Source organism: Carcharodon carcharias, chromosome 8 (genome assembly GCF_017639515.1).
Source record: "Carcharodon carcharias isolate sCarCar2 chromosome 8, sCarCar2.pri, whole genome shotgun sequence".
Taxonomy (NCBI): Eukaryota; Metazoa; Chordata; class Chondrichthyes; order Lamniformes; family Lamnidae; genus Carcharodon; species Carcharodon carcharias.
In genome coordinates this window covers 62,886,437-63,030,615 of record NC_054474.1, presented here as the reverse complement: position 1 = coordinate 63,030,615, position 144,179 = coordinate 62,886,437, and the positions used below count along the sequence as shown (strand labels likewise).

Genomic DNA, 144,179 nt, shown 5'->3' with positions numbered 1-144,179 from the left:
CAGTGTGCAGATGTGTTAAGGTCTGGCCATCCCACCCGCGGACCTCAGAGGTGCTAGAGTCTGTGTGTCAACTGTCAATCATGCTGGAACTGGCCAAAGGGGGTGAGCCCTGGCTGCTTGGACTGAGTGCATTGTGGCTTGAGGACCATGACTTAGATGTGCCCTGCCAGGTGCTCCTCAGCAGGGGTTGGCCAGGCTGCACTGGCGCTGGTACAGGAGGAGACAGCCCACAACAACATAGAAACGTCACAGACCGGTGGAGCCCTGCTAGCCTCATAATCTTCTCGAGGTATGAGCAAGACACCCTAGAGCTTGTCAGGAAGGTATAATAATTCTTATAATGTTATTGGAATTTATTGTAAAATAGTGGCACCTGTGTCTGTGTGTGTGTGTGGGTGTGTGTGTGTATGTGTGACTTAATTGGATTAAAGGCAGCTGGTCTGAAGGCTTTAATGTAAAAATGGTAAACATGGGGGAAGTTTAGAACGCAAGGTGGAAAAGGACATTTGCATTTTTAAATGAACCAGGCTATATTGTTTACAAAGGAGGGGTGAAATGTGTCACCTTGCCAGGTGAGGTTTAGAAACAGTGGGCAGAGTTTTACAGCCCCGTTTCAGCGGGGACAGGGCCATAAAATGCGGTGAGCCATTAAAAACCCCATTGACTTTAGTGGAAACTTAAAATCCCGCTGTCGTAAAATTTTGCCCAGTGTGTTTATTTTTCCTGAAGATTATTGGTAAAACTTAGAGGTATGAGAGATTTTTATTATCAGAAAGATAAAGTCCAAAGACATAGTGAAACAATGGGAATTTGCATTCAAAGGGGAAAATATGTATAAAGGAGCAAAGGCTGTATGTAAGGGTAGGCAGTCTGAGATTCAACAAGTGTGAAATGCCTTCAGCCTGTATGTACCAAACTGTTGCCTCCAGGGACTGAGGTTAAGAGAACTCACTTTGAATTCGATTGTTCAGGGTATTGTTTACTTTGCCTGGGTTTTTTAAAATCTCTGTTTTACTGTTGCCTTAACGAAGGTGACTGGGAATCAGATTAACAGGGGGATTTAAAAGTTATTATAGGAGTAATTTGTAGGCATATGTATGTGCTTACAATCTCTTCTTTTATTAATAAATGTTTAATTTAGTTTTATAAAAACTTCTTAAGACTCAATGGTCTTATCATTACTGAATTCAAAGCCTGCTTCTCGAAACATACAAATTGAAGGTTAGTTGTAACAGTTGTTCAAGTTTCCCTCTGGAACTTGAACAGCTCAGCATTTACCATCTACTGTGTCATAACAAGCTGATAGCCAGCACGCCCCATGTGCAACCAGGCATGCCAGGTGCCAGGTGGGGGTGCCAGATGAAGGTAAGAGTGCAGTGCACAGAGGTAATAGTTTCAGCTTGTGCAACCATTCTAGTGTAGTCTTTTCATTGATATAAGGCTCAAACCTGGAGTCCCTATTGATCATTTGAAGACCAGGGCACCATAATGCAGATCTTCATTGTCTCACCAGGTGCATGGCATGCACAGTGACAGTGTGATAACTTTAACTAATAACATGTCCTTCTTCTCCCTTTTAGGTTCACCAGCAGGTGTTCAATCTTCAGACCCCGAAAGGCCACCCAGACACTGGAGGTTCACTGGGCGTCATTTGCACCTGCGTCACACCCACTCTCTGAAGCAGGCACCAGTGTAGATACCAGCACTTTGGTGGGCGCTAGAGCAGCAGCAAGTATCTTGGTGCAACTTGGTGGGGGCACTTCACAATCATTTGAGGTGCAGGCGGAGGAAGAGAATGCCCAGGGCGTCGGCAGTTAGAGGACTGCTGGGGACCAGGATGATGCTCAGTCAAAGGCAGATGATGAGCCTCTGGAGTCGTCCATTAGGCGGCAGATGCTGGATGATCAGCGAGATGTGCGGGAGGGTCTGGTGATGATGCATGAGGGTATGGGTGCCGTGGTCTCCATGATGGAGAAGTCCACGCGGAGCGTGAGCACTGCATTAACCATCATGGCCACGCGAATTGCCTCTTCCATTGAGAGAGTGATGACTCTCATGGGGAGACAGCTGCAGGGACAGAATGAGGAGTTCCTCCCCCTGAGGTTGTGCTTGAATCTGCAAGCCCTCACACAGGCACTGACTTCAGATGGTCAGAGTGGGAGATGGATGAGGTTCTCAGTATCCCAGCTAGGTGCCCATCCATCAATGTTGATCTGGGAGGTCCAGAGCGGCCTCACCTTGCGCACAAGCTGCCTGTCCTCTCTGTGGGCTCCTCTCAGGGAACTCTGGATGACGGCAGTAGCTCCTCTGCCCATCCACCAGTGACCATGGCATTTGATGAGGCTGCTGCAACCAGGGAGATGCCAGCTGTGGCGCTGGCCGCTTCCCCCAGGCAGGGCCAGCACAGGCTCCACTGGTCAGAGGACGAACGCCAGGGTCATCAAGGCCCACCAGACAGCAAAGTCAGCAGGCTGTCTCCAATGCTGTTGCCAGCGAGGGGGGGATATCCTAGATGTAGCACTCACAAATGTAAGTTAAAGGCACCATGAACACAAGAGGGACAGGTCACGGTGATTTTATGTTCATTTTTGTTTACTTTATGCATACTGATGTTGAATACCAGAAACCTTCCTGTTAAGATTATTAAACTGTCAGAAAGACATAAATTGTGTTTTTGTCATCATGGCCTGAGCATGCTTCACCTTTATATTTCATTGGTGTGGGAAACGCCAGTATGTAATGCTGGACATAGGAGGATCTGAACTTTATTGCACAGGCACGGAGTGTTCTTTGGGTTCAAAAGACAGGGTCCTTTCAGGCATCTGTGATGGAGGTGGCGGCTGTGGCATGCTTTTGAAGCTAATCTTTGGTAGCCTCGCTGAAGGAGCGTTGGATCAAGGCATCCCTGCTGTTACTGCCTCCTGCAGGTTACTGGGGTCTGGCTCCACACCCTCAGTGTTCTCCTCACCATGCTCCCCTACAGACTCACTACTGGACTCATCATCTGTGGCCTGTGCAGCTGTGTCAAGACCCTCTTCCTCTGGTGTATCCCCCCTTGCCAGTGCCAGATTGTGGAGAGTACAGCATGTAACCACAATCAGTGACACCCACTCAGGGGGTATTGTAGTGCACCCCTGAATGGTCCAGGCATCGTAAGCGCATCTTGAGAAGACCGATGGTCCTCTCTGCCATTGCCCTCGTGGGGGCATGACTTGTATTGTAACGCTTCTCTGCCTCTGTTCTTGGATGGCGGAGAGGCATCATAAGCCAGCTCTTCAACAGATAGCCTTTGTCACCCAGCCGCTACCCATCCAGTTGGGCTGGAGCACTGAAGAGCCTTGGCACCTGAGAGTGTCTCAGGATATACGCGTCATGGGAGCATCCATGATACCTTGCACAGACTTGAAGAATCTGCATCCTGTGGTCACAAACTATCTGCACGTTCATGGAGTGGGATCCTTTCCTGTTGACAAAGGTGCCCGGCTGTCTTGCTGGTGCCTTGATGGCCACATGTGTGCAGTCAATGGCTGCCTGGACGTGGGGGAACTCAGCAATCGTTGCAAAGCCTCTGGCTCGCTCCTCCTGGCTGGCCTCATCCATACGGTAAAGAATAAAGGTCAACACCCGCTTGAACTGATCTTCTGTCACCAGCTTGACACAATTGTGGACAGCTGATTGGGAGACTCCACAAAGATCACACACTGACCCCTGGAAAGAGCTGGAGGCATAGAAGTTGAGGGCCACTGTGACCTTCAGATTTACTGGCCTGGAGTGTCCAACCATACAGTCGGAGCTGATCTCAGGCCCAATCATCTGGCAAATGCAAGTCATGCCCTCCCTTGAGAGGTGGAGCCTCCTTCGGCATTGCAGCCCAGACATATTGAAGTAGCTGTAAACCCTGGCAGCAGGATAGTGGCATTTTCTGCTGCCCCTTCCGCCTTGGACTACCTGCTGGCCCTGCGCCCCTTGTGCCTGCGCCTCTCCCACAGGTCCCTCCCTTAGAAGCTGCATTGGGACACATGGCCTCCTCCCCCTTCTGCCCCTCTCTTCCTCCTCAGAGGAGGAGGTGCCTCCAGCATAGACCACAATCCCCATTACCAGGGTAAGGGAAGGCTGCCTGATACCTGGAAGGGTCCACACGGTCTGTATCCTCCGGGGGCCTTGCGGACACCTAAGTCCTGAAATAAAACTGGGAAATACTAAGAATGAAGCCCCCAACAGAGATGAAGCTGCCAAGTATCAACAAGCAATGAGCTGCAAACAATCTCCAAAGTTCCTCACCACGCACACTGGCAATGCTGCTGACGCTTTGTGTCCCAGCCTTGGATGAGCATTGTGAAAATGTTGGCTGGCTGCCTGCCTGTTTTGACTGTACGGCGAGCAGAAAAGTGCACGGGCAAGGAAAAATCACAGTCAATTGGACTGTTAAGAGCCTTAAGTGGCTGCTTAATTAATGGCGGGCACTGCTCTGGCCCCTGCGTGCACCTGCCAAGTGAAATATTGCACTCACCTGACGCCATCGTGCACTATTTTACTCCCAATTGGGTTGGTTGAGCGCCCGCCCGCGGGACGAAAAGCTTTGTCCTCGTTCTCACTAGGAAGGTTCGGCTAAAATTGGGCCTACAACTACTGATGTGAAGTAAAGCATATTAAAATTGGTACAATTCTTGTAATGGATATAAAATATTGCCAGCTGCATGTTATAAAATCATTATATTTTTAATTTGCAACTGAGAAGGTTAGGGCATGGCTTTATAGGTATTTAACAAAAAGAAGGCATGACGTGATGGCTTTCTTGCAGTTCTCAACACTAATGAGGAGGCATAAATTTAAGAAAACCAGTCAGTAAAGAAAAAAATTAGAAAAATGTTATTTATACAGATGCTGGTTAACAGGGAGAATTTTTCTGCCACAAACTTGTTTAAAAGAAATCCTTAAATTCTTTTAAAAGCTACTTGAAAAGAGGAATATATTAAAGAATGCGTGGTGTGATCAGTGGAATTAGATTGATGTTTCAGACTTAATGGGGCCTAATGGCTGGTTTCTGGGTTGCAACATTTTGGGGAGAATGAGGGGGGCTGAGTGGGAGTGGGCGGGGGTGGGCATGCAGCCGATCGCTGCCTGCCGTTGGCTGCGTGCCACCATTTTGTGTGGATGGGTGAATAAAGTCCTGCCCAGCGTGATGCGCACCCAGAAGCCCTGACCGCTCCCTGTGCGGGCAAGGGGAAGAGGGAGAGTCAGGGCCTACGCACGAAAGAGCACAGAAATCTCCCGGAGGCACAGAGCTGCCTCAGGGAGGTTATTTACTTTATCAAAACTTCAAAAAAAAATAGATAAAATTATTCAGAATTTTAATTAAAAATTTTATTTGATTAATAAAGCCTCCATGAAACCTCATCCCGCCCATGGTTGAGGTTTCATGATAAATGCGAAGGCTGCCTGGGCTCTTCGCCTGTCCGCTAACCTTAAGGTTGGATGGGCAGCCCTGTTAATTGTTTCAATTACTTTTTAAATGGCCCTAATAGGCCTTTAACATTCAGCGGGCGCGCCCGCCGAACTGAAGATCAGAATGACACGCGGTGACGTCGGGACGCACGCCTGACATCACCGACTGTCATTTTACACATCGGCGAGTGGGGCCCAGCCCCGCACGCCAACCAGAAGATTCAGGCCTTTATGTTGTTCTTCCATAGCTTCAACTATATATTGAATAATGTGACTGTTTTGAACTATGTTAAAAATGACAGGTGCATAAAGTTCATAAGTTTTGGTTCATGTAGAATGGTGGTTTGCCTTGTAAAGTAGTCCAATGTTTGTTTGGGGTTACAAAGATTTTATAGATTTTTGATTCTGAGGTTGGTAAGTTGTATTTTAAGTTTAAAAACAAGTTCCAATGGTGGGAATAATGTGATTCAAATGATGCAAGAATAGATTGAAGATTGAGTAATTTAACATGTGCCAGCCTGAACATGTGCAATACAGGGATTGTTTATTTCTAAAGTAAGTTTTTTTTAATGTCATTTGAGTTAACCTGACTGCCTGAAATTTAGAGTTTTGTTCAACATGACATTGTGAAACAGACTTCATTTTTCCACAACAAAGTGGACTGTATAAAATGCAATCTTACAATATTTTTTTTAAACAAAGTTTATACGGTGTTATGGCCAGGTGAGAAGGGGTGAACTGGCTCCCATCTGTTTAACCTCCTCGGCTGGTCACAAGAAAGGTTTAAGTTCCTTTTTTCATGAGGATGTGCCTTTTCCAAATCAGAATGTATTTAAGCTGCGAACAACAAGGAGCCAATCAAACAAGCCAAAGCAAGAGCAAATTTATTAACCACTAGACCCAAGAAAAATAAAAATGCAACATCAGGTATTCAGCCCTCATGCTGTCATTAGGACACACATACATACACACACACAGGTGCACGCATGCACGCGCACACACACACACGTATCAGAAATAAGGGGAGCTAGAGCCCATTTAAAAAAAAAGGTAAAGGAATATATGGTTAAGTGTCCTTTGATTGTCCTTGAGGCATAGATTTTAAATGCTGCGGCCAATTTACGTTAGCTGGTTTCTTGGATGCTGTCAGATGGAGAACAAAGAACAAAGAAAAGTACAGCACAGGAACAGGCCCTTCGGTCCTCCAAGCCTGCACCAATCATATTGCCCGTCAACTAAAACATTTTGCACTTCCGGGGTTCGTATCCCTCTATTCCCATCCTATTCATGTATTTGTCAAGCTGCCTCTTAAACACCACTACCTTACCTGCTTCCATCACCTCCTCTGGCAGCAAATTCCAGACACTCACTACCCTCTGCCTAAAAGACTTGCCCTGCACATCTCCTCTAAAGTTTTCTCCTCTCACCTTAAATCTATGTCCCCTAGTAGTTGACTCTTCCACTCTGGGAAAAAGCTTCTGACTATCTACTCTGTCCATGCCACTCATAATTTTGTAAGCTTCTATCAATTCGCCCCTCAATCTCCATCGCTCTAGTGAGAACAATCCGAGTTTCTCCAACCTCTCCTCATAGCTCATAACCTCCAGACCAGGCAGCATCCTGGTAAACCTGTTCTGTACCTTCTCCAATGCCTCCATATCCTTCTGGTAATGTGGTGACCAGAATTGCACGCAATATTCTAAGTGTGGCCTAACCAAGGTTGTATACAGCTGCAGCAATGACTTCCCAGCTTTTATACTCAATACCCCTGCCAATGAAGGCAAGCATGCCATATGCCTTCCTGACTACCTTATCCACCTACGTTGCCACTTTCAGTGACCTGTGGACCTATACAGATGTAATTATTACGAGATTTTGGTTCGCTGATAGGTTTCTGGTAGAGTTGTCTTCTGGAACCGGGTGACACTCTTTTTCCAAAAGGGAGAGAGGGAGAGATAACATCCTTCAGCTTGTTCCCTCTGCTGAAATTTCCACTTCTGAAGACTTTCATGATACCTCCTGTGTCATTTGCAATCTCTCTCCAGTGGCTGGGCAGCCTTGCCTTGAAATACTTCACCCATTGTGTATTTCCATGAGGATTTGGGTGTGTTTGTCCATTGTTTCAATATCCAGTACTTGGCATTTTTAATGTCTCTTCCTTAGACGGTTGTGAGTTTCAATACATGTCTGGATTATAGGAAATGTCTCTCTCTTCACACCCACCTGAGGATCATCCGTTTGTTTCTCACCTTCACCTTTGAATTTTTTAAGCAGTTTGCTCTGTCTCAGTTCAAATTGCAAAATTTCCAGTAGGTTGAAAATTGAAAAATCATATTTTCAAAACTAAAGGGGCATAGGATTTTGACAATGCCCTTTGAATATTTTCAGCAAAATACACTATCATGTCTTCAACTTGTGAACAGGCTGTTATTTATTTCAGAGGATGTGAGTTGCGAACTGACACCCAAGAAACTTAAAGCTATAGTTAAAGATTTTGCAGACTTCAAAAGTACTGTAGCACTAGCTAAGAACCAACAAACAAAATGATCACCAATAACAGTTTAAATTCTGTGGCTACTAATGTTTTTTATCCAATTACTATTACATTAAAGTAAGTGGAAATGTTTCTTCTGATAATTTCTAAGTCCTAAGATCAATACATACACCAGTCAAAAAGAAACCATGAAAGCCAATCCACTGACTACCATACAGACTATATTTGGAATTACAAATTCAGAGACGTGATCCAATCTTCCTTGAAATAAACTTGAGTATCAAATTTCATTTCCCCATCTCTCCATTAGAACTGTGCATAAAGTCAACCCAAACGGGCAAATAAACATGGAACATTCCAGAGAAGTTTGTTAAAAAGCAAAACCAAAAATAGAGATGTCTACTGGCAGTTAGACATAATTATCCAGGCATTGTTTACATGAATTGAACATTATATTATTTATAGTGTGACGGATTAAGAAAAGTATCTGCCCTGTTGCTTAAATGCTGACACCAATAAACATTTCATAAGTATTTCTAATTTGCTTTGTGCTGCCATCTTGTGTCAATTTTCCTCACTATCACTGCATAAGGTAACTGGGTAAAATGGGGTATTCAAGTGAATTAGAAGAAAATATTTGTAATTTGTAACAAATGTTCGTTGACAAAAATAATCAGTTTGGGGTAATATCTTACTTTATGGAAGACGTAGCTCTGCCTTAATAGTATTTTAGTTTTATATATAAATGTTCCAAATGAATATGCCGTATTGTAATAAATATTGTATTGTGCTAGCCACAGTTATACAATATATTCTGTACATATCATTCATTTTGCACTCAGAGTGCATCATGGTGTCACAGGACATAGAAATTTACAGCACAGAAGGAAGCCATTCAGACATCAAGGCCAGAATTTTCTCGTTGGTGTGCGGGGACAAGCCCCGCATCGCCGACGCATAAAATGACGCGCGGTGTCGTCGGGCGAGCATCCCGACGTCACTGTGCGCCATCATGATATTTAGGTGGGTGGGCGCGCGGTGTTCTCCGATGCTCGCTCGCTATTAATTAATCACCCAGTTAAGGCCCTTGAGGCAGCAATTGTCTGATATTTTTCAGGGCCCCTGCGATCTTCAGGACAGCGCATGGGCGCAACAGGCAGGCGCGTAGGCCACATTTATATAAACCTCATCCATGGGTGGGATAAGAGGGGTGAGTGGGGTCACGATTGATATTTGTCAGATATTTAATTGTGAAAGTTACTGATACTTGCCTGTGTGAGCAGGAATACTTCAAAACTCTTCACAGCTGCTTGGACAAGTATAACAGCCTTCAGGTTAGGACTCTTGAGCAAACATCATTTCCGGGACCTTGCGGGTTTCAGGAAGCCTTCCCTTAGCCTGGGATTGGGAGTTGTGCTATGCACTGGAGACACTTCCTCTGAGGAGGAAGGGAGGTCCACAAGGGGGATGAGGCCAGGAGTCCACATTCAGCATCCAGGGGAGCCACCTTTGGGAGGACGCTCGCAGGCACAAGGGGCGCAGGGCCAACAGGAAGTCCAAGGCGGAAGGGGCCGCAGAAGATGCCACTATCCTGCTGCTGGGAATACAGGCGGCGAAGCAGCTACCTCGATATGTCTGAGGTCCAGTGCTGAAGGAGGCTCTGCCTCTCAAGGGAGGCAGTCAACTATAACTGTCAGGTGATAGACCCTGAGATCTGCGCCAACTGTGTGGGTGGACACCCCATGCCAGTGGTGCTGAGGGTCACAGCTGCCCTCAACTTCTATGCCTCCGGCTCTTTCCAGGGGTCGGTGGGTGATCTTTGTGGTGTCTCCCAATCAGCTGTCCACACTTGTGTCAAGCAGGTGACAGATGTTCTGTTCAGGCGTACATTGACTTTCATTCACTACCGCTGGGACGAGGCCAGCCCGACCGAGCGAGCCAGAGGCTTCGCAGCCATTGCTGGCTTCCCCCGGATCCAGGGTGCAATAGACTGTACACATGTGGCCTCAAGGCGCCAGCAGGTGAGCCCGGTGCCTTCATCAACAGGAAGGGCTTCCACTCCATGAACGTGCAGATAGTGTATGATCACAGGATGCTGTTTTTACAAGTCTGTGCAAGGTACCCAGGCAGCTCCCACAACATCCTCAGACACTCCCAGGTGCCGGGGCTTTTCAGTCCTCCAGCCCGGCTGGATGGATGGCTGCTGGGTGACAAGGGCTATCTCCTCAGAAGATGGCTCATTAAGCCTCTCTGCCACCCAAGAACAGAGGCCGAGCAGCGGTACAATAGGAGCCACGCCTCCCCATGCGTTGTGGTAGAGAGAGCCATCGGTCTTCTCAAGATGCGCTTCCGAAGCCTGGACCGTTCAGGGGTGCACTCTAATACCCCCAAATTTTGTCGCTGATCATGGGTACATGCTGCACTCTCCACACTGGCACTGGAAAAGGGGCAATGCTGTGGACCTAGAAGACGTAGACACAGTTGCTCTGGCTGCATACGATGAGTCCAGTAGTGAGTCTGAGGATGAGCACGCACAGGGAAATGCTGAGGGAGTAGATGCTGACCCGGGCATACACCAGGGAGGCAGGGACACCCGGGAGGCTTTAATCCAATGAACCTTCAGCTAGCCCACCACAGATGGACCTCCAACACAAGCCAGGGCTGCAGGCTCCATTCTCGATACCTGAGTGCAAAATCTGTCTGGGTAGGAACATTAACTAAGGGCCTTGTCAATAAAGCTCAATGTCAAACAACTTACTTATAATGTCATGGGTTCCCGTCCACCTGCAGAAGTAAGGAATCAGCCTGAGCCATGCTCACATATCAAAATTTAATGATTTTACAAAATGAAGTACAGAAAAAAATAATTACAAATGCGTTACACATCACAGCAAGTGGTCATGAACTAATAACAGGACAACATAAAACCATCAGTGAGAAACCCTGTGGTGTGCCTAAGGTGCCTTAAGCTTACGTTTTCAGGCGCTATGTCTTAGTGCTGCCCCCTCGCTGGGAGTGGCATCTGAGACAGCCTGCTGACTCTGCTGTCCTGTTGGCCTCGATGACCTTGGCAGCCGTCCTCTGACCCATGGAGCCTTTGATGGCCCCGCCTGGGAGGGAGTGGCCAGTTCCACAGCTGGCATCTCCCCAGTTGCTGCAGGCGCATCGGATCCCACAGTCACTGGCAGGGTGCAGAGGAGCTACTGACCTCATCCGGAGCATCCTGAGAAGAGCCCGCAGAGATGACAGGCAGTTGCTGCGCTGACATGAGGTCACTTTGGACCTCCCTGCTCACCGTAGATGGATGGGCACTGAGCTGGGATACTTTGTGCTCAAACCATCTCCCACACTGGCACTGACCAGCTGAGGCCAATGCCACTGTGAATCCTTGCAGATCCGAGCGCAACCCCAGGAAGCCCTGATTGCTCTCCGGGAGGAGCCTCTCCACAAGAGTCGCCACTCTCTCCATGGAGGAAGCATGGTGCTTAGCCATGAGGCTCATTGCATCGGTAATGATCCACGTGGACTCCTCCAGCATGGAGACCATGCTACGCACAGCCTGATATATCTCTGCCAGATCCTCCCACATACCCTGCTGCACTTCCAGCATCTGCTGCCTCACCGCCAACTCCAGGGGCACATCATCAGCCACCGACTGAACGTGTGCCTGGTCCCCTGCAGTCCTCTGATTGCTGGCACCATGGGCACTCTGTTTCTGCCCTCACCTCAAGTGGGTGTGAAATGCCCTCACCGCTGTGCCCCTGGACACTAGCCGATGATCTAATTCTCACCGAGGTGCTTATATCTGCACTGGTGCCTGCCTGGCAGAGATGATGTGATGCTGGTGAGTCCAACCGTTCAGGGCCCTCAGGTGTGAGAGGTGGCCCCTCTGCCTCCTCCTCCCCGTCCTGCTCCAGTGATGCTGAAAGGAAGAACAAGGACGTTTGATGAGTTAAAGTGGAAGCAATGTCAAAGTGCATGCCTGTCCCCCGGATCATTATGCGCTCATCCTTCCATAATCAACGGTCAACCCACGTTGCAACCTTCAATCAGTGAGCATTCAGCACTGCCATGATGACCCCAGTGCTCGGCAAACACACCTCCCCGTGGCACCCTAGCCTCACTGCCACCAGTGGACCTGGGTGCATGGCGCCTCTCCAGATCCATGGCCTCCTACTCGAATCTAGTCACGATGGCCAACTGGGCCTCGCCTCCGCCAGCCCACGTCCGCTCAGCAATATTGTGTGCAGTCTTCTCCTGGAAAGGGGAGAAGAGCGTTGATTAGTCCAGCCTGTACCTGGATTCCCATCGCATCCCTGCCATCCCAACCAGAGTGGGACATTGCAGTGCTCCAGTGCTTCGTCACCTCACAGCTGCCGCACACTCACACAAAGAAGCCGGGGCTGACCCCCTTTGCCCAAATGCTGCATCCATCACATTTGGCACCACATGGTCTAACCTTGCAAAGCAAGGAGGCACACGGACATGGAACGCCAAGGCCAGCAGATGGATTGGTGCCCCACCACCTGGGAGCTCCCCTCCCAGCATGTCAGCACTCTGACTTTGACATGCTTCGCAGTTCCAGCACCCTGCCTAGGTGCAGGTCCTTGAGTTTGCCCCCCAAATCTATACTCTGGGTGTCAATGTCACACATGCTGAGGATGCAGAACCCATTTCAGCACTACCCACTCAGGGTGAACTAGGCATGGGCAATATCTGCTGGCCCATCCAGTAGGGATACATGCTGTGAGGGATTCAATGCTGTAACTGCACTCAGTGTTGCCGGGGGAGGGGGTGAGGTGCTTGGGGGAAAAGCCTACCTGCTGTATTAAGTGACCTCTGCCAACATGGTACTCACCCTTCCCGAGCGCAGAATGTCATTGAATCTCTTGCGTCACTGGATCCATGTGCTTCACACCACATCATGGGAGCTCACTATCTTGGCAACCTCCTCCCAGGCATGTTTGGTCAGGTGGGAGGGCTTCTGCCTCCCGTCCCTCAGAACGAGGACCTCTCGCAGTGCTGCCACCTCCCCCAGGAGAGCAACTAGGCACTCATTGGAAAACCGAGGAACACTGCCCCACTGCCCTACCCTCCAGCCTGGCCTGCTCTGCTACTCTACCCTCTGGCCTGGCCTGCTCTTGAGTAGCCCTCTGGTGAGCCCTTCTACTGGCCTTTGTGAGCAGCCTTTCCAAGGCTGCCAGCGCTTCATTTAAAAAGGCCGCGAGGTCGGTATTGGACCCGGCGGTCATTACACTCCCGCCACCATCCGCCCACTCCCGCTATCCTCAGGAGTCACGCATTAAGCTGGGCAGGCCTTAATTGGCACGCCCACGTAAAATGGTGGCACGGGCCCGAACACGGGTAGCGATCAGCTCTGTGCCCACCCGCGTCCAAAAGCTTAGTTGAAAAGTTAGTTTTAAGGAGCATCTTGAAGGAGGAAATTGAAGTAGAGAGACAGAGAGGTATAAGGAGGGTATCCCAGAGCTTGTGTTCTAGGCAAGTGAAGGCGCAGCCACCAATCAGGGAGCGATTAAAATTAAGGATGTACAAGAAACCAGAAATAGCTAAGTGCAAATATCTCAGAGGGTTGTGAGGCTGGGTGATAAATTGCTGCAGATACAGAATTTTGACTTGAACAATTTAGTTTAATAATCTTCATCTTTAAAGGCAACAGGGTTAAACTGCTGGTCACATAACTTCCCTTCCTGGTCCCTATGCTAGCTAATGTAAACAATATTCCCTCCACCTCAAATACTGTTTGGCCTCCCTTTCTGATCTGCTGTCATCGCCCCACTCCTTTAAAAAGAAAAGGACCCTTGACTCGTCTGTCCTTGACATCTACAGTTCAACCTCCTTTTTCTCTCCAGAAGTCTTGATTGGCGGTTCTCTCCAGTATGAGCCAGACAAGGCTGTCCAAAGCATCACAATGATCAGCAGACGGGAATGGTCTCTTCCACAGAGAGTAGTAGAGGCTGGGTTATTGAATATATTCAAGGCTGAGTTATACAGATTTTTGACCCACAAGGGAGTCAAGGGTTATGAGGGCAGGCAGGGAAATGGAGTTAAAGCCACAATCAGAACAGTCATGATCTTATTCAGTGGTGGAGCAGGCTCAATGTGGCTAGTGGCCTAATCCTGCTCTTATCTCTTATGATCTTAGGGTTACAAGGGTCACAATGATTTAGCAAAGTTTTTCCTGAGTACCTCTCAACCTTATGACCATTGGCCCTGTGACTTCACTTCCATTAGAAAGGGAAATTATCCAGCAAGTACATATATCTGAATAATCCCATTGCCATCCAAAACATAGAGAACAGGGACTCCACCACCACCACTGCCCCACATCAGACACCATGGAATCACATCAAGCCCAGGATCATTGCCTCCCACTTCTTAACCTTCATTTCACTTTTGACTTCAAGCTTTAATGATGCATAAATCTGATCAAAATCATAATTAATTATTATAACTGCAGGAGAAATGAAGGACAAAACAGAACGAAAACTTCACCCAGTTGACTCATAAAGTGTAACTAACAGTGTGGTGACTTGCATGCAGAGTGCTTTTTTTTTGCAAAAATATACTTTATTCATAAATCTTCAATATTTCAAACCATTTCAAAATCACCATCACAAAAATACAATCAGGTTCAACTTTTACAACATGAATCACAAGGTGTATCAGTACAAACAATGAATATTACAATCATTTGCAGACATTCATTTTGAGCTGTACATTCCGAGGGGCTCTGCACAGTTCCCAGCCCCTCAGTGCACTGTGGCAGAAAGGTCTTAGGCAGCGACCCTTCCCATTGTGCCTTTACAGCGGCTGCCCCAAGCTTTAGTATGTCCTTGCAGAGTGCTCCCCTTATTGTTAAGAATAAGGTGGAAGCAGGCTACTTCATATATCTGCATCCGACTGAGATGCCTGTAGCTTCCATCCTCATTGTGGAGGTGCCTTAGCGGGGTCCTTCATAGGCTGCTGTGCCTGAATCATTGCAGTGGCCTCTGTCATTGGGCCTTGCTGCATGGAGAGATTCGGAGTCAGAGGAAACGAGGGATGATGCTGGTGCCCCCTGAGGCATAGCCCCCTCATTAGCCTCTTCAAATGCATCAACCCTTTCATGGAGCCCTTGCATGCTGGATGAAGCTACTGGCTGGAATGTAGCTGGGGGTCCATTCCAAGCGTCTCAGCGCCATCAGTGACACTGAATGATTCATGCTATGGAGTGTCTCACTCTTCCTGCACATATTATTGCACTATTCCTACATCCACTCAGAGTGGTGATGCATATAGCTCTCCATGAGTTTGAGCAGTCTCTCAATGGAGAATGGTACGGTCAAAGGCACCAAACAGGTCGCAAAGGATGAAGAAGCGGAGTGCATCGAGCTCACGCTCTCATATGATTTTATTTATAACTTTGTTTCTTGCCTTTTCAGTGATGTGGCAGAGGGAAAAAGCTGATTGCAGAAGTACCAAACATGGAATTGCGGGCAAGATGGACTTGAGTTTCAGGCAATAACATATAAAGTGACTTCCGGAGAGAAAAAGGAGGTTGAAATGTAAATGTCAAGGACAGAGGAGTCAGGCGTCTTTTTCTTTTTAAAGGAGTGGGGCGATGACAGCAGATTTGAAAGGGAGGCCGAACAGTACTTGAGGTGGAGGGGATATTGTTTACATTAGCTTCTACATTAGGGAAGTTATGTGACCAGCAGTTTTACTCTGTTGCCTTTAAAGATGAAGATTATTAAGCTAAATTGCTCAAATCAAATTTCTGTATCTGCAGAAATTTATCACAAATCTTTATATTTACTCCTATGGGGAGATCATGGTGTAGTGGTAATGTCACTAGGCTAGTAATCCAGAAGCCCAGGCTAATGCTGTGGGGTTAAGGGTTGAATTTGAATTCAAGTAATAATCTGGAATTGAAAGCTAGTCCATGGTGACCATGAAACCATTGTTGATTGTCGTAAAAACCCATCTGGTTCACTAATGTCCTTTAGGGAAGGAAATCTGCTATCCTTACCTGGTCTGGCCTACATGTGACTCCAGATCCACAGCAATGTGATTCTGGCAAGCCACGCAGTTCAAGGGCAATTAAGGATGCACAATTAGTGGTGGTCTTGCCAATAACACCCATGCCTCATAGACAAAAAAAAAACATAAATTGATACAAACTCCAAGTTTTTTGTCAAAATTGCTTTGGTCAGTCCTAGATAGAGTGGTTGGGAAGAGCCAATTTACCTTAGCAGAGAGTTCAGTGACTAGGGAGCATAGACTTAAAGTGATTGGTTGGAAGATTAGAGGGGAGATGAAGAAAAATATTTTTACCCGGAGGATAGTAAGGGTCTGGAACTCACTGCCTGAAAGGGTAGTAGAGGCAACAACCATCGACTCATTTAAAAAGTGACTGGATATGCACCTCAAGTGCCATAACCTGCAAGGCTATGGACCAAATGCTGGAAAGTGGGATTAGGCTGGGAGGCTCATTTCTTGGCTGGCTCTGACACCATGGGCCAAGTGGCCTTCTACTGCGCCATAAACTTTCTATGATTCCTGGCAAATGTACTTACCTTATGTGGATTTTTTCTGTTCCAACATTATACATAAAGTGAGGTTTTGTTGTAACTGGAATTTAGGGCAGAATTTTCTGCCTGATGGGCGGGTGGGCAGTTGCAGACCCAGTCAGTGCCCACGATTGGGGCCGCGCCGCCATTTTGCACGGGCTGGCCAATTAAGGCCCTCCCAGTGCATTTCTGACTCCCATGAATAGCAGGAGTGTGCGGACTGCAGCGGGCATGCACAGACCGCCGGATCCAATGCCGTCCCAGCAGTCTATTTAAAAGAAGACCTGGCAGCCTCCTGTAGGCTGCTCATAATTGCCACTTCCAGGTCACACCACAAAGGGTCAGCTGAGCAGGGCACGCTGAAGTGCAGAGGAACAGGGCAGGCTGCAGGGTAGGCCAGCAGGGGATCAATGCACCCCTCGCTTTTCTGATGACTGTCTTGCTGTCTTCCTCGAGCAGGTGGCAGCACAGCGGGAGGTGTGGTCCCCCAGGATGGGAGGAGGAAGCTCCCCGACATGACCAAATGTGCCTGGGAGGAGGTGGTGGAGGTGGTGAGCTCCCACGGCGTGGTGCGGTGCACCTGGATCCAGTGCCATAAGCGCTTCAATGTTTTGTTGTGCTCTGGAAGTGTGAGTACCATGTTGGCATTGGGCATTTAACCCAGCAGGTAGCCTTAGCCTTTGAGGCCCCCCCCCCCTCCAAAGTCTTACTGTCGTGACTGCATTGAATCAGGCAGTGTGTCCCACATTACTGTGCACAAAAATTGCTCATCACCTCACCTGTCAACCTCATGCCCCTTAAATCTATGCCACCTGGTTACTCATCCCTCCGCCAAGGGGAAAAGTTCCTTTTTGTCGACCCTATCTATGCGCCTCATAATGTTATAAACCTCAATAATGTCACACCTCAATCTCCTCTGCTCCAGGGGAAATAACTCCAGTCTATGCTATGTCTCCTCATAAGTAAAACTCTCCAGCCCAGCCAACATCCTTGTCAGTTACCCCTGCACTCTCTGCACTCCAATCACATCCCTCCCATGAAACGCATATCACAACGGCATACCGAACTATAGCTGTGGCCTAGGCAGTGTTTTCTGCACTTGCAACATTACCTCCCTATTCCTATATTCTATTCCTTGGCTAATAAAGGCAAGTATGGCATTTGCCTTCTTAAACGCCTTATGTACCTGTCCCGCTACTTTAACGGGCCTGTCAACATGCCCAGCAAGGTCCCTTTGATCCTCCTTACTTTTCACGGTCCTACCTTTCCTCGTGTATTCCCGTACCTTGTTTCTCTTGCCCAAGTGCATCACCTCACACTTACCCACATGACATTCCATTTGGCATTCCTTAGGCCATCTGACCAGCCCGTCTCTATCCATCTGTAATGTTAGGGTCTCCTCCTCACTATTTGCTACCCCATCAATATTCGTCTCCATAGCTTCTGGAAGGTTGAGCGCATAATGAGCCAGGGGGAAAGGGATGAAGTGTGTCACTGTGTGCACGCTAACTGATCCACTGTCCTTGTTGTTCATTTCAGCATCATCAGAGCCTATCCACCAGGAGGAATTCCAGATGCCCCCTCTCACACCTGAGGGCCCTCAAGTGTCACCTGCGTCACACCATTTCTGTGAGGCAGGCACCAGCACAGATACTAGCACTTCGGTGGGCATTGCAACATCGGCTAGTGTCCCCGGGCACAGTAGAGAGGGCACTTCACAATCGCTGGAGGAGCTGGCAGAGACAGTGATGGTGCCAGCAGCCGGAGGACTGCAGGGGACCAGGTACATGCTCAGTCAGTGCATGATGATGTGCCTCTGGAGTCATCCGCAATGCAGCAGCTGCAGGAAATGCAGCCGGGTGTGCGGGAGCATCTGGGAGTGTTGCATGAGATGATGCTTCACTTGGTGTCCATGGTGGAGGAGTCAACGCAGAGCATCAGTGAGAACAAGCAGCTTCTCCTGGGGTTACGGTTGGACCTGCAAGCCCTCACAGCGCCAGTGGCCACAGCTGGTCATTGCCAATGTGGGAGATAGTGTGGGCTTCAAGCTTCCCAGCTCATTGCCCATCCATCGATGGGGAGCATGGAGGTCCAGGGCAACCTCATGTCAGCGCAGCAGCTGCCTGTCATCTCTGTGGGCTCCTCTCGCAGCACTCTGGTTGAGGGCAACAGCTGCTCCACCCCTCTCCCAGTGACCGCTTCATCGGGGGAGATGCCAGCTGTGGACAGGGCAGATCCCTCCCAGGCGGGGCCAGCACTGGCTCCACAGGCCAGAGAATGACTGCCAAGGTCATCAAGGCCAACCGGACAGCAGAGTCAGCAGGCTGTCTCAGATGCCACATCGAGCGATGGGGCAGCACCAAGACGTAGCACCCGTAAACGTAAGCATAAGGCACCTTAGACACAACACGGGTTTATCACTGGTGCTTTTGTGTTGGCCCTAGATTAGGAAATTATTGTTTATGCTGGAAAAACATTTTGGTTTGACTTTGTGTGACCTTATGATGGTGAAAATTAAAACCAGATGTGTAATATGGCTGAGGGTGGCTCCTTTGTTCTGCATTTGTATGTTTAACATACATGTCATGAGTGTTTGAGTGGACCTTGAGGTTTGTGTCCAAAGCCCTTAGTTGCAGCTGATGACCTGGCAGATTTAGCACTTAAGTGCTGACTATGGAAGCGCTAGGCAAGGCTGGTCCTGCTGATCCATTTGTGTTGAGCTAGCTGTAGGTTCATTGGATTAAAGTCTCTTGAGTGTCCCTACCTCCTTGGTGTAGTCCCGGTTCAGCGTTTAGCCCCTCAGCATTCCCTTGTGCTTCCTCATCTGCAGAATCAGTGCTGGACTCATCGTGAGCAGCTGTATCCACTGTGTCTACAACTTCATCTTCCACTGCGTCCCCCCTTTCCAGCGCAAGGTTGTGAAGAGTGCAGCATGCAACCGCTATCACCAAGACACGATCTGGGGGGTATTGGAATACACCCCCTGAGTGGTCCAGGCATCGGAAGCGCATCCTGTCCACCACAGCTCTTGTGATGCCGTGGCTCCTATTGTAGCACTGCTTAGCTTCTGATATTGGATGGCGGAGAAGCGTCATGAGCCACCTTCTGAGGGGATAGCCCTTGTCACCCAGCAGACATCCATCCAGTCGGACTGGAGCACTGAAGAGCCCCGGCACCTGTGAGTATCTGAGGATGTAGGTGTTGTGGGTGCTGCCTGGGTACCTTGCACAGAGTTGCAGAATCTGCATCCTGTGAGCACACACTATCTGCACGTTCATGGAGTGAAAGCCCTTGCTGTTGTCAAAGGCACCGGGCTCACCTGCTGGCACCTTGATGGCCACATGTGTGCAGTCTATTGCACCCTGAACACGGGGGAAGCCAGCAATGGCTGCGAAGCCTCTGGCTCTCTGTGTCTGGCTTGTCTGGTCCCAGCGGAAGTGAATGAAAGTTAATGCATGGCTGAACAGAGCATCTGTAACCTGCTTGACACAAGTGTACACAGCAGATTGGGAGACACGGCAAAGATCACCCACTGACCCCTGGAAGGAGCCAGAGGCATAGAAGTTGAGGGCAGCTGTGACCTTCAGATCCACTGGCATGGGGTGTCTGCCCTCACAGTTAGGGAAGATCTTAGGGCCATTCATCTGACAGATGTAGTTGACTGTCTCCCTTGACAGTCGGAGCCGCCTTTGGCACTGCACCTCAGTCATATTCAGGTAGCTGCTTTGTCGCCTGTATACCCTGGCAGCAGGATAGTGATGTCTTCTGCTGCCCCTTCCACCTTGGACCTACCTCTTGGCCCTGTGCCCCTTGTGCCTGTACTTCCAAAGGTGGCTCCCCTGGAGGCTGATTGTGCACTCCTGGCCTCCTCCTTATTCTAGCCCTCCCTTCCTCCTCAGAGGAGCTGCCTCCAGTGGACATGTCAGAACCCATACCCAGGCTAAAGGGAGGCCTCCGGAAAGCTGCAGGCCTGATAAAGATTACTGACTGCAGAGTGCTGACCTGAAAGTTCAAAGTACACAGAAAGCTGCTGGAATTCGTTCTGAATTGCTACAGATCACACAGGCAAGTTTAATAAACTTCCTGCAATAAATACTCACAGACCAGATTGACAACCCCACAGAGCCCTCTTATCCCGCCCGTGGATGAGTTTTATTAAAAAGTCTCTTACCTGGCTGCCTGTTGCGCCGATCCAAAGATTGCACGGGTGTCTGAAAATCAGCGTCGATTGATGATTTAGGAGCCTTAACTAGATCGTTAATTAATGGCGCGAACTGCATCGCGTGCTCACCCAGTGAAATATCACGATATCGCGCAGTGACGTCAGGACACTCACCCGACGTCACCATGTGTCATTTTACACGCTGACGTGCGGGGCTCGCCTCCCCACCACCCGCCCTCATGTTAAGCAGAAAATTCTGCCCTTAATTACAGCTTTTCAACTACTTTATTCATTAAGAACTGATTAGCTTGTTTGAGGAAAACAACTATGACATTGGCTGTCTTGATACTGGCATGTTTACACCACTGGTGGAAAGGAGAGAACTAAATAAAAGCACATTCATTAAAATTAAAATGTAAAAGTGTAATGCATAATTGAATACCACAAAACCTTGTTGAATTGAGGTTGAGCTTTGAGCTCATTTATCATTCAGCTATCCAATTAAACAGGATAGGGGTATATCTTGTTAGTCCTGTGTTTTCTATATCTAAAAAAAACATTCAAGTGCTTGGTAAAAGAATTGCAGTTCATGTTCCCTCATGATAATTGAAGAATTTGAAGAAAATGTTTCTGGCCATTCTGCTTTGATTTTTTTATGTAGTCAGTCTGCAACATACCACAAGAAGAACTGTAGATTTGTGGTAGCTTTTCCACATAGGTTATGTGACAGGAAACACTCTAGACATTATGTAATTGTAATCACACATTGACCAAACTATAGGAGTACAGGGCATAGAATTGCTAGTTTTTGTTGCAAACAAATATACTAAACTTTCATCTATGGCTAGGGTGACAACTTTCGATCCATGTGGATGCAAATGAAGCCTTGAAAACCACACATAAAATTTAAATCAATGCTCTATTTAATTTGCATATATGCCAAGTTGTTGATTATTAATTGAGTTTGATATTCTGGTTGAGGCATTATTACCCTGATGAGACAACAGCACTAAAAACATTCCTTTTCTAATCTGCAGGCTTGAATTTCAAACAGGACAAAGCAGTAGGTATGAAATACAAATGCTTGACTGCAGATAAGTAGTCATAAATGATTTCCCTACTTATGGAGAATTGCATAGGGCTTCGGGGCCTATGCCATTGTACAAGTTCACTTTAACCTGAAACTAAACCCCAAATCAGTTTAACATTAACTCAGTTGAAATTTTCTTGCATTACTAAAACTAGCAGAAGAAAACAATGGAAAACCAGATGAAAGCAGTGAATTCAAAATTTTTTTGATCAGCTTCCCAAGGCTCCACTTTAGTGAAAAAGATTCTGTTAAGTGAACACTAAGTTTACACACAGAAGTCAACCTGGAAGTTGCAGACATTTTGGTTCAGTTTGTAATATTCCAGTGAACAATGAATCTAGCACTTTTACATTATGGTTTGGATTTTGCATCAATAATACAACAACAACTTATATCTATATAGCATCTTTAACATAATGAAACATCCCAAGTCCACAGGAGCATCATGAAACAAAGTGTGACACTAAGCCACACAGGAGATATTAGGTTAGATGATTGAAAGCTTGACCAAAGAGGTAGGTTTTAAGAAGTGTCCTTAAGGAGCAAAGTGAGGAACAGAGGCTGAGAGGTATAGGGAGGGATTTCCAAAGCCTGGAGTCCAGGCAATTGAAAGAATGGCCACCAACGGTGGAGCAATTATGATTGGGAATGCACAAGAGGCCAAGGAGCACAGATATCTTGGAGAATTCTGGGGTTGGGGGACATTACAGAAATAGGGAGGGGAAATGCCATGGAGGAATCTGAAAACAAGGATGAAAATTTTAAAATCAAAACATTGCTTGTTTGGGAGCAAATGAAGGTCAGCAAGTGCAGGGATGATAGGGGAACAGGACTTGCTGAGAGTTAAGACATGGGCAGCATTGCTTTGGAATGGCCTCAAGTTTAGGAATGGTAGAATGTGGGAGACCAGCCAGGAGTGCATTAAAATAGTCAAATCCATAGGTAACAAAGACATGGATGAGGGTTTCAGCAGCAGATTAGCTGAGACAGGGGCAACATTGAGCAATGTCATAGAGGGGGAAAAAGGTGATTTTAGAGATGATACCAGTGCATGCTTGGAAGCTCATCTCAGGATCAAATGTGAAAACAAAGTTGCAAATAAGTTGGCTTAATTTCAGACTGCTGGAGTCGGTAGTTAGGGAACAAAGTTAGGAGCAGGGACCAAAAACAATCTCTTAGGTCTTCCCAATGTTTAATTAAAGGAAATTTCTGCTCATCCAGTACTGCATATCGGATCAGCAGTCTGATAATTTAGCAACAGTGGAGTCAAGAGAGGTGGTGGCTGTAGATGTGAGAACTAATGCTGTGTATTCAAATAATGTCACCAAGGGTCAGCATGTAGGTGAGAAATAAAGAGGGGGCCAAGGATTGATCCTTGGGGGACACCAGAGGTAACTGTGTGGAAGCAGGAAGAGAAATTACAAGTGATCCTCTGGCTATGATTAGATAGATAAGAACAGAACCATGTGAGATCAGTCTCAACCAGCTGGATGACTGTGGGGAGGCTGATGTGATCAACCATGTCAAAGGCTGCAGGCAGGTCAGGAACAACAAGAAAGGAAACTTTACCTTTGTTAATGATGACAAAATTGTCAGAATTCAGTCATTACTCTTTTGGAACTGACAGCAACTTCTGGAGTCTGCATATTTTTTTTCATTCATTCAGGGGATGTAGGCTTAGCTGCCTGGGCCAGCATTTATTGCTCATCCCTAGTCGCCCTTGAGAAGGTGATGGTGAGCTGCCTTCTTGAACCGCTGCATTCCATGTGGTGTAGGTACACTCACAGTGCTGTTAGGAAGGGAGTTCCAGGAATTTGACCCAGCAACACTGAAGGAATGGTGATATATTTTCAAGTCAAGATGGTGAGTGACTTGTAGGGGAACTTCCAGGTGGTGGTGTTCCCATCTGTCTGCTGCCCTTGTCTTTCTAGATGGTAGTGGTCATGGGTTTGGAAAGTGCTATCAAAGGAGACTTGGTGAATTCCTGCAATGCATCTTGTAGATGGTACACACTGCTGCTACTGTGCGACGGTGGTGGAGGGAGTGAATATTTGTGGATATGGTGCCAATCAAGTGGGCTGCTTTGTCCTGGATGATGTCAAGCTTCTTGAGTGTTGTGGGAGCTGCACTCATCCAGGCAAGTGGGGAGTGTTCCATCACACTTCTGACTATTAAACACAGCAATCCAAGAGTTGCTGCTAGTGATTCCACACAACCCCAGAGGAAGCGCTATTAAAATATGCCCAGTTGGCAATCAATTAGAATTCACTGAATTTCTATACTATTTGTCTAGCTGTAAAAACCCTTGTAAGAGTTACAACTTGTTGAACAAGGTTAAACTAGGTTTTTAGTAGTATATTTCATTCATAATTAATGCTGAACAGCCTCACTGGCCCTGAAAAATGAATCATATAATCTACTAAAATATGATAAGTGCCACATTTTTAATTTAAAAAATGTTTGATATTTCAACTTTTGCCTTAATTCCATTTGTAAATCCCACGTATAATCATATCCAAAGGATAATCAGTGCATTTTATTTTGCCTGTTTTGCTGTCTCTGAGAATACTTCAGTGTGATTGTTTGCTTGCCCTGTTGCTGGGTAGCTGGAAGTTTCCTTGATTGGGTGTTAGGTTCAAGCTAGAATTGGATAAATGTAAAATTCAGGCCACAGAGATTGCTAGATTTTTTGTGCAGCTTGCTTTGAGGTCAGCAGTGGGTGTTGTTGCTTCTCCACCAATTCTGAAATCTATGTCTATAATTAGGTATAACTATTGAAATTCAACTAGCTGATCTCCTGAGGCATTGATCACAAGTTGTCTGGAGACTGCAATGTTGTTGTGATATTTTGCATGATCTTTTTGAGTTAGGAGTTGCAATGAGAAGCCAGGGATCAGTGTTATTACAGGAAGAGTGTATAAACCAAACATTCCATCTATAATCATAGAACAATAAAAACCTTGGGTTTAGCCTTTTTTAAAAATATAGTAATTAAAAAATAACAACTTCAATAGCTTCTCTGTGGGCAGAATTTTCCCGTTGGCATGCAGGGGTGGGCCCCGCACGCACGCGCATAAAATGACTCGCGGTATCGTCGGGTGAGCGTCCCAACGTCATCGTGATATTTTGTTGGGCGGGCATGCGTTGATCTCCAATGTGCGCCCGCCATTAATTAAGTGGTCACTTAAGGGTCCACGGGGCACCAATCAACGGTGATTTTTCGGCGCCCGTGCAATCTTCGGGTCAGCGTACGGGCGCAATGGCAGGCGGGTCGGACACATTTGTATAAACTTCATCCACGGGCGGGATAAGAGGGCTCACTGGGGTTGTGAGTGTGCTCTGTTAAATATTAATGTTTCAAAATTTCTGATACTTGCCTGTGTGATCTGCAATACTTCAAAACACATACCAGCTGCTTGGTCTGGACTCTCAACCTTCAGGTCAGCGCTCTGCAGTGAGGAATATTTTTTGGGCTTGCAGGTTTCAGGAAGCCTTCCCTTAGCCTGGGAATGGGAGCTGAACTCTCTACTGGAGGTATCTCCTCTGAGGAGGAAGGGAGGTCTAGAGTGGGGAGGAGGCCAGGAGTGCACATTCAGCCTCCAGGGGAGCCACCTTTGGAAGGTCAGGCGCAGGCACAAAGGGTGCAGGGCCAAGTGGTGGACCAAGGCTGAAGGGGCCACAGAAGACTCCACTATCCTGCTGCCAGGATATACAGGCGGCGAAGCAGCTACCTCAATATGTCTGAGGTGCAGTGCCGAAGGAGGCTCCGCCTCTCAACGGAGACAGTCAACTATAACTGTCAGATGATAGGGCCTGAGATCTCCACGAACTGTGTGGGTGGACACCCTATGCCAGTGGCTCTAAAGGTCACAGCTGCCCTCAACTTCTGTGCCTCTGGCTCCTTCCAGGGATTGGTGGGTGATCTTTGCAGTGTCTCCCAATCAGATGTCCTTGTGTCAAGCAGGTTACAGACGCTCTGTTCAGGCATGCATTGACCTTCATCCACTATCGTTGGGACCAGGCAAGCCAGACACAGTGAGCCAGAGGCTTTGTGGCCATTGCTTGCTTCCCCCGCGTCCAGGGTGCTATAGATTGCACACGTGGCCATCAAGGTGCCAGCAGGTGAGCCCGGTGCTTTCATCAACAGGAAGAGCTTCCACTCCATGAACGTGCAGATAGTGTGTGATCACAGGATGCAGATTCTACAAGTTTGTGCCAGGTACCCAGGCAGCTCTCAGGATGCCTACATCCTCAGACACTCCCAGGTGCTGGGCCTCTTCAGTGCTCCAGCTGGCTGGATGGATGGCTGCTGGGTGACAAGGGCTATCCCCTCAGAAGGTGGCTCATGACGTCTCTCTGCCATCCAAGAACAGAAGCTGAGCAGCGGTACAACAGGAGCCACGCCTCCACAAGGGCTGTGGTGGAGAGAACCATCAGTCTTCTCAAGATAAAAACAAAAAACTGCGCATGCTGGAAATCCAAAACAAAAACAGAATTACCTGGAAAAACTCAGCAGGTCTGGCAGCATTGGCGGAGAAGAAAAGACTTAACGTTTCGAGTCCTCATGACCCTTCAACAGAGCAGTTCTGTTGAAGGGTCATGAGGACTCGAAACATCAACTCTTTTCTTCTCCGCCGATGCTGCCAGACCTGCTGAGTTTTTCCAGGTAATTCTGTTTTTGTTTTAGTCTTCTCAAGATGTGCTTCTGATGCCTGGACTACTCAGGGGGTGCACTCCAGTATCCCCCAGATCGTGTGTCAGTGATAATGGTTGCATGCTGCAATCTTGCGCTGGAAAGGGGGGAGGCTGTGGGTGATGAATGGTTGCGGCTGCACACGATGAGTCCAGCAGTGAGTCGGAGGATGAACGTGCACAGGGAAATGCTGATGGGGTAGATGCAGAGCTGGACATATTCCAGGGAGGCAGGGACACCCAGGGGGCTTTAATCCAATGAACCTTCAGCTAGCACACCACATATGGGCCTCCAGGACAAGCCTGGGCTGTAGGGTCCATATTTGATACCTAAGTGCCAAATTTGCCTGGTTAGGAACATTAACTAAGATCCTTGTTAATAAAGCCGACTGTCCCACAAAACACTCATTACATTATTAGAAACCAGCCAACTGCTGAAGAGGCACCCTCAGCCATGGCGATATGTCTGAATTGAATATTACAACCAAAGGAACTTAATGAAACAAAATGACAAAGATGTTAAAAATCACACCAACTCATAAAGACCTCATTGCGGGCCAATACAAAAGCACCAGTGATAAACCCATCATGTGCCTTATGTTTATGTTTTTGGGTACTACGTCTTTTTGTTGCCCCCTCACTGGGAGTGGCATATGAGCCAGCCTGCTGACTCTGCTGTCCTGTTGGCCTCGATGACCTTGGTGGTCATCCTCTGGCCCGTGGAGCCTGTGTTGGCCCCACCTGGGAGGGAGCTGCCAGTCCCACAGCTGGGATCTCCCCAGTCACTGCAGCTTCACCGGATGCAAGTCACTGGCAGAGGGGTGGAGGAGCTGCCACCCTCATCTGGAGCACCCTGAGAGGAACCCGCAGAGATGACAGGCAGCTGCTACGCTGACGTGAAGTCGCTTTGGACCTCCCTGCTCACCGTGGATGGGTGTACACCGAGCTGGGAAACTTGGTGCCCTGACCATCTCCCATACTACCACTGACCAGCTGAGGTTAATGCCGATGTGAGGGCTTGCTGGTCAGAGTGCATCTCCAGGAAGCCCTGATGGGTCTCCTGGAGGTGCCTCTCCACGACAGTCGCCACTCTCTCCATGGAGGACGCATGGCACTCAGACATGAGGCTCATTACTTTGGTGATAGTCCGCATGGACCCCTCCTCTCCCTCATGGACACCAAGCCAAGCATAGCCTCATGTGTCTCCACCAGATGCTGCCGCACACCCGGCCACATTTCCTGCACCTGCTGCACCGCAGACAACTCCAGAGGCACAATATCAGGCACCGACTGAGCATGTGCCTGGTCCCCTGCAGTCCTCCGACTGCTGGCGCCATGGGCACTCTCTGTTTCTGCCAGCTCCTCCAGCGACTGTGAAGTGTCCTCACCACAGTGCCTCAGGGTACTAGCCGATGTTCTAATTCCCATCAAGGTGCTAGTATCTGCGCTGGTGCCTGCCTGGCAGAGTTCATGTGAAGCTAGTGAGACTTCAGGGCCCTCAGGTATGAGAGGGGGCCCCCGCTGATGCTTAAAGGAAGAACAAGAACATTGGATCAGTTAACGTGGAGACAATGTCAATGTGCATCTCTGTCCCTTGGATCATTATGCACTCATCCCTCCATAAGCAATGGTCAAGCCATGTTGCAAACTTCAATCACTGAATATTCAGTACTACCATGGCTGTTGGGAGAACAATGGTGACCTCGCTGCTGGGCACACATACCTGCCCGTGGCACCCCAGCCTCACCGACACCAGTGGACCTGGGCACATGGCGCCTCTCCAAATCTAGGGCCTCCTGCTTGAAGTGGCTGAGAATCACCAACTGTGCTGGGCTGCCGCCAGTCCTCACTTGCTTGGTGGCATTATCTGCATTCTTCTCCTGAAAAAGAGAGAAGAGCATTGATTAGTGCTACTTGTACCTGGATTCTCTTCGCTTACGGCCCACCCCAACCAGAATGGGACATTGCAGGGCTCCAGTGTCTTCTCACCCTGCTGCTGCCAAACACTCACACAAAGATGCTAGGCCTGTCCCACAACACCTCCCCCCCCTCCCCCCCACCCACCCCTTGGTCAAAAGCTGCCTATATCACATTAGCCACCACATGGTCTAACCTTCCATAGTAAGGAGACGCAAGCATGTGAAGCGCAGAGGAGAGCAGATCGATCGGTGCCAACGTCACCTTGAAGCTCCCCTCCCAGCAGGTCATCACCTTGACTTTGACATGTCCTGAAGTTCCAGCTCTGCGTCGAGGTGCAGCTCCTTCAGGTTGTCCCCAAAACAGTCATGTGGGTCTCAGTGTACCACATGCTGCGGGTGCAGAACTCATCTCTTCACCACCCTCTCAGGGTGGCCACTGCATGGACAATATCTGCTGGCCCACCCAGCGAAGGACACATACTGTCAATGATTCAATGCAGCCACTACACACAGATTGTGGGGGGGGGGGGGGGGGGAGGCACCAGGGGGGAAGCCCAACTGTTGGGTTAAGTGACCAATGCCAACATGGTACTCGCCCTTCCTGGGCGCAAAAGGTCGTTGAAGCGCTTGCGACCACTGGATCCAGGTGCGCTGCACCACGTTGTGGGAGCTCACCACCTCCGCCCAGGCACGTTTGGTCATGTGGGGGACCTCCTCCTCCTCCGTCCTGGGTGACCAACACCTCCCACCGTGCTGCCACCTCCTCGAGGACGAGAGCAAGGCAATCATCAGAAAAATTAGGGGGCACAGCACCCGCTTACCCTACCCTCCTGCCTGGCCTGCTCACCAGCAGTGCTCTGGGGAGCCCTTCCACTGGCTATGATTTGAAAGGCTGCAGCAGCTTTTTAAAACAGATCGCTGGATCACCATTGAACCCCCACCTCGGTCATTGCAGTCCTGCTGCCGCCCGCCCATTCCCACTGTCTTCAAGAGCGGCGATTCACGCTGGGCAGGCCTTAATTGGCCTGCATAAAATGGCAGCGCAGACCCGATTGCAGGTGGCGATCGGGTCTGCGCCTGCCTGCCAGAAAATTCTGCCCCATATGTTCTCGCTCAGGCCTTCATAATTGACTTCTAATAAATTTACCTCAAAATCTTGTGGCAACTTGAAACAAAGCAGCAGAATAAAGTTCCACTTGACTGTCAAACAGCATACAATTGAAGAAATCCTGCAATACCCATCAAAAAAAGTGTTGTTGACCCTCACAGGCCCTGTTCTGACAATATGCTGAATCGGCACTAAGTGCATCTTATTCCTTACACTACACCTGTACTTAAAGCATACACCCCTGCAACATACTTAACCTCCTAAAATCTTTCCTATAATTTTAAACTTATAACACCAAGGATCTATGACAAGGAAAATAACAAGGTCATCCTTGGTGTTCACTAGAAATATGTAAATTTGCCTACTTTGGCTGATAAGCAAAACAAGTTTATAGCAGATTACAATGCTGGTAGGTGATACATAAGTGGAGGTTAAGGAATAGGCAGGAAAAAAAGTAAGGAATGGGGAGGTACAGGAAGTCAGTGGTGATGAGGTGGGGCACTGAAGAAGTTGGTAGGTGGCAGGAAGGAAAGGACAAGGCAAGGGGCTGGATTGAGAAACAATGAGAAAATGAGGGGACAAAATTAGTACTTTCCAATGAGAGGGAGCACATAAACATTAGTGGGTGTTTCAATTCCTCCTCATCTATTTTACTTATCCCATTTACAATAACCTCCTTCCCATGACCGAATCATTAGAATAGTCCTTCTCTATTGCACTGTTCCTTCACCTTACATCGCACATCTCCCTCTGCAATTGGTCATGCTTCCACCCACTCTCCCTTCTCTGTTCCTCTTCCTCATGTCCTTAATCTTCTCTCCTTCATCTTCCCTTCTTCCACCTCACCTGATGCTCTTATCTAGCATTGAGCCAAGAAATGGCAATTTATTTTTGAAAGCACTTAAAATTTGAAATTAATTTAAAATGGCCCAGTCTTTGCAGTGGGAATAATGAGGCTTTCAGCACTCATCCTTATGAATGAATAAATTGGACAGCAACTTGTGACACCCATACATGCAATTAAGCATGGAAATCCAGAGGGTTATATCAGTACCTCACCAGGAGACTCAAAGAATGTGAACAATGTGAAGTTATGGTATTTATCCAATAGGCACCCAGTAAACAGGCCAGAAAAAGTTGTCCATTCAATTGTAGGTAATTTTTAATAGCTTGACAAGTTTTAATTTCTTCCAAACAACCTCTCCAGCACTGAAAGTGTACTTTACCAAATGCAGGGTCTCATTCCTTAGATTTTAATTATTGTTGGAGAATTTAAAACAAATGACATATTTAATTTATCTCTTTTTCAATCCTATTTTTATTTTCCTCTATTTTCTCTTTTGGTAAATAAGGATTCTTCAAACTGATTGTTTGAAGAGACACCCAGGTATTTACTCTGCTTACAAGAGAACCAGATTCCCTGTAGTGAGCTGTAGTGTGGCTACACCAAAGCGGTTCTTCAATTACCATAAATTGTCATGCAAAAATCCACAATCAGTGGACAAGTTTTATGCATAATCTTTCTTGTGCACCACTAACCACAAAATCTGGTTGAATTATTTTTTTATTTTTTAAGTGCTTAGTGCTATAAATCAGTTACCATGTTACAAATGCCTCCAAAAATAGGTTAGTAGTTTAATGCTAGGAACTTGGAAGAGAAGAGAAAGGCACCTGGATTGTTGAGCTAAGTTAGTTAGTCCTTTCCTGTTTTAATTCTAATAGCTCCTGACAGGTAAACAGTACACAGCTGCAATATTTAAGTTTCTACATCAAGATTTTAATGTATAAAAAAGTGAATTGTCACAGATATAAAAACAAAAAACTGCGGATGCTGGAAATCCAAAACAAAAACAGAATTACCTAGAAAAACTCAGCAGGTCTGGCAGCATCGGTGGAGAAGAAAAGAGTTGACGTTTTGAGTCCTCATGACCCTTCGACAGAACATGAGGACTCGAAATGTCAACTCTTCTCCGCCGAGGCTGCCAGACCTGCTGAGTTTTTCCAGGTAATTCTGTTTTTGTAGTGAATTGTCACAACATTTTTATTTGTTTTTTTTGTGTCAGTTAAGCTGAGAAGTCTTTAAGAGAGCTACAAAAATCTTTCACTACACTAGAGTGTATGCCAGCTGACATTGAAGCTTATCAGTAGTTGGAGATTCACAGGGAGAATAGATGAGTCCCTTCTGGCTATACAGGCGATTTACCTTGACTAATCCCGAATTAATGAATGACAACAATTGTATAAAAAGCATTCAATAATTTTTGTGCATCATTGTAGACATCAGGTCTGATTCTAAAAAATCATTCCACGTGTGAGATATATTGAACAAAACCATCCTGAGTTAATTTCCTGCACATTGGTTTCTTTCAAATGGATTCAGATGAAGATGAAACTTAAAATTCAGATTCTGGATTGAAAAATGGTGACAAAATTGGTTTTTGGGAAACCTACCCATGCAGCATTAAATTATCAGCCTGACTTGAAAATATAGGGGAGGATTTTCAGCTCAGTGTGCAGGGGGTGGCGCTCGCTGAGGTGTAAAATGACGCGGGGTGACATCGGGCAACATCATCAGTCGAACTGTCAAAGGCTTATTAAGGCCATTTAACTTTCAATTCAAGTAATTAATGGAGCTGCCCATCCAATCTTAAGGTTGGCGGGCAAGCGAAGAGCCCAGGTGGCCTTTGCATTTTTCATGGAACCTCATCCACTGACGGAATGAGGGTTCATGAATGATTTTAAATTTTCACAAAAAATTTCAATAAAATTAATGTACATGTCCCAGCTCATGTGACAGTTTCATGAGGGGACATGCCATAAAAAAAATTCCGGCACTTAGTTAAGCTTTTACACTTTAAACTTATCTCCGAGGCACCTCTGTGCCTCAGGGAGATTTCTGTGCTCTTTCATGCACATGGGAGTGCACTCAGACTCAGGGAACCCACCCCCTGCCTTGCACAGGGAGCACTCAGCACTTCTGGGTGTGCGTCAAGCTGGATGGGCCTTAATTGGCCCACCCACTGATCAGGTCCATGCCCGCCCCTGTTCAACCCTCCCCGATAGGGAGAAAATTCTCCCAATAATCACCATTTCTTCACTGCCATTGGGTCAAAAACCTGGAACTCCCTAATAGCACAGTTGGTATATCTACCCACATGGAGTTCAGCAGTCCAAGAAGGTGGCACACCTACAAGCATAATGTAATCGACAAGCATTTTCAGAATAATGGAATCGGTAATAAATACTAGTCTCGCCAGCGATGTTCACATCATTGAATGAATTTTAAAAAAAAATGTAAGGCTGGGCAGGAAGTCATCAGAATACACAAGTCTGGAGGTTACAGAGAGGGGTGAGAACATGAAGGGATTTGAAAATAAGAATGAAAATTTTTATATTAAAAGTTAGCAAAACCATTGTGGGAAAATTTCTCCTCCTGCCACTCCCATTCCAAGTCTCCAATTATAGAATGGACCCAAGCAAAACTTACGCAGTACAAAACTGATCATTTCTTAGTGCTGCAGCCGGACTACCCACAACTTAGTGCAAGCTGGGAAGCTACTATGTCGGGATGGAAAAAGAGCACAAGCAGGAGCAACTGCTTTACATGCTAGTACTTGCTATTCCTCAATGATGTCAAAAATGTAAACTGTTTCATGTCAGTTTTAACTTGTAATTTGTTAACATGTTGAAAAAAATTAAAAACTGTGGCAAATATGGATAGATCTACAGTTTCAGCACAATCAATTTAAGTGGCACAAATTAAAACTGAGTTAACAGGAATAAATGTAACGTTTATAGACAGAACAAAGCTTGGGGTTTCTAATTTGTATTCAAAATGGGTAACCACAGTATTAGTCTGGTTGCACAAGATGATGATACCAGTCAGCAATGGGGGACTTGACTTACCTCAGTCTCCCTGGCAATCATGATTACTCCAGGCTGACTCAAACTATTGGGCTATCAGCTCAAATATTCATTGAAAACTGAATCTCTGGCAGTGAGTAGTGACTAGCTGAAGGAGGCAAGAATCAATGGTAAAACTGGAATCAATCTGAATACATTTCACTAAATATGAAAAGTCAGTTACTTATAACAGATATGGTCTAAAATAATTTAAAACAAGACATTGACCATTTAGGAGGCAGAAAACAATTCTTAGTTTCAAATGTACTCTATAGAAATTAGTGAGTGAAATCAAACCAGAGTTTGAACAATTTATTGGGAAAAGAAGCCTAAAGAAATGTGTTTTCAGCAATGCTTTTTATATTTAAATATTTTATTATAATACAATTTCCCTGCCACTTAGTTCCCTGGAAGCAGTGCACAACAAAACACATGTCGTTGTGTAGTAATAAAACTATTTTCTGCTCACTACCCACAATCTGGGTTAACTGCCTCACAATGAAGCATCAATATAATGCCCAAATTAGATATACATTTCTATTTGTACATATTAAAAAAACACAAGACAAAGTTCCTGTTTTTCCTCAACATACTCAAAAGTGTAATTCAAGGGAAAAGGCACATAGTACCAAAGAAAATTCATAGAGCTAAGTCATATCTTTATTGAGCTTTGAAGTATGCCAAAGAACATGGCCTTGATTTTTGATACATATTTTGTACCTAACAATATTGTAACAAAATATCAGAAAATGTTCATCTTAGTAACTATATAAGTTGGGATATAAATAGCCTCTTTTTAAATCCTATTTATATTCCCTTTCAATAACTTTTGAATGGATTCAATTGTATAAACATATGAAATGATACTGCTTCCAGAAGCTAATTCATTTTAAGAGCATTTCTATACAGAAATCATTTGTACACAAATATTTTATTCACAATTATATAATTTGTTCCAAAAGTATTTGGGCATAGTGCAGCTACACAGTGCTGATAATTCAAATCTTGCAGGCTGTAGTCTCTGGGTTTTGGACAGTCATAAGCAAGAAAGGCATAGTCAGATATAATCATCGTGAACAGGCTCTCCACTGACATCACAGTAATGTATGAAAATAGCTACAACTCGCTGAAATACACCACTTCTCATCTGCCTCCGCTCGGAGATCTCCTCCCCAATTGTTTCCATGCAAATATCAGCTGACAATTGTCCTTTTCTCCGTGGAGCATAGATTGTAGCTGAGAAAAAAAAATCCCAAGACAATTACATGTCAAAGGGTTCAAGACTATTCAATTTTATTTTATTAAATTATATTTTTTTTTAGGTCTTAAAGTATATCAACCTAGACAAGTAACAATTAAGTTACCATAAATAAACCAACAATACTTGGATAGTGAATTGCAGCCTTGTCTAATTTTTCCTTCATTGTGGATGATGGCTGAGGAAATTCTTTGATTCTCAGTTGTGGCCTTTTGGGCCCGATTTTAACTCCGTACAAGTGGGTGGATTTTAAAGGAGTTAAATCCCACCCTTAATTTCTGTGCTTGGCCTTCGTATAGTTAAAGGAAAATGAACTATACATGCTTGACATTATAACTTACATTTCAGTCCTTCCCCAGACATGGTGCCATCACTGTTCAAAATGAGTGCCACATACCAGGTGATGGTGGAAGTTAAGATAATTTTTTGCCTCATATAAGTGGGAGAGGGAGGGCAAAAGTTTGTAAAGAAAACCTTAATTCTACAGAAAACGATAGCTGGGGCTTAGATACGGTGAAGCCTGAATATTACTTTGATGTAAGGACAACAGAACTGTATGTTATAAAGTGGTGCAAAAAATAGATTTCAAAACAAGCCAAAAGTGGCCAGTGTGTGGAACATTTGCCAGGCAGCCTGGTAGAAACCACCAGACTTTAAAAGACACCATTGGATGGTAGGCTGAGTGTGCTGAAATATTAAACAGGTAAGCTTCAACAAGCTGTCTGCCTTTTTCTTGATTTCTGCTTGTACAGGAAAGGTCAAAGCTCAATTCTGTTCTAAATTACCTGATCACAATCAAGATGGCATTAGGGATGGCCTATTGGCTTCAGCATTCCCAGATTGTGATGTGGGTTGGGGCCAGCGGAATAAAAGATAAATGTTCAGACTCCTGCTGTTGAACATTTTTAAAAAATATTCATTCATGGGATGTTGGTGTCACTGGCTGGATGGACCAACATTTATTGCCCATCCCTAATTGTCCTTGAGAAAGTGGTGATGAGCTGCCTTCTTGAACAGCTGCAGTCCATGTGCTATTGGTACACCCACAGTGCTGTTAGGGTGGGAGTTCCAGGATTTTGACCCAGTGACAGTGAATGAACGGCGATATATTTCCAAGTCAGGATGGTGAGTAGCTTGGAGGAGAACTTGGAGGTGGTGGTGTTCCCGTGTGTCTGCTGCATTTGTCCTTCCAGATGGTAGGGGTCGTAGGTTTGGAAGGTGCTTTCTAAGGAGCCTTGGTGAGTTCCTGCAGTGCATCTTGTAAATGGTACACACTGCTGCCACTGTGTGTCAGTGGTGGAGGGAGTGAATGTTTGTGGAAGGGGTGCAAATCAAATGGGCTGCTTTGTCCTGGATGGTGTCAAGCTTCTTGGGTGTTGATGCACTCATCCAGACAAATGCAGAGTATTCCATCACACTCCTGACTTGTGCCTTTCAAATTGTGGACAGGCTTTGGGGAGTCAGGAAATGATTTACTTGCCACAGGATTCCCAACCTCTGACCTGCTCTTATAGCCTCAGTATTTATAAAGCTAGTTCAGTTCAGTTTCTGGTCAATGGTAACCCGCAGGTTGTTGATAGTGGGAGATTCAGCAATGGTAATACCATTGAATGTCAAGGGGTGACGGTTAGATTCTCTCTTGTTGGAGATGGTCATTTCCTGGCACTTGTGTGGCATGGATGTTACTTGCCACTTGTCAGCCCAAGCCTGGATATTGTCCAGGTCTTACTGCATTTGGACATGGACTGCTTTGGTACCTGAGGAGTCACGAATGGCACTGAACATTATGCATTCATCAGTGAATATCCCCACTTCTGACCTTATGATGGAAGGTCATTGATAAACCAGCTGCAGATGGTTAGGCCGAGGACACTACCTTGAGGAGCTCCTACAGTGATGTCCTGGAACTGAGATGATTGACCTTCAACAACCACAACCACCATCCTTTGTACTAGGCATGATTCCTGCCAGCGGAGAGTTTTCCCCCTGATTCCCATTGACTCCAATTTTGCTAGGAACCCACGATGCCACACTCAGTGAAATGCTGCCTTAATATCAAGGGTAGTCACACTCAGCTCACCTCTGGAGTTCAACAGTCCATGTTTGAACCAAGGAGCTGATTCAATGTATCAATATGATGGGTTACACTGAACCAGCAAAAGAGGGATTAAGAAGGAACACTGGATAGAAAAGAAATGTGTGGACTCACAATGAAGAAGCCAAAAGTCATTCCATGAAACTTCAAAGATCTTGAGCTCTGGTCTAAAAACAATGGCTTAAGTACCTAAAGATTAACCATAAAAACAATCAGAATATAGAGAGAATACTTACTTCTTTCATCATCTTCAAAATCATATCTTGCATAGCTGTTTGGTTCTGCAGTGCGTAGCGAACGAAGCCATGGAAAGTCAGTGATCATGAAATAGGGAGCTCCATCTACTGTTCCTGTCGAAACAAAATCATGAGTAGAACATCTAATATCTAAGAAAATGGCATTTTTTTTCTCAAGCATAAGATGCAAAAAACTTGGTGAATAAATAAAATACTAAGCCTTAAGCTACATGTGGAATGATTACATAATACCCTCAATATATTGATAGTATACATTTTGAAAATAACATGATGCACTTCAATGGTTTAGGGGCTAGAAACATTGCCCGGTAAAGCATAAGGCCATACAAACCAGAAGACTCCAGGTTGATTCTCAAATCTGTTGAGTTATAGTAACCCAGCTGTGATTAGCTAGTTGAGGAAAGTAAAATTAGCTAATATTCACACTGTTGTTCTCAATGCACATATATCCTAGATTCCAGTCTCTACTCTCAATATAGCCTCATATTTCTTTTTCCCAAATGTGCGTATCTAGCATTCCCTCAAACACAGGTATACCCTTCACCCCAACTACTGTGTGTGGTAACAAGTTCAGCATTCTCATCACCCTCCAAGTAAAGAAGCATATGTATTGTGTATTAATAGTTTTATTGCTGAACCCAAAGACAGATATCAAAGGTCTTCTGAGAATAAATTACTCTGTCTAACATGACAGCCATGGTGACATACTAATCACCAAACCATAATAAGGAAACAAAACAACTTTCCCTAAAGATTGAAAGAATTTTCCAATGTAACCATGGAATATCTATAGAGAACAGTATGCTCTGAGACTACAGTTTAAAGAAACATGCATCTATCTAATTTACGCAGCTGTATCTCATAGGTTAATAATCATAGATGAAGCATAACAAAATGAATTCTTAGTAATTTTCAAGTTTTATAAGGACCTTTTCTATGGGGTCTCCTTTAATTTCTACTGCCAATAAAATGATACTCAGGATACAAGAACAAATGAGCAAACTTTATACAGAAGTGAAATTCAGGCAATCACTTCTAGAAAGGTTTCTGTGTATGAACCCTGGTGTAAAATGCTGGTTTTCCTCTCATCCAGCATACCTACAATACAAATATATTTCTCTGTAATCCTGTACTGTATGAAACTGGACACTCCATCAGCAGGAGATTTGAAGTAGTTAGGCAGGAGGTCATGATCTTTGGAGGTGTGCTTTTCAAAACACAGCATGGTATGTTGGAGAAAAATATTAAAATACAGCAAGGATCAGCAATAATAAGCTGGTGAGGGGAGTCGACAATGATTGGAAAATTGGAGACTAGCAGAGCAAAAGCAAATCATGATAAAGCTATCACTGAGAATATGAGTTGGGCTAAACATCATTGCACTAGTCACTGGATGCTTGATGTTCTCCTTTGAAGATGATAACCTGTTAATCATAGCCATTCTATTAATTAATGGTCAGAATGGTAAAACAAAAATTTAGGTAACTGGGTTTAGCGTACATATGCTATTTTGCAAAATATTATTTGGTGCTTGTGGCCTCCAAAATTTTGAGAACCACAACTTGATAACCACTAAATTACAGTACTTGCACCTACCTTCTAAAGTGTAAATATCCCTCCCCCATGGGTACTTCAGATATTTCTTAACATCTTCTTCAGTCCTAGTGGCTTCAGGGAAGAATTCATATTTGATCAATTCTCTAAAAAAAAATGCAAAAAAAGTTTAAGATCAGCAACTTCTTACCCAACAAATTCCAATTTGTAGATCAAGAAATCAGTACAAGTTTCCACAACATAGAAGTAGGAGTAGGACATTTAGCTCATGGAACTGGTTCTATCGTTCAACCAGACCATGGTACTCAGTTCCATTAACCAGTTTTGAAGAATTCAATTAACCCAAAATCCACAGCATTCTACAGGCTCCAAAATCCCATTGCACTTCGGTAAAAAAATTTCCTGATTGCACTCCCAAATGGTCTAACTCTAATTTTAAAACTGCGCCACCATGTTTTGGATTTGTCCAGGCAAAATAACTTCTCTGTATCGATCCTACTGAATTAATTTATCATTTAATAGCATTGATTAAATTATTCATCAACTGCTTAAACCCAAAGGAATATATGCCAAGTTTATTCAGCCCTAACAATTTAAACTTTTAAGCCACAATATCAGTCTGGTGAATCTGCACAACCCCTCTAAGTCCAACATAGCCTTCCTGAGATGAGATAGCAAAACTTGAACATGGTACTTCAGACAGCATCTGATTAAGGCTCTGTAACACCTGTTGCATAACTTTCTCTCTTTTGTACTCCAACCCACATGAGATTTTAGTGGTATGTGTACACAGATACCCAAATCCTTTTACCTCATTCACAGTTCCTCATCTCTCGTTTAAGAAATATTTTGATTTGCCTTTCCTAGGTCTAAAATAGATGGCTTGCCATTTGGAGGCAGCTGGTTGAACCACAGGGCCTGCTTTTGTGCTGCATATCCTACAATTTCAGAAATTCCCACGTTTAACTCCATCATTTCTTTCCCCACTCACATAAGACTGAATTTTACGATCCAAGATTGGGAGCATTTCCCACTTTGCGGAGTGTATTATGGTGCAGGATGATGTTGGGTGGTGTTTACAATGTCATCACGCCAGTTTCCGATAATCCATGGGTGGGCAAGTCAAAAAGTCTGGAACTCGCCCGCATTATTTAAACATCAATTTAAAAGGCAACTGAGCTAATTAACTACTCATCTCACTGAAATAATATGGTCAGAAGGAAATAATATGCCTTCAAAGCGAGCTTTAAGACATGTGGGAAATTCAGAGTCTCAGCTTTGCAGTTCAAACTCTATTGATTACAGGGACAGCTCATTTGAGTGGATAGAGGAACCTTTTGTATGAGGAGAGCTCTCCTCTGATTCAGAGGGCTTTTTTGGTGGATTATTTTCCCGTCCATTGCTCAGGGGTGAGGGTGAAAAGTGTTGGAAACAGATGGGGATTGTTGTCTCAGTTGGAGAGACAGCCTCCAGTGAGGATGATAGAAGGATTAGGAGGCGGAGCTGGAGAAGGGAGAGAGGAAGAGGGGAACACAGAGGGGCTCAGGATGCTGTAGTTCCTCAGGAAGGGGTCAGAACAGCGTCAGACTCGGAGGGTCAGGAGGAACCCAAAAACTCTCAGTGGAGGGGCAAATGAACTTATGCTGCCCCAAGGGTATTCAGGCAGAGATCTAGCTACCTGCAACTGACCTCATGAGGTCATTGAGCCTTTTGTGGCACTGGGATCAAGTCCTCCTCACCACGTTAACCCTGTTGACCTCGTCAGCCACCACCTCCCATGCAGCATGAGTCTGCCTGGGCTTCCTCCTCTTCCCAGTGCTTGGCATAAGTTGGTGATGTCTATCATGTACTGCATGCAGGAGGACACAAAGGGTGGCCTCTCTGAATCTGGAGGTAGCTAGAACACCTCCCCTCTTGCTCTGATGGTGCAGGCAATATGCAATAAATATACAACTCCTCAATGCCAAAAGGTGGGAAACTTGCTGAATTTTAAAACTTGTGCCAGCTATGAAATTTGACATGGTTGGCAGAGATTAGCAAAAATTTACATGAGAAACAGGAAATGCTGGAAAAACTCTGCAGGTCTGGCAGCATCTGTGAAGAGAGAAACAGAGTTAATGTTTCGAGTCCATATGACTCTTCTTCAGAGCTGAAGAGAGGTGGAAATGTAATGGGTTTTATAGTGTTGAAGATGGGATGGAGCAGGTGGAACAAAATAGAATGTAAAGGGTAGGTGGGAGCTCAGGAGAGATTTGGCAATGATGCCATGGACACAAGACAAAGGGAGTGGTAATGGCAGTGTTAAAGGCTAAGGCAGGTGCTAAAAGTTGCATAAAGAGCAGATAGCAGAATGTGTTAATAGCAGAACAAGGGTCAGTGCTCTCTGAAAGCAAAACATAAGAACAAGTTACAGACTGGCTTTCTGGGGGGAGTGGTTTGGGGAAAATAAAAAAACTCATTACTAAATGCAGAAGGCTGTAAAAGGCCTAGTCGGAAGATGAAGTGCTGTTCCTCTATTTTGATTTGGGACTGGAGGAACATCACCTCATTTTCCGATTACGCACTTATCAGCCTTCTGGGCTAAACATTGAGTTCAACAACTTCAGACCATGAACTCAGTCCTTCATTTTGATATTCTTTTCCCAACACCTTCCCACTACAGGGCCAGTCTGTAACTTGTTCTGACCCTTTTTCTGTTATTAACATATTCTGCTATCTGTCCTTTAAGTCACCATTAGTACCTTCCTTAGTCTTTAACACCATCATTACCACTTCCTTTGTCTTGTGTCCGTGACATCTTTGTCAAATCTCTTCTGATCTTCTATTTTGCTCCACCTGCTTCAATCCCTCTCTTCAACAGTATAAAATTCATCACATTTCTCCCTCTCTTCAGATCTAAAGAGTCATGCAGACTTAAAACGTTAACTCTGTTTCTCTCTCGAAAGATACTGCCAGACCTGCTGAGTTTTTCCAGCATTTTTATTTCAGATTTCCAGCATCCGTCGTATTTTCCTTTTATTTTAGTTAAAAATTAAATTGACTTACCTGACCAGACTGGAAGGTGCACAAATCATTACTATGTATAGTAGATGCGCCCAATTGATCATCTGATGGGTCACCTGACATTGTTGCGTGCCGGGGGCACATTAAAATGTTGACCACTACCTTGTTCAAGATGTCTGCAGCTTACAAGACTGGACATCCTGCCCTCCAGCACTCTTTAGGTTGGATGATGGTCCATAAGCCGCCCCTACCGCTAATTTGCGAAAATAGCGCGTTATCGAGCATGCACTGACGGCAGGCCCAGAAGTCTGAATGCTGCAGATTTCTGGGTGTGGAACCAGCCGTTGGCAAGCAACCGTATTATTCAGCCCTTAACAACTTCCTATTCCCATCTATGCAATTCACTATGCTTCAATTGTTGGGGGCATCTGCACATTTGTATGTTTAACTTTCTAGTTTTTCTTTCAAGTCATTAATACATATGGTGACATGCTGAAGTCCCAATATGGATCCCTGGGGAATGCCATTTACTGCATCTCACCAGCTAACTACCTCAACGTCCAACCCATGTAACTAAATTGCTTTCAATTCCAGGTGCTCCATTTTTCTCTTGAAAGTCTCGAGTAAAATGCCTTCCGCGGATCCATATAGACAATATCCATTTCTGTAATATTAGTGACCTCTTCCAACAAAATAATCAGCTAGATGACTTAGAATGTCCTACCTATCACAAATCCATGACTTTTTGATCCAGCTTACACTTACTTGGCCAAGTGCTGTTGTTTTTTTCTCCAATGATAGATTCCAGTAATTTCTTCACAATGGACACTAAACTGAGATCAGTAGTTTCCTGGTTTCTCCATCTATCCCCTCAAATAAGCGATATTTGCATATTTCCAAACCAAAGGCACAATTTTTGAATGGAGCAAGCTTGGAAAATTGTGACCAACACATTTGTAATATTTCCACCTATTTCTTTTAATAACCTGATATGGAAACCGTCAGATCCTGGGGATCTCTTTATCTGAAACCTAATTTTTTCCACCATAACCATTTAAAAAGAAAACATTAATTCCAAAAAGTTCTTCCCTATGACTTATTTTAAGTTCCCTTGAACCACTGGTATTTTGTCCTCTTCCTCTACTATGCAAGCTACTCAATAAGTCTGCCATTTCCTTATTATGCATTATATTCTAACCTGCATCAATTCTTACTGAAATCACATCTTCCCATATGACTCACTTTATCTTTATATATTTTTAAAAATTGTTGCTGCTAGCTTTAATATGCCCTAGAGCTTTTTAAAAAAGTTTTTGCACTTCATTTCCTTCTTGGTATCTCTTTTATTCCCCCAAATAGCTCTCAGTAATTCAACAATTCACAAGGATGGAGACCTACTTCTGCCAAACCTGTCAGTAAATGTTACTTTAACATTCCATCTCAAAACCCTTAAAGCAAACTGAACCCTGAAAACCTCCTTTTGTGGTATAACACGCCAAACACTCCTACTTAGGAGGTCACTGGTCATTTGCAACCACAGTACTGTTTGGAAGGGAGTTCCAACCTTTTGACGCAGCAAGAGTGAAGGAATGGTTATATAGTTCCAAGTCAGGATGGTATGTAACTTGGAGGGGGGCTTGCAGGTGGTGGTGTTCCTGTGCATCTATTGTTTATGTCTTTCTAGGTGGTAGAGGTCACAGATTTGGAAGGTGCTGTTGAGTAGGCTTGGTGAGTGGCTCAGTGCACCTTGTGTATGGTACATACTGTTGCCACTGCATGCCAGCTCTATAAAAAGTGAATATTTAAGGTGGTAATTGGGGTGCCGAACAAGGAGGCTGGATGGTGTAGACCTTGAGTGTTGTTGGAGCTGCAACTCATCCAGGCAAATGGAGAGTATTCCATTAGACTCTTGACTTGTGCCTTGTAGATTCCACCACCTGGAAGTTTCCCTCCAAGCCAATCACAGTCCTGACTGGAAATATATCGCCGTTCCCTCACTGTTGCTGGGTCAAAATTCTGGAACTCCCTCCCTAACAACACTGTGGGTGTACCTACATCATATGGACTGCAGTAGTTCAAAAAGGCAGCTCACTACCACCTTCTCAAGGGCAATTAGGGATGGGCAATAAATGGTGGACTAGCCAGCGACACCCACATCCCATGAACAAATAACAAAAAAGGTGGCAGAGAGACTGTGGGCAATCAGGAGGCAAGTTACTCGCTGCAGATTTCCAGCCTCTCAAACCAGGTCTCTGCCTCTTTCCAGGTACATTCCTTCCCTGCTCTTCCCCAATTACCCTTCCATGTGTCCCCAAAGCATTTAGAGCTCATTTGCAGCCTAACTTCTTCCACATGTTTATTAGCTAATCCCATATTTTACATTGCTCTTGCAGCTACAGTATTTATGAGGCTGAGCCAGTTAAGTTTCTGGTCAATAATAACCCCCCAGGATGTTGATGGCAATCCTGTTGAATGTCAAGGGGGGATGATTAGATTCTCTCTTATTGGAAATGGTCATTGCCCTGGCATTTGTGTGGCATGAATGTTACTTCCCACTTACCAGCCCAAACCTAGGCTGAGACATTCCAGCCCCTTCGTGGTGGGGCCCACTGTGGGAAAATCGGTGGCCCAACCAAAATTCCAGTGACTTTTGGCGGGACTGGGTATCCCGGAGGTGGGCGGGACGGGAAAATCCCACCCATAGCGTTATTCAGGTTTTGTTGCAAGTGGACACAGACTGATTCAGTATCTGAGGAGCAGTGGAACAAAACACTGCGGCCAGGATTTTCCGTTCGTTAGGCAGGCACGGTGGGCGGGCTCAGGAGCAGCCGGGAAATGGACGGCCGTGCGCGATCAGCCCCCAACCTCGATTCCACGCTGGCTGGCCGTTGGCATGCTGAGGAGCTTAGCTCTGCCAGGGTGGGGGCGGGAGGAGCACGAGCACTAAAGCCTGTGCATGCACTGAAAGCTCCCTGAAGGCACAGAGCTGCCTTAGGGAGCTGAAGAATTGTGGATTCAAAAATGAAGATTTAAAAATGTGACAAATATATCCTCACATGCGACTCAGTCACATGAGCAGGGACATATTAAAAATTATTTTTAAAAATTTTAATTTTTGAAATTACTATTGGAAACCTCATCCCGCCCATGGATGAGGTTTCCTAAAAAATCCAAAGGCTACTTCACCCGCCCGCCAACCATAAGGTTGGATGGGCAGTGAAAAACACTGTTTAATTAATTGATTAATGGGCTTAATAGCCCTTTTAATTGTTGATGGGCATGCTGCTGACTCTCGTGCGCACCTGCCGACCAAAATATCACACGATCGCCCGAAGTTAGTGCATACTGTTTTACGCTCGATCTGGTTTGGCACGCGCCCACCCGCAGGACACAAAATCCTGCCCTGTGTAACTGAACAGAGTCCATTCATCAGCGAACATTGCTACTTCTAACCTTATGATGGAGAGAAGGTTAGTTCCTCAGCTGGTTTACCTAGCAATTCTTTTCTCTTCTGCACTGAATTCGCACCTTCACCAAATGCCCACTTTTTAAAGTTTTCAGTCAGTTACCTGCTCACAACTGTGTCAGCAGCACAAGATGACATGCCTTTTTGCGTACCTTTTGGACACAAACCAATTTCAACTGGTCAGTAAGCCTTCAACCAGTTTCTTATTAACACCTGGTTAGTATCTACTTAGAGCTGACTGACAGTGAACTGCCAACTGGCTACAGTTGTTTCAAGCTAAAAATTAATCTTAAAGGTAACAAACAATTTCGATATTGCTTCTTCCCCACTCAACAAATTTCTGTTTGAAGAAGCCCACACTCTGTCCCCAGTTCACTCAGCTCAAGCAATGTAAGAATAATAATACAAGAATGCTTTTTTAATTGTAACTTCTACGATTTCACTGAAATAATCTCAACTTTGTATAACAAAAATTACTTACTGATTAATATTTGCTATTGTGTCCATCCAACTACGAATGCGAACCTTATTTCGCACATTTGGTGGGTTGCTAAACTCATGAATAATACAGATATGGTAGGGGTATGGTCCACTAAATATCTTCCGTTCCAATTTTAAAGTATCAATCTGCAATGATATGAAAAGTAATTAAAATTGTATGTCTAACACAATTTTCAATAGTAAATCAATGAGTATAGTTTATAGTTTCTCTCTTATGAAGTGGAGATATTCGATTTATGAAAAGGAAAATTTTTCTTCTCTTTTTATTTTCTGATATGTTTATTATCTTAGGATTTCTTGAGCAACGATAAAGGGCAGGGATGACACCTGCTGTTGAAGTCTGTGGAAAGGGGAAAATGATCTTTAACCCTAATTTTGACAAAATTTACATTTTTATAGGCTAATAAAACAATGAAAATGTTTAATTTTGAATCCACTAAGAATTCAGCATTAAAAAATCAACATTGTTGGAAACACTTAGCAGTGTCAAGCGGATGCTGCCCTGGTCTACAGGGTATTTTCAATAATATTCTAATTTTGTGTCAGGTTTTCAGCAGCTTTTGTATTTTGCTTTCTTAATGTGTTCATTCACAGAATGTCAGCATAATTAGCAAGGCCAGCATTTATTTACCGTCAGTAACTGCCCTTGAGAGGATGGTGGTTAGCCATCAATTGAACTGTTGCAATCTGTGTGAAGGTAGAACCAAACTGCTGTTGGTTAGGGAGTTATGGATAGCAACGATGAGAGGATGAAAATATATTTCCAAGTCAGGGTGCTGTATAACATGGAGGGGTATATCTAGGTGGTGTTTCCATGCACCCACTGCTCTTATCCTTCTGGACAGCAGATTGCCATTTGGGAAGTAAAGAAACCTTGGCGAGTTGTTGCAGTTCATCTTATAGATAGATGGCATACACTGCAGCCATGCTGCATCAGTGATGGAATGGTGAATATTTAAGGTGGTGGAAGGGATGCCAATCAAGTAGGTTGGTTAGTCCCGGTGTCAAACTTCAAGGTCTCGTTGGAGTTTCACTCATTTCATCACACTCCTGACTTGTGTTTAGTGGGTGGTAGGAGGTTAGGTGAGTCACACACCACAAAATACCATCCCCCTTAATCTACAGCCACAGTATTTATACAGCTGGTCCAATTAAGTTTCAATGGTGGACACACCAAGACTTACTGGAATACAGCAGCTGTTTTTAAAAAATTAAACACTTAAGAATTTATACAAATTAATTAACAGGTTCATAATTGCTGCATTGAAAACATCAAAATGACATCAATGGAGAAAGGGCAGGGATTGGAACTAACTGAAAAGCTCATCTAAAGGGATGACACAGGCATGATAGACTCAGCTTGTCTCAATACTGTAGCACCAATGACAACACTTTCCAGCTAGAAGTAGGGCAAAGAAAATAACACAGGAAAGTTTTCAGTTCCCAGACTTCACCATTGCTAATAAAAACATTGCATCATGCTAGACAGGTTGTAAAACACACATATATACTATATAAATGTAAAATACACACAGGTTTACAAATATCACTGAATGGGAGAGCTCTCATTTCACAAACTGAATCTGTTTGAAACATTACCAGAGAAGCAATGGTTTGGCAAACAGAGCATGTCACTAACTAAGATTAAACAAAATTTATTCCTAAATGAAAATCTGGAACACATTACCTTAGAATGGGATATACACAAATTAATGCCACTTATAAAATTAACTATTAAGAATCTACTGAAATATCATGGAAATTAAAGATGACTTTATGGACCTTAATACGAAAGTTAATTGCATTTAAGGTAACTACATTCATTCACCTGTTGCATTGGTCGAAGATAAATGATTCGGTTTCTTTCAGGAGGCATTTGTAAAATCTGGTCCAGAACTTGTTCAATGTTGAGCTTCCGACACTGTACATAGTCAAATCGGTTTACAATTGGTGCATTCTCCACCTTTAGGTGCTTTAGTACCCTGCATCGAGTAGCTTAAAAAAAAACAACCACCAGCATTTACTTATTCAATCCCACCTGCTGGCTAAAGGATTTATGGAATAGATGGAAATCAATTAACTATTCAAACAAGATGAAAAGAAAGTGAGCACAAAAGTATGGCTTAATTCAGTACACATTACATTTTTAGTTTAGAGAATTCTTCTGCAGTGGGGCACTATTTATCTAACATTATTGCAATGAAATCTTAAGAATATTATATATTTTCACCAAAAATCAAATTTTAGTTTCTTCACAAATCCAGGTGCAGCAACAATAACTTGTGAAAATCTTACTTTCATCAACTTCAATCTTCATTAACTTGCATTTAACAGCAAAAAGAACAAGCTCCCAAGACATGTCACTGAGGCCTAATGAGATAAAATTGACTGTGAAGCTAAAGTAGATACTAAAACTTTGTGGAAGAGGTGGGCTTAAGGATAACCTTAAAGGAAGAAGGGAGCTGGTGAGGCAGAGGCAGCTAGGGGGCAATTCATGATTGTGGGACATGACTAAAGGCACAACCACCAAATACGCAGAAGCCAGAATTAGAGGAATGAAGAGTTCAGGAGTTGGTGGATGGAGGAGATTAAAGAATTAAAGAGGGCCAAAACCAAGAATAGATTTTTTTTTTTATTAATTCATGGTATGTGGGCCTCACTGGCAAGGCCAGCATTTACTGCCTATCCATAATATCTCAATGCTGTTCAGTAGGGAGTTTCAGAATTTTGACCCAGTGGGGGAATGGAAATAGATTTTCAAATAGGATGGTGTACTACTTGAAGTGACTTGCAGGTAGTGGTGTTCGGATGCACCCACTGCCTCTGTCCTTCTAAGTAGCAGAGGTCACATTTTGGGACGTGCTGCCAATGAAGCCTAGAAAAGTTGTAGTGCATTTTGTAGATGGTACAGACTGCATCAGTACTGCGTGCCAGTACTGGAGGGAGTGATGTTTAAGGTGGTGTGAATCAACCAGGCTTAGTGCTGTTGCAGTTGCACGCATTCAGGCAAGTACAGAATGTTCCATTACACTGCTGACTTGTGCCTTGTAGATGGTGGAAAGGCTTTAGGGAGACAAGAGGCAAGTTACGCACTGCAGAATTCCCAGCCTCTGATCTGTTAATGTAACCAGAGTGTTCAAATGTTTGGTCCAGTGAAGTTTATGATTAAAGGCCACCCCGGGATGCTTGGTGGAGGGTTCCGCAATGGTAATACCGTTGAATATTACAGGGAGATGGTTAGATTCTCTCTTGTTGGATATGGTCATTGACTGGCACTTGGGTGGTGTGAATGCTACTTGCCATTTATCAGACCAAGCCTGAATGTTGCCCAGGTCTTTCATATGGACATGGGCTGTTCCATTACCTGAGGAGTAGTGAATTGCACTGAATACTGTGTAATCATTATCAAACATTCCCACAGGTGATCTTCCATTGTAGGGAAGGTCATTAATGAAGTAGCTGAAGATGGTCACAACTGGAACACTGACCTGGGAAACTCCTGAAGCGCTCCAGGGGCTGAAATGACTGGCCTTCGTTTGTGCTAAATATGACTCCACCCAGTGGACAGGTTTCCCATTGGCTTCAACTTTATTAGGGCTCCTTGATGCTACGTTCAGTCAAATGCTGCCTCAATGTCAAGGACAATCATTCACACCTCACCTTTGGAATTCAGCTCTTTTGTCAATGTTTGAACCAAGACAGTAATGAGGTCTGAAGCCAAGTGATCCTAGCAGAACCTAAACTGAGCATTGGTGAGCAGCTTTAGTAGTGAATGTTGCTTGACAATGCTGTAGCCCTTGGAGCGCTTCAGGAGTTTCCCAAGTCAGTGTTCTAGTTGTGACCATCTTCAGCTACTTCATTAATTTCCATTACTTTGCTGATGACTGACAGTACACTGAAGCAGTAAATGGATGAATGGATTTCTTGCTTTTTGTGGATAGGGCATGCCTGATCAATTTTCCACTTTGGTGTGTAATGCCAATGTTGTAATTGTACTGGAACAACTTGGTTAGAGGCAGGGTTAGTTCTCGAGCATAAGTCTTCAGTGTTACAATTGCGATGTTGTCAGAGTCCAAAGCCTTTAATGTGTCCACTCAACCATTTCTTGGTATCATATGAAGTGAATCGAATTGTCTGAAAACCAGCTTCTGTGATAGTGGGGCTTTCAGGAGAGGCCAAAATGGATCATCCACTTGGTACTTTTGCTGGAAGATGGTTGCAAACACTTCAGCTATATCTTCTGCAGTTATTTGCAGGGCTTCCCCGACATTGAGAATCGGAATGCTCATGGAGCACCACCAGCCTCTGGTTGTGGCAGAACTGCAGAGCTTTGATCTGATCCACTCATTGTATGCTTGCCTAGCTCTGTCTATTGCATGCTGCTCCTGCTGTTAAGCATGCATGCAAGTCCTGTGTTGCAACTTCACCTGGTTGGCATCTCATTTTTGGGTACTAGGTGCTAATCCTCTTATGCTCTTCTACACTCTTCATGGAACCAGATTGGTCCTTTAGTTTGATGATAGAATGAGGGATATGCCAGTACATGACAACATGGATTATGTTGCTGCTAATGATTCGCAGCATCTCTTGAATGACTGGTTTTGAGCTGATAGATCTGTTCCACGTTTTCCATTTAGTACGACAAAAATGCCACACAACACAATGGAGAGTATACTCAGCGTGAATACAGGACTTTGTCTTCACAAGGACTGTGTGGTGGTTATTCATTTCAATATGTCACGGACAGATGCAGCTGTTGACTAGATTGGTGAGGACAAGGAAAAGTAGGTTTTCTTGTATTTGTTTGATCACCACCTGCCACAATGGTGCTACTGAGCCACTGTTAGTGATGGATACTGAAGGCCCCCTATTAAGAGTACATGCTGTGCCCTTGTTACCCTCAGCGCTTCTTCTCAATACTGATTCAACATGGAGGAGCACTGATTCTTCAGTAGAGAGAGAATGGTAGATGGTAATCAGGTTTCTTTGCCCATGTTTTGCCTGATGCCATGAGACTTCACAGAGTCCAAGTCAATGTTAAGGACTCCTAGGGCCACTCCCTCCCAACTGTATACCACTGTGTCATCACCTGTCATGGCAGAGGACACACTCAGGGATGATAACAGAAGGACACTTGCTGAAAAGTATGATGCTGCGAGTATACCTATGTCAGGCTGTTGCTGACAAGTCCCTAAATGTTACTGAGGATTAATGAGTTAGGGTTTTGCAAATTTGACTGGGCTGCCTGTGCCTTTGTTGTGCTCATGCCTAGGTTGATCCCATGAATGAATTAAAAAAGAATTTTCTGTTAGTGTTTGATACAACTGAGTGGCTTGCTAGATCATTTTGGAAGGCATTTAAGAGTTTAATTACATTGCTGTGAGTCTGGAGTCACATATAGGCCAGTCCAAGTAAGAACGGCACATTTCCTCTCTAAAGTACGTTTTTAACAATCTGCTCACTATTACTGATACTAGCTTTGTACTCCAGATTGTTTTAACTTAATTGAATTTAAATTCACCCACTGCCAAGGTGGGATTTAAACTCATCTCCAGATTTGTCCAGGCATCTGGATTACCATTCTAGTAACACAGTGATTATGCTATCGTCTCCAATTGAAACATGAGGATGAGAATCTTAAATTGCATGCTGGGGGTCTGGGAACCAGTGCAGACTGAGAAGGATTGGGAATGGGATATCAGCAGTAGAGATTTGGATGAGCTGAGGCTTGCAGAAGGATGGAAACTGGGAGGCTGCCCTAACAGATAGTTGAACTTGGAGGATGGTGGGGAAAGAACGAGGAAGAAGCACGAGAGAAGGGAGAATCAGGTCATGTTTCATAAATGGAAGCAGACAATGTGTGATGGAGAAGATGGGGATAAGTAGTTCAGCTTGGGGTCAAAGAGGTTGCAAACAATCTGCTTCAACCCAGAAAAGTGGTGGGAAAGGAGATGGGACTTTGGTTTAACATCTCCGCCAAAAGATAGTTCAGTACGAAACTGAAGTGTCAGCCTGGATAATGTGCTCAAGTCTCTGTAGCAGACTTGATAGGTGACTCTATATAACTTAAATTCTTAGAGCAGGCCATTGCATTTTCCCTGTCTTGTATACATGTTTAGAAAAAAACAATCTAACTTAAGATTCAAATTTTCAAGATGGGAAGTGCAGCACCACAACAAATTAGAACACGGTTGTAGGTCCTCTATGCTGCCTAAGCAGAGACCAGGATCGTCCCTATGAGATTTAAAACTTCATTCTTGGGATTTGGATATCAATAGTGAGATTGCCCAAGAGACCTTGAGAAGATGGTGGTGGGTATTCTTAAACATCTGTGATTCATGTAGTCTCATTATACGTTCAATAAGGGATTCAGGAGAAACTTCTTTACTCAGTGATTAGAATGTGGAACTTGTCACATGGTAGTTGAGATGAATTGCATAGATGCATTCATAGGGAAGACAAACAGGTGTATGAGGGAGAAGGAAATAGAAAGGTATGTTGATAGGATGAGATGAAGTAAGATAGAAGGCGGCTCGTGTTAAGTAGAAGCCTGTTATGCTGAATGGCCTGTTTCTGTCCTGTAAATACCATGGGCCTGAATTTAAGTCTGTGCAAGTGGTTGGGGCTTTGAATAAATTAAAATCTCACCCTAAATAGAGTAATCCGACAAGGCTGTTAGGTAGGAATTACCATGATATTCACTGAGCGATAAAGATATTTACAGTTTTCATTTAATACTGTTCAACAATTCTACAATGTTGTCAGCCGTTCAACAATTCTACAATGTTGTCAGCCATTCTGAAGTTGCCTGTAGTTGCTCGAAACTTTGTACAATGAATTTCTGTCAATCATGCTTTCAGTTGCTTTCCCACTTCTGGCCAGTGAATAACACCCATCAAGTTTTTCACTATGTTAAAGACATTTTATACAAGATGTTCCTAATGCGTTGATATGAAGAACATGCCAAAAACAATTCAAGCACTTACCATGGATAAACATCATTTTGGGACAATCTCTGAGTACCAAATCTGTAATTCCACAATTTGTAAGTGTAATCCCAACCAAATTTTTGGACTTCAGATTAAGAACCTGTAATAATACATCGTGCAATTATTTAGAGGGCAATAAGGGAACATTTTTTAAAATTAAAAACGTAATTTTATTTTTTAAAGCAATTGCTATAAGCTCTGGAGGCCATGCATGCCATAGACTACAAAATAAAAATGTCAGTTTGGAGTTTGGACAATATATAGCGTGTCCAACAGCTGAAGGAGAAGTTGAATTATCCAATCTTGGAAGATTTCAGGTCTGTGCTGAATCAACCAATTTCCTCCAAAGCGATGGCACAGATGCTAAGATTGCTTTCCTTGCCCTGGGTACAAGGATAGAAAAGGGAGGAAAAAAATTGTCTCTCTTTTTTTAAATCACCCAGCATCTCCTGTTGAAAGAGTGCATGCAAGCTGGTGAGGAACTGTCATGTCCTATGTGATCACATAACCTGCTGAGACTCATTTTAAGGCTCACACATGAAAAATGGCTTCTTAGCCATATTGCCAGAGGGCACTCATAGAAACCCAGCAAGGAGACAATGCATGATAAGCTGTGAAGACTGCACAAAAAGGAAAGAAAACTATATAAAAAAAAACGACTTGGGAATTCTGCTTATAACTGCACAACCAAAAAAAATACCAATGATAATGATTTATTAAACTGAGCAGTTTACTTAGAAGAATTTGCAGTGAGTGATCCTTCAGTTTTAATTTTTCCCACCAAATTAATAGCAATATTAAAATAAGTTGCTCAAGAAATCTGATGTTTCACCTGGACATGGTCATCCTCGATGACAGGATCACTAGTGCTTGTGGATTTATCCGCTGTTCGTTTCCGCTTGACAGATTGCCTGGGCCTGGATTTAGGAATATCTGGCAAAAAATGAATTTATATGAGTGAACAGGAATTGAGCACTTTTAAACCAAACAAAAACATGGATCAGAATAATTATAATGACACTGCATTTTGGAGAAACATCAAAAACAGAATCAGGGCTAGTTCTGTATAAACTAAGATACAATTTAATTTATACCTTGGTCAATTCAAATTTCAAGTTATTACAAGAAGAGATGCTTTTATAGATTAAATCTTTATCAGGCCTTCTCTTTATATCAAAACAAGGAAGCATCTGCTTCCATTAATAAAACGCTGGGTTTCACTTTTTTGCAAAGGTTATGAATCTTAACAACATTCAAGCAATGGTGCTGAAGATGTGCTCCAGAACTAGCCAAGCCCCTTGTTACTCCAATACAGCTGCAACACTGGCATCTACCTGGCAATGTGGAAAATTTCCCAGGTATGTCCTGATCGTAAGAAGCAGCAGAAATCAAACCGAGCCAATTACTACCCCATTAATCTACTCTCGAATATCAGCAAAATGATAAAAGGGGTCATCGACAGTGCTATTGAGAGGCACTTACTCAGCAATAACCTGCTCAGTTTGCGTGTGACTAAGGCACCTTCACAGCTCTTGACCTTGTTATAGCCTTGGTCCAAACATGAACAAAAGAGTTCAATTCAAGAGGTAAGGTGAAAGTGTCTGCCCTTGACATCAAAAGAGCATTTGACCGAGTGTGTCGTCAAGAGGCACCAGCAAAACTGGAGTCAATGGGATTCCAGGGAAACTCTCCACTGGTTGGAGTTATACCTAGCACAAAGGAAGGTGATTGTAATTGTTGGAGGTCAATCATCTCAGTTCCAGGACATCACTGCAAGAACTCCTCAGGGTAGTGTCCTAGGCCCAACTATCTTCAGCTGCTCATCATAAGGTCAGAAGTGGGGATGTTCGCTGATGATTGCACAATGTTCAGCACCATTCATGACTCCTCTGATACTGAAGTAGTGCATGACCATCTGTAGCAAGATCTGGACAATATTCAGGGTTGGGCTCATAAGTGGCAAATGACATTCACACCACACATGTGCCAGGCAATGACTATCTCCAACAAGACAGAATCTAACCATTTCCCCTTGACATTCAATGACATGTACCATTGCTGAATCCCCCATTATCAACATCCTGGGGGCTACCATGGACCAGAAACTGAACTGGACAAGCCATATAAATACTGTGGCTACCAGAGCAGGTCAGGAGCTGGGGATTCTGCAGTGAGTAACTCACTTCCTGACTCCCCAAAGCCTGTCCACTATCTGCAAGGCACAAGTCAGGACTGTGATAGAATACTCTCCACTTGCCTGGATGAGTGTAGCTCCAACAGCACTCAAGAAGCTCAACATCATCCAGGACAAAGCAGCCACAAACATTCACTCCCTCCACCATTGACACTCAGTGGCAACAGTATGTACCATCTACAAGATGCATTGTACCTTCCAAATCCACAACCTCTGCCACCTAGAAGGACAAAGGCAATAATAGATGCATGGACACACCACCACCTGCAAGTTCTCCTCTAAGCCACATAACATCCTAATTCGGTACCATATTACCACTGTTACTGGATCAAAATCCTGGAACTCTCTACCTAACAGCACTGTGGTTGTATTCATATCATATGGACCACAGTGGTTCAAGGTGGTGGTTCACCACCACTACCTTCTCAAGGCAATTAGGGACAGGCAATAAATGCTGGCCTAGCCATCTACACGATGCCCAGAATATGGGTACACAAATTACAGGCAGCCGATACAGTCTCCCTTCATACATAGAACCACTCCTAAGCACTGCTAATGATGCTACGAAATTAGCATGAAGACGACAGAGCATTATAATAAAGAATATTCTTCATCGCTCCCAAACATGGAATTGCATCTGAACATAACTGAAAATGGATAAAACTCAACACCAAGACTGACAATTTGACAAGGCAACCGGTCTAGGCTTTAATCTGCAATATATGAATTTTATACTTCAGGTGAATTTCTTTAAAGGTAATTCCAGCAATATGTCTGTGAATGACAAGAACGTCTCTCAAGGGCCCCAGTAATGTTTTAATAAAAACAATGCCGCACAGAAAAAAAACCAGCCATTAAGATCTTGCAGATCCTGTTACAACAATAAAGGCAAACTTCAGACCCTTTAATCTCTGCCAATTTTTTCAAGGAATAACAAACAGTGTACAGGCCGAAAAGCACAAGAATTGCCAACAATACTGAAATGCACTGACGTTCAAACAAAATAAAAGTACAATGTTGATCTGAGTTTAGCCGCAGACTCAGTGCATTTACCTGCAATCTGGGGGTTTACTGAGACAAGCATCATCAGAACTCTCTTTGGACTAATAAGATATAAAAAGCTTCAGAGGGAATATGGGAACATTTAATGCTTTCATAGCAAACCTGGGCAGGATTTTGTCCTTGGCAGGGGGTGGTCGGGAAGTCGACCTACCCTGACCACCACCTGCGATTAGCTCGGCACCATAATTTCACACGGGCGGGCCAACTGAGGCCCGCCCTTCGTGGATTAAGAACGGCAGCGCTGAGCACTACCTGTGTGGATTGGGAGGAGAGGGGCTGGAGAGAAAGAGAGCCGGGCCTAGCGCATAGTTAGCGCATGCATGAGAAAGAGTACTTCGATCTCCCTGAGGCACGAAGCTGCTTCCGGGAGACTGAAGAGCTGTGTAAAAATAAAATGAAGAGAATGAAAAGGTAATAAAAAATGTCCCCTCATGTTACTCTGTCACATAAGCTGGGACATGTTTTTAATTCAAAAATAAAGTTTTTATTTTATTTTTATTTGCTTTAGGAAACCTCATCCTGATCGTAGATGAGGATTCCTAAAAAATGTAAATGCCTCCTTTTCGCCTGCCCACCAACCATTAGATTGGACGGGCAGTGGGGGTGGGGGGGGGAGATGAAATCTCCGTTAGGATTTAAAATAAAAAGAAATATCCAGGGATATTTTTTCCAAAAGACATACATAGTTTGCACCAGCATGGATTAGGTCCGGTAAACAGAGAATCCAAGCAGAATTCCAAAAATTGTTGAAAATCTCAAAAAAAAATCATTAGCAACTGGGCAAAAACTTTGGAAATGGATCTAACGTTACAATCTACATTATGCAACCATTTCAGTTACACTTCAAAGGTGCAATTGCCATAGTCTGTTCCAGCAAAAGAATTAATGCTCAATTATGCATTAAATGATCTACATCCATGTTAATGCTTGCGCAGTTTTGTGACCTATCATAATAATTTACCAGTCATATCAATATAGGTAGGGGCCTGTTTATAATAAAAAAGTACCAAGAAAGAATTATACAGAATATTAATTAGTGGTTATAACCATCATTTGTACTCAAACAAATATTAATCTTGCTTCTGTAGTACAACTTTGAAATAGAGTGATTGCAATATTTTTCTAATCTCTCATCTTGCCTGAGCTTTATTAATTCGATACTTTACAATCAGCTAAAATAATGTATCACCACCTCTAGCAACCTAGCTATCAGAAGATTCATGTCCCATTTCAATCTCTCCCCAGTGAAAGTTAATTTCCCATCAATACTTAAAACTTCAATAGCGTTTGTTTCCTTTTCCTGAATTTTTCAACATATAATAATTCACTGTTGAATGCAGAATGTTCTAAACTACATTATATTCTAAATGTCATCTAACCAAATGTTGCAAAACTTTAAAAATAACCCATTTTGAATTATAATTATAATTAAGCATTAACTTTACATTATGTGTATACTTGTATCCATAAACATGGATGTAAGATTATTAAATGCATATTGAACATTAGTTCTTTTGCTGTAATGGTCTTTGAAACGTAACTGAAATGGTTGCATAATGTAGGTTGTAACACTAGATATATTTCGAAAGTTTTTGCACAGTTGCCATGATTTTGATAATGAAAACAAATATTTTTCCATTTACACCTTTGGTAATGGACACCAATGCAGTGCATTTTTGTTCTATGCACCAATGTGTAATAACTTACTTTTATCCATGTTAAAATCCATCTGCAGCCCGTTGGGTAAAAGCTCTACACGTTAGGGTCACAGGTCTGGTCCCTTTTCTGGTGTTTACTGAGTTAGCCGTCCTCAACTTGGGCAGCCATGGAGCGCTACAATTGGTCTCAGTGCATAAGTGACCCTGACATAGGGGGGGGAAAAGAATATCGGGCAAAACTCCTCCTCCTGATGGTGCCATATGGATGCTAGATGAGGACAAAGTTAGGCTTGGCTATGATGGTACTACAGTTGAGTAGGCTACAAAATTCCAATATTCAGGGGCTCATTTTGGCAAATTACCATAGTTCCATAGTGGTGGTGGTCACCCTATGAGTTTCCAAGTTGAGGGAAGGATAAGGCAAGGAAAATAAAACAAAATTCACTGCAATTCTTTATTTGATCAATTTAATTGATCCAAGTCTGGATTAATGCTATCAATCTCCAGGCCAACAGAAAATGATGGTATTCTCTTGCATATAATTTCTGACTAATGTAAACTGTAAGTGACTTAAAATCAGTTTCACAGAATTCCATTGGCCACTGTTTGTATTCTCCACACCCACCAACACTATAGCTGCCATCTTTTCTATTTTCTGTTTTATTTAACTGAACCTATCAACTTTAAGTCCAGTTATTCAATTTGCCTCTAATTTGGTACATCTTAATTTCTTTCAAAAACCTTGCATGCTGCACCTTGTTAAATGCCCAAAAATCCCCTCTTTTTATTGTTAAACCACCAAATCCCTCTCAATTTCTCTAAATCCAACTGTATATCTTAAGCAAGTGTAGGGTCCAGATTCAACATACAAGAAATTAACAGATTGCTTAAATCAGTTAACGATGTTGCAAATATAGGTCACAAGAACATGGAAATCAATACACTAGTATTTTGTGAAGAGGTTAAGTCAGAAAATAATACAGCTTAACTTTTCAATATGCTGTGCTCCACTATTTGACATGTCAGTCTTGGCTCAGCATTAGCACTCTCACCTATGAGTCAGAAGGTCATGGGTTCAAATCCCACTTCAGAGACTTGAATATGTAAATCTTTGCCAACAATGCAATGCAGTTCTGCTCTGGTGGGGGTACCAACTTTCAAATGAGATGTAACATCAAGGCCATGCCTATCCTTTGCACATGGGCAAGATTCCGTAGCATTTTTTGAAGAACAGGATAGAAATCTCAGTATTGTGGATAACAATTACCTCTCCAACATCACCACTGAAAACAGATAATATGATCCACACTGCTGTTTGAGGAACATTATTGTGCACAAATTGACTACATTACAATAGTGACACTTTCAAAGTACTTCATTGGTCTTGAAGCACTTAGCAACAACTGGAGGTCATGAAAGGCACCACATAAATGCAAATTCTTTCTGCAGTATTGACTTAGAAAACTTACTTCAGCCTTTACCAACTGCTGTGCCACAACAACATGCTCAATGATTGCACTTCCACAGCCCTCTGGGACAGAAAATTCCAAAGATTTACCACCATCTTAGTGGAGAAATCTCTCCTTATCTTAGTCTTAAATGGCCTACCCCGAATTCTGAGATTATGTCACCTGGTTTTAGACTCACCAGCCAGGGGAAATATTCTATCCACACCCGCCCTGTTAGGCCCTATAAGAATTATGAGACCACCTCTCATTCTTCGAAACTCTAGACAATACAGGCCCAGTTTCTTCAATCTCTCCTCATAAGACAATCCCACCGTTCCAGGAATTAGTCTGGTAAACCTCCATTGCACCCCATCTCTGGTAAGTACACCCTTTCTTAGGTAAGGAGGCCAAAACTGTACACAATACTCCAGGTGTAGTCTCACCAATTCTATACAACTGTAGCAAGACATCTTTACTTCTGCAGTCAAATTCCCTTGCAATGAAGGCCAACATATCACTTGCCTTCTTTACTGATTGTTGCACCTGCATGCTAGCTTTTAGTGGCTCATGAACGAGGACACCCAGGTCCTTTTGACACCAACGTTTCCCAATCTCTCATTATTTGAGAAATATTAAATCCGTTTTTTCTACCATTCCACCATTCACACCTAGTCACATTATATTCCATCTGCTATGCTCTTTCCAGTTCACTTAACTTGAAGCTTCCTTGTATCCTCCTCACAGCTTATATTCCCACCTAGCTTTGTGTCATCAGCAAATTTGGAAAGATTGCAATTGGTCCCCACATCCAAATCACTTACATCGATTGTGAACAGCTGTGGCCCCAGCACTGTTCCTTGCGGTACCCGACTACCAACAGCCTGCCATCCTGAGAATGGCCTATTTATTCCTACTCTATGCTTTCTGTCTGTTAAACAATTCTCAATCCATGCTAGTATATTACCCCCAATCCCATGAGCTTTTGTTTACTAACCTCCTTTGTGGGATCTTATCAAAAGCCTTCTGAAAATCCAAATACATCATATCCACTGGTTCTCCTTTATCTATGCCTCAAACCTCTACAGGTTTTTCAAACATGATTTCTCTTTCATAAATCCATGTTGACTCTACCCAATTTTACCATTACTTTCTAAGTGTCCAGTTATCACATCCTGATAACAGACTCTCACATTTTCCCTACTACTGACATTAGAACTAACAGGCCCGTAGTTCTCCATTCTCTTTCTCTCTCCCTTCTTAAATGGTGGGGTTACCTTTGCTACTTTCCAGTCTGCAGCTACCTTTCCAAAATGAATTTTGAAAGGTAACCACCAAAGCTTCCACTATGTCTAAAGCCACCTCCTTCAGTATTCTGGGAACCCATGCTGACTCTCCTTAATTAGCTTAGACCTCAAGTGTCTGTTGTTGCTTTCTAAAACTTTACCTATCAATGACGTTTAACTAACTGGCCGGCAGTTACCAAGACTGTCCTTGCACCCTTTCTCAAATAAGCCTCCAATGAAATTTGTCCAGTTATAATTACCACTCACATCTAACTGAAGATCTATTAAATTAAGAAAACAGCCATTCAGAAGCGATTAGCAAACTACATTAAAATAAGATAGGTTTTTATGGGGAGAATTTTTTCTTCGTCCGGGGGAGGACAGGAGCGGGCGAGGGTGGGCACGTAGCCGATCGCTGCCCGCAATCGGTTGGGTGCCGCCATTTTATGTGGGCGGACCAATTAAGGCCTGCCCAGAGTGATGCGCACCCAGGAGTGCTGTGCGCTCCCTGTGCAGGTGGGGGGAATAGGCTGAGTCGGGGCCTACGCTCATTCACACGTGCACTCGAAAGAGAGCAGAAATCTCCAAGGCACGCAGCTGTCTCAGGGAGATTATTAAAATTACAAAAAATCAAACAGAAGAAATTTTTTTTTAAGGCAGTGTCACAGGAGCTGGGACATGTCAATGTGAAACAAAAACTTTGTTTGTTGGGCGGGTAGCTCAGATAATTTTTTAAATTGATATTTAAACGGCTTTACTAGGCCTTTGACAGTTCAACGGGTGCACAGCCGACTCTGGTGCGTGCCCACTGAACTGAAGATCTGAATGACACATGGTGATGTCGGGAAGCATGCTCGACGTCACTTTACGCGTCAGTGAGCGGGGATACTCGCCGACCCAAAAATTCTGGCCCATATTAAACACTAATTAGTTCCACAATTTCTAGAATTTTCATTTTCCTTAATTAATATTTTCATTAAAGCAAAGCCTACTGAATTGGCTCAGTCACTTCAGCTTATTAAATGAAACATATAAAGTGAGGTAGTGATACAGTCCCTGACCGCCAACTGCTTCCTTGATATATGTTTTGGAACAGCTGATTAGGGTCGTCTGGAAGAAATGTTGTGTGGAACTTTCCACATATCATTGAGTAGAAAGACTAGAATGGAAACCAGTTGTATTTCATATCTTGACTTGATTTATACTTCATGATATTAGAAGATACTAGAATATCTGCTTCCACGTCAATCCTAAACTACAGGTCTAAGCAGGTGTCAAGATGCCAATGAAAAGGCCCCAAAAAGTGCACATCTATTTTCTTTTGTAATGAAAACAATTATATGGTAATTCAATAAAGTATATATTTCCCACAATTCTAAGTAATCTTTCCTACAATTGTAAAGCTTTGGTAGAACAGAAAGCAGAGTGTGTGGGGCTGAATTAATATACTACTGCCAAGGAATTGTTCCTTCTCAAACAAAACAGATGGTTGCAAATGAGCTATTTCTAAAATATCTAAGTTAGAGCATGTCACAAGGCAGTAACTATTCAAGTGCTTCAAATGATCTTTTAAATCACATGAATCTAAGCATATTAGATGTCAGATTAAGAGGAGTTGAGAGTTGAGGGTGAGGTGGGGGAGAGGAAAGAATTAGAGAAGGGAGGGCAGTTAGGGATGGGCAATAAATGCTGGCCTTGCCAGAAGCTCTCATACAATAAATTAGGAAAAACCAATGGAGGAATTTTAAATGCAATATACTGGAGGGTGTAACATCAATCACCAAGGACTAAGGGGGTGGGCAAGCAGGATTTAGTACGGGATAGGGAACAGGCAGCGGAGTTTTGGAATACCTGAAGGTGGTAGGTTGGTCAAGAGTACATTGGAATACACAAGTGTGGAGGTGATAAAAGCATGATTCAGGGCTTCATTTGCAGATGGTTTAAGTCTGGAAGTTGGTGCTGTAAATGGAAAGGATACAAAGTTCAACAGGATATCACGGATGCAAATAATTTATTTCAGCCTGTGACAAGAGCCAACAAGGAAAATGCACTTGGTGCCATAAGGGAATGTGCGCTGGAAGTCAAAAATGATAGCCCTGGCCCTTCCCAGTGTTAAGCTAGGGGAAAATACGGCTCATCCAAGTCTGAAAGTCAGAGGCAGTGGTGGCTTGAAAAAATGTGGTGAGGAAGCTGATGTTAGCATAACCATGGAAGGTGTATAATGATGTTGCAAACGGCAGCGTCATGTAGATGAGCAAGAGAAGGGCTCCTAAAGGAAGGTGATTGGGTCAATATGCTCCAGTTATGGTCTAATAAATTAGAGCAGAAGAAAGTGAAGGCAATCGCATTGAACAGGACAAGAGAAGATGGAGGAAGATGTAAAATCAATTGTGTTGAAAATGACAGAGAAATTGAGGAGGAGTTATCCACCACAATCAGAGAATGGCCTTTGTGTCTTTGGTTAGTGCTGTTTTGATAGTGAGGGAGGTGGCAACATCTTTGTAGGGATTTAAGCAGAGAATTACAAGAGCAACGTGCATGGATTGAGGTAGCTACAACAAATTCAAGAACTTTGAGGAGGAAGGGAAGGTTGGAATTGGAGAGGTTGGAGACAAAACAATTAGTGAGGACAGCAATGGGAACAGGTCTTTTAAGGACTGGCTGTTGACTGTAGTTTTGAAAGAAAAACAGCGCCTTAAGTCAGGAAAACATTTACAATGTGGTGGTAGTGGGGGGGAAAACACATGTTAGGGAATTTTTTTCCTTCTATTTTTAATCTTTTTCAAAGTGGAAGCGATCTCCCTAAGGCTGCACTCTGCCTCAGGGAGATGCGCACTCTTTCGTGCGCATGCGCGATAGAGTGCACTCTCAGTTTTGGGGAGTTCCCCCCCGCCCGCACAGGAAGTGCATAGCGCTTTCCGCTGGATGTCACGCTGAGTGGGCCTTCTGCCCGACAGGCAGAAAATTCTGCCCCACGTGTTGGGAAGTCAAACAAGAACAGGTTGTTGTGTATATGGAGAAGGATATTCCCTTTGGTTTGAGGAGCAATGAATTACTTATAGGATGTTGCAACTTAATCTAATTAGCTGTCTTCTAAGCTTAACTAAATTAGGAATGAATGTTCCAGCTTTTATTCAAAACCAGTTCCCTATTTTCAGTATCCTTGAGTATCTCAACAATGTTCATCAATAATGAAGACCAGCAGAATTGAAAACTTTGAATCAGGAGACCATCAGCAGCAAGACTTGAGAGAATTTATACTCCCACAACTTTAAAAAGCTGTAACTTGCGTTACAGAAATTAGTTCCTATACAATGTCAGACTAATTTAAAATTTCATTTTACTTGGAGTAACCACTCTGAGAATAACTGGGAAAGGGAATGCCAATTAAAGTCACAATAGCTCAAAAAAATAACAATTCACATAGTTCACCTCATCTGCAGTTGCCATGGTGAAGCAAATGGATTTTTGTGGGGGCTGTGGAAACAAAGCTTATTTGACAACAAGTTAGGGGAGTTCAAGGAACACCTTTACAGCCCTAAGTTTAAGCATGCAGCATAAATATGCACATATAAATAGTACACATAGAATAAATAGATACAAGAGTATTAACAAATTGATCAGGAGTATTAGCTTAGTTCAGTCTATAGCATTTTCCCCTCCAAATCAGAAAGTTGTAAATTCCTGCCCCACTTCAATTTTGAGAACAAAATGTAAGACTGAGTCTTGGCTCAAATGCTGAGCAAGTGCTGTATTCACAGGCATGCTGCCTTTTGGATGAGGTTAAACTGAGGCCCTGCCTTACCTGCTCAAGTGGATACAAAAGATGCTATGAACTAGTTTCTCACTGGCCTCAGCCACTCCATCAAATAGATCTAATAATTTAGGTCACTTGCTGTTTATGGGACCATACTGCATGCAAAGTGGCTATCATACTTGTCTGCATAATAAGCACATTTCAAAATGAACCTATCAAATTTAAAGAACTTTGAGCTCTTCTGAGTACATGGGAGACTCCACTCAAATGTTTATCTTTAGGCTTGCAAGGGAGCAAGGTTCATTCAGAAATGTTAAAAAAGTGCCAGGAGGTAGAGAAAGAACTGGGAAAAAACAGCTTCAATTGCAAAACTTAAGAAACTCTCTGTATTTTGGGAGGGCAATCAAAGGCAAGAACCAGAAATATTACATGGTTAATATTTTAATATTATTATGGTTAATATTTTGAATGATTGCTTTCTCCAAATATACACAAGAGAAGCTATAAGCAGTAGGCCCTAAGCTGCAATAACCAAGTAGGGCATCTAATTAGCCTCAAAAACAAAAATGCCAAAGATACTTGTTACTTACCCCAGAATATCAAGAGAAACATAATAATTTGTTAGGTGTTGATAATTGAGGGTGTTATTAGAACACTGAAGAGGTAGCACCAGATTGGCAAGTATATAAGTAAAGTAGCATTCATTTTCATAAAAAAAGGAGATAAAACAATCTAATTAGAGAAAATCACTAGGGATGCTAGAAATCCTAAATAAGAACACTTCATTTTGGAAATGCTCGATTGGTCTGGCATCTTTAGAGAGAGAAACAATTAATGTTTCAGGTCTGTGACCAATTGTCAGGAGTCCAAGCTCTCTCAAAGGGTTACTGATCTGAAGCGGTACTTCTTTTCTCCGGCCATAGATTATGTCAGACCTGCTGAGCATTTCTGGCATTTTCAATTTTTATTACAGAATAATTAGTCTTATTCAATAGATCATAGAAATTTACATCCCAGGAGGTGGCCATTCGACCCACCCTGTCCATGCTGGTTGAAAAAGGGTTGTCCAGCCAAATCCGCTTTCCCGCTTTTGGCCCATACCCTTGAATGTTACAGCACTTCAAGTACATAGCCAAGTATTTTTTAAATGTAATGAGGGTTTTTGTCTCTAACATCCTTGCAGGCAGGAGCTCCAAACCCTCACCACCCTCCGGGTCAAAAAATGTTTTCCTTAAATCTCCTCTATTCCTCCGACCAATTATTTGAAGACTTTACCCCCGACTATTGACATCTCTGCTAATGGAAATAGGCCAGGGATGGGGAGTCCCCGACCCGTGTCCAGCTTGTTGCAATTTTTCAGCTGGCTCGTGGGGAGATTTCAAAATCCCACCCCCTACTGCCACAGTGTGTTGTGCCCTTGGCCAGGTGCTACCATATTTTGATGCCTGAGCCTCGGCTGCAGTCACAAGAGGCCCAGGCTGTGGGGAGAGTGCGAGGCCCGAGATCCAGGAGTAGAGGCGCTGGGTGGGGGGTGGACAGCTGCCGGCTGTCGATTGGGTGGTGGAGCATGAGTAACCCGGGACAGGGGACAGAGCACGGCATCCAGCTCCCTTCATCAGCGGCTCAACCCACCCTCCCACCCGCTCCATTGGTGCCCCAGGACAGGGGTTCAGGCCCTGCAAACTGAGGAAGAGGCCCAGGCTCCAGACCCAGGAGCAGCCTTGGGCTGGGAGTTGACAAGAACCTTGGGTTGTTGAGTCACTGCCTGCCATTGGACGTCGGGAACCTCATTGTAATACATCAGCATATCATTATAAGGCCACCAGACTCATCCCCGCCTCCCCGGCTGGATCATCCACCCATGTCAGCAGGAAAACACGCCGACGCGTTTCACAACTGCATATAAGCGATGTGCACCTGGTAGGGTGCACGTCACTTGGTTGAGATTTGTTTGCCTACCTTGCTTTGGTCAGCACTTCACAGGTGGCACCTATCACTTTTAGGGGGGGCTCACAGGTAGGTCTCTACCTACCAAATCAGCCATATGTGGATGAATTTTCAATGGCTGCAGGGCTTGGGGAAAGAGGAGAAGTGGCTTCAGGCAAGGGAAGAAGCTGCAGGACAAGAGCTGCACTGGGGAAGGAGGGTATCCCAGGGTGTGTGTGGGGGTACAGGTTGATCTGTACAAGTAACCTCAAGATGGTGAAGGCTGAGGAGGCAGTCTCCAGAGGAGATGAGACCAGATAGACATGTGAGGGTATGTGTGAGAGAATGGGTGGTGGTGTCCCTTGAGCTGGCAGTGAGTGAGATGCCAGTTAACGTGTGATGGCCTTGCGAGAGTTGAGTGATGAGATGGTTGCCATAACCTAGCTGCACGGATGAGATCCTTCATTCTCTACCTGCATTGGATGGCCAACCCCTTCTGTGCAGCACCGGCACTGACCACTGCTGCCACCACCTGCCATGCTGGATTGGTGATGGTGCTGCCCATCTTGCAACCAGAGCAGGGATAGAGGACATTGCAGCAGGCCTCCATGACATCCAAATGGCATTCTAGTGACGTGTAATTAAACCTGGGGGCTGCAGTGTTTTTGTCTTTCGTGGACATCTTCCCTGCAGTAGTTGTGGGCTGGAAGCACTGGGATGTGTGCGCGCAGCTGGGTTTTAAATATGGCGCCTGGCGTGATGAAATGGTGAGGTGATGACTTGGCGGGCGAATGAGAGCTTGCCCGCCATGGAAACAACCCCTTATCCCAGGAATGTATAAATAATGTGGTGGGTTTGGGGTGATACGGCACAAGAACCCACCATTGCAGCTGGCAGGTAAAGCTTCATTTTATCCGCCTGCTACCAGATTTAGTGCGAATCTGGGACCATTCTGCCTACAGAGTGGAAAAGTAGAGAGAGAGAATGACAGAGAAAGACAATGGGAAAGGAAAGCAAGAAGTTGAGCTGAATTTCACAAAGGTTATGATTGAGACACAGAAGCTGTGCTACTCATTAAAGGAAAGCAAATTCACCTATCAGTGGGTGAGTTGAATGTTTCGGTATTTTCTCTTAAAAAAAATTAAGTTGATTTTTATGTATATGTGGCCCAAAACTGATTTTGTCTGTGAGAGTGGCCCTTGAGAAGAAAATGGTTCCCCACCCCCAAAATAGGCTATTACTATCCACTCTATCTAGGCCCCTCAAAATTTCACATCCCTCAATTAAATCTCTCCTCAGCCTCCTCTGTTGCAAAGAAAACAGCCTATCCAATCATTCCTCTGTGAAAATTTTTGCCAGTACAGCTAACATCCTCATAAATCTCCTATGTACCCTCTCTTGTGAGATCACATCCTTCCTGTAATGTGGTGACCACTGTACACAGTACTCTAGCTGTGGCCTAACTAGTGTTTTATATAGTTTATCTCCCTGCTCTTATATTTTATATCTCAGCTAATAAAGGAAAGTATCCCATATATCTTTTTAACCACCTTATCTATGTATCCTGCTGCCTTCAAAGATCTGTGGGCATTCACCTCATGGTCCCTCTGCTCCTCAATACTTCTCAGTATATTACCATTTACTGTAGTATGTCAAATAATTGGATCAAAATAAACTTGGCAACCTGTAAATTATTAATAAACAGTCAATTTGAATCCAAAACCTCCTTGACCTTTTTTTTAAAAGAAAGTGATAGCTAAGGAGACTATGCACAGATAGTCCTATAATGTGGTGCATATAAACCATTGAAGATTTAAGGTCAAAGTGGTGCAGATGCAGGTTAAAGCTTGGAAATGGATTAGAAATTGGAGGATAGTAATTTATGGTTAATTAGAAAAGTTACTTTGGAAGATGGAGGAGGTAAAAAGAACCTGCGACTTAGTTGCCCAGTAATCAGTATCTAGCACAAAGAAAGATGGTTGTGGTTGTTGGAGGTCAATCATCTCAGTTCCAGGGCATCACTGCAGGGGTTCCTCAGGGTAGTGTCCTAGGCTCAACCATCTTCAGCTGCTTCATCAATGACCTTCCTTCCATCATATGGTCAGAAGTGGGGATGTTCGCTGATGATAGCACAATGTTCAGCACCATTCGTGACTCGCTAGATATTGAAGATGTCCATGGTCAAATGCAGCAAGGCCTGGACAGCATCCAGGCTTGGGCTGAAAAATGGCAAGTAACATTTGTGCTACACAAGTGCCAGGCAATGACCATCTCCAACAAGAGAAAATCTAACCATTTCCCTTTTACATTCAATGTCATTACCATTTCTGAATCCCCCACTATCAACATCCTGGGGTTACAATTGACCAGAAACTGAACTGGATTAGTCATATAAATACTTTAGCTGCAAGGAAAGGTCAGAGGCTCGGAATCCTGCGAGTAACTCATTTCCTGACTACCCAAACTCTGTCCACTATCTACAAGGCACAACTTAGGGCTGTGATGGAATATCCGCCACTTGCCTGGATGAGTGTAGCTCCAACAACACTCACAAAGAAGCTAGATATTATCCAGGACAATGCAGCCACTTGATTGACACCCCTTCCACAAACATTCACTCCTTCCAGTCAGTGGCAGCAGTGTGTACCATCTACAAGATACACTGTAGAAATTCAGCATGGCTCCTTAGGCAGCACCTCCCAAAACCATGACCCCTACCATTTAGAAGGGCAAGGGCAGCAGACACATGGGAACACCTTCACCTGGAAATTACCCTCCAAGCCACATACCATCCTGAATTGGAAATATATTGCCGTTCCTTCACTGTCGCTGGGTCAAAATCCTGGAGCTCCCTCCCTAACTGTGGGTGTGCCTACACTTCATGGACTGCAGCAGTTCAAAGAGGCAGCTCACCACCACTTTCTCAAGGGCAATTAGGGATGGGCAATAAATGCTGCCCTAGCCAGCAATGCCCACATCCCATGAATAGATGCTAAAAAAAGAATCAAGGCAACATGGTTTCTAATTTACATCAACTTGGGGCAGAAATTTCCCCTGGCCTGGTGGGGGGTGGGAGGTGAGGAGACACTCCGTGCGGGGGCGGGCGCGAACCCAATTGGGTTTGTGCCACCATTTTACGGGGGCGGGCCAATTAAGGCCCACCCAGCATGACGCGCACCCAGAAGCACTCCTTGTGCGGGCGGGTGGGGGATTCCCTAAGTCGGGGCCTGCACTCTTTCGCACATGTGCGCGAAAGAGCGCAGAAATCTCCCTGAGGCACAGAGGTTTAAACATTGAAATAAAGAAAAAATATTTTAAGACATGTCCTCTCAAGTGACAGTGTCACATATCAATTAATTCTTTCACAATTTTTTATTTAATTAATAAACCCTTCATGAAACCTCATCCTGCCCGTGGATGAAGTTTCATGAAAAACGTGAAGGCTGCCTGGGCTCTTCGCCTGCCCGCCAATCTTAAGGTTGGATGCACAGCATTCTCAACCACTGTAATTACTTTCTTAATGGCCTTTGACAGTTCAGCAGATGCGTAGCCGACGCAGCTGCGTGCCCACCGAACTGAAAATCTAAATGACGCAGGGTTACGTTGGGACACTCACTGTGCGTAATTTTACTTGTCAGCGAGCGAGCCCCGGCCCCGCCCCCGCTCGCTGACCGGAAAATTTTTCTCTTGCATTCAGAAACCCAAAGTAAAATGGTCACATTTACATATGGTAAACTAAGAGGGCCAGATTATTTCTAGGAAAGCAGCATGAGGAATACATTGTTGAGTAAAATAAACTATGGCAGGTGAAAATTAAAATAGACAAGTGTAAAGAATTGGACACATGGGAAAAATATCTTAAATACACACTTCATGAAAAATATTGAAATATCCAAGCTACTGGTGAAAACTATAAAATTGGTGATTTGTTGTTAAACATGTTTAATTAATGCAGAGCGGCAATAAACACAGATGATTGAATGCTGAACCATATTGGCGAAAAATAGCGTGTAAGTGATGCCTACAGACTTTTTCATTGATCAGACCTTATCTTGAGGCCATTCCAGTCACTCAGGACAGAAAGGAATATTCAGCACTAAAGGCAGCTCGGAGAAGAGCCACAAAGGTGGTTCCAAGAGTCATATGTCTTAGGTATGAGGTAAAGCTGGGGAAACATAGGCCCTTTAACCTTGAAAGAGCAAAGCAGATGCAATGTTAAGAGGCTGTAAAACAATACGTAAAGGCAGATCCAAAACTAAGACCAGGGCTGGGAGTCACAGAAATAAAGCAGTCAAAGTCAAATCTAAGCCTGATATCAGGAGCTCTTTACACAATGATCAACATCTATACCAGACATGTGGGTACGACGGGGGTGAAAATCTTTGAATTACTTAACAATTGGGTTAACTATAGTTTATATGGGGGACTACATTGTCTGTTTCATCCATATTTACCTTGCACTTAATACAATACACAACAGTTGGTACTGTTCAGTATTATACATTGCAAAATATTTACAATCACACATGCTGTTTACCTGGTTCTGTGATCAATGGAACCTGGCTATACTTGCTACTTGCTCTTGTCACAGGTCTGCGTGGATAGCCTTCATGCTGGGATCCTTTAGAGCACATGGGATGATGGTTAGAATTCTCTGTATCTCTGACACCATCACTGCTAGTCCTCCTATTATCAACATGTAGCTGTCCTTCTGCACAAGTGGAAGATTTCCTTTGTGAAAATTCTGATACAGCTGAATCTGTGTTGCAGTGTCCATTTAAATCACAATTATCAGATGTCCTGCTTGTGGAAGGCTTATCTGCTTCACAGCATTCACCTGTCCTGCTTTCATTTACCTGAAATGTGTTGCATATGCAGCCAGTGTGATCTGAACTATTCATAGAGTTTCCCTCTTTACTGTCTGAACAGTCTCCAATTGTATGTGAAGTACATGAACAGGCATGAATTCCACTACCAGGATGTGACGAATATGCCACATTGCAATGTCTGCACCCTCCATCCATAGTGGCTGTCCTATTAGATTCTATATACTGAGGAGATGTGACATTGTTTGAGTTGGTTGTTCGCGAAGGAGCAGAACAGGTTCCAGCTCCAGAAGAAACATCTTTGCTCCTGTTCCTCTCTGGGACATCACTAGCTGCTTTCATATCAGCCTTTATCTGTTCACTGGTCACCTGACAGCCTTTCTCACAACTGCTTTCCTCCACTTGCGATGGTGCTAACAGACCTGATTGGTTAACCGGGCTCTTCTTTCGTAATGGGGCCTTGCCTTTACCACAAATGCCTGTAAAATAAAATAGCTTTAATCTAACATTATGAAACAAATGAATCACTTGAGCATCATGTCAGAACTGTTCCAAACCATACAGATTATTAATGTTGGAAAAATAACATTTACAGAGCAAAACAAGCAGGTATCTAATGAAATTGAGGGAAAAGTCAAAAGAAATGGAAATTATATTACAGAAAATCAGCTGAAAGACACCAAAACTCAATGTAAAACTTCCAGACATGTTTTGGGAAAATACATTTGGGACAAAATACCATAACATCCCAAGCAAGAGGAAAAGCTGTGGTAAATGAAACACCAGCTGGAATTTTGAAAGAGTGCTTGATAAAATCTAATGTCAATCAAAAAGATCTTTCTAATTTCTATTTTTCTGTAAATGGCAGTCCTTGGCAGAATATTTCTAGAAATGTGAGTGACCATTATCAATTCGGCAAAATTGGATTTTAATGTACTGAGATACAGTTTGTGGGCAGGAGCTTAACATACAAATGCTGAGTGGAAACATCAGTTTACTATTAAGCTGTGAGGTGTGATTTGCTGACCCACACAGCGAACACTAAGGGGGCGGGGCCCGCTCGCCGTGTAAAATGATGCGGGGATATGTTGGGCTTGTGTCCCGATGTCACCCCACGTCATTTAGATTTTCAGTTCGCGGCCTATTAAGACCATTAACAAACTAATTAACATGATTGATGGACCTGCCTGTCCAACCTTAAGGTTGGCGGGCAGGCCGGGAGCCCAGGCGGGCTTCAGAAAAAATATGAAACCTCATCCACGGGCAGGATGAGGTTTCATGAGGGGATTAAAATTTTTATTACATTTTAAACAGAAATTATGGACAGTGTCACATGAGGCGATAAGGCAGGGAAATTTTTTAATCGCCTTCATTGAAAGTTTTAAATCGGATCCAATCTCCCTGAGGCAGCACTTTGCTTTAGGGAGAGCGTGTGCGCTCTTTTGCACGCACTCCCAGCTGAGGGAATCCCCCCCCCTCCCCAGCCCGCATAGGGAGAGCATAGCGCTTCCTGGCGGATGTCACACTGGGTAAGCCTTAATTGGCCCACCCACGTAAAATGGCGGCGAGATCGGGGCGGGGGGGGGGGGGGGTTGCCGATCAGAAGCCTGCCCGCCCACACCACTCCCGTACTATCCTTCCCCCTCCACCGACGGGGGAAAATGTTGCCCTAAAAATTCAACAAATTTTCACTTCAAGCTAGTAGTCTTTTTATTACAATGAGTTTATACAATTCAGATGCATGAAAAATGATTTGTTACTCACTAGTGATAGAATCGTATTGATCAGATTTACCAAATAGATCCCACCTTTTAATATATTTTGTCACTCATGTCAAAATGTGTACAAAATGAAATAATTATTTTTGCTTAACATAGAGCTTTTCAACTTTTGTAAATATCTATTTTCATTTGACTAACAGCTTGATGTTTAAAATCAAATAATTTGGAAACAATAAGTAAAATTTAACATCAACATATATAGTACTCTACCCACCAATTGCAGCACTCACCAGAACTTTCACAAAGCATTGCTGTAGCTTTCTTTTTTTCCTCACCATCTGAATAATTATCCCCAGTATCATTCCCATTCCGATTCCCAGAAGTATCCATGTTATATTCATCTTCGTCTTCACTATCTGAATCATGTACCATCACTGGCTTTACTTTTACAGTTTGCTGAAGTCCACTTGGTCCTAAACAAATGTTATACATTTCTCTCAACAGATGTAATACACAAACACAGACCAAAATAACTGGACTTAAATATACCAGTATTCAGAACAAAAATTGATCACTTACATAGCAACTTAATCACATCTCTTAAAATGCTTTATAGACAAATTTACTTTGAAGTGCAACAACTTGCATTTATATTGTACTTCTAAATGGCCTAAATTGTCTCAAGCATTATCAAATGACATTGACACTGAACCATATATTGGAATAGGTGACCAAAAGCTTGGTCAAAGGGGTAGATTTTAAGTTTGCCTTAAAAAAAGCAGAGAGATAGAGAGAACAAACAGAGGTTTATAGCAAGGATTCTATAGCTGAGGACCTAGAGAGCTGAAGAGAGAGCTAGCAGCAGTGGCACGATTAAAAATCAGCTGTATAAGAAGCTAGAATTGGAGAAGGGCAGACATTGGACAGTTGTAGTAAAGGAGCAGGTTACAGCAATAGGGAGGGCTGAGGAACTTGGAGGTATTTGAAAACAGGGGTTAGATTTAGAATTCAAGCATTGCTGGGCCAACAGCTAATGTAGATTAAGGCTCACAGGAGTCATGGGCGAGTGGGGCTTGGTGCAAGTTTCTAGGCAGGCAGCGGGCTGAGCGAGCACTCATGCTGCAATTCTCATGGCCTCCCCGGCTCGACCCATGTCGATCTCTGCGCTCCTTCAGGGCACCAGCATCTGCGCGGGAGGGTGACAGAGAAAGAGTGCGGCCAAAGACAGAGATTGTGCACTGCAAAAGCAAAGAGATGCCATTCACCTTCATACTGCCATCTGCTCCTCCAATCAGAGACTGTTTCTCTCCAAAATTTGCTGCTGATGGACTCACCAGTGAGTCTAACAGCAGCAAATGTGGGAGAGAAGTGGCTTGTGATTGGAGGAGCAATTCCTTGCAGAATCATTCATTGAACTCAATCTGTAGTTTGAATTTCGGCCAGATAAAGAGGCTTGTGGGTGCTAGATAGAGGCCCACAACCCAGGGGTTGGACAAGACTGGTGTAACTGATTCTGGGACACAGACAGATACTCATTTGTAAATGGAATGTGCCATGTCTAATTATTTTTAGTGGACCCCTTGAAACCTTCTCAAGGACCCTCGAGAACCCCTGACAAAGGAGGCAGCATTTGACTAAGCAAACACTGATACATCTTTTTTGATTGGGGGAAGAGGAATGGTGTGGTTCGGGGGTGGCTCGCTCTGCAGCAATGCGGGCGGGGACCTGGGAACGGATTGCTCCCCAGTGCATTGCACCATTTTGCATTTGGTTCAGGAAGATCATAGTGGTAATCTAGCATATGAATCCTCGTTAAGCATAAACAACTGTGAGTGCTGCAGTGCACAGGGACATCGCTGGATTCAATTTAACCTATTTAGCCTTGTTTCAATGGTAGCAAACTCAGCCGAGGCAGAAGGTTGTGCTTTCAAGCTCTACTCCACAGATACTTCAATGCAGTGCTGAGAGAATTCAGGGGCTCTGTCATTCAGATAAAATAGTGGGCCAGAATTTTCTGTAGTCTAACAGCATCTGCCAATTGTTAGACTTTCCCTTGCACTGTTCAGCTCAAAGAACCTTTGCCCAAGAGTTGCAAAAAGGACAAGGGTATAATGGCACAAGAGAGAAAAACAGAGCACCTGGAACTTTAGAACAGGACAAACATGGTATCTCCCTGCAAATGAGATTAAAGGATTAAGAACTAAACATGGAATGACCAAAAATAGGGTGAATTTAATGTCAAATCAGGTAGAGAGAGAGAGAGAGGCAAAGGAAAACTAGAGGAAAAAAAATGTAATTTAGAGATGGCTTCAGTTCATATCTACTGTTAAAAAAAAGGCAGTAACTTTTCGACATTCCGTACATGTCAATTGTGAAGTAGACAATGAAATATCGTTTTTACAAAGTTAACAGCAGAGCAGGGCGACTTGGACACCAACTTTTGGGCAGTCACAAATCTGCTCCTCGCCTGAAAGTGCTCCACCACTTATACATAAATGACAGTGAGCATCATTAGTTTCATTATTCTGGCAGCAAATGTTAGCCAATTAAACTATAGACTTCTCTACTACTTCTGATGCATGTAAATGATGCTATGGCAATTTACAAAGAGCAGACGTCTTATCCCGGTCTCTTGGTTAACATTTATCCTTCTCTGCTCAAATAAAGATGTCCCAGACTCAATAGTCCCTCTTCATACCTGAAGCATCTAATGCCACCACAGGTATAATCCTGAATGTCTTTGGTATCTTATCCACAGCCTCAATATCCTTTCTAAAGTAGGAAGTCAAAAGTATATACAATATTTCAAGTGCTGCACAACTATTAATTTGTATAAGTTTGGCAGTCCCTTGTTTAGTACTTAATGGGAGTGTCAATTTTAAGAATATATTTTTTTAAAACTTCAACTTGTTCTCTCATTGTCATAATAGTTTATGGTATCTTGTGGCCACTGTGAAGGCAGGGAATTAAACTGACATCACGAGGGGTACAATTTTGATTTTTAAATATTCATTTAATGAGTATTGCTGAAAAAAGTGACATGTCGAAGCTTTTCTTCTTGTATGCATCAGGACATTTCACAAGAATACCAAACCAACAATTTATACTGGATGTGAAGAGAGAGCTGTTTGGTTGGCAAGTGGACACTGATTGGTAAAGGCATTGCCATAGAGAATGCATCAATGATGGTGACTGACAGTTAACTGCCAAGCATTATTTGAAATTTGAACCAGGCAGCTTGACCTTGATTGGTCAAGGCAGGAATGAGTTGGTGAATGGCTGTCGCTTATTTTGTTTAGCTGAAACAGGTGCAATGTGTATACATGTTCTTTGTGTGCAAATAACAGAGCCCTGTGTATTAATATATGTAGCTTCCGGTATACACAAGCAGCCATTTGCTGACTAATGCTGTTTTCAAGCAATACTCAAGTTCTGTACTACCAAATCACTATTTTTCAAACTGCCTCAACAATATTTCTAAGCTAGACTATCTCTTTGCTACAAATTCAGGTCTGCCGTAGATAGGTTTGGGTTCAGGGGCAATCATTCTCATAAGCAACAGAGCACATTACATTTATAGAAGTTAATTCATATTCCCCAATATGTATTTGCATGAAGTATATTGCAGATACACAATAAATCTATTTTATGAATAAGGTATTCACAGTTTTCATAAATGTTTTATCAATCTTTTCAAAGGCAAACCAAGTAAAATGAGGTCTGTTTCAATTTGGTGTCACCTTATTTCACAGAACGGTGAACATGAAGGATGTAATTAAAATTCATTTACTCTACTCGGCTTCACTTCCCCTCTCATAAAGCAACCAACTCACTGAGTTATTTCATATTAGTCATCGTTTTTGAGGTCAGCCTTGCTTCAATGTTGGGTTTGAGTCAAACTGACTACCCAAGCTATCGAGCCGAATCCACCTGCCAAATTTGTTAATGGCATCTGTTAAGTTAAAACAAATAGAACTGCCACAGGAACCATGAATAGCAATCAAAACGATTTATCTCAAAAACATCATCTTTCATTGTCTGCATCATATGATTTCAAACGTACAACTTAAAGTCTAATCTCTATTCTTCTAGTCCTTATATCCTGTGAATTTACTTTTTTTTAGAACTAAGCTAACCTCAGCAGTTATATTTTTAAAGTTAATTGCACCATGGGCCCCTCTGTAGTAGCAGTTAGAAATCCCAAAACATCCTCACTATCTGAAATCTGCAACTTTTACTTTGTCTTTGCAGAGTCAGTGTGGCATGTCTAATAATTAGCCCTGATCAAAGTAAGTTGCATATTTATGTTCAATTTTTAAAAATATCTTCAGTCATCAGATAGTAGAAAATATATTACAGAGGGTACAAGGTGCAATTAACTTTAAAAATATAATTGCTGAGGTTAGCTTAGTACTAAAAAAGTAAATTCACAGAATAGAAGGGCTTGAGAACAGGGATTAGAGTTTAAATTGTACATTTGAAACAATATGATGCAAACAATATGTAGAAAATATAAATGGGCACCTCAAAAAGCACAACACTATTCAGGGCAAAAGGTCTGTTTGAGAGGTACTCTCCACCATGGGTGCACCTTGGCTGTAGAGCGTACTGTTTGCCGAGTGCACTACAGGAACTCACTAGGATTTTTTTGGCAGCAAACCCATAACCTCCACCAAAGTAACATAGAACCTAGGAGCAGGAGTAGGCCATTCGGCCCTTTGAGCCTGCTCCATCATTCAATATGGTCATGGCTGATCCTCCATCTCAGCGCCATATTCCCGCTTTCTCTCCATACCCCTTGATGCCCCTAATATCCAAAGATTTATCAATTTCTTTCGTGAATATACTCAGTGACCCGGCTTCCACAGCCTTCTGTGGTAGAGAATTCCACAAGTTGACCATACTCTGAGTGAAGAAATTTTTCCTCATCTCACTCCTAAATGGCCTGCTCTGTACCCTGAGACTGTCGTCCCAGGTTCTAGACTCCCCAACCAGGGGAAAATATCCTCCATGCATCCAGTATGTCTAGCCCTGTTTGAATTTTATAGATTTAAATTAGATCCCCTCTCATTCTTCTAAACTCTAGTGAATACAGTCTCAGTTGAACCAATCTCTTAGGACAAAGGCAGTAGGTGCATGGGGACATCATTACCAAGTCATACACTGCCCCAACGTCGACATATATTCCTTTACTGTGACTGGGTTAAAATCTTGAAACGCCCTACCTAGCACCACTATGGGAGCACCCTCAGCACACAGACTGCATTGTTCAAGAGAAAGGCTCACCACTTTCTCGAGCATAACTAAAGGGCTATCTTGCCAGTGACGCCCAAATCCCAAGAGCAGGTAAGGCAAAGGGCGGAATTCTCCCATCCCACCCATGGTGGGTTTCGTGGCAGGTGGGAGTGGAGACTTCAGTGGGAGGCAAAAAAAACCGGAAACCAGCCGTCGTAAAAACAGGTCGCAGTTCTCCCAGTGTTTTCATGGCGGGTTGGTTATCTCGCTGACTAGTGGTGTGAATTCCATTTACATTAATTAGCTTGTAATGAATGCTCGTTAAAATAGCTGCTCGACAGAATCTTGCCACGCCTTCCAATCTTCCGTCACAACAGTGGGAAATTATGCCAGTGTCAAACCCGTTTGAAAGGGGTGGCGTGCACAAGTGGGATCTCAGTTCGCTGGTAATTCCAGGTGAGTGAAACATACCTGCTGTAGCACTGTAATGGTCTTGTTGTGATGAACTCCACTCTGCTGGGACTGTAGGGTTGGACTGCGTCTTCTCTCTGCTTTCCTTATCCCGAGGAACACCACTGTGCTGTGGTACTCATGCAGGCCTCCACTTTCAGAGACTAGCACTTCAATCGGGGTGGGCTGACAAACACAACGGGGTCAATGGGGAGAGAAAGCTATGGAATGGCAGTCAGGGGAAGGGCAAACACAAGGGGGGCAAAGAGGAAGGAAGGCAGTGGAAAGGCAGTTGGGGGAAGGGTGAACACAAAGGGGGCAACGGGGAGTGAAGGCTGTGGAATGGCAGTAAGGGCTAAGGCTGAACACGATGGGGGCCTTTCTGGGGTCGCTCTCTAACCTTGTTGCACAGGATTGAGCAGGAGTCTGCTTAGAAAGAAAGGAGAAAGACCTCCTTGTGATGAAAGCCAATTAAAGCCAATGGCTTCAATAGCACTGTTAAGGGCTAGACAGAAATCAGTTTCTGCATCTCAAGTGTAACACTTGGAATGTAGAATTTGGGAATGCAGGCAATAGTGATGGAAACACAGCTGTATCAGATATGGCATTCTAACAATGAAGGCCTGTCATGTGTTTAGCAGATATGACACTCCTAATGGCACAAAGGGCATTCACTCATTGACCATGAGCCAATGATTAGTCATCAATATGCCACATCAGAGATTGGAGCACAGAGCTAGGTTGGGTCAATCACCTCACTTAAACTTTAGCATTCCACATAGGGCTCAAGATGTTACATATTTGCGATGCCATTTTGTTCACCTCGATATATGTGCTAGTGTCTCAGGGGCAGGCCGCATCAGCCACCATCTAAGTAGGGCAGGAAAAACAATGGACCCTTGCAGTTTTCAAATGTGTCACCCTCTGAACTTTGCTTTCTTGCCCCTTAAATCATTAATATCTTCAATGTTTCCTTTCAGAGAGAAGGCAAAACCAGATATGGATCTAGGGCTCAATGCTACCTTTGTTAGGTCCTAATGCAATGGAGGCGACAAAGGAGAGAGAGGCGACTCCGTGAGCAACTTCAGCAGGAGGGCAATGGTCAAGTGGAGCCACAGCATGAGGAGAACCAGGAGGAGACCCCCAGACAACAGGGGCAACTCGCCTGACCCATAGTTTATCGTCCAAGAATCTCCTACTTTTAAATGAGCAAAACGCAATGCCGTGCACGTCTGTGCTTGAACCGAGATCTAGCACATCACATATGCCACATTCTTCGTGAAGACCTGACGCCACATGGTGTTGGAGGGTGGCTTTGAAGGTGACTGCTGCACTCAATTTCTTGACCCCTGGTTCTTTCCAAGGATCAACAGGCGGCCTGAGTAGCATCTCTCAGTCCGCAACACATATATGCATAAAGGACGTCACAGGTGCCCTTCACAGGAAGGCCCATTATTATGGAAGGTTTGCTCTGGGCGAAGATAGCCAGGCTGCAAGATTCACCAGCTTCCCAAGAGAGCAGGGTGCAATAGACTGCACCCATGTGACTATACGGGCTCCATGGCAGCAGGCCCTAATGTTTATAAACCTATCATTCAAGCTATCATTCCATCAATGTGCAACTGGTGTGTGATTTCCAGAAGCACATACTGCACATTTGTGCACTGTACCCTGGGAGTTGCCATGACTCCTACATCCTGAGTCACTCCCAGGGTCCTGAGATTTTCGAGGGGCCATTACATCTGTATGGACTGGCTGATGACACTGATGCATTGCCCTCAGAGTCGTTCTAAGGAGTGATACAACGCTGCTCACAGGTCCACACACTTCTTTATAGGGCAGACCATAGGGCTTCTGAAGATGCGTTTCAGATGCCTGGACTGCTCAGGTGGCTCAATCCAATATGCTCCTGACAGGTTTTCCCGCATCATCACAGTGTGTTGCAATCTTCACAACCTGGTATGCAAAGAGGTGACTCCCTGCCAGAGGATGATCTGGAGGAGGATAAGAGCTCATCAGAGCATGAAGATCTGGAGGCCGAGGAACCTCAGGAGGCTGCTGAGGGTCATTATGAGAGCGATCAAGCCATGGAGGAAGAAAGACGTGCCCGTGATACGTTGCTCACTGAAAGGTTCCAGGAAGAGTAAAGTTAAGTGAAGGAATATGGCCACATCTCTCCTAGCCCTCAATGCCATCTTCTTTCAACTCAGGGGATGTCTACCCACTGGCAGCGAGAACGAGTCCCACATTCACACCTGCCTCATGAATCGCCATGCCATGATCTTTCTTTGGTCCGTGGGGCCCTTCAAGTGAGCACACTCTGGGAACTGAAAGCCCACTTGGGAAGAAGATTGATGTGGGAGATGGCTTGAAGCCTTCACCACCATCTAATGATGCCAACACGGTTGCGACTAAGATGTGGACATGCCTAGGGATTTCCTCCCCCCGGTGCAAGTGTTTTCTTCTGCCACTATCACCGAGGAGACACACATGCCACTAGGTTATCAATGCTGATGAGCTTCCCTCACTCAATGGTGTTAAGAAGGGTGAGAAATGCTTACATTACACACTTTCAATAAAGTTTTAACACATTTCCCTGACATCACACAAGGGGGTGCAGATACTAGTTCAACTGAGGTTGACATCACAGGAATGCAAATCTCATCGTGGAACACTATCACAGAGTAGGAGGAATGCTAAACCTCAAAATAAGAGGACTCCAAAGTGCAAAATCACAGCACCTTCAGATGCCCAAAACATTCACATAACCATCAAATGTATTCACAAAAGTGCAACTTAGTTATATGCTTAGCACACCCGTGATCCAGAAGTGACATCAATTTTTCTTAACTCTAGCGGTACGCCTGGATGCAGCTCCGACATCTGCAGCAGAGGCGGAAGCAGCCTGCTGCATCCTGATGTCCATGATGATCTTGGTTGAAGTCCTCTGGTGGCCTGTAGCGCCCAGCTAGATAAGGGTCACCTGCTCAGGGACAGGAATGCCCATGGTGGCCTGAGAAGCTGGAGTGGATAGGGTCATAGGCAGAGGGGGCTTTGGGCGGCTGCACACCCTTGGGAATGTCCTGAAGGGAGATCCCCGTGATGTCCAGCTGACACTCATTCTCCCTATGGGTACCCGAGGGCCCTGCCATGACTCCTGCAGGAGATTGGGCACTGCCGAGATCACACACTACCGCACTGAGTTTCATTTTGGGAGAATTCCGCCCAGAGTAACTCATCCACTGACTCTCATTTCTTCCCAACTACATCTATCCTGGTTTAAAAATCTTCCATTAAACACAGAATAGTCAGAAAGCTATTTTATTATTGAATTTCCTTTCTGTCCAACAGCACTGTTTAAGATCATACATGTTACGATTCAGCATCACCTTGGGACAGATAATGCAGTTACAGGTACATAGTGGTACAAGTCACCAGAGTGATAATACAAGGCTTCTGCCCACAGATCTAATCATCTTATTCACACACACGTTTTACCTGCTTGTTCTTCATCTATATCCATAGGTGTCACAGAATGCCCACTGTTCTGATCAGGATTACATTCCGCACCATTTGGTCTACTTTCTTGGACTGCCTCCTGAAGTCCTTGTTCTAAAACAGCAGAATGCCCACAAATGAATGAACATATCTAAAAACAAGATTAGATTTAATAGCTTGCATTACTGGTCCACAAGCATCACATAGAAAACTCCACCGCAATACTTGAAAATATCAGTGAAAATAAAATGCAGTTTATTTAAAGGATAGTTCACATTAAACCTGGTCTGATGGTGCCAATATGCCATCCCTTGAAACAATAGAACATGTGCTCGTTCCCACAATATTTCAAAAAATAACTTCCTTCACACATCTGAGTGATCTAAATTATATATAAAAAAAAACCAAGAGGGAAAGTAAAACTGCATTGGTTGCACACAAATTTTACAGATTAGGTGAAGAAACAGTGGCAGAAGCCAGAAAGAAGGAGTCACCCACTGACTCATTTTCAATAATTGGCATGGGGAAGATGACAAAAAGAGAAAAACTTAGCAAAAACTTTAACTCAATGAAGTAATAGCCTGACACAATGCAGCGCAGATTTCCCAGTATCTGGGTAACCTACTTTTTTTTCTTGCCAACTTCTGGAATATTGTCAAACATATTACCAAAGTGTACTCATTTGTCTAAAACAGCTCTCAAAGTTCTTCATTTAGTTCCTCCTAAATAGTTAGGATTGACCAGTTAATTTTTAGTGGGGAATCTCCATTTAGCAACAGATAAAGACTGGCAGTTTGGATATTATATAGAAAGAGGACATAGTATTTTCAGGTGCTAAGTAACTATTTGTTAAACCAAAGTAAATTTCACAATGTGAATCTCACGTGCAACAGGACTGATAATTAAAGGGTGACTCTGCAGATCTTATAACACAGAAGCTCTGAATATCTTTAAAAACTTACAAACTTACCATTCACTGGGTTTGGCAGGTCAGCTGCTGCTCTCTCTTGTCGAGCATCATTCTCCTCATTATTGTTATTATTGATGTTGGCGTGATTATTTTGGTTGTTGTCATTATCATTGTTGGAATTCTGATTGCTAACGAGAGCAGAAGAAACACCAATTCCTGTGCCAGCACTCAACCCTACGCGAGCACAGCCCTGACGTGATAGATAAGCAAATCAGTGATTTTATCAGTATCATTCTAAAGGTTCTTTGTTGCACTAGATATGCAAGGAAATTTGCAGAAGCATCAACAAAATTTACATCTGCATGCTGCATTGATTATAGTTCATTTTAAATCAAATAATTTTCTTCTAACATGCTGTAGCTATAACGTAGCACAAAATGTAACACGAATAGTTGAACAACAGTCTCATAGCATCAGATATAGTAAACAGAATCTTAGTGAAGTTCAAATTATTCAATCCATAGACAAATTATTTTCTTTCTCTAGCCAATTTCTCCTGATGAAACAAAATGCCTAACAGCTTAGATATCCCGACCAAGGAGAGAAAATTATTGACACTCTAGTGATCTTGGATTAATGTGATTATTTCGCCTCTCTCTCATCCTCTTTCCCCAACCTTCTCTTCCACACTCCCAAAAAAAAAATGCACTTAGGTGAATCACTCTTCCACGAAGTATGCCACCAAAAAGCATGCTGAGGATTCATGAAGCTATTGGTTGTCCAGTAGATAAAACTGTGGCAGATCTAGGTCTCAAATCTGCAATACGCTAGCTTGGAAATCAGTTCTCTCATTGGGTAATGTTAAAGTACCCAAGCACTGCACGTGAGAGGACTTCCATTTAAAAAATGCATGTTACGAACAGTTATGCCAGCAATTGTAAATAGTATCAATAAATTCCCTGGTGTTTGCAAAATCCAAAGCAGACCTTTGGAGGTTCCCGAAACATCTGGTCCAATGAAATGAACTCCAAGCTTGGCAGCATTTCTACAAACTGACTGAATGACTCCAGTTTGATTGCGTGGCAACGAACAAGCGTCAGATCCACCAAGCGACTCCACCGTGAATGGTCTAGAAATTATAGAAACAAAATCACATCATATTCAGGATATATTTCTATTTATTCTCCTAATTTAAAGCAGGGGTCTCAAGCCTTTTGTCTCTCAGCTTCCCTCCCATCCAATTATAAAAATTCCATGGACTTTGGTATAACAAAGTATTTTCTTCTGTATAATAAAGTTATACAATTAAAAAATTATTATTTTTTATTTAATGTGACTTGATAGTTGATCACAACCTCCAATGCAGTAATGAGTACTGCATTGCAACAGGGTGGAAATTAGATGTCACAAGTGAATGACGAGCTTTTGTGCCCTACCAACAGGGTGAGGGACATCTTAAAAGAGCCTCCATTGGACACACTAGTATTAAGAGACGTTCCTCCTCACAGATGAGCAGTTTGGTGAATTTCAATGCTATTTAGGGCCCGATCAAATTAAAGTAGCCGGCAATTCAGGAAACAACCTTGAAGTAATGCATCAGTGTTGGGACCCGTAACAAGGTTCTCATGATTGAGAAAGAATTCCACAATGCTTGTGATATTTTGAGTTATATTTTTGAATAAACAAAAGTACCACATATACACACACATACACACATGTTAAATGCCTTTATTATACAGGTGATTTAAAACCTAAACATATATTAACACCATCCCCTTCAAATTGACGTGAAACTTAAATGAAATTTATGAGAAACCAACTATTACAGACTAGGATCTAAAAAGTGCCCTAAATCTCGTTATTACAGGTATCCACTGAACTGAGACTGTGCAAAAAGTTCTCCTTTGACGACTCTAGTGATTTTGTTGAATATATTTAAGGTTGAGATAAACAGATTTTTGGTGTCTCATTGAATCAACGGATATAGGGAGCAGGTGAGGAAGTGGTGTTAAAGCTGATCAGTTTTGGTAGTACTGAATGGCGGTGCAGGTTGAGGGGCCATCTGGTCCACTACTTCTTATGTTCATATCTATTGTTACTGATGGTTATTTATTACTCACTGGCTGCTGCTCCTTACCGAATGAGTTGAGCAAATCCAGTCTTTTTGATACTGTTGGTGATAACCTCAATATACTGCCTGTTGGCCCTATCTCTTTGCAGGGACTGACTATCCTGCCCATCATGTCACAAGCACAATGACATCCCCAAACCTGCACCCACCTGTAATCGTTGCGTTGTTTGGCTTTGTATCACCTACCCAAAGTGCCAAATAAAATGACCAACCAGGCTGGCCATATCTAATCCAGAAGAAAGAATTAGGCAAAGATTATTGGTCAGGAGAGTGGTCAACTGAGGTGAGAGATGAAATAGGAGTTTCTAATGGTTATTTTTGGCATCCCTTTCAGGCATTCTTGTGGACCCCAAGATTGAGAAATGATTTAAAGAACACAAATAAACTTGATAAATGCCATTGTGTATATCCATAATAAACTTCAGCCCAAATTTATGCACCATTTTTAGTATTAATGATGGTGTAGTTTGAATTTTGATCTGTGTATGGAGATTATGCAATTACATAAATATGAATTAATTCCTACAAGAAAACAGTGCTGAGGAAGGAAGTCATGTTTTTTCACTTGCAATCATGAAATATTTGCCAATGCAAGACACCACAATTCAAAATAACTCAGCGCATGTAAAATGTTTTGAATGTAACATTTGAGATACTCGATAAGGTGTAATAGTCTTCCTTTATTATGAATCTTATCAACTTACACTTTGAAAACCATAACTTTGCAAGTCATTTCAAGTTAAGTATCCATATTATTCAGGAGATATACATATTTTAAATTTAGCACTAAATATGTTTTAAAAGAATGACTGAACTGCTTAGCGCAAGCACTATTACATACATGGTCTACAATGAATTTAGACTCTTGTAGTCTGAGTAACGTATCCAAAAACAAACATTTCTATATGGCACACAACAAAAGACCTTTTAAAATCAGTGTTGTACCTGTTATCCAGTTATGTGCATTATGCAGATGGGGACAATTATAAATAACTAGGTATTTGATGCAAGGAAATACTTCATTTACTGCTTTCATCCCAATATCTGTGATGATACCAGGATTCTCTACCACATCTGCCAAACCATGCTTCACTAATTCAGCATTCGTCATCTTACCTGGAAATAGGGAAAATATGATGAGTCATATATTAACATAGTTTGAACAGAATAGTTGTTTAGATTTTTACTTCCTAGCACATTATATCATGTATATAAATTATAAACAAAAAATCCATAAAAATACCATTACCATTTGATACTCAACTAAAACTTAGTTGAATTATTCACCATTGGTGGAACATAGTCATGTCTTGAATCACGCCAATGAAGGAAGGAGAAAAAATGTTAGATCCTTACACTGTAATAGAAATTCATCTACATATCCAAGGTGCAGGGTTTCAAACTGGGGAAATTCCAGCTCTGCCATCTTTAGTGCCGAGAAAACTCCATCTTTGGTTAGCGAAGGTTGAATACGAACTTCGTGTAACCTAAAGCAAGTAGAACAAAACAATTCAAAATTCTTGCAAAGTTATTGACCTCTTAAAATATACTTAGATATTCCCATTTCAAGTAATCTGATGATCCACCACATTTTTATAGGACAAGTGTCAAAAACATTGCCTTGTTGTGCAGCTTAATTTTGTTATTTGCATTTCATCTTTCCCTGTGAAATAAAACTATACATTATTCCTATTGCATTTGTTTTCTTTCCATGTTGCACTACATATTCAAGGCCAGTATTTAGGGACTATTGATTGTGCCAGGTTCCTTTGTGATTTCCTTAATTATTCAATCTCATATATAGTCATTTGGTAGCACAGAACTTGACTATTGCTGAAAAAGAAAGACACACTATCAAAGCTTTTCCTCTTGTACTCATAAAGGCAGCTTGCAAGAAAATACCAACAAGTAAAGGAAACAATACTACATGAGAAGAGAGTGCTGATTGGTTGTCAAGTGGACTCCGATTGCTAGAAGCACTGCCATGGGGCATGCAGAAAGAAACAGTTAACTGCCAAGCTTTTGTTCATAATTCAAACTAGGCAAGTCAACTCTCATTGGTCAAGGCATTGCCATAGAGAAACAACCAGGGAATGGCTATCCCCCAAGCTTTTGTTTAGTTGAAAAAGGTGCAATGCATGGGCATGCTCCTTCTGCCTGCAAAGGGCAGGATCCTGTGTGTGAATATATATGGCTTCTAGCATGGGTAAGTGAGCCACACTGCAAGCCTGACTGATAATCTTAAATTGCAGACAGGAGGAGCATGTGCACACATGGTGCATTTTTTACGAGAGTGGAGGCAGCTGCTGATTTCCTCCCAATCCTGCAAAAATGGGAAATCCTGGCTTCAGGATGTTATCATGGCAAAAATCTGGGCCTTAGTTTTTATTTCTGGGTTAGTTTTGGGCTAAAAGCTACCAGGACACTTTTTGATTGTGTGTTGGATTTTCTATAGACGTGGATGATGTAAGGCAGTGAAGTGCCTGGACATGCCATCGATGAAAGCGAGAGTTTGTTTAATCTGAGACTATGACACAGATCTAATCATCGGGAAAGGCTGAAAGTCGGAGGTTTCACCCCCGAACACGGTACCCACCATTTTCGTGGGGATGGGAATGGGCCCAGGTTGGGATTTGTGCATGCGCATTTCACAGAGTCACCTGCCCATATAAATCAGCAAATGCCTCCACTCATGTCTAATTTTGATGATCAAGGTGTGCGAAACAGAACGTGTGCAGGTTGGAGCTGGCAGGAGCAGGTCTGAACTTTGTGGAGGTCTTTGGAGAGGTAGGGTATCCTTTTGGAGAGGTACGATACCCATTTGGATATGGTCCCAGGAGACTTTTGGAGAGGTCAGGTGCCCTTTGGGATTGCTACAAGTAGGCATGAATGTGCGTAAAAAGTGCAAAAGTTCATTGGAACTGTGAAGCTGTGAAACTCTGATTGCAATGCCTTGACCAGAGTCGACCTGCCTGGCTTGAATTCTGAATAAAAACTTGGCAGTGAACTGTTTCCTGCTGCATTCCCCATGGCAACACCTCTACTAATCAGAGTCCACTTGCCAACCAATCAGCACTCTCTTCACATACAGTATAAACATAAATTGCTGCTCCCTTTATTACTGGTATTTTCTTGCTAGCTGTCCTGATGGGTGCAAGATGAAAAGCTTCAACAGCATGTCTCTTTTTTAAATATATATTTAAAAAACCTCAAATCCACTTTTATTTACATAAAAAAGCTATAAACTGATTAGCACTAAAGCTCTTTCAGCAATTTTGTATATATGCTCTTCCTAAAGTCTGGGCATCAAAGTTGACAACACAATTTTAAACACAAACATTAAGTATACACTTAGAACCATAGAAAAGTTACAGCACAGGAGGCCATTCGGCCCATCTTGTTCATGCCAGCCCGAGGACACCATCCTGCACCCGGCCCATACCCCTGCAGCTTACAGCACTTTAGGTGCAGATCCAAGTACTTTTTAAAAGAAACTTTTTTATAAGTTTCTGCCTCTACCACCAACTTGGGCAGTGAATTCCAGACACCCACTACCCTCTGCGTAAAAAAAGTTCTTCCTCATGTCCCCCCTACACCTTCTGCCACTTATCTTGAATCTATGTAGTAAACTCTACAGTGATAACTAAATGAAATATGTATATACCAAATAAAATAGATTTAATTGTAAGGTTTTTTTCGCAATAAAATTATACTCAAAATGGTAAACTTATAAAGGATAACAACAGAGAACACAGATTCTGGAAATGCAGATATTCAGGTCTTTAAAAGTATGATTGAGGAAGGAATCAACCATAAAAAAATCAAAAATACTTTTAAGGAAATAGAACACTGATTTATCACATCCTTGTTTTTCTATTCAATCTGCATAAGACACTTTCTGTGCCACAATCTAGGGTACAGTATGTAGTTTTAGGCTTTCCATTACAGAAAGAATATTCAAGCTATTGAAATAGTGTAATGTAGATTCACTAGAATAATACCAGAGGTAAATAGATAGCTATAAAGAGGATTAAAAACTAGGCCAGCATTCACTCCAGAAAGTGTTCAAAATTTTGAGGTTTGAGAGATTCAAATTGTGTATAATACGTTCAAAAATATTCAATAAAGCAGTAGTTCTCAAACTTTGTTGCCATGGACCACTTATGCAGGGCAAAAGACCCCACAAGCCACTTTTCTGTCCTACTTCACTTGCCTTCGTTTGCCACCAGAAAAAAACTCATCAGAATTTATTGGGAAAATAATGTGATTTTTGTAAATGAAATGTCATAGGTAAATTAATTTATGCCAGAAACAAAAGTATAGACAATTTCATATTATAAACATTAATGCTCCAAGACAACACATTTATTTGAAACATTCTAAAAATGTTGTAAATAAGAATAACCTGAGAAACTAAAACTTACCTTACATCTATATTAATCAAGCACAATCAACAGTAACATAAATCTTGAGAGTATTGGGGATGAGGGTCTTGGCCTGTTATCTCATATAGCCTGAGCCGTGGCATTGCATGTCAGTAACTTGCATTTTGGACCAACTGCGGGCCTCCACCCGATGACACTGGCAGATCACAATTTGAGAACCACAACAATAAAGTGCCACATAACAGACTGATCAAAATTGAACCCCGTGAGATTCAAGGGACAATGACTACTTGGATTCAAAATTAGCTGAGGGACAGAAAGCAAATGGTTGTTTTTCAGGCTTGAGGGAAGTGTGCAGTGTGTGTCCTGAGGGCCACTGCTATTTCTGATATATATTAATGTGCTGGACTTGTATATACAGGATATAATTTCAAAGTTTGAAGATGGCGCAAAATTCAAATGTAGCAACAACATTGGCATCACCCACCAATATGAAAAATTGTCCAGGTATGTCCTGTACACTAAAAGCAGGACAAATCCAATTATCACCCCATCAGCCTACTCTCGATCATCAGTAAAGTGGTGGAAGGAGTCATCAACAGTGCTATCAAGCGACAATTGCTTAACAATAACCTGCTCACTGATGCGCAGTTTGGGTTCTGCCAGGGTCACTCAACTTCTTACCTCATTACAGCCTTGGCTGAAGCATGGACGGAAGAGCTGAACTCAAGAGATATGGTGAGAGTGACTGCGCTTGACACCAAGGCAGCATTTGACTGAGCGTGTCATCAAGGAGCCCTAGCAAAACTGGAGTCAATGGGAATCAGGGGGAAAACTCTCCGCTAGTTGGAGTCATGCCTGATACAAAGGAAGATGCTATGTTTGTTGGGGGTTAATCATCTCAGTTCCAGGACGTCACTGCAGGAGTTCCTCAGGATAGTGTCCAAGGCCCAACATCTTCAGCTGCTTCATCAAGACTTTCCTTCCACCATAAGGTCAAAAGTGGGGTTGTTCACTGATGATAACACAACGTTCAGAACAATTCGTGACTCCTCAGATACTGAAGCAGTCCATATCCAAATGCAGCATGACCTGGACAATATCTAGGCTTGAGCTAACAAGTGACAAGTAACATTCATGCCAGACAAGTGCTAGGCAATGACCATCTCCAAGAAGAGAGAATCTAACCATTGCCCCATGGCATTCAATGGCATTACCATCACTGAATCCCCTGCTATCAACATCCTGGTGGTTACAATTGAACAGTAACTGAACTGGACTAACTACATAAATACCGTGGCTACAAGAGCAGGTCAGAGGCTAGGGATCCTGCAGTGAGTAACTCATCTCCTGACTCCCCAAAGCCTGTCCATCTACAAGGCACATCAGGAGTGAGAGATATACTTTCCACTTGCCTGGATGAATGTAGCTCCACAACATTCAAGAAGTTTGACAACATCCTGGACAAAGCAGTCTGCTTGATTGGCATCCCTTCCGCAAACATTCATTCCCTCCACCACCGACAAACAGTGGCAGCAGTGTGTACCATCTACAAGATGCACTGCAGAAACTCACCAAGGCTCCTTAGGCAGCAGCTTTCAAACCTACAACTGCTACCATCTAGAAGGACAAGCACAGCAGATACATGGGAACACCACCACATGGAAGATCCCCTCCAAGTCACTCGCCATCCTGACTTGGAAATATATTGCCGTTTCTTCACTGTTGCTGGGTCAAAATCCTGGAATTCCCTCCCTAACAGCACTGTGGGTGTACCCACACCACATGGACTGCAGTGGTTCAAGAAGGCAGCTCATCACCACCTTCTCAAGGGCAATTAGGAATGGGCAATAAATGCTGGCCTAGCCAGTGACACCCACATCCCGTGAATGAATGAGAAAAAAAAGTGAGAAAGATAGTAACAGACTTCAGGAGGACAGATGAAAAGTATTAAGTAATTCATCTTGATAGGGAGAATGGGGGGCAATTTCAACATAATATTGGTCAATTATCCTTTAACTGAAACTCCTGGGACCGACTGTGTTTTGGTATTAAATATTTTCGGATGTGACACAGCTACCGTTTATATGGTCGGCCTAAGCCTACTTACATTACAATACCTTAAGCCTAGGCTTGCTATAGTCTACAAATACTAGGTTGTTTCTCCTAATTGCCAATTCTCACACACCATACTTCTCACCTGTTAACTTACTACAGCATCGCTTTATGAATATACAAATTAATGACATAGTTGTTCAAAAAAACTTTTGGTTTTTGGTTGTTGTTCAGTTTTCTAATGTATGGAAAAAGCATATTCGATTGTAGTACAATTTTAAAAGCAAGTACAGGAACTGAGACACCTGGGGGTATATGTACATAAGCCTTTAAAGGTGGCAGGAAAAGTTTAAAAGGCTGTTAAAGAAGGGTCCTTGGATTTGTAAACACAGGCATAGAGTACAAAAGCAAATAAATTAATCTGAACCTATATAACACATAGATTAGGCCCCAAAATTTGTCCAATTCCACGGAACACACTTTAGGAGGGCTTTAGAGAGGGTATAGAGTATTTGGTCCAGTCTGACTGCCCAATCAAATGAACTATCAAGCATTGCAATTGCTTTGTCTCTTTTTGAGGTATATAATCTTGGATGACCTACTATGATTAACCAGGATGGGAGTAGTACTTTCTAAATCAGATTGTTGATTTAAAGTTGTTCCAGATCTCCTCTGCTTACCATCGAAATCAATATATTTAAAAGCCCCACTGACTCCTAATTTTAAATTCTACTCCAATCTTATAAGATTTTTGAAATTCATCAGTACCACCCCAAAAGAAATTAACAAGCATCATGAAGGTGTCTAAAAGTTGCCCAAAAATGTTTATCAAAATACCAAGGAATCATTGCAGGGTATACTTTTAGTTGAACAGAAAACAGGTCTCACCGAAAAATAGCACACACTGGAAGCATCATTCGAGCCATAGGAACATTTCCATATCTTCCTCCTGCAGCTGCTGCATCTTCTGGTGGTTTCGGGAACAGTTCTCTCTGAAAAGTATTACCCAGCAGAAATGTGGCTTTTACGTCAACTGACCTATGTTCCCATGAATATGCGACCAAGGGAGCTAAAAAGATTAAGGTTAGTTCCCTCCCTAACAGTACTGTGAGTGTACCTACGCCACAGGGACTGCAGAGGTTCAAGATGGCAGTTCACCACCACCTTCTCAAGGGCAATTAGGGATGGACAATAAATGCTGGCCTAACCAACGATGCCCACATCCCATGATTGAGTTAAAAAAATATCTGAATCACCCAGTCACTCTTCAAAACCCATAGCAAGTAGCCTTGCTTTAATCTTATAAATACCATCTGCAAGGGCTTTATCAGTAGAAATCCAGCTAGGTGACAGAGATAAATACCCATTACCATCCCAGGCTTTTCCATTCCCTATGACCCTTTCCTTTGTAAGACACCAAATCTCACAAATTAAATTCAATCTCAAATGATCTAAGAGCTTTCTGCATTTTCTCAGGCCTCAGCTTTGATGAAAACCCATCCCCCTGTACGTAAAGCATTCAAACGTGCGGAAAAAGTGTTACTAATACTAAAATGGTACCTTCTAGCTCAGGACGACTATCTCACAGGACAGAAGGCAATTTGGATTTTCACCCAAAGGCTAATTGATGGGGAACTATATCATGCAACCATCATGAGTGAATTCTTTGCATGAATCAGCCATACTAAGGCAGTTGTCAACTTGCAGACTGGTGGATCAAATAAAATTTCATGTACCATTTCATCAATCACTGCAAGTCCATTGTCGAAAGGATTTTCAGTTATGGTGTTCATGACCATGATGCTCATATTTTCACATGTCTCTGAAATGGTTGGAAAATTCTCCCCCATTATTAGTCAGGAACTCAGCTGGTAATTAAGTCTGCTCCCCATTCATTTTTCCAAATTTTTGTCTGTAATAATTCTTTTGTCTTTAATAAGTATTATGGTGAAAAAGATTGTAGATAATCTAGTCACCAGGTCTACAAAATGAAGAATGAAAATAGTTAATTGTCCCATACCTTTAGATCCATGGCAACTATCTTGTTAAAGTCACATGCTAATGGAAAGCTTACAATAGAATGTGGCAATGATTTCACACTTCTCTTCTATTAGCCTTGTGTACTCCTCATCAACCTGCAATTTTTAGCAAGATGTTTGACAAGTAGCACAAGGAAATTCCAGTGCAATTTTTAAGACAAATGTTTTTTTCCTCTGGTTCTTATTACCTGATGCCATTAATACTTGTCTAACACACTGATGAAAAACAGCAGAGATAAAAACAAAAAAACTGCGGATGCTGGAAATCCAAAACAAAAACAGAATTACCTGGAAAAACTCAGCAGGTCTGGCAGCATCGGCGGAGAAGAAAAGAGTTGACGTTTCGAATCCTCATGACCCTTCGACAGAACTTGAGTTCGAGTCCAAGAAAGAGTTGAAATATAAGCTGGTTTAAGGTGTATGGGGGGGGCGCAGAGAGAGAGAGAGAAAGAGAAGTGGAGGGGGTTGGTGTGGTTGTAGAGACAAACAAGCAGTGATAGAAGCAGATCATCAAAAGATGTCACCAACAATGGAATAAAAGAACACATAGGTGTTAAAGTTGGTGATATTATCTAAACGAATGTGCTAATTAAGAATGGATGGTAGGGCACTCAAGATATAGCTCTAGTGGGGGTGGGGAGAGCATAAAAGATTTTAAAATATTTAAAAATAGGTGGGAAAAGAAAAATCTATATAATTTATTGGAAAAAAACAAAAGGAAGGGGGAAGCAGAAAGGGGGTGGGGATGGGGGAGGGAGTTCAAGATCGAAAGTTGTTGAATTCAATATTCAGTCCGGAAGGCTGTAAAGTGCCTAGTCGGAAGATGAGGTGTTGTTCCTCCAGTTTGTGTTGGGCTTCACTGGAACAATGCAGCAAGCCAAGGACAGACATGTGGGCAATAGAGCAGGGTGGAGTGTTAAAATGGCAAGCGACAGGGAGGTTTGGGTCATTCTTGCGGACAGACCGCAGGTGTTCTGCAAAGCGGTTGCCCAGTTTACGTTTGGTCTCTCCAATGTAGAGACCACCACATTGGGAGCAACGAATGCAGTAGACTAAGTTGGGGGAAATGCAAGTGAAATGCTGCTTCACTTGAAAGGAGTGTTTGGGCCCTTGGACGGTGAGGAGAGAGGAAGTGAAGGGACAGGTGTTGCATCTTTTGCGTGGGCATGGGGTGCTGCTATAGGAGGGGGTTGAGGAGTAGGGGGTGATGGAGGAGTGGACCAGGGTGTCCCGGAGGGAACGATCCCTACGGAATGCCGATAGGGGGGGTGAAGGGAAGATGTGTTTGGTGGTGGCATCATGCTGGAGTTGGCGGAAATGGCGGAGGATGATCCTTTGAATGCAGAGGCTGGTGGGGTGATAAGTGAGGACAAGGGGGACCCTATCATGTTTCTGGGAGGGAGGAGAAGGCGTGAGGGCGGATGCACGGGAGATGGGCCGGACACGGTTGAGGGCCCTGTCAACGACCGTGGGTGGAAAACCTCGGTTAAGGAAGAAGGAGGACATGTCAGAGGAACTGTTTTTGAAGGTAGCATCATCAGAACAGATGCGACGGAGGTGAAGGAACTGAGAGAATGGGATGGAGTCCTTACAGGAAGCGGGGTGTGAGGAGTTGTAGTCGAGGTAGCTGTGGGAGTCGGTGGGTTTGTAATGGATATTGGTGGACAGTCTATCACCAGAGTGCCCTACCATCCATTCTTAATCAGCACATTCGTTTAGATAATATCACCAACTTTGACACCTATGTGTTCTTTTGTTCTATTGTTGGTGACATCTTTTGATGATCTGCTTCTATCACTGCTTGTTTGTCCCTACAACCACACCAACCCCCTCCACTTCTCTCTCTCTCCCCGCCCCCCCCACCCCCCACACACCTTAAACCAGCTTATATTTCAACTCTTTCTTGGACTCGAACTCAAGTTCTGTCGAAGGGTCATGAGGACTCGAAACGTCAACTCTTTTCTTCTCCGCCGATGCTGCCAGACCTGCTGAGTTTTTCCAGGTAATTCTGTTTTTGTTTTGAAAAACAGCAGGTTTTGTTAAGGGGATACAATAAATGTCCTGAATGGGTAAACTGCAAATCCAACGACTTTCCAGAAATAGTTGCCTTATCATGCTCCATATCAAGTTTCACTTATGCTTTTTCAGATTTACTCAACAACATAGGTTTTGTGCTAGAGACTACATCAGTACTCAGAAAGTGACTTAATCCAACTTTTTTACATGAAATTACAACTCTCTTTAGTGATCACAATGTGATGTCATCACCAAATTTAAAGGAAATAGTAATTATGTATTCTTTAACCTTGTGTTGATCCTCACAACTTAATGATCAAAGTAACATATTAACTAATCTGTTCCACATACTGAAGTGTAAATGTTATCCAGCACTGCACAGAGGAGTCTGCGACCAACACATTCATCACAGGACTAAAATTTCTTGTGGCCAGTACAATTTGTTCAAATTCCTCATTATCTTCATTACTGTCATTTATCATTTTGAGAACCCTTTCATTCCATAACGATATTTCCAGTCACTCCTGAAGCACCTATTAACCGTTCTTTAGGCATTTTTGGTATGTATTTGCCTATTATTGCTATTTCAATTCTGTTTCCTGTTGTGATAGCCAGATCTGCTAAAGATGCTTTCATCCTCATTCTGCCTGTCTTTAATCTTTCCATTGCACTGATGCTTGCATCCGGTATCTGGGTCATTTTGAAATTTGGTAATGTGTGTCCTCCCCTTTATGGCACCCCGAAATGTCCCATTTGTTCCATGAGATGTACCATCAGAAATTTCGTACTCTCAGGAAACGGCCTGACCAGAGATACTGGAAGTCGACTGGCTTAGGCAACTCGCATTTGACCGGTGAGTCCAGGCACTAAAATTGAGGCCACCTATGAAAGCCTTCGTGAAATAATTCTCCTCGAGGAGTTCAAAATCTCTATACCCTTCCCGATAAGAACTCACAGCGGAATAGAGAGTAACAGAGACCAGTCAGGCAGCAACCCTAGCCGATGATAATGATCTTGTCCACAAACCCTCATCCTAAAGGAAACCCTTCCCTAGTCACCCCCAGCCAAATGAGAAGGATAGAGGGTGGGAGAGTGATAGGAAACTGAGCATCCATGTGTGAAAAGGAACAGCTGGAAATATAGGGGGCCCTCCTCAGGCCAGAAAGGATGGTGCTGAGAAGAGGAGTGAGGCCAAGGAGCCCATGTGTTCTAACAGCACAAAGCAGGACACCTCTGTGCTGATTACTAGGGGTTACGGGAAAAACCCGTAGGATTTGTTGGGGCACACAAACTTGGGCAGAAAATGGGTGTCAGACAGAGAGCATAGCAGACCTGAGCATACGGTTCTGACTGTGGCAGCAAATCCTTGTAAACACACTAGTGATTGCAGGTAGGTCCTTGACTCACAAGGATTTTGTAGCAGACGGAAGAGTGGCCACATTTCTCCAGAGCAAGGTGAGTAAGCCTCTTGCGACACTGAAGGATACAGGGGCCAGCTGAACTCTATTGCCGGGAAGACTTTTCTACCAGAGAGTGCAGTAAGTGCCCAGGTGTTGGTAAAGGGTATTGAAGGAGAGTACATGCCCATCCCTTATATCAGATGCACTTGGAGTACAGTCTTTTGTCAGGACTGGTGATTGTGGGAGTCATTCCCAGGTTGTCTGTGGATGGAGTTGACCTGCTCCTCGGCAATGACCTGGTGGGATCAGAAATAATAGCATCCCCAGTTGTCTCAGAGAAGTTGACCAACATCAGGGACTCAGAACAGCTGCAAGAGAAGGTGCCTGGCACTTCCCTAACTGTGTGGTAACGGGTCTTTGGCCAGACAGACTCTGTCAGAGGAGGCTAAAGTGGCATTGCATACAGGTGACCCTACTGCCTGGTTATCTGAGACCTTTCTCGGGAGTCTAGGGGACCTAAGGAGGTAATTTTGTAGGTCTTGGAAAAGCTCAGCAGGTCTGACAGCATCTGTGGAGAGGAATACAGTTGACGTTTCGAGTCCTATGACCCTTCATCAGAACTTTCTTTTACCTTAGTTCTGATGAAGGGTCATACGGACTCGAAACATCAACTGTATTCCTCTCTGCAGATGCTGTCAGACCTGCAGAGTTTTTCCAGGTATTTTTGTTTTTGCTCTAGATTTCCAGTATCCGCAGTATTTTGCTTTTATAATATGTAGGTCTTCCCTGGTTGCAGCTCAGCAAACCGACCCGTTGTTAAAAGAGTTAACTCAGGCTGCCCAAACTGAAGCTGAGGCAGAGGCAATCCCTGAATGCAACCATATGAAAAATAAGGAGAAGTGGAGGCCCCCCTCACAGACCCACAAACAAGGAATGGACAGTGATCCACCAAGTAGTACATCCACCAAGGGAAAATATCAAGGCTAGCAAACAAAATCCTGATGGCTGGGCATGTTGGTATACGGAAAACCCAAGCACACATCAGCCGGCATTTATAGTGGCCACACTTCCACAAGGATGTAGTATGGTTTTGCAGAACCTGCCACACCTGTCAGGTTGTGGGAAAACCCCAGCCTGCAATAAAATCTGCATCTACGATTCTTGTGCCGGCTTTCGGAGAACCATTCAAAGTGCTAGTGGACTGTGTGGGGCCCTGCCCAAAATAGAATGGGGCTACCAGTGTATTCTTACCATCAGGGATGTGGCTTCCTGCTTTCCAGACGCTGTTCCCTGAGAACCATATCTGCCAAAATAGTGATAGGGGAATCAACACAATTCTTTACCACCACGGTATGGAATGCCCACTGAGATCCAGTCAGATCAGGGCTCAAATTTTATGTCCCGAATATTCCAAGAAGTCATGGGTAACCTGGGAGCTGAAGTCCTCAGGTTATCATCTGCAGTCACAGGGAACTCAAGAACGGTACCACCAGACCCTAAAAACAAGGGTCAGGACATACTGCCACCAGTACCACCATGACTGGGATAAAGTACTAGGTTTCCTTCTGTTCGCTACCACAGACTCCCTCATTGAGTCCACCGGTTTTACTCTGTTTGAATTTGTTTATGGACCAGAAGTGAGAGGTCCTATGCAACAAATCAAAGGGAGACTTTTCAAACTGAAGGAGGAAGTCTCCATGTTAGACTACGTAACAGTATTCCCTGAGCGACTCACGAGAGCCTGTAATGTGGCTCGAGAACACAAAAAATCTCCCAAACAGCAATGAAAAGAAACATGAACCTTTCAGCCAGGAGGCTATGCGCTCATACTCCTACCAATACAGGGTGAGCCCCTAAATGCACAGTTCAGTGGCCCATACAGAGTAGCAAAAAAGCTCGAGGAGGTAAACTACTTAACTGATAGCCTAGACCACAGGAAAAAGCTAAGGCTGTGTCATGTCAACACAATAAAATAATATTACAGCCAAGAAGGGGACAAGCAGGTAATGATTGGTCCAATAACAACAAATCTGAAGGATGAGAGGAACAAATTGGAGGGAGATGTGATCAAGGCCCACCATTAAACCCCCTACTGTCTGGCCAGCAAACACAGAAATTCTAGCAAAATTGGACACCATGGACAAGATTTTCAACTTGGTGGGCGGGCGCATGCCTGACCCGCTCGAGCGTGAAATGACGCGCGTTGATGTTGGGGCAAGCACCCTGATGTCAACGTGCAGTCGGGTGATATTTTGGTGGCCAGCACAATTAAAAGGTCGGTTAAGGCTATTAAAAAATCAATTAAGTTACATATTTTGCAGGCGAAAAGACCAAGTGGCCTTTGCAATTTTTTGGAAACCTTATCCACGGGCAGGATGAGGTTTCCCAAAGCAAATAAAAATAAAATAAAAGTATTAAAATATAATTAATAACGTCCCTGCTCATGTGACAGTCACATGAGGAGATGTTTTATTACATTTTTCAATTCTTCATATATAATTTTTTTAAAAACTCTTCATCTCCCTGAGGCAGCTCTGTGCCTCAGAGATTCCGAAGTGCGCACTTGCACGCATATGCGAAGTTTGCACTCACCCTCCCCCCCCCCACAAGCAGTGCTGAGTGCTGCCCCTCGCGTTTCATGCTGGGCGGGCCTTAATTGGTCCACCGGCGTGAAATCGCTTTCCAGCTTCCACCGTGGGCAGCGGTCAGCTTCCTGACTGCCCTCACTCACCAGCCCAGCTGAGCCCACCCGACAAGAGCTAAATTCTGTCCTATATTGACCATCTAAATGCAGAACAGTGAGACCTGACAAGGGTGCTCACTGCATTTAAACACATCTATAGAGACAAAACAGGCTGCACCATTTTAGCTCTACATGATGTGGATGTGAGAGTGGCCCCTCCCATAAGTCAACATCCCCACCTTCTAGGTCTAGAAAAACTGGCCTAGCCTTGGGAGGAGATTAACTACGTGCTGATGTCAGCGTGTAGTCGCGTGATAGTTTAGCTGGCGGGCGCACGCCAGAGCCAGCAGCATGCCCGCCGACAATTAAAAGGCCTATTAAGGCCATTAAGTAATCAACTGTCCTGAATTTTTCACTGCCCGTTCAACCTAAAAGTTGAAGGGCAGACAAAAAGGCCAAGGGGCCTCTGCATTTTTTTGGAAACCTCATCCATGAGTGGAATGAGGTTTCCAAAAGCAAATACAAATGAAACACAAACTTTAATTTTTAATGAAAAACATGTTCCTGCTCATGTGACAGTCACATTAGGGGACGTTTTATTAATTTTTCTTGTTGTCTAATAATGTTTTCAATATATTCTTCATCTCCCTGAGGCAGCTCTGTGCGGGTGGGGGAAGGAGGGTAAGCAGGCCAAGCGCTGCTGCTCGCGTATCACACTGGGTGGGCCTTAATTGGTCCGCTAGCGTAAAATTGCGGTGCGCTATCGATCACGGGTGGCTGTCGGCTTCTGGACCGCCCCCACTGATCCCACAAGCCAAGAGCAAAATTCTGCCCAATGACTTCGGTCTTCCCATTATTTGAATGGAGGAAGCTTCTGGTCTTCCAATAATAGATGTCTCACAAGCAGAGTGACAAATCAGAGCCAAATAGCGAAAGATGTTTCCACTCAAGTGATGAATCAGTATTAGAAGCATGAGGTGTGGGCAAAAAGGTTTCAATTCTTTTTCATGTAAAAGATCATTACAATGCAAATGAATTACTCCCAAGTGGCACTAATAACACAGTGGGGTCTATATAAAAATTAACTGGATAAACCATTGAAGGTGGTATTAAAAGGGGGCAGGCAAAGAAAAGAAAACATTTTAATACAAAGCACCAGTGGATTGCTAGCACCAGAACAACTAGTCAAATAGCTTTATTCTGTAACCATAATTTCTATGATACTATGTAGTTAGCAGTGCCTGATTCCTAAAATTTATCAAGTTAGACTTCCAGCAAAGGCGGCTCAAGCTAAACTTTGCTTCCCAAGTGTCACTATTAGAAACAATGAATTTACAGGAACGTCTTATCCCCTCTTGTACTGACTCTACAAGGCTTTTCAATCTCTGTCCTTCTATCACTGGAAATAGGCTTTCAGCTTGTTTTTTCTTTGCCTGTTTACTACCCAAGGATCTATCCTGTTCTGTACTGTCACAAAGTAACTGCATTGCTGATGTTTCTTACCTTAAAAAGGTTATTTTTATAATATTGTGCAAGAAATTAACTTACGAAACTTCAATACAAATTCCAGAAAATCAAATCTTATGCAACTTCACAAATTTTTCAACTTGGTGGAATAACGTGCCAATTAAATCATTACTTTGTAGTAAATAACATAATTAAAAATCATCACATGTAGAACAAACAACAGAACAGCACTGAAATAAGAATAAATTATTGGCAACAAAGCTCACACAAATCACATTTTTCACAATCACTTGGAATCTTTTCCTTTCTCTTAATATCCAAGATGCATTTGTGACATCTTTAAATTCTGTTTAGGAAATGGGATTTGAGATAACATACATTTTGTTGTGATCTTGTATGTTATGGCACTGTCCTCTATAGGTGCACCTTATCCCTAACTAAGTCATTTATGGCATATGTTGCATAAACTCACCTACGTGCAGCAGTGATAATGAGGTAGCCAAGGTCCACTTCTAGTGCATTTTTGCATGCTCCAAATACAATAGTATGTAGATTTCGGAAACCACCTATATCAAGAAGAATATATATTTTTAAAGAGGTGCATTTCTGGAGCAGCATAAGCTTTGACTCAGCTATTTATATATTTTTTAATTAGGTCTTTTCTAACCATTTTACCCCAGATCATTCCAGCTCTCATACCACTCTCATGGGCAAATCCATCAGCTTGTACCTTTGGAGAATGCCTATCCTTAACCTGAGATCTATGCAAGTTATTTTGATAACGCACCTGGGTAAATGGACAGCAAATCCTGCTGAGTAATTGCTTTTAGGTACTGGACTATCTTATGCCTCCACAAAATCTCATTTCAATCTTCGAGAGCTGCAGAGTATCACATCAGACCTCATTTAAAGTTTATTACACAAAGTGAATTTATTAATTAAATAGAGAACAAAAGATAATCTACCATTAATATGCTGTCTATTTATTGCAGTCTTAAATAACTCACCAGTAGAGAAAAGTACAAGATTGCAATCTTAAATAGCTTAAAAGAAATCTGTTGTAATTCTTTTCCTTACATAAAAAGTGGAATTCAACTTAGCAAAGGTGCAAAAAGGGTTGGGTAGCAAATCAGCCATTCATTAAACATGCTACTCAAATAAAAAGAAAAATGGAAAGGGTGTATATCAGGCAATCAATCCACTACCACCCATTTTGCATTACTACTGAAGTTGACTTGCAGGCCTACAGTTTCTCAGGAACATCAACTCATTTCTTCTCAAATCATAAGCCTGACAATGTCATGAAATTTTCTAATTATTCACATGAACAGAACAGCCCTTTTTATATCCCATAAATGTTCCCCCGACTTCCTGTTACCAGGGAAACTATAACAAACTTGTAACATTCTGTAAGAATATGCTTAATGCAAAACTTTAGTTTTAACTGGCTGATAAAAAAATAAAGTAATTGTGCTTTGGTTGTTTAAAAGCCACAAAATCAAAACTTTTGTCACATTAGCCTATTTTTGGGCATAATATCAAGTCACATACCTGATCTTGAGCTGTCCTCAACTACATGTTGAATCAGTCCTCCAAGAAAAGGTACTCGAACTAGTTCAAGATGTTCTAAGTTCCTTGCTGAAGCTAGCCCAGTCACTAATGGAACATACTTTAAGGAATTGGTGGGACCTACAAAATGCAACACAGCAAATGGATTTTTTTTAAATTTCAAAAACATTTTCTTTATACTGTAAGCACAAATCATGCTTTATTACTAATTATCTATGGCTTGTAATAACAAGAGTGCACTTTATGTAATTTGGAAAAAATGTTCTAAAGAAATAACCATTTTCTGTACAGTAGAACATCGATAATGAAATTACTCTTCCTTTATACCTGCACAATTCCGCATTACAAAAGTGCGTAAACTGACACAGAGAAAGTCTTTAAAAGGCTGAGGTTTGGTTAGTCGGACCCATTGCAAATACAGGTGTCTCAACATTGGAACACAAGGAATTTCAGGAACATTTACTCCTAAAAAGAAAGAAATTTAAAATAAATTAATTCAAATTTACAGAAATGTTTCAGTCAACAGATTTTAAAAGAAATCCTTTATTCTTCACTGAAAACCACATGCATAAAACACTGCTTACCAACTAGGTGAAGTGTTTGTATCTTGACTCCTACTGGAATTGTTAGTTTGTTTTCTGGAGGGATTGGGAAAGCACCATTACGATTTCGAAACTTTCCCAAGATGTGGACCTGTGGCATGTAATTCCAGATGGCTTCTACTAATTCTAAATGGGAAGTTTCTACACCCTGCCAAAGTCAAAAACAAAACAAAGATACTGAGGAAACAAGAATTTCATAATATATTTAACAGCCAAAGAACACACTACAATAAGTTCACTTAGATTTGCATAGTTCTGAACTGTCACAAATCTAAAACACTTGATAGTAAATTATATAATTCAGTTGATGTATATTTATGCAATTTTCAGCAAATTTCTGGAAAGAGTATTCTACTGTGGAGAAACGGAATTTCTTCTAGTATTCTTTTGATTCCAACTGATCTAGCAAGGTTTATTTTGAACCTAAGAAATAAATTACTCCCTTGCTAATGTTAGAGGGTAATTTTTTACTTGGGTTTAGTAAATTACTCCCTCACCTACTTACTATTGAAATCTCAAACCAATCTTCAGCACCTATTTTTGAGATTAACCTTCACATAGTTTCTCAAAATATTTGCCACTACAACAGCAGTAAGCACAAACTAAAACAGTGAAGCCTCATCATAAGCTGTTTTCAAGTTACCATTCTTTTAATTGGAATTCTGACAACTTTATTTAGGTCTGCCGCTAAGCAGCATAAGTTGGGAGCTGGCTCCTGGAATCCAAATTACAATATACAACCAGTCAGAATACATCTTTGAATAATAAAACAAAAACAAAATGCAATAGATGCAGGAAATCTGAAATTTTAAAAATGCTGAAAATATTCAGCAGGTGAAGCAGTATCTGTGGCAGAGAGAAACAGGGTTCATGTTTCAGGTCAATGACCTTTCAGATGCTGCCCGGCTTGCTCAGTATTTCCAGCATTTTATGTTTTTAATTCTAAATAATTAAATCTGCAAATATTATACAATCTTGGCTTAGGAGCTTGCCATATTATTTCCAATGCTTAACTACTGTACCATTAACTAACGCAAAAAAGGCAGCGGGATACATTGAGAATAATACTAGATTCATGGGAACTGGCTGCAATAGTACATCGTTGTAATGTTTTGATTTTTCCATTGCTTTAAGTATTCTCACTATTTTGCTACAGGCATTGGTCTTTACTTGATAATTCTGTTAACAGAGAAGGAAGTACATGTGATTAGCCTATCAGAAAACACTAGTTTCACGATGCAACTTATATCAGTCTGTGGCCCAGAGATCTATTCACTCAACCAGTAATTTTGCCATCACAATTGTGACGGCAACTGATTTAGCTTCCTCCCAAATGAGTGTACACAGCAGGCTACAGAGTACTTTATGGAAATCAGCCAGCAATACAAATACACGTAGACATTGCATATTTAAATTGGAGGGAATGTTATAATGAGGCTAGACTGTTTAGCACCTTGCGATATTTAACAAGGATTAAGAAAAGTGAGCTGATTTAGAATGGAATTCAATACAGCATGAGGGAAATTCTAATAATCAAGACTATATGGTAACAGTAGCCACATTACCTATAGTTAGCAACTGCAAACATCAAGTCTGTGCCATTTTTCTCTATTCCATGCAGATTATAAATATCAATTTATTATTAAACCCGATTTTTGCCCTCTGTATACCAAGTTTAAAAAAATTGTTGTACTTGTGTGATATAGGTTAGCTAATTGAAGATTAATTACATATCACTTGTTGGAAGTTTATTTTTACTTGCCAATAGATTTGGGCAGGCTTGCAAAGCTTCAAGTACACCAGGAATGCTGAATGCAACATGCCCTCTTACTCGCCGTCGTTCTAAGTGTCGAGGATGCAACCCATACAGCTGTTCCAAATCAGGCATTTTTTTTAATAGTATTAAAAAGCTGGCATCGATGAAACCTGGTATTAAATACACAAAAACAGTTTATATTTCACTAGCACAGAATAATTAGCTAGTATACACACTCTAAATAACCCAGATTAATTAGAACACAATTTTAATCATAGGGTCATAGATGTCAACAGCACAGAAAAAGGTCCTTCGGCCCATCGTGTCTGCGCCGGTCAGACAAGTACCTAATTATTCTAATCCCATTTTCCAGCACTAGGCCCATAGCCTTGTATGCCATGGCATCGCAAGTGCACATCCAAATACTTTTAAATGTTATGAGGATTTCTGCCTCTACCACCTTTTCAGGCAGTGAGTTCCAGATTCCCACCACCCTCTGGGTGAAAAAAATTCTTCCTCACGTCCCCACTAAACTTCCTGCCCCTTATCTTAAATCTATGCCCTCTGGTTAGTGATCTCTCCACCAAATGGAAAAGTTCCTTCCTGTCTACCCTATCTATGCCCCTCATAACATTATACACCTCAATCATGTCCCCCCTCAATCTCCTCTGCTCCATGGAAAATAACCCCAGTCTATCCAAAACAGAAACAGAATTACCTGGAAAAACTCAGCAGGTCTGGCAGCATCGGCGGAGAAGAAAAGAGTTGACGTTTCGAGTCCTCATGACCCTTCGACAGAACCAGTCGAAACGCCTAGTTCTGTCGAAGGGTCATGAGGACTCGAAACGTCAACTCTTTTCTCCTCCGCCGATGCTGCCAGACCTGCTGAGTTTTTCCAGGTAATTCTGTTTTTGTTTTGGATTTCCAGCATCCGCAGCTTTTTGTTTTTTGTTTTTATCCCAGTCTATCCAATCTCTCCTCATAACTAAACATTTCTCAAGGACATTGCAATCCATAATATGCATCTAATTAAGAGATGTCTGCAATTTATGGTCATGGTACATTGACACCATATTAATATACAAGTGCACAGAAGCATAGGATATAAAATTATAGAATGGTTACAGTACAGGAGACGACATTCGGCTGATCGTGTCCATGCCAGCTCTCTACAAGAATTGATCTAGTCCCATTCTCACATCTTTACACCATAGTCCTGCACATTTTTCTTCAGATAATTATTAAATTCCCTTTTGAAATCCATGGTTGAATCTGCCTCCACCACACTCTCCAGCAATGCATTTCAGATCCTAACCACTTGCTGCACACAAAAGTATTGCCTCAGATAACCTTTGGTTTTGTTATTCAACTTAATTTGATGCTCTTTGGCTCTCAATCCTTCTGCAAATGGGAACAGTGTCTCCCTATGTATTCTGTCCAGACCCCTCAATGTTGAGCATTTCTACCAAATCTCCTCTCAACCAACTCTTCTCCAAGGAGAATAGGCCCAACATCTCCAATCTATTCTGGTAAGTGAAATCCCTTGTCCCTAGAATCATCTTATTGTGTTGTAACCGTTCTATGATTCTATTGCCGTAAATCTTTTCTGCACCCTTTCTACAGCCTGCACAACCTTCCCGAAGTGTGTTGCTCAGAATTGGACAATTGGGCACAATCCTCCAGTTGAGGCCAAACCAGTGCTTTATAAAGGGTCACAATTTCTTCCTTGCTTTTGCACTCCATGTCTGTATTTATAGAGTCCCAGGATTCTATATGCCTTTTCAACCACTTTCTTAAACCGCCCTTCAACTATTTATGAACATATACCTTCCTTCCTGGTCCCTCTGCTCCTGCACACCCTTTAGAAATGTATCCTTTATTATATATTGCTTTTCCTCAATCTTCCAACCAAAATATATAAACTTCACACTACTATGCATTAAATTTCATCTGTCACTAGCCAGTGCATTCCACTCTCTATATCCTCGTAAAGTCTATCAGTCTCTTCCTCACAGTTTAAAATAATTCCAAGTTTTAAATCATCCGCAAATTTTGAAATCATGCCCTGCACAGCCAAGCCAACGTCATGAGTACAGATCAAGAAAACCAGTGGTCCTAATAGTGACCCCTGGGGAACCTCACGGTATAACTTTCTCCAGTCCCAATAAAAAAATCTCATTAGTACTTGTTTCCTGCCACTCAGACAACCTCATACCCATGCTGCCACCATCCCTTTTATTTCATGAGCTTTAACTTTGCTGACAGGCTTGTTATGTGGAACTTTGACAAATGCCTTTGGAGGTCTACACCAAATTAGCCGCATTACCTTCAACAATCCTTTCTTATCTCATCAAAATTTCAATCAAATTAAACATATTTTGCCTTCAACAAATCCATGCAGACTTTCCTTAGTTAATCCACATTTGCTCAAGTGACTGCTAATTTTTCTGACTATCATTTCTGAAACTTTCCCCCCACTGAAGTTAAATTGACTAGCCTGTAGTTGCTGGGCTTATCCTTACACTACTTTTTGAACAAAGGTGTAATATTTGCAATTCTCTAGACCTCTGGCACCATCCCTGTATCTAAAGAAGATTGGAATATTTTGGCCAGTGCCATGCATTTTCCACCCTTACATCCCTCAGTATTCTCGAATGCATCTCATCAAGCCCTGGTGACTTACCACCTTGTAAGTACAGCTAGCCTTTCTAATATATCCTCTTTATCAATTTTAGCCCATCTAGCATTTCAACTACCACCTCTTTCACTATGACTTGAGTAGCATCTTCTTTCTTTGGAAAGACAGATGCAAAGTACTCATTTAGTACCTTAGCCATGCCCTCTGCCTGCATGTGTAAATTCCCCAGCCTATATTACGATAATTATATCCACTCTTTTTTGCACCTCTGTAAACTCCTTGCAAATTTATTTCTCTGTATCTTTCCCACTAGTTGGTGGTTACAGAATACACCCCGCGGTGCAATAGTAGCTCTAACCAAATAGATTATCTCTATTGCTTCTTAGCTCTAACCAAATAGATTATCTTCTGACCCCTCTCGGCCACATCCTCTCCTTCCAGCAGCATAAAATTCTCCTTTATCAATACCATCAACCCTCCTCCTTTCTTTCCTGAATGCCTTGTATCCAGGAATATTTAGTTCCCAGTCCTGTCCATTTTTGAGCCTGTCTTATTATCGCCACATCACTATATTCCCTCTTGGTTACATGTGCCTGCAAATCATCATCCTGATCTACCACACTCCATGTGTTCAGATACATGCACTCTAAACCTAATTTAGACTTTAGCACATTTCCTCTTACTCTAACCCCACTTAGTATCTGACTGTTTCTTATTCTAGGGCTATCTCTCTCAATTCTTGGTTTTCCACTCTAATGTTACATCTTGATTACCCTTCCAACTTAGTTTAAACCCTCCCCAATCGCAATCAAAACCCATAAGGACGTTGCTCCCGGCTCTTTTCAGGTGCAACTTATACAGCCTGTATTGGTCCCATATGCCTCAGAACTGGTCTCAATATCCCAGGAATCTAAAGTCCTCCTTGCAACATCAATCCAGTCATGCATTCATCTGCTCTACCCTATTTATATATTCACGAGCATATTGCACCCGGAGTAATTCAGAGATCACTGCTTCTGATGCCCTTGTTATTTTCTTTCACATCCCTCTTTCTACCTATTTTCTTGGTACCGATATGGACACAGTTGCTGGCTGTTCCTCGGCCGTCAGAGTGCTCTGCAGCCACTCAATGACATCCTTGACCCTCAGAGCAAGGAGGCAACATACTACCCTGGATTTACATCTGCGGCTGCAGAAACATCTGTCTGTCCCATAACTGTAGAAACCTCTATCACTATTGCTTTCCAATCTTCTTGCTACCTCTCCTGTCTCCTCTATATAGCTGAGATAGCCTTGGTGTCATGGACCTGATTCTGGATGCAATCATCAGAGGCATCATCAGTTTCACCAGTATTCAGAACTGAAACGGGTTGGAGAGTGAGACACACTTCTGGAACTCCTGCACTATCCTCCTCGACTGCCTGGCATATCCTTAAACTGTGGAGTGACAATAACTGGAAACGTGCTATTCACATAGCTCTCAGCCTTAATTCCCATAACTTCAAATTTTAGTAAGCCTATTGAAGTGGCTGGTAGGTGGGAATGAGGAGGAAAGACAAAAGTTGGAGTGCAATTGAAAACTGCCTGGCAACTTGTTACAAGCATGACTGGAAGCAATCCAAGAGCAAGTCAGCCTGCCTTCCCAGTCACAGTGCACGACAAGCAATCTAGTTTACTTGCTAAATCATAAAAAACCTTTGGAAACAGTAATTCAAAACTATCTAAATGGTACATTTTTAAAGTGAGTGCAGCAACAATGAGACCTTGGAGGGTGGGAAAAGGGGAGCGGGGAAGAAAAATGGTCCAAGTACAAAAGTCTTTGAAGCTGACACAGTAAGTTGAGAAAGCTGTTAATAAGGCACAAAGGATCCTTGGCTTTATTAAAAGAAGCAGGGCACAAGTGAGGCAGTGGTGCTAAACCGTTATAAATCACTGGTGAGGCCCCATTCTGGGCTGGGCATCACACTTGAATAAAAACTTCAGGCGTTAGAGAGGGCACAGAGCGATTTACGAGAATGACACCAAGGATGAGGAACCTCAGTTATATGGAGAGACAGGACAGCATTTCTCTTAATTTTTACAAACAACCTAGACTTGGCTATAAGGAGCAGCATTATAAACTTTACAGAAAAGAAGCTCAGCAACATAGTAGATCATGAGAAGGAAAGTTGTAGACTTCAGGATGACATAAACAGAATGGTTAAATGGGCAGAAGCATGGATATAAATCACTCATTAGGGCTCAGCTGGGAGTATAGCAGATAATTTAAGCAGCATACTTCAAGAAAGATGTAAAGACCTTAGAAGGGATACAGAGGTTTACCAGGATGTTGCCATGGATAAGGGACTTCAGTTGAGAAAAACTGCAAAAATTAGGCCTGTTTGTCTTGGAACAGAGAATGCTAAGAAATGGCCTAATAGAGGTTTTCAAGATAATGAGGTTTTGATAGAGAGATGGAGAAAAAAATTATTCTTCTTGGTGAGTGGATCAATAACCAGCCAGCATAGATTTTAAATCATTGACAAAAGGTTTGAGGGGAGACGGCGGTAGATTTTTTCCCCCACAGTTGTCAAGATTTGGAACATTCTATCTGAAAAGGTGGTGGGATCTGATTCCATTTTAAAAGGGAGTTGGGTAGATATTTAAGGATGAGGAACTTACAGGGTTACGGGCAAAACAGGGATGTGGGACTAAGCATGAGCACTCTTTCAAGGAGCCAACACAGGTATGACAAGTGTTGAAAAAGACTGCTGATTCTAGGCTGGGGTTATTCTCCTTTGAGCAACGATGGTACCATTTGATATAAGGGTTCAAAAACCATGAAGGATTTGGATAAAGCATATAAGGAGAAATTGCTTCCAATGGCACAAGGGTTGATAAAGAGTGCACAGATGTAAGGTGATTGGCAAAAGAACCAGGGCCAAAACAAGGGCCTGAAGTTTTAGGTGGCGGGTGGGCTCGGCAGGAGCGGTCGTGGAGCTATTCGCGATAGGCTCCACACCGCCATTTTACGTGAGTGGGCCAATTAAGGTCTGCCCAGTGTAAGACGCGAGCCATAGCGTTCAGCGACACCTATGCGGGTGGGGGGAGGAGAGGGTGTCGGGGCCAGCGCTCTTTCATGCATGCGCGCAAAAGAGCGCTTCAATCTCCTGAGGCATGGAGTTGCCTTGGGAAGATTGAATTGCTATTGTAATTAACGAATAAATTGATTAAAAATTCATTTAAATGTCCCATCATGTGACTGTGTCACATGAGATGAGACATGTTTTTATACGTAGGAAAAATGATTTACTTAATAAAAGCTTTAGGAAACCTCATCTCGCTCGTGGAACACGAAGGCTGCTTGGCCTTTTCACCTGGCTGTAACCTTAAGGTTGGACGGGCAGTGTTAACAATTGCATCAATTACTTTCTTAATGCCCTTAATAGGCTGTTTATATATCGGCGGGTGTGCAGCTGACTCTGGCGCGCACCCGCTGAACAAAACATCGCGATGATGTAGGGACGCATGCCCAATGTCATCGCTTGTCATTTTATACATCGGCCGATCAGGCCCGCCCCTGCAAGCCAACTGAAAAATCCTGCCTGTGGATTTCTTTTATGCAGTGAGTTTTGATTATCTGGAATGCACTGCCTGAAAGGGTAAAGGAGATTCAATAGCAACCTTCAAAACAGAATTGGATAAATATTTGAAGCGAAATACTTTACAGGGTTATGGGAAAAAGCAGAGGAGTGGGAATTATTGGATAAATCTACCAAAGAGCCAAAACAGGTACGATGGGCCAAATGGCCTTGTCGTGCTGTGTGACAGACACCATTAAAATGAATATGGAAGTTTGCCCTGAAATTGAAACTTGATTCTATGTAAACAAAAGTCAACTATTGTGGCAGCCAGCATTTAACCTGCAAAGTACATTATACACAATATTTAGAATTTAAAGTTCAGATTTCAACGCTTTAAAAAGAACCGGTACAAGAAAGCAGGCGGAACTGACTTTTAGCAGACAGTCTAAAAGTTGCATGTATATTTTTAGTTGATTGCAAGAATACATTAGCACTTCGTGGAACATTCAGAGCACAACTAATATGGCTACTACTGCAATATGTGAATCTGTCTTTAATTTTCATGTTTTACCCACCTGATGGCATGTACTCCCACCAGCAGCCAGCACACAAGTCAACAACCTTCACTACTCGCATATATACAGTAACTGCCTCCTTCAACTTGCGGGACAAACATTCCATACACATGATGTCCTGCAGGGGAAGATACCTGCAAACAAGATACTGGGGCATTGAGCTAATACTTACATAATCAACAACAATAACAGAGTTCATTTCTAGAAAACCTAGACTATGGTTTGCATTATATGTTAATAGTATTACTACTACCACTAGTAGTTGAAAGCTTGAGAGTATATTGGCGAATGGCCTGGAATATTGGGGATAAAGGGGACTAGAAGACTACATGAGGGTGGAAGAGTTAAAGGTAGACAAACAATATAGCTGGTGAGGAAAATGAGTAAAGTAACCAGATGGCCATGTCAATGATCAACTTTCCACAGTACTCATTACATGTAAAGATGTCTCAGAATAGTTTAGAGTAACTTGGCTGGTGAGTAGATACCAAGCCGAGGAGGGAGTGAAGGAAGAGGATCTTGGAATGAAACCTCAGGGTCTTAGATTTTTGAAGGCAAGATGTAGTGAAAGGTGCTAAAGGATAGAGAAAGAGATAAGAAATATATAAGGGATAAGAAAGGTTAAAATTGGATGATATAGGATGTGAGCAGGTATACAGAACTGGAGATAAGTATGATTGCAGATGAGAGTCATTTTAGAAGTTGATTCTCTGGGACTGAGGAAGTCAGAGAAGCTAATCAAAGATAAAAACAAAAACAAAAAAACTGCGGATGCTGGAAATCCAAAACAAAAACAGAATTACCTGGAAAAACTCAGCAGGTCTGGCAGCATCGGCGGAGAAGAAAAGAGTTGACGTTTCAAGTCCTCATGACCCTTCAATAGAACTAGGTGAATCCAAGGAAGGGGTGAGTTTTTCCAGGTAATTCAGCTAATCAAAGACATGGATGAGGGGAAGCAAATGAGCACAGCCAGTTTATATATGATTGAAATGGGGAAGCTGACAAGAACAGCACTGAAGAAGTTTACCTGCAAGTTGTATTTCTGGCTGAGGAAGCACGGCAGTGGTGCATGGTAGATAGCTTAATTTCATTAAAACCAAAGACTATGAAATGATGGAAATTTGTAAAAAAGGAAGTCATTCAGTCCATCATATCTATGCTGGTTCTTTGCAAGAGGGATTCAAAACTAATCTTATGTCCCTGCTTCTCTTCTCATACCCTTATATGCCCCTCTGCTTCAAATATTTGTCCAGCTGGAGACAGCTTGATTACAGACAGGTCACTGGTAACTGGCAGCCATGTAATCAAAAAGGTGAGTTGTGAAAGTATGGCTTATGTGAAAGCTAATTCATACTTCTGAATTATCAAGAAGTGGTACATAAATGATATACAGTAGTGCCAATGATAGAACTCTGACACATACCCATGAGAACCCGGGACACTTTACTGAAACAATTTTTAAAGTGGACACTCATGCCTACCTTCATTAAAAATATACTAGGCAGGTGGAGTGCAATTCATATGCTCTAGCACAGCTTGGGGGGTGCTATAGAATTGATGTGCATACTATACAAAAATGAATCAATAGGAAGTGCATTTTCACAAGCACAGCAATTTCTGTTTTCTTTCCCTTCTCTCCTCCATGTCCCTTCTGTGCTCAGCTTAGTAACAAGCACTTACTGAGTCAGGAAACTATTAGTAAGGTTGAAACATTTCATCTGAGCTTTACAGTCAAACATCGTCACCATATAACAAAAACACTGGTATTTTGCACATCAAATAAAACAAACGTTGGTACCAATGACATAGGTAAGACTAGGTTCTGCTGAGGGAGTGTGAACAGCTAGGGGCTAAAGTAAAAAGCAGAACCTCAAAGGTAATAATCTCTGGGCTATTACCTAAGGCTCGAGCAAACTGGCATAGGGTAAATATGATCAGAAAGTTAAATGCATGGCTCAAAGATTGGTGTGGGTGAAATGGGTTTTGATTCATGGTGCACTGGCACCAGTACTTGAGGAAAGTGGGAGCTGTACAGTTGGGATGGTCTTCACTTGAACCATGCTGGGACCAGAATTCTGGCAAGTCGTATAACCAGGGCAGTAAAGAGGGCTTTAAATTAAATAGTGGGAGCAAGGGATCAAGTGTGGGAAGATGCAATAAATTAAAGAGAGAAGACAAGGCAAGGGAGCAAGGTAGCAATTAAAGTAATCATAATCAGAGCATGGCAAGAAGGAATAGAGCATACAAACCTAAGAGTGAGCCAGAGGTAAGGCTAGAAGTTGCAAAAATAGTAAAAGCACAGAACTAAAGGCTCTGTATCTAAATGCAAGCAGAATTTATAACAACACAGATGAATTGAGAACTCAATTGGAAATAAAGATATATGATTGTCACGAAGCTATTAATGTAGATATTATTGGAAAATATTTTTCTTTTAAAATAGAGGTTTAGTTTGGGTGTTTCTCTTAATTGGATTAAGGCCAGCTAATCTGGGTGCTTTGATGTGTACTCGTTTTGATATGTGGAAGAGATAGAGTGCATTTGCATTTTTTGAATAAAGCATTCAAGAAGTGGGCTGAAAATTGACACCTATCTAGCAGATACCGTGCAATGTGTTTATATTACTAGTAAAATTGGTGCTATGAAAGGGGTTTTGTTGTTAGAGGTTTAGTTCAGAGGTTGGTGATTCAATAAGAATTTACATTCAATGAGCGGTGCTAGGTATAACTTTAGCAGTGTTGTGTGTGCAGAGCAGAAGCAATGTAAGATCAAAGCCTAAAAGTAAAAAACTGCAGATGCTGAAAATCCAAAACAAAAACAAAAATACCTGGAAAAACTCAGCAGGTCTGACAGCATCTGCAGAGAGGAACACAGTTAACGTTTCGAGTCCATATGATTCTTCATAAGGAAAAATAGAAAAGTGGTGAAATATGGTTTAAGGGTGGGGGCTGCGGGGGTGGGGGGGGGCGTGATGTGGTGGGACAAGTAGGGCTGAATGGAGGGCCAGTGATAGGTGGAGATAACCAAAAGATGTCATAGACAAAAGGACAAAGAGGTGTTGAAGCTGGTGATATTATCTAAGGAATGTGATAATAAAGGTACAGATAGCCCTAGTGGGGGTGGGGGGAAGGGATCGAAATAGGCTAAAAGGCAAAGATAAAACAATGGATGGAAATATATTTAAAAATAATGGAAATAGGTGGGAAAAGAAAAATCTATATAAATTATTGGAAAAAAGGGGGATCTGAAAGGGGATGGAGGAGAGAGTTCATGATCTAAAATTGTTGAACTTAATATTCAGTGCAGAAAAGAGTTGATGTTTCGAGTCCTCATGACCCTTCAACAGAACTAGGTGAATCCAAGGAAGGGGTGAAATATAAGCTGCTTTAAGGTGGGGGTGGGGGGGTTTTGGGTGGGGGGAGAGAAGTGGAGGTGGGTGGTGTGGTTGTAGGGACAAACAAGCAGTGATAGAAGCAGATCATCAAAAAATGTCACGGACAACAGAACAAAAGAACACATAGGTGTTAAAGTTGGTGATATTATATAGATAATATCACCAACTTTAACAACTGTGTGTTTTTTTTTCTAAAAACAAAAAAATAGTTCTGTCGAAGGGTCATGAGGACTCGAAACGTCAACTCTTTTCTTCTCCGCCGATGCTGCCTGACCTGCTGAGTTATTCCAGGTAATTCTGTTTTTGTTTTGTTCTTTTGTTCTGTTGTCTGTGACATCTTTTGATGATCTGCTTCTATCACTGCTTGTTTGTCCCTACAACCACACCACCCCCCTCCACTTCTCTCTCCCCCCCACCTACACACCTTAAACCAGCTTATATTTCACCCCTTCCTTGGATTCACCTAGTTCTGTTGAAGCGTCATGAGGACTCGAAACGTCAACTCTTTTCTTCTCCGCCGATGCTGCCAGACCTGCTGAGTTTTTCCAGGTAATTCTGTTTTTGTTTTGGATTTCCAGCATCCGCAGTTTTTTTTGTTTTTATCAATATTCAGTCCGGAAGGCTGTAAAGCACTTAGTCAGAAGGTGAGGCATTGTTCCACCAGTTTGCGTTGAGCTTCACTGGAACAATGCAGCAGGCCAAGGATGGACATATGGGCATGAGAGCAGGGTGGAGTGTTGAAATGGCAAGCGACAGGGAGGTCTAGGTCATGCTTGCGGACAGACTGAAGGTGTTCTGCAAAGCGGTCACCCAGTCTGCGTTTGGTCTCTCCAATGTACAGGAAACCGCACTGGGAGCAGCGAATGTAGTAGACTAAATTGAGGGAAGTGCAAGTGAAATGCTGCTTCACTTGAAAGGAATGTTTGGGCCCTTGGACGGTGAGGAGAGGGGAAGTGAAGGGGCAAGTGTTGCACCTTCTGCAGTTGCATGGGAAGGTGCCATGGGAGGGGGTTGAGGTGTAGGGGGTGATGGAGTAGTGGACCAGGGCGTCCCGGAGGGAACGATCTCTGCAGAATGCCGCCGGGGGGGTGAAGGGAAGATGGGTTTGGTGGTGGCATCATGCTGGAGTTGGCGGAAATGGCGGAGGATGATCCTTTGAATGCGGAGGCTGGTGGGGTGATAAGTGAGGACAAGGGGAGCCCTATCATGATTCTGGGAGGGAGAGGAAGGTTTGAGGGCCGATGCGCGGGAGATGGGCCGGACATGGTTGAGGGCCCTGTCAACCACTGTGGGTGGAAAACCTCGGTTAAGGAAGAAGGAAGTCATGTCAGAGGAACTGTTTTTGAAAGTGGCGTCATCAGAACAGATGCAACGGAGACTTTTAGCCTATTTCGATCCCTTCCCCCCATCCCACCCTCACTAGGGCTATCTATACCTTTATTATCACATTCCTTAGATAATATCACCAGCTTCAACAACTCTTTGTCCTTTTGTCTATGACACCTTTTGGTTATCTCCACCTATCACTGGCCCTCTATCCAGCTCTACTTGTCCCACCCCCCCCTTAAACCAGCTTATATTTCACCTCTTTTCTATTTTTCCTTAGTTCTGTTGAAGAGTCATACGGACTCGAAACATTAACTGTGCTTCTCTCCGCAGAAGCTGTCAGACCTGCTGAGTTTTTCCAGGTATTTTTGTTTTAGTTTAAGATCAAAGCCTGTAAGTCTACCATGGAGTCTGCAAGGAACCAAAGTTAAAGGAGCCTCATTTTGAATTTGTAAGGTGAAAATGCTTTGCCTGATATCTGGTTTAGTCTATGGGTTGCTGTTGCCTTAATGGAGATTAGTTTGGGAATTTGTTATAAGTTATGATAGTAGTAATTTTTGCCATGTATATATTTATACACACACATATTTTAACCTGTGTAAATTAGTAAAACTTTTCATTTAGTTTAATGTAAAGCCTCAAGAACTGGTGGTCTGATTCCTGAATTTAGTCACATCTCAAATATAACACTTAAAATTATAGTTTATGACAGTTGTTTAAAGTTTCCCTCTGGGATTTTTAAAGAACTCAGTTGTACCAATTGCATAGTCATAACAATGATCTGATAGTCATCATAGAGACATGGCTGCAAGATGACAATGGCTGGGACCTGAATATTCAAGGGTACATTTCAGAAGGACAGGAAGCTAGGAAAAGTTGAAGTGGTAGCTCTGTTAATTAAGGATGACAATATATTAGAGCTAAGATTATCCTCCCTCTAAAGATCAAGATGTAGAATCAGTTTGGGTTGAGATAAGAAATAGCAAAAGTAGGAATTTTTTTGTGGGAATAGTTTTCAGACCCCTTAACAGTAACCACACTGTAAAACAGGGTATACAGGAAGAAATAATGGGGGCTTGTGTCAAAGATATGGCGATAATCATGAGTGATTTTAATCTACACATAAATTGGGCAAATCAGATTGACAAAGGTAGCCTGGGAAGATGAGCTCATAGTGTTTTCGAGACAGTTTCTTGGAGCAGCAAGTTCTACAGCCAACCAGAGAGCAGGCTAGTCTAGATCTAATAATGTGCAATGAGACAGGACTAATTAATTACCTCATTGTAAAGATACCCAGGGGTGGCAGAGATCATAACATGATTTTTATTTTTGTTTTGGATTTCCAGCATCCGCAGTTTTTTGCCTTTATAACATGATTGAAGTTTGCATTCAGTTTGATGAAGGAGGTAAGAGTCTAAAACTAGTGTTTTAAACTTAAATAAGGGCAATTATCAGAGCATAAAGACAGAGCTGGCTAAAGTGAACTGGCAAATTAGGTTAAGGAATAGGTCAGTAGAGATGCAGTGGCAGACACTTGAGGAGATATTACATAACACTCAACAAAGATACATTCCAGTGAGAAAGAAAGATTCTAGGGAAAGATGCACCATCCATGGTTAACTAAGGAAGTTTAAGAGAGCATCAAATTGAAAGAAAATTGAAAGAAATTCTGCAAAAATTTGTGGCAAATCAGAATATTGGACAGAATACTTTTAAAAAAGCAAAAAATGACTAAAAGAATAACAAAGGAGAAATTAGAGTATGAGAAAAAGCTAGCTAAAAATATAAAAACAGGTATTTAAAAAGGAGAAAAATAACTAAGGTGAGTGTTGGTCCTCTAGAGAGACAGAAACCGGTATTAAATAATGGAAAATAAGGAAATGGTGGATATATTGAACAGATGTTTTGTGATTCTTCACTGTAGAGGATACAAACAACATCCCAGAAATAATTGTGAATCAAGAGGTGAAAGGAAGGAACTTAAAACAATTACAATCACCAGGGAAAGGGTACCAAGAAATTTATTAGAACTAAAAGCTGACAAGTCCCCAGGTCTTAATGGACTTCATCTAGGGGCTTAAAAGAAGTGGCTGCTGAGATAGTAGATGTATTGGGTTTGATTTTCCAAAATTCTCTAGATTCTGGAAAGGTCTCATCAGATTGGATAATAGCAAATGCAACGCCTCTATTCAAGAAAGGAGGTAGATAGAAAGCAAGAATCTACAGGCTAGTTAGCTTAACAACTGTCATAGGGAAAATGCTGAAATCTATTATGAAGGAGGTTATAGCAGGGCATTTAGAAAATCTCAATGGAATCAGGCACAGTCAACATGATTTTTTGAAAGGGAAATCATGTTTGACTAATTTATTAGAGCTCTTTGAGGAAGCAACAAGCCATGTGAATAAAGGGAAACCTGTGGATATGTTGTACTTAGATTTCCAGAAGACACATGACAAGGTGCCACATCAAAGTTTACTATGTAAAGGTTTGTGGTATAAGTGCAACATTTTGGCATGGATAGAGGATTGGTTAGCTAACAGGAAACTGAGAGTAGGCATAAATGGGTAATTTTCAAGTTGACAGGATTTTTACAAGTGGAGTGCCACAGGGATCAGTGCTGGAGCCTCAACTAGTTACAATCTACATCAATGATTTGGATGAAGGGACTTTATGTACAGTTACTGATGACACAAAGATAGATAGGAATGTTGGCATTTATTGCAAGGGAAATGTAACATAAAAGTGTTTTGCTACAGTTGTACAGGACATTGGTGAGACCACATCTGGAGTATTGCATACAGTTCTGGTTTCCTTATCTAAGAAAGGACATAATTGCATCAGAAAGAGTTCATAGAAGGTTCAGATAAAAACAAAAAAACTGCGGATGCTGGAAATCCAAAACAAAAACAGAATTACCTGGAAAAACTCAGGTCTGGCAGCATCGGTGGAGAAGAAAAGAGTTGACGTTTCGAGTCCTCACGACCCTTCAGCAGAACTGAATGAATCTTAGGAAAGGGGTGAAATATAAGCTGGTTTAAGGTTGGGGGGGGGGAGAAGTTGGGGGGGTCTGGAGTGGTTGTAGGGACAAGCGAGCAGTGATAGGAGCTGATAATCAAAATATGTCACAGACAAAAGAACACAGAGGTGTTGATTTTGGTGATATTATCTAAACGAATGTGCTAATTAAGAATGGATGGTAGGGCACTCAAGGTACAGCTCTAGTGGGGATGGGGTGGAAAGACCAGCAGGGCATTATTTTTAAAAGATTTAAAAATAATGGAAATAGGTGGGAAAAGAAAAATCTACATAAATTATTGGAAAAAACAAAAGAAGGGGTAAGAAACAGAAAGGGGGTGGGGCTGGAGTTCAAGATCTAAAGTTGTTGAATTCAATATTCAGTCCAGAAGGCTGTAAAGTGTCTAGTCGGAAGATGAGGTGCTGTTCTTCCAGTTTGCGTTGGGCTTCACTGGAACAATGCAGCAAGCCAAGGACAGACATGTGGGCAAGAGAGCAGGGTGCAGTGTTAAAATGGCAAGCGACAGGGAGGTTTGGGTCATTCTTGCGGACAGACCGCAGGTGTTCAGCAAAGCAGTTGCCCAGTTTACATTTGGTCTCTCCAATGTAGAGGAGACTGCATTGGGAGCAACGAATGCAGACCTTCACCCCCCCCGGCAGCATTCCGTAGGGATCGTTCCCTCCGGGACACCCTGGTCCACTCCTCCATCACCCCCTACTCCTCAACCCCCACCTATGGCACCTCTCCATGCCCACGCAAAAGATGCAACACCTGCCCCTTCACTTCCTCTCTCCGCACCATCCAAGGGCCCAAACACTCCTTTCAAGTGAAGCAGCATTTCACTTGCATTTCCCCCAACTTAGTCGACTGCATTCGTTGCTCCCAATGTGGTCTCTTCTACATCGGAGAGACCAAACGTAAACTGGGCGACCGCTTTGCAGAACACCTGCAGTCTGTCCGCAAGAATGACCCAAACCGCCCTGTCGCTTGCCATTTTAACACTGCACCCTGCTCTCTTGCCCACATGTCTGTCCTTGGCTTGCTGCATTGTTCCAGTGAAGCCCAACGCAAACTGGAGGAACAGCACCTCATCTTCCGACTAGGCACTTTACAGCTTTCCGGACTGAATATTGAATTCGACAACTTTAGATCTTGAACTCCCTCCTCCATCCCCACCCACTTTGTTTCTTCCCCCTTCCTTTTGTTTTTTCCAATAATTTATATAGATTTTTCTTTTCCCACCTATTTCCATTATTTTTAAATCTTTTATGCCCTGCTGGCCTTTCCACCCCACTCCCACTAGAGCTGTACCTTGAGTGCCCTACCATCCATTAATTAGCACATTCGTTTAGATAATATCACCAAAATCAACACCTGTGTTCTTTTGTCTGTGACATCTTTTGATTATCTGCTCCTATCACTGCTTGCTTGTCCCGACAACCACCCCAGCCCCCCCCAACTTCTCTCTCCCCACCCCTCCTTCCCCTCCCCACCCCCTCCACCTTAAACCAGCTTATATTTCACCCCTTTCCTAAGATTCACTCAGTTCTGCTGAAGGGTCATGAGGACTCAAAATGTCAACTCTTTTCTTCTCCACCGATGCTGCCAGACCTGCTGAGTTTTTCACAGAAGGTTCACTTGACTGATTCCTGGGATGAGGCAGTTGGTTATCTATGAGGGAAGGTTGGACAGGTTGGGCCTGTATCCCTTGGAGAATGAGGGGTGATCTCATTGAAACATATAAGATCCTGTGGGGACTTGACAGAATGGATGCTGAGAGGATGTTTCCCCTTGCGAGAGATGCCAAACTGTGGGATACAGTTTAAAAATAAGGGAACATTTAAGATAGAGATGAGGAGAATTTTTTTCTCTCAGAGGTTTGTGATTCTGTGGAACTCTCTTCTCCAGACAACAGCAAAGGCAGAGTAATTGAATATTTTTAAGGCAGAGGTAGATAAGATTCTTGACTGACAAGGGAGGGTATAAGGGGTAGACAGGAAAGTGGCATTGATGCCACTATCAGGTTGATTGGCAGAGCAGGCTTGAGTCTAATCGCAACCCTTATTATGAAAAAGTTAAAAAATAAACACTTAAAACATGCACACACCTGAATATATGACAGAGCACTTCATGTGAAAACTGATTCATATAGTCCCTTGGTTCATCTCGCTTTGCAGCTTCCCCTCCTTCATTCACATTTAAGCACTTTTTGATGCTTTTCCGTCGAGGTCCCATCTTCAGCAAGTGCCTCTGAAGTACGCTCCTTTCTGAAGTCACTGCCAGTCCAAACATATAAAATTAAACTTTCAGTAAACAATCAGCTGGTTCCTACAAGACTTGTAATTCTTTATCAAATTAAATTAGGTAGTACATTGGTCTGTTGTGTTTGGGGTGTGAACTCCAATCCCACGAGCTCGATAAAACTATTCTCTGTCTACTGGCTGTGAGTATCCTATTTGCAATAAGCTCAGGTAGACACTGTTTCTAACTGGCATGGGTTGACAGCACAGAGCTATCAGCAATTCAGCACCAATTGGCAATCTCTGTCAATAGGCCAACGTGTAGCCTTTGATGAAATTGAAATATTTCACAATGATGCAGTATGTTTTAAGATGTCAAGTCATTGGGCAGAGTGAATGGAGCTTTATTCTTTACCGAAGTGCGTTCATTGACCTTGGGATATTTTCTGCTGATATCAAAAATGTTCTAAGTTTTTTCTACTATGGAAAAAACGTCATGGAAAAATAAATGAAGCAGATTACATAATGGTTGTGATTTACAATGTTTATATCAATAATCAAGAACCCAAAAATAACCGAATTACTATTTGGTCAGTTTTATTCATCATGTAATGATTGTTTTTGCCTAACAGTAAATGCCCAACAAGTCACTGTATACTTTGGGACATATGAGAGGGAATGATAAAGGCAAGCTTTTCTTGAATAGCCAATATCATCATCCGCTATATAATTTTACATCTGTAATACAAAGTATTTTTAAAAGATGAATACACAATATGCAACCATTCTGGAAAAGTTTCCTTCCCTGGCACTAAAATCCCTTATCCAGCCAAATGTCACTGGAGTGTCATGAATGATGCCACTAGTGCTATCCTACAGGGCTTTATTTACAAAAACATATTTTTCTCCTCAGCCACCTTAAAAATTGATAATTTACACTCCATCGGTCATAGTAGAATTTCTAAAATAGCAAGTATAAGCATGAAAATATAAGTGGGGATTTAATTTCTCATTTATTCAAAAACATTAACGCACATCTCAATATTGTGAAAGTTCAACTGTTGTCAAACTTAAAAGTAGCAGTGGAAACTGAGAACAAGTACTGCCCAGTAACTGCAATGTGTCTTTGCAATGTATTTCGTTCATAACAAGGTTAAGCTTTGACCTGTTTCCACAGCTTTATCCTTGCAAATCATTCATCCTGAAATTTCTCACTATGACTCTTGTACTTGTCCAACTGTTTCCACTTTAATTTTTTATATTCTGCCAAATGTAACTATGACAGGTCAACCTTGTTCTACAGCTTTTCATTATTCATTTTAATGTTGTTATCTGGAATTCAGGCTGGTCTTGCAACTCTATAGATGCTGTTATATAGGGGCTGATGGTGGGTAGGGAGCAGGCAGCAGGGAATGCTCAGGAGTGAAGATCAGAATAAGCATTGCAGACTTACTAAAACTGGTGGCTAGGAAGACCTGTCTTAAGTAAGTCACCCTAGCCACCAGCTTAGCACCCCTGAACCCAAGACCATAGTGGCTTATAGCGCATTGTTAATCAACAGAACAGCTAGGAACTTCAGACAATAGCAAGCAGATCAAACAGGAAATCCCTTGGAAACAATAGCATGCTAGGCCCCTTGGGAATTAACAGGAAGAAATGAAAGCAAGCTAAGCAAGTTAACCCCTAAATATTTGCCTAGACACTGATCAAAGATTCTATTAAAAATGGTTGTCTATCTTCCAGGTGATAAACTCAGTATCGAATCTCACCCCAGAGACCCATCTCTTTACACAGCGAACCATTACAAAATATTAGACAGGAGTTCGCCTAAGAGCCAAACCAGATGGTGTAACCCAGAACTCAACACTTTAAACCAAATCAGATACCGACTTGGTAAGTAAGTCAAACATCTAGTATTTCATATCTCTAGTCACACCCAGGGCAGTTAAAAGTGCTGACGTCCAGCTTATTCGCCCATAGCAGAACAGCTTCAGATGAAGGAGCAGCTGCAAATGCAGACCTGAAATGGGAACTGTAGGATGACATGAGAGAAATTCAGTTTAAAAATACAGGAAGTGTTTATTTATTGTTTTGGAAATTATGGGAGGAGAATATTTTAAATTGAAAATCCTCATGTCTAGCCTATATTTGCTGCTCTCAGTTCTACATTCCACATTAATAAAACTCTTCAGACACAAGAAATGGAGGAGGTTCCTCAAAACCCACACAAAAAAACGGCCCGGGTTTCCGCCCTCTCCAGAGGAAGTCTCAGCGGTGATTCTGATCCAAACCCCAGGGCAGTGTCAGCGGCCGGTATGAAGGCGGCTTCTCCTGGGGGTTCGGGCTGCAGGAGAGGCCGCGGTGACCAAGGCCCGGCGGCGGCTCCTTTCCACGGAAACCGGGGGTGGGGGGGGGGGGGGGTAGTAAATCAGGCTGCAATTCCTCAGCAGGAGCCAGGAACAGGGTTCCCCTGCCGGGGAGAGAGTGCGCTGCTCTGGCCTGGATCCCGGCTCGGGGCGGCCGCGCCTGCCTCCCTCACCTGCGCGGACAGACCGTGTCCGCCGCCTCTGGACCGGGAGCTCGAGCCCGGCAACATCAACATCAACATCCGCCACCTTACCCACAATCCCCTGAGCCAGACGGCACCAGTGCGCTTGCGCAGCAGCCACGGCAGCCGCCGGGGCCAAAAAGCGGCGCCGTTGTCTCGGCTGCTGCATCTGCCTTTTCTCAAACTCATTCCCCTTTTCTGTTTCCACTTGGCTTCCAAAGCAGGACTCATAATCGTAACTCATTTCATATCAAAATATAGATTAAGCTCATTCGACATTCTTAAAAAAAAAGCACAACACTCACATATTTCAATGGGTTTTGTGGTCAGTCAATCTCACTCTTTGGTGGCCACCCCTAACTCTCTTCCTTAATCTTAAATGCAAGGCAGATCCATCATTATTGTTGTCAATGGTGCCCTTTTAGACAGGTACAGTGAAAGGCATATATCCACCTTAGTGTGTTCCAATAGCCTAAGGTCCGGCCTGTGGAATCACACCAATCTGATTGGCCAACAGCTCTGTAGTCTCAGCAGCGCCAGCGGTGGCCAGGACTGGGACTGCAAGCAAGTCCTGGAGTCCAGGACGACGACATCGTCATTTGGTAGTGGCAGTGGTAGTGGTGATTGTCGTCACCTCATCTGTCGGGAGGGATCATCAGCAGGGCACAGAGATAAAAGCAAAAAACTGCGGATGCTGGAAATCCAAAACAAAAACAGAAACAAATAAAAATAGTTCTGCTGAAAGGTCATGAGGACTCGAAACGTCAACTGCGCTCTCCTCCGCTGATGCTGCCAGACCTGCTGAGTTTTTCCAGGTATTTCTGTTTCTGTTTTTGTTGAGCAGGGCACAGATCTTGGAAAGGGGGACATTATGCCCGCCTCATGTAATGGGCCCACCCATTGGCGAGGGACCATAAAATTTTTCCCCATGTGCCCTTCTGCAGTAAAATTTGATGTAGCTTTCTGGAAATCTAAATACACTACATCCACTTGTTTCCCTTTATCCATTCTGCTGTTACATCCTGAAAAGAATTTTAATACATTTGTCAAACATGATTTCCCTTTCACAAAATCATGGTGACTCTGCCTGATTGTATTATGATTTTCTAATTGTCCTGCTACTACCTGCTTAAAATTGGATCCTAGCATTTCCCAACAACAAACATAGGCTAACCTATAGTTTTTTTTTTGCTTTTTGACTCCCTCCTTTTTTGAATAGAGGTGTTACATTTGTGGTTTTCCCATTCACTGGTACTTTTTCAGAATCTTGGGAATTTTGGAAGTTTACAACCAATGCATACACTATCTCTGCAATCAGTCTTTTAAGGCCCTAGGATGCAGGCCATTAGAAGGTCCAGGTGACTTGTCAGCCTTTAGTCCCATTAGTTTTCCTAGTACTTTTTCTCTAGTGATCATTGTTTTAAGTTCTTCCCTCCCTTTTCCCCCTTGCTTTTCCATTATTCTTGGGATGCTTTTTGTATCTTCTACTATGAAGACAGTTACAAAATACTTGTTCAAAGTCTCAACCATTTCCTGGTTTCCCATTATTAACTCCCCATTCTCATTCTCGAAGGGACCAAAGTTCACTTAGCTACTCTCTCTTTTAATATGCAGAAGCTTTTAATGTCTGTTTTTATATTCCCTACCGGTTTTCTCTCATACTCCAATATCTCCATCCTTTTTTTTATTCATCCTTTGCTGGGTCCTAAAATTTTCCCAACCTTCTGGCCTACCACACATCTTTACAGAATTGTACATCTTTTCTTTCAATTTAATACCATTCTTAACTCCCTTAGTTAGCCACAGATGGTCTCGTGGACTCTTTATTTTTCAAGAACACAAGAACTAGGAGCAGGAGTAGACCACACAGTACTTAGAGCCTGTTCCACCGTTCAATATGATCATGGCTGATCCTTAGCTTCACTCCACTTTCCTGCCTCTCCCCATATCCCTTGATTCCCTGAGAGACCAAAAATCTCTTAAGGTATTCAACGATGGAGCATCCACAACCCTTTGAGTGGGGCAATTTCTCCTCATCTCAGTCCTAAACGATTGGCCCATTATCCTGAGACTTTCCCCTCATGTTTCAAATTCCCCAGCCAGCGGAAACAATATCTCAGCATCTACCCTATCAAACCCCTTCAGAATCTTGTAAATTTCAATGAAATCACCTCTCATTCTTCTAATCTCCATGGAATTATGGGCCCAATTTACTCAGCCTCTCATCAGAGGACAACTGCCTTATTTCAGGGACCAACTGAGAAACGTTCACTGTACTGCCTCCAATGCAAGTACATCCTTTCTTAAATAGGAGACCAAAATTGCACACAGTATTCCAGCTGTGGTCTCAACAAAGCCCTATAAAATTGTAACAAGGTTTCAATGTTTCTGTACTCCAATCCCTTTGCAATAAGGGCCAATCTGCAATTTGCCTTCCTAATTGCTTGCTGTACCTTCATGCTAACTTCCTGAGTTCCTTGTACAAGCATACCCAAACCTCCCTGAGCATCAACGTTTAAAAGTTTTACACCTTTTAAAAAAATCTGCTTTTCTATTCTTACGACCAAAATGAATAACTTCAAATTTCCCCAAATTATACTCTACCTGCCATATTGTTGCCCACTCATTTAAACTGTCAATATCTCTTTGCAGCCACTCTGTGTTCCCCCAGTAGCTGATCTATCCACTTAGCTTTGTACCATCAGCAAATTTAAATAGATTACTTTCTGTCTCTTCATCTCAGTCATTAGTTTATATTGTTAACAGCTGAGGCCACACACTGATCTTCGCAGCGCTCCACTATTACCATCAACCCCATGAGCCCTTGCCTATTAGCCTTTTGTGTGGCACCTTACCAAATGCCTTTTGGAAATCCAGGTATACTACATCTTCTGGATCCCCTTTAGCTACTCTATGTAGTATAAGAGCCTGGCACATAAAGGGTTAACATGGGACTGAGTACAATACCACCCACACAGTGATATAAGAGAACACATGACCTACATCTATGGGTCAGTATAGTGTTGGACAGGGCCGTGCGTAGAAGCAATCATGGAGACAGCTCCTAGTTTGGACCTTTACTGTACGTATGCATATAGTTTCTAGAGTTAATAAATGCATGCTGTTGAACTACCTAATAGCATGAATAACTTAATACACAACCTATCAAACTATGCCCAATATCTTACAACATGGTGCCAGCTGATGGAAAAACTCAAAACCCTACAGACACAATAAAAGAAAATTACAACCCTGGAAAACTGAAGGGAAAATCAAAGAAGCATTCTGACTTGAAGAAAAACTCAAGAAGTGAAGGCACAGAAAGAAATTGCTAGAGAAAAGCTCCAAAGAAAGGCTTGGAAGCTGAAGGCAGAAATTAAATTCCTCACATGGGCCATTGAACCCCATGGAATTCTAGCTTCAATATCCAGTGGTGCAGAGTCAGCAGACCATGCAGGGGTGAGCTAAAAATGTTTAATTCCTGAAAAAAATTAAATACCGCAGTGATCAGAAATGACCATTTAAATTGCAGTCCAAGAAACGGATTCCCATTCAGCACCAGCTCACTCCGAATAAAGAGAGAAAAAAATAATTCGCAATAAATCATGACTGAGTAGGCAGCTTTAAAAATCCAGCAAAAGCCATGATTTGACGCTTCCAAAGCTAGAGCAGGGAAATCTCTAGCTAGAGATCGCGAACACCTTTACTGCAGGAGCCCAACAAAACTGGCAAGTGTGGGAAAAACCTTTGTGAAGAACTGCACAGTGGCACCATTCTGGGGTTTCAAAAACCTCTTATAGCTGAACCTTTAAAAATTTTAACCATGGACCAGAAATCCACTTGATATGATAGCTGGACAAGGAATCAATGAATCACCTGCAAAACTTAATTAAGTTTTAAGTTGACGCTTATTTTAAGCTTAGAAGTAACAAAATTCTTGAAAGGACTAAATTTAATAAATGGGCCCAGCAGTCAGGATAAGCTGTCAACTCCTTCATTAATGAGCTTTACAGAATGGCTGAAGGCTGTGATTACAGTGACCTGAAATCTGAGCTAATTAGGGATAAAATTGTTGTAGGAGTGGCTGACGACACATTCTCAGACATGCTTCAATGAAGAATGATCTAACCCTTGAGAAAGCCATCCAAATTGTCAGACAACCTGAAATCCATTTGCAGCACAGATCCATATTAAGGGGAGAAAGCAAAGCATTGTCAGGAATATATAATGATTCTCATAATGTTATTGGAATTTATTGTAAAATAGAGTAATAGTGGGACGTGTGTATGTGTGTGTCTTAATTGAATTAGAGGCAACTAGTCTGGGCACTTCGATGTAAGAAGAGAAGTTAGGTTTGAAATGTTAATTAGGAAAACATGGGAAGCTTGAGAATGTGAAGTGTAAAGGGAACATATGCATTTTTAAACAAACTAGAATGGCTTGAATTCAAAAGAGAGGGTGTAATGTATACATAGTCAGCAAAAGTAGTAAGACATAGTGTGTTTATTTATTTTTCCCAACATTACTGCTGGAATTGGTGCCAGGATAGATTTTTTATTATCAGAAAGATAAAGTCCAAAGACAGTGAAACAATGGGAATTTGCATTCAAAGGGAAAACCATGTATAAAGGAGCAAAGGTTGTGTGTATGGGTAGGCAGTCTAAGATTCAACAAGTGTGAAAAGCCTTCAGCATCTATGCCCCAAACTGCTGCCTCCAGGGACTGAAGTTAAGTGAACTCACTTTTCAACTGTTCAGGGTATCGTTTACTTTGCCTGGGTTTTTTAAGCTCTATGGGCAGAATTTTGCCATCGTTGATGGGCGTGGCAGGCGGGCCTGGGAGCGGTCGCGAAGCCAACTGTTGCCGGCGATCGGGCCCTGACATGGATTTTGCGCTGCCTGGCCAATTAATGGGCAGCCAGCGTGAAATATGCGCTGCAGCACTCAATGCTACCAGGGTGGGGGCAGGAGGAGCGCAAGCATGGAAGTGTGCGCACGCACTGGGGTGCACGCTGCAAAAGCTGTAAAAGCACAGAGTTGCCTCAGGGAGCTGAAGAATTTTGAAAATAAAAAAATAAAGAAATTCAAAATGTTAATAACACGTCCCCTCATGCGACCCTGTCACATGAGCAGAGACATGTTAGAAATTGGTTTGAAAATTTTTTGGTTTTTTTTAATCACTGAACGAAACCTCATCCCGCCCGTGGATGAGGCTTTGCAAAAAATCCAAAGGCTATGTGGCCTTTTCGCCTGCTGGCCACCATAAGGTGGGATGGGCAGCAAAAAATTTCATTTAATAAGACCTTAATGGCCTTAATGGGCCTGTTAATTGTTGGCAGGCACACTGCCAACTCCTGGGTGCGCATGCCGACCGAAATATCACGTGAGTACACGATGGCGTCGGACACACACCTGACATCATCGCGTGTCATTTTACGCTCGCTCGGGTCGGGTGTGTGCCCGTCCAATGAGCGCAATATTCTGCCCTATGTGTTTTACTGTTGCCTTAACGAAGATGTAACTGAGAATCAGATTAACTAGGGGATTTAAAAATTATTGTAGCAGTAATTTGTATGTGCTTACAATCTTTTCTTTTATTAATAAATGTTTGATTTAGTTTCATAAAAACCTCTTAAGACTCGGCGTTCTTATTACTGAATTAAAAGCCCACATTTTGAAATATACAATCTAAAAATTAGTTGCCACAGTTGTTTCAAGTTTCCCCCTGGATTTGTACAGCTCGGTATTTAACACCTGCTGTGTCATAACACTATGGTACAAAGTAAACCCTACTGTCCAGCTCGTGAAACAGCACAGGGACAGGGACACTCCAGGCCAAGGGGAGCAATACCCTAACTGACAAGTAGAGCGACCATGCCAGCACTCTGGGGGAAAGCATCTGCACTGGCGTGATCAATGTTCGGTAGTTTCAGCCCAATGCTTTCAATGTAACCAAATAGGACACTTCAGGAAGCTGTGAAAAGTCAAAACACCAAATCACACAGAGGATCCCAAGAGGATTCACAAGGTTGAGACAACACACCAAGAGGACACACAGCCATGCTTCTTGGGTGAGGTCAAAGATCCTGGATGTTCATTCTGGAATGCAGATATCTCAGTTAATGGCCATCACACAAACCTTAAATTGGACACGGGAGCCTGTGTTATAATCCTATCAAATAGAGAACTACGGCTGGTGACCCAACAGTTGATGCCACCTACAATGTACCTATATGGAGCTGGAGGCATTAAACTCCCCGTGAAAGTGACCCTGCAGGTGACACTCAAGTAGAAAGACAAAAGAATCCAAGAGACCCTATTCATGGCCCACAACCAGGTTTGTGTTTTGGTCTGCACTGAGTGCTGTCTTGGGCTGCATTTGAATCCTTGAGTTGGTGTTTGGTGAGTGAGGGACTTTTAAGGATTAATTTAATTTAAGGGTTAACTTCTATCTACAGTCTTGTTTTTCTTTAATTTAGCATTTAAGTAAAAGTTGCTCTTTGGGTTGGGAGAAGGTGAGTTTTAGTCCAGCTTTAAAACAGGGCTCAGTCAGGCTCTGCTTGCAGCTAATTAATTGGATAAATGGTTTAAATAGGTTTTCAGAAGCTAGATTCAGGGAGCATAAAGGCTAGGGTTATGCCTTGTCTGCACTGAATGCTGTCTTGGGCAACATTTGAGTACTTGAGTTGATGTTTGGTGAGTGAGTGATTTTTCTGAAGAGGGAAGGAGCTGATCCTTTCATTTTCTACCTTTCCTCAGAAAGAAGAGTGGCCATGGTAAGTCGGACTTGGTGAGTACTTCGAATGTCCATAATATTCTCTAAACTATAGGAAATCAAAGTAAAAGGAGTAACTTAAGGGTAAGTCATGACAGGGCAGCTCAGCAACGTGGAACCCTCTTCCTGTGCAATGTGGGAAGTCAGGGACACTTCCAGTGTCCGTAACAACCATGTGTGCAAGAAGTGTCTCCGGCAGCAGCTACTTGAAATATGGATCTGGAGCAGCAGCTGGAATCACTGTGGAGCATCCGCACTGCGGAGATTCTCATAGATAGCATGTACAGTGAGGTGGTTGCACCGCAGGTGAAGATTGCACAGGCAGAAAGGGAATGGGTGACCGCCAGTTAGAGTAAAGGCACTAGGCAGGTAATACAGGAGTCCCCTGGGTCCATCTTCCTCCCTAACAGATTTTCCATTTTGGATACTGCTGGAGGAAATGGTTTCTCAAGGGAATGCAGGGAGAGCCAAGTCTATGGCACCATGAATGGCTCAGTTGTACAGGCAGGGGGAGAAGAAAGAATGGGAGAGCAATAGTGATGGGGATTCTATTTTAGGGGAACAGATCGATGTTTCTGCAGCATCAGAGGTGACATCAGGATGGTATATTGCCTCCCTAGTGCCAGGGGCAAGGATGTCACTCAGCAGTTGCAGGGCATTCTGAATGGGGAATGTGAACAGCCAGAGGTCGTAGTCCATTTTGGTACCAACGACATAAGTAAAAAGGGATGAGGTCCTGCAAACAGAATATAGGGAGCTAGGAAATAAATTAAAAAGCAGGACCTCAAAGTTAGTAATCTCAGGACTACTCCAAGTGTTATGTGTTAGCGAGATCAGGATATGGAGAATAGACTGGATGAATGCGTGACTGGAGAGATGGTGTAGGAGGGAGGGGTTTAGATTCCCGAGGCATTGGGACCAATTCTGGGGAGGATGGGACCTGTACGTGTAGGATGGGTTGCACCCCAGCAGGACCAGGACCAATATCCTTGCAGGGGTATTTGCTTGGGGGAGGTGATGGCATAGTGGTATTGTCACTGGACTAGTTATCCAGAGACCCAGGGTAATGCTCTGGGGACCCAGGTTCAAATCTCGCCACAGCAGGATTCCCTCGTCCAGATGGTGGAATATGAATTCAATAAAAAATCTGGAATTAAAAGTCCAGGCTATGAGCCCTGACAATATTTTGGCAATAGTACTGAAGGCTTATGCTCCAGAACTTGTTGCACCCCTAGCCAAGCTGTTCCAGTACAGTTACAATACTGGCATCTATCTGGCTATGTGGAAAATTGCCCAGGTATATCCTGTGCACAAAAAGCAGCACAAATCCAACCCGGCCAATTACTGCCCCATCAGTCTACTTTCCATCATCAGTAAAGAAATGGAAGGGGTCATCAACAGTGTTATCTAGCAGCACTTGCTTAGCAATAACCTGCCCACTGATGCCTAGTTTGGGTTCCGCCAGGGCCACTCAGCTCCTGATTTCATTACAGCCATGGTCCAAACATGGATGAAAGAGCTGAACTCCTGAGGTGAGGTGAAAGTGACTGCCTTTGACATCAAGGCGGCATTTGACTGAGCGTGGCATCAAGGAGCCCTAGCAAAACTGGAGTCAATGGGATTCAGAGGGAAAACTCTCCACTGGTTTTAGTCATACCTAGCACAGAGGGAGATGGTTGTGACTGTTGGAAGTCAGTCATCTCAGCTGCAGGACATCACTGCAGGAGTTCCTCAGGGTAGTGTCCTAGCCCCAACCATCTTCAGCTGCTTCATCAATGACCTTCCTTCCATCATAAGGTCAGAAGTGAGGAAGTTCGCTGATGATTGCACAATATTTAGCACCATTCGTGACCACTTATATACTGAAGTAGTCCATGTCCAAATGCAGCAAGACCTGGACAATTTCCAGGCTTGGGCTGACAAGTGGCAAGTAACATTTGCGCCACGCAAGTATCAGGCAATGACCATCTCCAACAAGAGAGAATCCAACCATCACCCCTTGATATTCAATGGCACTCCCATCACTACGTCCCCCACTATTAACATCCTGGGGGTTACCATTGACCAGAAACTGAACTGGATTAGCCATATAAACACTATGGCTACAAAAGGAAGTCAGAGGCTTGGAATTGTGTGATGAGTAACTTACCTCCTGACTTCTCAAAGCCTAGTCCACCATCTATAAGGCACAAGTCTGGAATATGATGGAATATTCCCCACTTGCCTGGATGAGTGCAGCTCCTACAACACTTGAGAAGCTGGACACTGTCCAGGATAAAGCAGTCCGCTTGATTGGCACCACATCAACAAACATTTACTCCCTCCACCACCAACGCACAGTAGCAGCAGTGTATACTATCTACAAGATGCACTGCAGGAATTCACCAAGGCTCCTTAGACAGCATCTTCCAAACCCATGACCACTACCACCTAGAAGGACAAGGGCAGCAGATAAATGGGAACACCACCACCTGGAAGTTCTCTTCCAAGTTAATCACCACCCTGACTTGGAAATATATCACTGTTCCTTCACTGTCGCTGGGCCGAGATCCTGGAACTCCCTTCCTAACTGCATTGCGGATGTACCTACACCACATGGACTGCAGTTGTTCAAGAAGGCAGCTCACCACCACTTTTTCAAGGGCAACTAGGAATGGGCAATAAATGCTGGCCTAGCCAGTGAAGCCCACATCCCATGAATGAATAAAAAAGATAGTACTATGGGGGAGAGTTTAAACTAGAGTGGCAGGGGGATGGGATCCTGAGTGGGGAGACACAAGAGAGGGAAACAAAGATAATGAAAGACAGAAAAGTAAAAAGCAAAAGTGGAAAGCAGAGGAAACAGGGGCTAGCAGCAAATAGGGCCATCATGCAAAAAAAGATAAGTAAAAATGTTAAAAAGACAAGTCTAAAGGCACTGTATCTGAATGCATGGAGCATTCACCATAAGGTAGATGGATTAACAGTGCAAATAGATGTAAATGGGTGCAATATAATTGTGGTTATGGAGACACAGCTGCAGGGTGAGTAAGGTTGGGAACTGAATGTCCAAGGGTGCTTGATACCTAGGAAGGACAGGCAAAAAGGAAAAGGAGGTGGGGTGGCGCTGTTTGTTAAGGATGAAATCCTTAATAGTGAATAGTGAAAGAGGATATTGGCTCAGAAAATCTGGATATAGAATCACTCTGTGTGGAGCTAAGAAGCAACAAGGGGCAGAAAACATTAGTGGGATTTGTCTATAGGCCTCCAAATAGTAGTGGTAAGGTAGGGGACTGTATTAAACAGGTAATTAGAGATGCATGTAACATGGGTGCTTTCATAATCATGAGTGGCTTCAATCAACACATAAACTGGGCAAAACAAATTAGCAATAATACTGTAGCGGATGAATTCCTGGGGTGTGTTTGAGATGGCTTTTTAGACCAGTATTTCGAGGAACCAACTAGGGCACAGGCTATCCTAGATTTGATTTTGTGCAATGAAAAGGGTTAATTAATAATTTTGTTGTTTGGAGTCCTTTAGGGAACAGTACCATACCACGAAAGGATTCATCATTAGGTTGGAAAGTGAAATAGTCCAATGTGAAACTAGGGTCCTAAAGTTAAACAAAGGCAACTACCAAGGCATGAGGTGTGAGTTGGCTAAGATAGATTGGGGAACTTCATTAAAAGAATAGGCAATGGCTAATATTTAGGGAACAAATGTGCACATTGCAACAGTTATGTATTCCTTTCTGATGCAAAAACACAACCGGAAAAGTGGCCCAACCATGGCTAACAAAATAAATTAAGGATAGTATTAGATCCAAAGAGGAATCATATAAAGTTGCTTGAAAAAGTAGCAAGCCTGAGGATGGGGAGCAGTTTAGAATTCAGCAAAGGAGGACCAAGAAATTGATTAAGAGGGGAAAAATAAAGTATGAGAGTAAGCTTCCAAGGAACATAATAGCAGACTGTAAAATCTTCTATAAGTGTGGAAGAAGAAAAAGATTTGTGAAGACAAAAATAGGTCCCTTACAGTCCGTAACAGGAGAATTTATAATAGAGAACAAATAAATGGCAGAGCAATTAAACAACTACTTTAGTTTTGCCTTCACAGAAGAAGCCACAAAAAAAAAAATCCCGGAAATGCTAGGGAACCGAGGATCTAGTGAGAAGGAGGAATGGAAGGAAATTAGCATTACTAAAAAAATAGTACTGGAGAAATTAATGGGACTGAAAGTCGACAAATCCTCAGGGCATGATAATCTACATTCCATGGTACTAAAGGAAGTGGCCAAGGAAATAGTGGATGCATTGGTTGTCATCTTCCAAAATTCTGTAGATTCTGGAACAGTCCTGGCAGATTATGGGCGGCATATGTAAACCCACCATTTAAAAAGGGAGGAAGGGAATTAATAGGGAATTACAGACTGGTTAGCCTAACATCAGTGGTAGGAAAAATGCTAGAGTCTTTCTTAAAGGATGTGATAACAAGACACTTAGAAAACATCAATGGGATTAGACAAAGTCAACTTGGATTTATGAAAGGGAAATCATGCTTGACAAACCTACTGGAGTTTTTTGAGGACATAAGTAGCAGAATAGGTAAGGGAGAACCAGTGGAAGTGGTGTATTTGGATTTTCAGAAAGCTTTTGATGAAGTATCATACAAGAGGCTAGTGTGCAAAATTAAAGCACGTGGGATTGGGGGTCATATATTATTATGGGTTGAGAATTGCTTAGCAGACAGGAAACAGAGAGTAGGAATAAATGGGTCTTTTTTGGAATGGCAGGCGTTGACAACTGTGGTGCCACAAGGATCAGTGCTTGGGCCCCAGCCATTCACAATGTATATGATTTGGATGAGGGAACCAAATGTAATATTTCCAAGTTTGCTGATGACACAAAACTAGGTGGCAAGGTGAGTGGTGTAAGAGGCTTCAAGGCAATTTAGACAAGTTGAGTGAGTGGGCAAATACATGGCAGATGCAATATAATATGAATGAGTGTGAAGTTACTCACTTTGGTAGGAAAAAACAGAATAGCAAAGTATTATTTAAATGGTGATAGATTGGGAAATGTTGAGCACAAAGTAAGCTGGGTGCCCTTGTGCAACAATCACTGAAAGCAAGCATGAAGGTGCAGCAAGCAGTTAAGAAGGCAAATGGTATGGTGGCCTTCATTGCATGAGGACTTGAGTACAGGAGCAAGGACGTCTTACTACAGCTATACAGGGCCTTGGTGAGACCACACCTGAAGTATTGTGTGCAGTTTTGGTCTCCTTACCTAAGAAAGGATATACTTGCCTTAGAGGAAGTGCAGCGAAGGTTCACCAAACTGATTCCTGGGATGGCAAGATTGTCGTGTGAGGAGAGATTGGGCCGACTAGGCCTGTATTCGCTGGAATTTAGAAGAATGAGAGGGGATCTCATTGAAACTTATACAATTCTGACAGGGCTGGACAGCCTGGAGGCAGGGATGATATTTCTTCTGGCTAAGGTGTCTAGAACCAGGGTCACAATCTCAGGATATGAGGTAGGTCATTTGGGACTGAGATAAGGAGAACCTATGGAATTCTCTACCACAGAGGGCTGTGGAGGCCATGTCACTGAATATATTTAAGAAGGAAATAGATAGATTTCTAGTCTCTAAAGGTGTCAAGGGGTATAGAGAAAGAGCAGGCTTTGAGATAGTGTATCAGCCATGAAAATATTGAATGTCAGAGCACACTCATAGGGCCGAATGACCTACTCCTGCTTCTTTTTTCTATGTTTCTGTTTCAGCCAAAAAGTCTGCATCAATCTTAAACTTTTACAAAAAATTGATGAGGTCAACCAACAAGGGCCTGGCTCCAAATATAAAAACGAGTTCCCGAAGCTCTTAACAGGATTGGGTGGCAGATGAATGAACAAAAGATCACAATGAAGGATGATGCTAAACCCGTGTGCCTGGTCACGCCATAAAAAATCCCCCATCCATTCATGAAGCAAGTGCAGCAGCAGCAGGATGAGATGACAAATATGGGGGTCATCTGCCCGGTCACACAACCAACCACATGGTGTTCTGGGCTGCTCCCAGTCCCAAAACCGAACAGGTCTATCCGTATTTGTATCAACCTGACACAGTTCAATAAAGCCATAGCCAGAGAAGTACACCTGATGTCTTCAGTGGATAAACCCCTGACTAAACTCTCTAAGAGCATGGTGTTTACAGAGCTCGATGCCAAGAGTCGCTTTTGACAACTTCTCCTAGATGAAGAGTTCAGGTTGATGACCATATTCATTACCCTCTTTGTCAGATCCTGCTTCACCTTTGGAATCACCTCTGCACCAGAAATATTTCAATGTACAATATCAGCCATTTTTCAAAGACTACAGAATGTCTTCTGCCATATGGACAACAGTGAAGAAAATGCACAGCATTCCTAGAATGCCTGTAGGAAGCAGTACTAACTCTGAATGAGAAATGCAAGTTCTGCAAGACATGAATAAGTATGAAGTTATCCACTTTGATAGAAAAAACAGAAAGACAGAATACTTATTAAATGATGCGAGGTTGGGAAATGTTTGTGTCCAAAGGGACCTGGTGTCTTTGTTTCATGAGTCACTAAAAGCTAGCATGCAGGTTCAACAATCAATAAGGAAGGCAAATGGTTTGCTGGCCTTCATTGCAAGGGGATTTCAGTATAGGCATAAAGATGTCTTGCTGCAATTGTATCTGGAGTATTGTGTACAGTTTTGGTCTCCTTATCTAAGGCAGGATTCTAAGGCAGGATATATTTGCCATAGAGGGAGTGCAATGCAGGTGCACCAGCCTAATCCCTGGGAGGCAGGATTGTCTTATGAGGAGAGATTGAGGAAACTGGGCCTCTATTCTCTAGAGTTTCGAAGAATGAGAGGTGATCTCATTGAAACTTAAAAAGTTCTTACAGGGTGTGACAGGGTGGATGTGGATAGAATGTTTCCCTTGGCTGGTGAGTCTAGAACCAGAGGATATAATCTCAGAATAAAGGGTGGGTCATTTAAGACTGAGGTAAGGAGGAATTTCTTCATTCAGAGCGTGGTGAATCTTTGGAATTCTCTACCCCAGAGAGCTATGGAAGCTCAATCATTGAGCATATTCAAGACAGAAATTGATAGATTTCTGGAGACTAATGACATCAGGGTAATGGAGATAGCATAGGAAAGTGGCATTGAGGTAGATGATCAGCCAATGTTCTAATTGAATGGTGGAGCATGGGTGAATGATCTTCTCTTTTTCCAACGTTCCTACATCAATTTGGTTCCTGGAATACATCGTCAGCATTGAAGACATCACTGTGGACCCCCGGAAAACAAAAGGTAAGTTTCCAATCCTATCCTTGATTTCAGACCTCCAGAGATTCCTGAGAATGGTGAATCAGTTGGCAAAATTCTTACCAACTCTGGCACAGATCATAGATCCTTTGAGACATATACTTAAGAAAAACCAGGTATAGTGCTGGGACACACATTAAGAGCATGCATGCACTCACATCAAAGCGATACTGCTCTCAACTGACATTCTGGCTCATTCCTGCCCACCACTTTAACTGTGGATGCTTTATCCACAGGTCTTGGAGTGGCCCTATTTCAATAGCAACTGGATGGGAGTCGCCAACTGGTTACTACACTTCCAGAGGACAGAGACGACAGAGACGAGATATGCCTTCATTGAAAAGGAAGACCTTGCAGATATGCGGGCATGCGAGAATATTTCTGACCGCATCATTGACCTAAAGGTCACAGTTGAAACAGACCATAGGCCACTGGTCTCATTGCTAGACAAGAAGGAGCAAGGTAGGATGCCTCCCAGAATCCAGAGATTCCGCCTACACCTCATAAGGCTTGCCCACAAGCCCGCTGGGGTATAGGCCCAGGGCAGAAGCCAAATTACACACATTTTAGTGGACCTTTTGACAAAACAGGATATCAATCTGGTCGAGGAGCTTGAAGTATTCTCCCAACTGACAAGGGTACACCTGCCGGCGACTACAAGTAAACTCCAACAGATTCACCAGAAACAAATGCGGGATGGGAAGTGCCCATTACTGCCAACAAGGGTGATCATGACAGATAACAAGCAGTGGTACCATGAAAGCTTGCTTCGAACAACAAAAACACTTTACTGTAATTGACGATCTCCTGGCCTACAATGTGCACCTGGTCGTCCCAGTTTCCCTTCGGCTGGAAATCCTCCAAAAAATACACCAGGGTCACTAGGATGTCACCAAGTGCAGGACACAGGCCCAATCCACAATATGGTGGTCAGGCATTTCCAGGGCTACCGAGGACACAATGGTGAACTGTCAGGTGTGTGCACTGCACAAACAGGACCAGAAGGAACCCCTTATCCCCACACAGTTCATTACCAGGGCCATGGGAGAGGCTGGGCCTTGATTTATTTGTTTTCAAAAGTAAATCTTTCCTTATTGTGCAGGGTTACTTTTCCAGATGGCTCGAGGTGAAGCAACTGTACCTGACAACCACAGGCTGTAGTTAAAGCACTGAAAGTGGTGTTCATGAGCCATGGCATCCTGAACGAGATCCAATAATGGCCCACAATTTTCAAATGAGTACTTGGCCCAATTTGCCATCGCATCTGGCTTCCACCACTGTACCAACTCCCCAAGATACCCACAGTCAAATGGGAATGCTGACAGAGGGTGTCCACACTATAAAAGCCCTCCTAAAAAAGAACTAAGTCTTCCAAACTGTTGACCTACCGGTCCACCCCATTATAATGCAGCCTAGCCTAATCTGAACTCTTGATGAGCAGAAAACTCTGCACACAACTCCCAAAACTGCCAAAGAAACTAATACCATGGCTGGGAGCCAAAGATTACCAGGACAATCCAAGACAGAGAGCAGTCTTACGGGCAGAAACAGGCTTCTGCCAACAACAAAAGGTACCGCACCAGACACTTGCCACAGCTACAAAAGGACAACAATGTCTGGATTAAAAACTTAGAGAGACAGGGTACTATCATCCGGAAAGATGATGACCATCCGGTCATTCCTGGTTGGCACCCAAGAGGGTACAGTGAGGAGAAACAGGAGGAGCCTCCTCCTCATCCCTCAAAGGCTCCCACCCAATGTACAGTGGAGAGAAATTGAGGAAGACACCCAGATGCCAGAATAACCTCCAATTCAACAAAGTTTACCTGCAGCAACAGAGCTGACCACTTCTCCAACAGTAGTGACTGAGTGTGGCATCAAGGAGCCCTAGCAAAACTGGATTCAATGGGAATCAGCTGGTTGGAGTCATACCTTGCACAAAGGAAGATGGTTGTGGTTGTTGGAGGTCAATCTATTCAGCTCCAGGACATCACTGCAGGAGTTCCCCAGGACCAACCATCTTCAGCTGCTTCATCAATGACCTTCCTTCCATCATAAGGTCGGAAGTGGGGATGTTCGCTGATGATTGCATGATGTTCAGCACCATGCGTGACTCCTCAGATACTGAAGCAGTCCATCTCCAAACACAGCAAGAGCTGGACAATATCCAGGCTTTGGCTGACAAGTGGCAAGTAACATTCACGCCACACAAGTGTCAGGCAATGACCATCTCCAACAAGAGAGAATTCAACCATCGCCCCTTGACATTCAATGGCATTACCATCACTGAATAGCCCACTATCAATGTCCTGGGGGTTATCATTGATCAGAAACTAAACTGGACTAGCCATATAAATACTGTGGCTAAAAGAACAGCTCAGAGGCTAGGAATCCTGTGACGAGTAACTCACCTCCTGACTCCCTAAAGCCTGTCTACCATCTACAAGGAACAAGTCAGGAGTGTGATGGAATGCTCCCCACTTGCTTGGGTGAGTGCAGCTCCTACAACTCTCAAGAAGCTTGACACTGTCCAGGATGAAGCAACCCATTTGACTGGCACCACATCCACAAATATTCACTCCCTCCACCACCGATGCACAGTAACAGCAGCGTGTACCATTTACAAGATGCACTGCAGGAATTCACCAATGCTCCTTCGACAGCACCTTCCAAACCCATGACTACTACCATCTAGAAGGACATGGGCAGAAGATAGATGGGAACACCACCATCTGGAAGTTCCCCTCCAAGTCACTCGCCATCCTGATTTGGAACTATATTGCCGTTCCTTCACTGTCGCTGGGTTAAAATCCTGGAACTCCCTTCCTAATGGCACTGCGGATGTACCTAAATGGACAGCAGTGGTTCAAGAAAGCTGCTCACCACCACCTTCTCAAGGGCAACTAAGGCTAGAAAATAAATGGTGGCCTAGCCAATGAAGCCCACATCCCATGAATGAATTTTTAAAAAAAGATATGGAAGGGTTATAAGACTTGAAGACCACCTGAACCTATGAACTCAGAGACTTGAAAGTAGGAGATGTAATGATGTAAATATATCAGGTAAACTGAGATAACTTGTAAATAAGTTGGATAAAGACTTGGGTGGAGGCTTAGTATAAGGCGCATAAATTGTTAACGTGGGACTGAATACAGTACCGTTCACACAGTGATGTAAGAGAACACAAGACCTGCACCTAGTGTAGTATAGTGTTGGACAGAGCTGTGTGTAGAAGCAAGCATGGAGACAATTTACAGTTTGAACCTTTGCTGTACCTATGTATTTAGTTTCTACTAGTTAATAAATACTTACTGTGGAAGAGTACGAATATCTTCATAAGACCTACTGAATTACATCATACATCTTACAACACTCTACTAGTTAGATCCTCAAAAAACTCAAATAAAGTTTCCAAACAGGATTTTCTTTTTTGTAAAATGATGTTGACTTGTTCTAATCATGCTATACTTTGCTAAGTGCATTGTTAAGAATTCCTTAACATTGTTGAAAAGAAAGACATGTTGCCAAAGCTTTTTGCCTTATACTCATCAGGACAAGAATGCCAAATTTCAAATTATCTCAACAATTTATACTACAAGAGAAAAGGGTGCTAATTTGTTGGAAAGTCATCTCTGATTGGCTGAGGCATTGTTATGGTGAGAGCACCAGGGAACTACTGCTCCCCAAGCTCGGTAATTCAATAAAAGGTCCAAGGTTTGAACATATTCCTATTGTTTGCAGAGAATGCATCCCTATGCATGAATGTATGTCACTTTAAGCAAGCGTAAATGAGCCATGTTACGAGCTTAACTGGTTGTTTTAAATTGGTTGTTAGTGTAGCTATTAGCACACTAACTGTGATTTTTACAAAATTGTATTTTAAGTCTTCTGTTGAATGGTCCAGAAACCCTGCTATAATGGGCTGGATGTTTCTGTAGAAATAACACAAATGTTAACAGTACTCTTGGCTGGATATGTCCCAGTTAGTGTTCTCCTCCCTCACTGCTATTTTACCATCCTTGCACCCAGCAGTGTTTCTTGTGCAGCCTCCTCCTCCTCTTGCTCTAACACATATAATGGGGATTCCTTAGACTACCCACCTTTGCACAGAAATCCTGCCTGTAGCCTGAAGTGGTGGGACAATATATTTGAACAAAATGCCCCTTCTGATAGCAGTTTGAAAGTTTTTATATAGAATAATGGCTTTATTTTTCCAGTTTGCTGACACAGGCATGATAGTACTTTTTTTTATTTTTCAGCGTCCCCTTTTTAAAGAGGAAAGTTAACCCATAACATGAGAAAGGGCTGTATTGGCAAGTCAGGGCACGGCTTCCTGGGACATTACCTAGGTGACACATAGTTTTGGTTTACATCACTTGCCCCAGGTGCAGTGCTACAGTGCCTTTCAGCAACAAATTTGTCAAGTGTGCTGTTGGTGTAAAGGCCTACCTGTGTGCTGAGGACTGTTACTTTGGTCTTGTTCTTAAACTGATGCCTCTCACATGCCATATATATTTGAGACTAATGGAGTTTAATCACGCAATACAGTGTATTTTCTTACCTATTATTGCAGAATGGTATTTCTTGTACCCCTGATCGAGTGGAGACAAATAAGATACAGCACATAAATCCATTGCAGATATGAGAGTGAGTGATGAAGTTGATATGGCTTCTTGTGGAGGGTGTGGGGTGATGGGTGTTGGGATGGTGTTGTTAAAGAAGTCTTCATAGTCTCCTGTATGTTTACAGCAAGTCCTTATTAATTACTTGTAACTTTATAACTATATACAATATACAGAAAAGGATACAGACAAGGAGCTATCTCCATCCTAGGCCTTAACACGTCTCTAGCCAAATCCACACTGACCCTAGGTCTAAGCCATGTGCCTTCTTACATCACTGTGTACTATACTCAGTCCCGCATTAACCCTCTATACACCAGACCGTTATGCTATACCTCTCCCCACATCTTTATCCCATGGATATAGAGTTATTTTAGTTTACTTCAGGTCTTACTTACATTGTTATAAATTTTATGCATTTACCTTATTTTATAACTTGAATGCAATTCCAACATTACTGCTGTTACAATATCAGCATTAACTATATTCTCAATAGCCCATCTCCCCGCTTCAAGTCCTTGAAATTAGAGGTTCAGACAGTCTAGAGGCCTTATAATTCTTCCACATCTCATTCACCGTTCTGTCATGAGAGCGGTAGGTTCTGTTAGTTCTGGCTCTTGTTGTTGGCCTGGAGTTTGGACTGGCATTTGGCTATGGTTTCATTCCTTTTCACCATTGCTTTATGTTGACCCATGCCTGGTCGGTTTGGCTGTTGTGTCAATGCATTGTTACTATTACTCTTGATTGTTTCTGCGAGGTGAGCAAAGACAGTATTCATCTCCTTGGCACTGTTTTTTCTTTTTATTTTTCTGTGTTGGCTGTCAGGAAGCCCTCTGAGGCTGGGGAAGAGCATTCTTGTAGTGAGAAGGACGTTGAGTGGTGTGCTCACATCTGCTTTTTGTTTTCAGTGGTGATAAGACTGTTACGCACGTGGTTGTGGCATGCTGGCTGGAAGTTGCAGTGTGGTTTGTTGACCTGCTGTATCATCCTCTCTGTTGGAGGTACAGGCTTCTCAGACTGCTGATCATTCTCTGGTACCACGTTTACTGGAGGTGGCATGGTAATCTCGTGGGTGGTAGGTTGGTCTGACCATTGAAAACTTTCCGGGACCTGGAATGATAATAGACAAGCCTGCTCCGCAAAGAGAGAAGAGAGATCGAAGGTGAAATCCAAGTCTGAATACTCCCTAGTATTTGACCACTTAGGACCATCTTGTTCTGGCTGGCTAGCAACAGTGGTAGTCTTTATATCACCTGCTGTCTGGAGGAGATCCAGGGCTATGCAGGCATCCCTGCTCAGGAGAGAGAAAGGCTTTAGCTCTAAGGTTTGTTTGCTGCCATACCTTGGTGGTTCCAGGATCATGATGATGACTGGGAGTCGGACTCCTGCTTGGTAAAGTGGTGTCTGTTGTTTGATGTCAGAGGCCTTTGAGTCATGGTTCCTCATCTGACAGGACTGTAATGCTGGCACATGAATCTAATTTAAAATTTGTTAGAAGACCATATACTAGGATGTCAGCATTCTAAAATAAGGAACCACAATATTTGATCTCACCCAAGAAGCATGGTT

The 144,179-nt window shown here is 43.0% G+C and overlaps 1 protein-coding gene across 4 annotated transcripts; it reads right to left on the bottom strand.

The window, feature by feature from the left end:
* Positions 1-33,680: 33,680 nt before the first annotated feature.
* Positions 33,681-124,341, bottom strand: fbxo38 (F-box protein 38). Of its 4 annotated transcripts, none has more exons than XM_041193840.1 (23): positions 124,184-124,341; positions 121,198-121,366; positions 111,354-111,487; positions 104,584-104,747; positions 102,804-102,969; positions 102,547-102,684; positions 102,202-102,339; positions 101,123-101,216; positions 85,962-86,092; positions 85,551-85,721; positions 83,461-83,603; positions 82,535-82,724; positions 81,565-81,678; positions 72,672-72,854; positions 70,372-71,139; positions 62,003-62,110; positions 53,339-53,439; positions 52,504-52,606; positions 47,346-47,512; positions 45,498-45,643; positions 38,590-38,693; positions 36,973-37,086; positions 33,681-34,619 (listed from the first exon to the last, which is right to left on the bottom strand). In XM_041193840.1, the coding sequence occupies exons 2-23, from the start codon at positions 121,323-121,325 to the stop codon at positions 34,441-34,443; spliced, it is 3,684 nt and encodes a 1,227-aa protein (XP_041049774.1). In that variant the 5' UTR covers positions 121,326-121,366; positions 124,184-124,341; the 3' UTR covers positions 33,681-34,440. The 4 variants fall into 4 exon arrangements, with proteins under 4 accessions (XP_041049774.1, XP_041049773.1, XP_041049772.1 ...); XM_041193839.1 differs by lacking the exon at positions 124,184-124,341 and adding an exon at positions 123,870-123,960; XM_041193838.1 differs by lacking the exon at positions 124,184-124,341 and adding an exon at positions 123,557-123,737.
* Positions 124,342-144,179: the final 19,838 nt, after the last annotated feature.

Excerpts from the sequence above, each read along its gene's own strand:
- fbxo38 (XM_041193840.1), bottom strand. The coding sequence starts at position 121,325 with ATGGGACCTCGACGGAAAAGCATCAAAAAGTGCTTAAATGTGAATGAA. Across the intron at positions 102,970-104,583 it reads AAGCCTGCCCAAATCTATTG|GGTGTAGAAACTTCCCATTT; the intron begins GCAAGTAAAAAT and ends TGACTTTGGCAG. Across the intron at positions 102,340-102,546 it reads TGTAATGCGGAATTGTGCAG|GTCCCACCAATTCCTTAAAG; the intron begins GTATAAAGGAAG and ends TGCATTTTGTAG.